Source organism: Hemiscyllium ocellatum, chromosome 36 (assembly GCF_020745735.1).
Source record: "Hemiscyllium ocellatum isolate sHemOce1 chromosome 36, sHemOce1.pat.X.cur, whole genome shotgun sequence".
Lineage (NCBI taxonomy): Eukaryota > Metazoa > Chordata > Chondrichthyes > Orectolobiformes > Hemiscylliidae > Hemiscyllium > Hemiscyllium ocellatum.
Window position 1 is genome coordinate 41814935 of NC_083436.1, and position 144179 is coordinate 41959113.

A 144179-nucleotide genomic window follows, 5' to 3' on the forward strand; every position below is an offset into this window, starting at 1 on the left:
TGTTCCCAGCACCTATCACCCTCTGTGTAAAAAACTTATCTCGCACATCTCCTCTAAACATTTCCCCTCTCACGCTAAACCTATTCCCCCTAATATTCGACACTTCCACCGTGGGAGAAAGACTCTAACTATCCACTCTATCCACCCCTCTCATAATCATATATACTTCTGTATAAAGATCTGCCCCTCTGCCTCTGACGTGCTAACAAGAACAATCCAAGTCTGTCAGACCTCTTCTTCTCGCTAATACGCTCCAATCCAGGTAACATCCTGATAAATCTTTTTTGTACCCTCTCTAAAGCCTCCACATCCTTCCCATCGTGTGGAGACCCAGAACTTCACAAATATTCCAAATGTAGCTGAACTAGAGTCTTATGCAACTGCAACTGCAATGTGACTTGCCAAATTTTATACACAATACCCTGACTGATGAAGGTAATCATGCCATATGTCTTCTTTACCATCTTATCTACTTGCGTTGCTACTTTTATGGAGCTATGGACTTGGATTCCAAGATCCCTCTGTTTATCAATGCTCCTAAGGGTCCTGCCATTTTCTGTATACTTCCTTCTTGCATTTGACCTTCCAAAATGCATCATCTCACACTTGTCTGGATTAAACTCCGTCCTCCATTTCTCCACCCAACTTTTCAGCAGATCAATACCCTGCAGCATTCTTTGATAACCTTCTATCAACAGCTCTATCAAACTTACTGATAGGACCACCTACATTTTCATCTCCTTTTACCTCCTTGAACCGCTGTAGGCCTTGTGCTGTAGGTAGACTCACAGTGCCATTAGGGAGGGTGTTCCAGGATTTTGACCCAATGACAGTATGTGATGTAGTCACAAACCAGCATGCTTAGAATCATAAAGTCATTTTCGATAGGGAAGGATGGTATTCCATTCACTGAGTCCATGCCAGTGATGTGTCCTGCGAAAAAACTCTTAACTTATTCTCAGAATTATCTAGATTATTATTCCATAAAACGTTTTTGTTTCATATGCCCTCAACCATGATACACATTTGTCCATATGGACAACTTTGGTCATATACATTATGTGCATTCTTCCAGATAGATAATAACCGTTGTGGGCACTGTATGCATTCCAAAGGATGAACATCTGCAACATGCATTATATACATTCACCCACAGTGGATTTCAGGCAGAATTTTCTCCAAGACTTGAAGAAGGGTCCTTGTGAGGATTTAGGTGGTGATCTTGCCAGCAATGGAGATTAGGGAGATTCCTCACTAATTCCCACAGTGCACTTTGTTTACCTTCTTGAATACGGTGGCAATGGCAGCATCCCTGAGATTGGCAGGGAATTACTTCTTTGTCCCAGACTGTCAGGAACAGTAATGGAGATGACACATAAGCACCAAGTTTGAAAATCCCCACTGGAATTCCATCCACGCCTGTGGCTTTTCCATTCTTCATGTGTCTAATGGTAGTCTTAACTTCTGCCACACCCGGTGGGAATCAAAGATCATCTTTGATGGGGAATTGGTGGAGCTCTTTAAACATGTCCTCAGTTATGATTGCATCACAGTTTTGGAGTTCTTTGAAGTGTTCTCACTATGTTTTCTCTGTTACTCAAAAGGGTTCCATCCTTACTCCCATTTGTCCAGATAGAGACCATCTGTTAAATACATTTTCAACATGGCAAATATATTTATATATATTGATAAACATTCAGCCATACAGAGACCATCCATTATATACAGTAGATACATTTTCCATACATAGACATATATTATATACATTTGTCCATAGAGAGTTATAGAGTTATATAGCAAGGAAACAGCCCCTTCGGTGCAACCAGTCCATGCTGACCAGATATCCCAAACTAAACTGCTCCTGGCCCATAGCCCTCCAAACCTTTCCTATTCATGTACTTAGCTAAATGTCTTTTAAATGTTGTAATTGTATCCATATCCACCACTTCATTCCATACAAATTCATGCCACATGCAAACCACCCTCTGAGTAAAACATTTGCTCATGTCTTTTTTAAATCTCTCCCCCCTCACCTTAAAAATCTGGTCCCCCCCCTTCCCCCACCTCCACCCCCACCCCCACCCCCACCCCAGTCTGGAAATCTCCCATTCAAGGGAAAAAACAATTACCATTAACACTAGCTGTACCCTTCATTATTATATAAACTTCTATCAAGTCTCCTCTCAAACTCCTACGCTCCAGTGAAAAAGATTCCAGCCTACCCAGCCTTTCTTTATGTCTCAAACCTTCCATACCCGGCAACATCCTGGTAAATCTCTTCTGAACCTTCTCCAGCTTAATAACATCCTTCCTACAACTGGACACAGTATTCCAGAAGAGACCTCACCAATGTCCTGTACAACTTCAACACGACGTCCCATTTCCTATACTCAAAGGACTGAGCAATTCTTAACCATTCAGTGAGACAACTGTTATATACACTATATACATCCTTCCATCTTGAGAACAACACCCAGTTATTCCATGTGCTGCAAACTGCTTGTTATGATAAAGATTTGGTTTATTGTGATATTATGATCAATGTGTTATAATTCTTAACCATTCAGTGAGACAACTGTTATATACACTATATACATCCTTCCATCTTGAGAACAACACCCAGTTATTCCATGTGCTGCAAACTGCTTGTTATGATAAAGATTTGGTTTATTGTGATATTATGATCAATGTGTTATAATTCAGCAACGCTTCTTATCCAGTTCTGACTTCATTGAGCACGTTTGTAACAGATTTAGTCTCCTGTTTTATTTTTGGTAATGGAAGCAGTCAATGAATATTCTGACGAAATAATTCTCTGAATGTTGGCATGGGTTCAAACATGTGAAACAAAATTCATTTCCCGTCCGAAAAAAAGTCCCTTTTCTGTTTAAATGCATTGTTGTTTATTTCAAATCTTTCATCTCACTTTAATTAATTGAAGAAAAATAGACTTGTTGACAAAAATATATACAAGAAATACGAGCACAATTGCTTGGTGCTTTTACAATACGACGTACTCCTTGTTAAAGAGAAACCTAAAGGGAGATTTGAAAGAAAAATAGATAAATGTCCTTGCTGTTGGACGCACTGATTGTTCCAGGAATGTGCAACAAACTCAAAGGAGAAGATTATTGAAATAAAACTCACAAACTGCAATGATTCATGGAGTAGTCTCTCCCTTCAATGGGATTTGTAGATGATGAAGAGTTCTGTAGCAAAAGCAAAAGTCATTTCTTCATGAGCAAGCATCGACTCCAGAGTTCTATTGCATTGAGTAATAACCCTCATTCCAGACAACCCAGATAATCACTCCAGACCTTCGCTGTAAATTGTATTAAAGCAAAGTAACTGCCAACACTTGACAGCTTCAGAAAAACATAAACATGTTGCTGGTTATTGACCAGATGTCCTGATTAGTCAGCTGTTATAAAGCAACCAAGAAATTACGCTGCTGTCCAATTGAAACAGAAGTGGCAACTTTCCAGAAACACGGAACAGCGAGATCAAGACAGATCATTGATGCCTAAACTGGACAGCAGCTTCTGGGGTTGGAGAGATAGACCATGAATTCCCAGGAGTTTGGTGATTGACCTATGCCACTTGGCTATCTGGCTGGCACAGACAGACTCTGTCCTCAGCTGCCTTGGCTGTGTACTCGTTTGATGCGTTTAAGACCGTAAGACCGAAAGATAGAGGAGAAACAATAGGCCTTTCATCCCATCGAGTCTTTTCCAACATTCAATAAGATCATGACTGAACTGGTTGTGGTCTCTGCACTTTTTTGTCTGCCCTCCCAAATCCTTGACTGCCTTGATTAAATTCAATGACCCAGCCTCCAGGGAAAGAGAATTCCATATACTAACTACCCTCAAATAGAAAGAAAAAAGGTCTCCTCAGTCCTAAGGGAGTACCTTCTATGTTTAATCAATGTTACCTGGTTCTACTCTCTCTAACTCGGGAAACCATACTCCCAGCATCCGCGCTGTCAAGTCCTGATGGAATCTTGCAATATGATCAGCTTGTATTATTCTCATCTGCAATGGATACAGACCCAATCTTTCTTCATAAGGTAAGCATTTCATTGGTTGAATGAACCTGCTTCCAACCTGTTTCTAATGCAATTACATAATTTGTTAAATAAAGAGAATGAAACTGTACACAGTACTCCACATGTGGTCTCACCAAGGCTTAAGGCAGCTGCAGTAAAACATCCTTATTTTTATGTTCCATTCCCCGTGCAATAAACACCAATATTCCATTTACACCCTAATCACCTGCTAAACCTGCAGAGTAATGGTTTTTAATTCATGTAGGAAGATGCTCACATCACTCTGTACGTTTGAGCTCTGAAATCTCTCTCCAGTTAAATAGCTTTTCGGTTCTTCCTGCCAAAGTGAACAAGCTTAAGGTTTCGCACATGTTATTCCATCTACCAAACTCTTGCCCCACTCACTTTACTGCCTTCCATCCCGTTGCAGATTTGCTATCTTCTCCACCTTTCCGATCTGTTTTTGTTGAGTGTGACCAATTTAACTGCCATCTATCTGACCCCTACCTAAATGGGAAGTAGTTGAAAGATCCCAGCACTGTAGCTGCATCACTTCATGAGTTACAACTTGCCAATGTGAAACTGATTTATTCATCCCTACTCCAGCTTCCTCTTAGCTAATCTTTCCTTTATTATTGAACCCAACATGTGCTCTCATCTGGTGTTTTAACTTTTGATGTGCTACCTTAACAAATTTGAAATTTTAAAATCTCAACTTTTAAATATCGGATATGACTGAAGTAACTGCACTTTAACAGCACACCCAGCTACTTTGCCCTCTCTGTGAGGGTGGATTCTGTTGCAGAACATCTGAATTTATCCCTCTGGTGCCACCTTTGCAAAAGTGGAGAGCCTGTGACTTTGAATGTCTCAGAAATTTCAGCCTTGTCTTGGAAGGTGAAGAGTCCGAATATTGAACACAAACCCCGTGATTATTTTAACAAACAGTCCTCAGGTTATACTGCAATAATTAAGTGCATCCCTAACACCAGATGTCAGGGCAGCGCAGTGGCTAGCACTGCCTCACATTGCCGGGGAACTGGGTACAATTTTCTCCTTGGGAAGGTGTGTATAGGCTCAATACGCCTAAAGGCCTCTTTTTGTACTATGATTCAAGATTTACCTTGAACGTGATAGATGAACTAAGTTCCATAGTCGTGCTTTACACTCAGGATCATAATGTGCTAAATTCCTGATCTACACTGACTACAAATATCAGCTCCTGTCCTGTTCACTCACCATTCTTGACTTCTCTGGTTTAAAGTGGATTCCTGTCCTCACAAACCACAAATATTGAATCCTATATTCATATTTCAATTGTTCCATATCCTTACCCTTCCCGATCTCTGTAACATCCTCCAACTCAAACTCGGTTTCTCCAACCCTCTCCTCTTCTGCTTGAACCAGCAGTCCTTCTTTCACCCCACTTTCCTGGAATTGGTTTCATTTGCAAAGATTGAAAATCAGAATCCCTTCCTTATTTTCCATGAAGATCATTATTCCAGCTCACCTCTTTGATCAGTCTTTGACACTTGTTATCATATCTTTTTGATTCTGCTCTTTGAACTGTCAAAAGATCTTTTTTTAACAATGTTGAAGGCACATAAATGCAAATTGTTTCTCACTTGATGCATTTGCCTAAACTCCACTAATATATGTCTACATACTGTCAATTAACTCCTTCACTCCAACAAACAGGTACTAAATGTATCTTTTCCATGAGAAGTCAAGCCCCAGTAACTTTATTAACAAATCCATCAATTAGCAGTACAAGCATCATTAACTCTGGGTCAATGCTATAATTGCATTACACATGTTTACCCACAGAAGCATTATTTGGATCTGAACACAACAGTTACTGATCAGGTGTTGTTGCATCAGGCACATTTTGTGAAAGTTTTACGTCGTGTACTCATCAGGCCAATTCACAAGAATGCAAATGTAGGGGGAAAACCAACATTTACACTGCATAAGGAGAAAGTGCTAATTGGTTGGCAACTGGACTATAAGTGTCAAGGTGGTGCTATGGGCAATGCCTCTGTCAATGATGATTGACATTTAACAATTAGGTTTTGTTTAAATTTTAAACCAGATATATAAATTCTGATTGGTCAAAGCATTGCCCTGAAAAATGAACCAGCAAATAACTGTTGCATATTTATTAAGTTGAAATTGCATGTATATATTCATTGTGTCTACAAAAAACAGAGGCCTGCATATTAATATTTGTAGCTGCAGTATTAATCACCTCTGACCTGCTCCTGTAACCATTATATTTGTATAGGTATAAACAATGATTGCAGATGTTGGAAACCAGATTTCAGATCAGTGGTGCTGGAAGTGCACAGCAGCTCAGGCGGCATCCAAGGAGCAGCAAAATCGACTTTTCGGGCAAAAGCCCTTCATCAGGAATAAATATGGCCAGTCCAATTCAGTTTCTGGTCAATGGTAACCCCAGGATGTTGATAGTGATGGATGCAATGATCACAATGCCATTGAATGTCAAGGACAAATAGTTACACCAAAAAACAAAAGAACTGCAGGTGCTGGAAATCAGAAACAAAAACAGAAATTGCTGGAAAGGAGAGATATCAGAGTTAACATTTCAAGTCCACTGACCTTTCCTCAGAAGAGGCAGACAGTTAAATTCTCATTTTTTCAAGTTGATCATTGCCTGGTACTTGTCTGGGTGAATGTTATTTACCATTTCTCAGCCCAAGCCTGGATATTATTCAGATCTTGCCATTTGGATAAGGGTAGCTTTAATATCCAAGGAGTTGCCAATGTACAATTCATTACACACATGTGCACCATACTGTGAGGCCATCTGACAATCTGAACTTGGCTGTCAGTGTGATTCTTTGCATTGGAGAAAGTGAGGACTACAGGTGGCGGAGATCAAGGTAGAAAAGTGTGGCGCTGGAAAAGCACAGCTGGTCAGGCAGCATCCAAGGAGCAGGATAAGCTCAGGCATAAGCCCTTCACCAGGAATCTTTGTATCCTCGGGACTATCCAGCAAGTGTTGCCCAGTTGTAGAATCACATCTACTGTTGGGCATCACTTTGTGAGTTTAACCAACACAAGCTGATTGGGTACAGTCAGCACTTTGCTTGTTATGAATAACCAGAGAGATATGTTGTTGATATGATCCAACAGTCTTTAGGACAGACAGCCTGCATACTAGCACTGAAATTCATATACCACATTCCCCATTTGAGTAATGGGCAGAATGACTTTTTGGCTTGAAGGCAACATCCTGTTAATTGCAAACCGTGGGGTTATCTGAGGTAGACTGGGCAATTTCAGGACTAACAGTGATAGTCTGCAGGCCTTAATGGGTGTGATAAACAGTAGGTAACAATCTGATCAGCGTAACCGTTATCTTGCAAGATATCTTGATGCACCTTATTTTAAGAATGAGAGGTGACCTTTTTGGAAAGTGCAAAGTTCTTAGGGAACTTGACCGGGTGGATATGGAGAAGTTGTTTTTCCTTGTGGGAGGATCTAGGACTTGAGGGTTAATCTCAAAATAAGGGGTTGCATATTTAAGACTGAGACGAGGAGGAATTTCTTCTCTGAGAGTGTAGTGAATCTGAGGAATTATTTACCAGTTAGGGCTGTTGAGGCTGGGTCATTAAGTATATTCAAGGCTGAGACAGACAGATTGAAGGGGATTAAGGGTTATGGAGAAAAGGCAGGAAAGTGGAGTTGAGAATGATCAGGTCAGCCATAAATGGAGCATCAGATTCAATGGGCTGAATGGCCGACAGTAACAAATGGCTAGGGTTGTATTTACAAGTTTGATGATAAGTACAATCTTATAGAATGTAAAAGTGTAAGAATTCCAATGTGTACATTCACCAGTGAAGGGAGGTTTGTGGTACACAATAACAGAGAATTCCCTGCATAATTTCTCAACAAGGGCAGTGAAGGAAACAAGTTGGTTTGACTATTCCATTTCAAAATGAAGTTGAGCTCTGGGTGGGGCCCATTAAGACATGTCAGGAGATTCTAACAGGCAGCAGCAGATTCAAATATAGCAAACGTATGACTGACAAATCTGAAATATGCAATGAGTCGGAGGTGGGCTGCCGTTCTATCACAGGCATGTTTCTCATGGAACCCAACAAAGGTGTTAACAAGAGCTGGGCCCAGTGGGGACTCCCATTGCAACACCGTTTATTCGAGTGGATGTGACGTTGTTAATCTTAACTGCTCACGTTGCTAAATGCATTAGTTCAATGAACAATGGTCTCAATCATCATGAGATGGTGCTGCTGCACAGATGTCTACAGTGTCATTGTCGATAAAAAGTGGAGCTGGAAAGGCACAGCAGGTCAGGCAGCATCAGAGGAGCAGGAGAGTCGAAGTTTTGGGTTGGGACCCTTCGTCAGGATCTTGATGAAGGGTCTCAACCCAAGATATCGATTTTCCTGCTCCTCCCATCCTGCCTGACCTGCTGTGCTTCTCCAGCTCTGCGTTTTACTGACTCTGACCTCCAGCATCTGAAGTCCTTACTGTCTCCAAGTATCTGCAGCTTCATATTGTGCAGAACCAGTCATAGACTTGAAAGGGCATAAGGGGCATCGCTATGGTATACATTGGGCAGTTTGTATCTGCATGGTTGCAGTGAGCCATGGATAGCTTGTTTCTTGTGCACACACATGCTGCTTTTGAGTGAGCCTGTCTAACCATGCTGATCCACTGAAGTTCGTCTGAAGTTGCCCTCATCATTAAGAATGGTGTGTATGATATCAGTATAGTCACGCTTATTAAGGACAATTATTTCAGTCCTTTTTTTAGGGTTTGCAGATTGCAACAGATCACTCAATTGTTGCTGCAGTCACACAATTCTATGTCCAGTCGTTCTTTTAGATAATGTAAACACTTAAATGAATTGAGAATCTAAAATCCCTCCACTCTCTCTCTGATCAAATAGATGTTTCTTTCAGTAAAGGAACATTTCCATTTGGTTGCAGCTGCTACCTGTTCACACAGCTCTGCGATATGACAGAGAAATGTATGCGCAGGGTGATGTTGTACCTCCACTGTCTACACTGTTATTAATTAAAGTGACAGTCTGACACAAACACAAAAATACACTTCAAGAATATTAAAATGCAAGTGCCAATGGACAGAGAACTCAGTCCAATTTCTTAATCAAACACAAAAACCTGATCACAATAAATATTTTAAATGCAGATGGCTGTGTCATTCATGTTAACATTAGGCCTATTTATAACTCAGAGCTATCATTATCAACAGCAGTTCTGGCTATCAATATCTACAGGTGCCTGTTTCCACCCAAAGCCCAGTTCTTTTACAATGGAACAGAAGGCTGGATATTTATAAGACATGAGGTTATTTTAAACAGATGGATTTTTAATAAGGGTGGTCAGAAAGCTCAATGCTGGACCATTCATCGCTGACTAAGGACACAACAATACACCTTAAGTTATTATTACAATTTAAATTGATAAATTACTATCATTACTTCAGTTTGTTTTTATTTATTTCCCTTTTTTTAGGGTGTGACCTCACTGTTGCTCATCCATTCAGCAATCTACACTGCTCTGCAGATAAATCCATCTAAACGCACTCAGGAATGGGCCAAACTGTGAGCAAAACGTATCATTGAATAAAGAAACCCACTCGACAATCTCAGGATAAGGGATTGGATCATTTAGGACTGGGGTGAGGAGAAATTACTTCACTCAAAGGATTGTGAATCATTGCACGGTTCCTTTGAATTCTCTGCCCCAGGGGTTTGTGAATGTTCCATCATTGACTATAATGAGGGCTGGATCAGACAGAATGTCTGAACACTCAGGGAATGGAGGGATACAAGAGAGAGTGGGAAAGTGGTGTTTCAACATTCAGCCGTGATTTTATTGAATGATGGAGAAGGTATAAACAATCATCTCTCTTTTCTTATTGCCCAATAAATGGTATGACACATAGAATCCCTACAGTGTGTAAACAGACCCTTCAGCCCAACAAGTCCCTACTGACCCTCCAAAGAGTAACCCACCCAGATCTATTCTGCTACCCTGTATTTACCCCTGACTAATGCACCTAACCCACACATTCCTGAACACGATGGTCAACTTAGCACAGCGAATTCACCTAACCCACACATCCCTGAACACTATGGTCAACTTAGCACAGCCAATTCACCTAACCCACACATCCCTGAACACGATGGTCAACTTAGCACAGCGAATTCACCTAACCCACACATCCCTGAACACTATGGTCAACTTAGCACAGCCAATTCACCTAACCCACACATCCCTGAACACTATGGTCAACTTAGCACAGCCTATTCACCTAACCCACACATCCCTGAACACTATGGTCAACTTAGCACAGCCAATTCACCTAACCCACACATCCCTGAACACTATGGTCAACTTAACACAGCCAATTCACCTAACCCACACATCCCTGAACACTATGGTCAACTTAGCACAGCCAATTCACCTAACCCACACATCCCTGAACACTATGGTCAACTTAGCACAGCCAATTCACCTAACCCACACATCCCTGAACACTATGGTCAACTTAGCACAGCCAATTCACCTAACCCACACATCCCTGAACACTATGGTCAACTTAGCACAGCCAATTCACCTAACCCACACATCCCTGAACACTATGGTCAACTTAGCACAGCCAATACACCTAACCCACACATCCCTGAACACTATGGTCAACTTAGCACAGCCAATTCTCCTAACCCACACATCCCTGAACACTATGGTCAACTTAGCACAGCCAATACACCTAACCCACACATCCCTGAACACTATGGTCAACTTAGCACAGCCAATTCACCTAACCCACACATCCCTGAACACTATGGTCAACTTAGCACAGCCAATACACCTAACCCACACATCCCTGAACACTATGGTCAACTTAGCACAGCCAATTCACACCTAACCCACACATCCCTGAACACTATGGTCAACTTAGCACAGCCAATTCACCCTAACCTACACATCTTTGGATTGTGGGAGGAAATCCACACAGACACGGGAAGAAAGTACAAACTCCAAAAGGAGTTAATAAGGAGGCTGGAATTGAACTTGGGTCCCTGGTGCTGTGAGGCAGTAGTACTAACCACTGAGCCATTGTGCTGCCCTGCATGCTAAGAAGGAATTGGTCTACTTAAGTAACAAACAACTGAGGCAGGAAAGGATTATACCATTGAAAGTAGGGCATTGGGTAGTGTTGTAGAACAGAGACACCTAGGGGTTCAGATACATAATTCTTTGAAGCTTTGTCGCATGTGAAGAGGGTGGTTAAGAAGACATTTAGCATGCTTGCCTTCATTGATTGACCTTTGCGTGTTGGAGTTGGGACATTGTGTTGAGATAGTACAGGATATTGATGAGGCCTCTTCTGCAGTACTGTGTCCAGTTCTGGTCGCCCTTTTATATTATCAAGCTGGAGAGGATTCAAAAAAGACTGACCAGGATGTTGCCAGGAATGGAAGGTTTAAGTTATAGGGTGTGGCTGGAGAAGCTGGGATTCTAAAAGGCTGACTCAACACTGAGGGCCAAAAGGCCTATACTGTGCTGTACTGTTCTATGTTCTTTCTACAGGAGTGTGGGATGATGGGTAACCTCATAGAGGTTTATAAAATCATGAGAAGTGTAGATAAGGTGAATGGCAAGTGCCTTTTCCCTCGGGTGGGGGAATTGCAAGACTGGATGGATGAAAACCTTTGAGAGAAGGCTTTAAAGAAAATAGTAATATGCCACTGGCTCTTAATGGCTTTGTGAAGGAGTGATGCAGTAATTTACTTCTACTGGCAGAGCTAATGAACATGCATCTTATCATTTTTCCCTCAACAGAGTCGTATCCTTGGAAGTATTAGGAGGGGAACATCTGTATTGTTGAATACCTCAGGTATCTTGCATCATGACCAGCTTTGGTTCTGCCTTCATGTGTTCTCTAATTCAATGGGCTTCAAAATTGCAAACTCCGAATGTTCCTGCTAGATCAATAACTCAGCCTTGATCCTGGCAATAGCAAAGCTTGCAACAGGAATACATTGACAATGATTGCCGTTAAGACAACTGGCTCAGTATCACTATATATTTTGTTTGTCACATTCGGTGCCAATGTTGTTTGCATGCTGACGTCTTTCATTTGTTACTTTGGATCCAGATACCTTGAAGCACTTGATATGTTCAATTTATTCTCTCTTGTCAGATAGGTGACTCGATAAGATTACAAATATTTGCTTTTAATTGTCATTCCTTCGGGTTTGACTGATCAGTATCGACATTGTTTCCTTCCTCCTACACTTCAGTCTAAAATCTCTCCTGTCTAACATGTAGTGTTCACCCTATCAGCACGAGCCTTGAATTCTGCTTCTGTCGCCAGATCAATATTGTTAGCAAAATTCAAGCTGTTCCCACCCCCCGCAAAGATATTCGTGGCTCCCTACATTTTATTAAGGCTCAAACCATTGTATGCTAATGAGAGATATCGAGCAAAGCTGGTAATAGCAGAAATCCCCACTGAACATCCTCTGTAAGATAAAACTAGTCAATCAAAGGTTCATTGGACATAAAAGATCCGAAAATCCTCCTCAAACAAATGTTCCCAACATAGATTAGACTCCCTGCAGTGTGGAAACAGGCCCTTTGGCCCAACCAGTCCACACTGACCTTCCGAAGAGCAACTCACGCAGACCCATTTTCGTCTGATTAATGCACTTAACACTACGGGCAATTTAGCATGGTCAATTCACCCTAACCTGCACATCTTTGGACTGTGGGAGGAAACTGGAGCACCCGGAGGAAACCCATGCAGACACAGGGAGAATGTGCAAACTCCACACAGACAGTTGCCCAAGGCTGGAATTGGACCTGGGACCCTGGTGCTGTGAGGCAACAATGCTAACCACTGAGCCACCATGCCGCCCACAAAATGCTTCTAACAGTTCTCCCCCTTGAAACATTAGACATTAATCTCATTCACAGTTTATAACATCTCATTTCAATCAAATTGGCTGCACCTTTACCTATGCGATTGGTGATTATATTTGAAATGCTTTGGGTTTTCATATGAACACGCCATGTCACTATTTCACAACAAGTTAGCAGAGCTTGTGAAACAGTGGGTAAAGTGTCTGCCTCTGTAATGGAGGCTCCAGGTTAGAGGGTCAGAACAGGACTTGAAGGCCCAAGGAGCTGCATTCAAAACCCAGCCAAGCAGGTGGAGCATTAACCTCCGAGTCCTTCCAACACTTGCCCAGGGCAGGCAGTAAAAGTGCTAAAAATGTGTTGCTGGAAAAGCGCAGCATCTAAGGAACAGGAGATTCGACGTTTCGGGCATAAGCCCTTCTTCAGGAAAGCCCTTCTTCTTATACCCGAAAGGTCGAATCTCCTGTTCCTTGGATGCTGCCTGACCTGCTGCGCTTTTCCAGCAACACATTTTCAGCTCTGATCTCCAGCATCTGCAGACCTCACTTTCTCCAGGCGGTAAAAGTGGGAGAGTTTCCTCGTTAGCCACGTGATGGATTATCTATAGCTCCAGTCAATGATGATGTTGGTAAAAGTGTTGACACAACCTGTAATCCTTGACAGTTTGGTGGAATAGTTGTCTCAGTTGGTGGGATGGCTGGTGTGGATCAGATCGGTGCTGACAGCGTGGGGTTTGAGTTCAGCTCCAGCTGGCTGGATTTGGGATCTGTTTCCATGCCTTATGCACAATGAAGATGGCAGCACTGTGGGTTAGACAGAGAACTCAAAAAGTACTCAAAATCTTTCCTTTTATACACAGTGCTTTCTCAAGTATTGAATAGATTGCAGAGAGCATTGATGACTCCTGATCTGTCACTGGGTTGCCCCTAGATAATAAGATCAAGCTTTTTGAAGTGAAGAAAGACATTGAATGTTTTCCTAAGTGACATTAGAACTGCTTCTTACATCACCCTCAATTGTTAAAGAAATATCATCAGCAGTTAACCGCACATGAACATGAGACTTGAACCACACAGATGGCCCAAAGATCATGAAACAGAGATTCTTTAATTAATTGTTACGCAAAAGTCACTTTCAAAAGTCACTGGAGTCAGGGAAAGTCCCAGATGATTGGAAGACCGCTGTTGTAACCCCATTGTTCAAGAAAGGATCAAGACAAAAGATGGAAAATTATAGGCCAATTAGCCTAACCTCGGTCATTGGTAAAATTCTAGAATCCAACGTTAAGGATGAGGTTTCTAAATTCTTGGAAGAGCAGGGTCGGCTTAGAACAAGTCAACATGGATTTAGTAAGGGGAGGGCGTGCCTAACAAACCTGTTAGAATTCTTTGAAGAGGTGACAAGTAGGTTAGACCAGGGAAACCCAGTGGATGTGGTCTATGTAGACTTCCAAAAGGCCTTTGATAAGGTGCCACACGGGAGGCTGCTGAGTAAGGTGAGGGCCATTGATGTTCAAAGTGAGCTACTGGCATGGATTGAGGATTGGCTGTCTTACAGAAGGCAGAGAGTTGGGACAAGAGGTTCTTTTTCGGAATGGCAGCTGGTAACAAGCGGAGTCCACAGGGTTCAGTGTTGGGGCCACAGCTGTTCACATTATATATTAATGACCTGGATGAAGGCACTGGGGGCATTCTTGTGAAGTTTGCTGTTGATACGAAGATAGGTGGACAGGCAGGTAGGACAGAGGAAGTGGGGAGGCTGCAGAAGGATCTAGACAGTTTGGGAGAGTGGTCCAGGAAATGGCTGATGAAGTTCAATACGAGCAAATGCGAGGTCTTGCACTTTGGAAAAAAGAATACAAGCATGGACTACTTTCGAAAAAGTGAGAAAATTCATAAAGCCAAAGTACAAAGGGATCTGGGAGTGCTAGTCGAGGATTCTCTAAAGGTAAACATGCAGGTTGAGTCCGTGATTAAGAAAGTGAATGCAATGTTGTCACTTATCTCAAGAGGGTTGGAATATAAAAGCAGAGATGTGCTACTGAGACTTTATAAAGCTCTGGTTATGCCCCATTTGGAGTACTGTGTCCAGTTTTGGTCCCCACACCTCAGGAAGGACATACTGGCACTGGAACGTGTCCAGCAGAGATTCACACGGATGATCCCTGGAATAGCAGGTCTAACATATGAGGAACGGCTGAGGATCCTGGGATTGTATTCATTGGAGTTTAGAAGATTAAGGGGAGACTTAATAGAGATATACAAGATAATACATGGCTTGGAAAGGGTGGACGCTAAGAAATTGTTTCCGTTAGGCGAGGAGACCAGGACCCGTAGGCACAGTCTTAGACTTAGAGGGGGTCAATTCAGAACAGAAATGCGGAGACATTTCTTCAGCCAGAGAGTGGTAGGCCTGGGGAATTCATTGCCGTGGAGTGCAGTGGAGGCCGGGACGCTAAATGTCTTCAAGGCAGAGATTGATAAATTCTTGATGTCACAAGGAATTAAGGGCTACGGGGAGAATGCGGGTAAGTGGCGTTGAAATGCCCATCAGTCATGATTAAATGGCGGAGTGGACTCAATGGGCCGAATGGCCTTACTTTCACTCCTATGTCTTATGGTCTTATTGTCGTCAGGTCTTTACAAGCATGAAGGGAAATCAAGGTTAAATAATGGATACTGTCCATACATGGAGACAGGTCTATGGTCTAACGTGGGTGACGAAATCTTTCATTTAAACCTTCCCCCATAAATCCTCCTAGCACCAAAGACGCCCTATTTTCCAGGAAGGAACCATTTAACTCCCCCAGCTGCCCTGCTTGGCACCCTCCTTCACTAGCGCCACTTGTTGCTGGACATTCCATCATAATTTATATGGAACCATTCTGTATATGAGTGGGGTTAGTTACAGCAACACCTCATCTTCCACCTCAGGAATTTACAACCATACGGCCTTAACATAGCATTCACCAGCTTGCAAAGCTCCCCACCCCCCCACCTCATCCCATTTCCAGCCCTCCCTCTCCATCCCGACCTCCTGACCTGATCTAACTTGGCCTATTTTGCTTCCCACCTCCCCACTGACCAATCACAATCACTTCCCACCTACATTCACCTCTCGCCATCTCACTTACCTTTCCCCCAGCCCCAGCCCCTCCCTCTATTTATTTCTCAGCCCCCTTCCCCCTCCCCCAGTGCTGATGAAAGGTCCCAACCTGAATCGTCGACCCCCTCCTGCTCCTCCGATGCTGCTGGACCTGCTGTGCTTTATCCAGCTCCATTCTTTATTCACTCTGACTCTCCAACATCTGCAGTCCTCACTATCTCCAGGTCAGGTGACAAGACTTGGGATGGATTAGTGGTGCTGGAAGAGCACAGCAGTTCAGGCAGCATCCAAAGTGCAGCGAAATCGATGTGCAGCAAATCATTCCTGATGAAGGGCTTTTGCCCGAAACGTCAATTTTGCTGCATTTTGGATGCTGCCTGAACTGCTGTGCTCTTCCAGCACCACTAATCCAGAATCTGGTTTCCAGCATCTGCAGCCATTGTTTTTACCCAGGTGACAAGACTTGCCAAACTCTAAGGCAAAAGTGTGTACGGCAGATTCTGGAAATCAGAGTCTAGATTAGAATGGTGCTGGAAAAGCACAGCAGGTCAGGCAGCATCCGAGGAGCAGGAAAATCAATGTTTCAGGCATAAGCCCTTCATCACCAGGTCAGGCAACATCCAAGGAGCAGGAGAATCGACCTTTCGGGCATAAGGACTTATGCCTGAAACGTTGATTCTCCTGCTCCTTGGATGCTGCCTGACCTGCTGTGCTTTTCCAGCAACACATTTTTCAGCTCTGATCTCCAGCATCTGCAGACCTCACTTTTTCCCTTCATCACCAGCCCTGTATCAGGTTGGGGTTACAATGAAAGACTCAACCTCTCCCTTCACTGAGATCTGGTTGCCCTCTGGTTAAATCACCACCAGTCATCTCTCTCTAATGCGAGAGCAGCCCTTAAGGTCTGGTAAGACGATGGTGATGCAACAAAAGTCCTTGCCAAGCTCTAAGTCTGACCTGTCACAGCTTTCCATTGTGTGAACTCAGGTCACCGGAGATACGTTTTACCAAGCTGAGTTTTTGGGTGACAAGTGGTTACTCACTGATTACACCAGTTCTCTTTGATCAGTTTGAACTCACAGATGTCTAAAAAAATCTGATCCCCTGAGTCCTTGCCTTCAGAGAAATTTTTGCACTAGTTTCAAAGTCTATTTTCTGAATCTAAAGCATGATAACAATTTCCCCCTTCATCACATTTCGCAATGCCTGAACAATCTTAAGAGCAACTTCCTCACCAGCTGTGGGAAAATTTACAACTAAATTCTATTAAGTGTTCCTTTTAGGTCTTTACTGTATTAAAGAGAATTGAATCAAACTTGCAAGACAGGACCAGGCCATTTAGATTGACAGATCTGTGCTGATATTAATGTTCCTGATCAGCCTCCACTCACTATCTGTGAGCTCACTGTCAGCATAGAAAACAGATAAATCAGGAACAGGAACTGGCCATTCAGCCCTGCTCCACCATTCAATACTATCACGTTTGATCATCCAAATCAGTCTCCTGTCCCCACTTTCTCACCATATCCCATGACCATTTTAGCTCTGAGAATTAAATCTATCTCATTCTTGAAAACATTCAATGCTTTGGCCTCAAATGCTTTCTCGAGGTGAACAAAATTTCTACTCATTCCAGTCCTAAATGGCCTACTGTGTATCCTTAGACTGTGACCCCCTCCTGCTTTATCGATTATAAAATAGGCCATTCGACCCAAATCCGCACTGACCCTCTGAAGAGTGTCCCACCTGGACCCATTCCCTTACATTTCCCCTGACTAATGGACCTAACCTACACATCCCTGGACACTGTGGGCAATTTAGCACAGCCAATTCACCTAACCTGCACATCTTTGGACTGTGAGAGAATGTGGCACAGACAATTACCTGACGCTGGACTCAAACCTGAGTCCCTGGTGCTGTGAGGCATGAGTGCTAACCACTGAGCCACCACGTCCCTCCATTCCTCATTCCAACATGTATTTATCTAGTTTCCCTTTAACTGTATCTTTGTTATTCGCTTCACTCAGTTCAACAGCAGTTACGATTGGGAATAACTGCAAGCTCAGCTGGTGATGTACACATCTCATGAATGAATGAATGAAGTATGATTCCTTATGGGGTACATTCCATAGTGTCACTATTTTCTGTAGAAAGAGGTTTCTCCTGAATTCCTCATTGGATTTATTACTGACCATTTTATATCTATTAATGTCCATTAGTGGAAAAGCATCTTGATTTCTCGCCTGTCAATACTCTCGCTCATAATTTTAAAGACCACAATTGGGTTAGTGGTCAGCTTTTCTTTACAAATGAGTCCCTTAAAGGAACCCAGCTCTTTTGTTCTCGTCATTCGGCCAATCAGCTTGTTTGTTGCTGGCAGGTTTAGTTTAAGTAAAAGTCATCTTCTCCATATTGTGCAATAATAGTGTGAGCTGTGAAGGACCCACAATCAATCTGTAATCATCACCCCTCTGTCAACTCCAGCACTGATTTTCATTTCCCGGTAATTCCAGCTAAGTCAATCTTTTCTTTAATTCACTTGTGGGACATGGATATTGCTGGCTGTGCCCAACATTTATTGCCCATCCCTAGTTGTCCTTCAGCAGGTCAAGGTGAGCTGCCTTCTTGAACTGTTACAGTCCGTGTGCTGTAGGTATACTCCCAATGTCCGTTCGGTGGGAATTCCAGGATTTTAACTCAGTAACACTGAAGGAACAGAGATATATTTCCAAGTTAAGATGGTGAGTGGCTCTGAGGGGAACTTGCAGAGGATGGTGTTCCCGTGTATCTGCTGCCCTTGTCCTTCTAGATGGAAGTGGTTGTGGGTGTGGAAGACGCTGTCTAAGAATCTTTGGTGAATTTCTACAGCACATCTTGTGGACAGTGCACACTGCTGTCAGTGATGGAGGGAGTGGATTCTTGTGGATGAACAGCCAATGTGGGGTCATGCTTCTTGAGTGTTGTTGGAACTGCACCCATCTAGGCAAGTGGACAGTATTCCATCATACTCCCAACTCATGCATTGAAAATGGTGAACAGGCTTTGGGGAGTCAGGAAGTGAGTTCCTCATCGCAGTATTCCACGCCTCTGACCTGCTTTTGAAACCATTGAGTTCATTTGGCCATTGCAGTTAAGCTTCTGGTAAATGGTAACCCCCGGGATATTAATAGTGGGGGACTCAGTGATGGTAACAACATTGAATGTCAAGGGGTGGTACTTAGATTGTCTTTAATTGGAGATGGACATTGCCTGGTATATGTGTGGCGTGAACCTTATAACTTGTCAGCCCAAGCCAGGATATTATCAAAATCCTGTTGCATTGGAACATGGACTGTTTGATACACGGAAGGGCTTGCTGTCAATTACATAGAATACTGGAGAAACTCAGCAAGCATCTGTGGAGAGAGAAACAGGGTAAATGTTTCAAGTCCAGTCAAATACTCAAAGGGCCATGCTGGATCTGAAATGCTCACTCTGTTTCTCTGCCCACAGATACTGCCAGACCTGCTGAGCTTCTTCAGTGGTTCTCTGTGTTTGTTTCAGATTTGTAGCATCTGCAATATTTTACCTTTATGAGCAGTGATCTGCCAATTTTCAAAACCTCAGGACATCCCAAAGCACTTCTCAGCCAATGAAGGACTTTTAAGACGAAGTCCCTGATGTAATGTAGAGAGTGTGGCAGCCAACATCCACACAGCAAGTTCCAAGAAACAGCAGTGTGGCCAGATAATCTGGTTTTGATTGAGGGAATAAATACTGACCAGAATGCCAGGGAGATCTCCTATGCTCCTCCTCAAGATAATGCCATGGGATCGTTCATTTCCACCTGAGAGAGCTGTTAGGGCTTTGGAGAGCACCTTCAACAGGACAAGTCATAGGTAGATAGGATAGTGAAGGCAGCATTTGGTATGCTTTCCTTTATTGGTCAGAGTATTGAGTATAGGAGTTGGGAGGTCATGTTGCGGCTGTACAGGACATTGGTTAGGCCACTTTTGGAAGATTGTGTGCAATTCTGGTTTCCGTCCTATCGGAAGGATGCTGTAAAACTTGAAAGAGCTCAGAAAAGATTCACAAGAAGGATTTGAGCTGTAGGGAGAGGCTAAATAGGCTGGGGCTGTATTCGCTGGAGTGTTGGAGGCTGAAGGGTGACCTTATAGAGATGTATAAAATCATGAGGGGCATGGACAGGATAAATAGACAAGGTATTTTCACTTGGGTGGGGGAGTCCGGAACTAGATGGTATAAGTTTAGGGTGAGAGGGAAAAGATATAAAAGGGCATAAGGGCCAACATTTTCAAGCAGAGGGTGGTACATGTATGGAATGAGCTGCCAGAGGATGTGGTGAAGGCTGGTACAATTTAAGAGGCAGTTGGATGGGTATATGAATTGGAAGGGTTTAGAAGGATGTGGGCTAAATGCTGGCAAATGGGACTAGATTAGGTTGGGATATCTGGGTCAGCATGGACAAGTTGGATCGAAGGGTCTGTTTCAGTGCTGTACATCTTTCTGACTGAGTCTAAGTTCTGCCTTGGAGAGTCAGCAAGGGTTTTTCTTCTGCTAATGTCCCAAGAGCAAAACTTGAACCTGAGAGCCCTCCTCACTGAGACATGGTTTACACAGGTAACTAACTTTGCATTTAATCCATGCATAAGGACTTCTTTTAAAAAAATTGCTTTCAAAATCTTTCTAAATCTGTGCTGGGCTACACTGTATTTGTGACATATCCACTTGCTATAGCAGTACCATCTTCTCAAAGAACAAACTGGGACTCACAGCCAGCTTCTGCTAGCCATTATTGTTTGTCACCTTTTAACTCTGAGCAGATATTGGCAAAGCCCTGCAAAACTACCATCCAGCATTTCGTCGTGCTGCTAATGTTAGACTAACAGCTCCCTCAGCATATCACTCTCTCACAAGGTTCACACTGAGGACAGTTTGTTACAGACATACGTTGAAGTGACATGGCAGATCCTGCCCTGACTTCACAATGCTATACTGCATTCCTCACAGCATTCAGCCAAGTCTGATTTGTAATGCACAACATGGATCAGACGTATCTGGGGAACTTCCGACATTGACAAGCCAATGCCAATGTTAGAACTGCTCTGGGTAGGGAAATGCCTAATTCTGACCGACAGCTGTTTATCCCTGCAACCAAATTATAGGTGTGGCCCAAAGGGAATACTAACTTCAGTGAACTCTGCTGCTCTTCTTAATGGTCTTGAAGGGTAGATGCAGAAAGGTTTCTAGCCTTTGTTTTTAAATGCTGAGTCCATTGGAGTTTCTGGTCAATGGTAACCCCCTAGGATGTTGATAGTGAGGGAATCAGTGATGACAACACCATTGATTGTCAAGGGGCAGTGGTTAGATTGTCTCTTATTAAGGAGTCAAGATCAGAATGGTGCTGGAAAAGCACACCAGGCCAGGCAGCATCCGAGGAGCAGGAAAATTGACATTTCAGCCAAAAGCCCTTCATCAGGCTTTTGACCCAGATATCCAAAATTAATCTAGCCCCATTTGCCAGCATTTGGCCCATGTCCCTTTAAACCCTTTCTGTTCATATACCCATCCAGATTCCTTTTAAATGTTGTAATTGTACCAGCCTCCACCACTTCCTCTGGCAGCTCATTCATGCACCACCCTCTGTGTGAAAAGGTTGCCCCTTAGATCCCTTTTATATCTTTCCCCTCTCACCTTAAATCTACGCCCTCTAGTTCTGGACTCCCCAACCCCAGGGAAAAGACCTTGACTATTCATCCAAATCATGCCCTTCATGATTTTATATATGTCTATAAGGTCACCCCTCAGCCTCTGATGCTCTGATGCCTACATTCTGGGCTCTGCCAAATTTTGAAGGTAGGGTTTTTAGTGGAGCCTCCTCCTCCCATTATTTTCTTGATTGTCCAATAATATTCTTGACTTGATGTATACAATGACAAAGTAGTAGCCTGATCCATCGCTGTGTTGTTGCTGAGCCCAGTCAACTGCTTGTGGGTTTTAGTGTTTGAAAGCAATATCGCTCACTTTAGTGAGGCTGATACCTGTGTACTGTCCCTTACACATTGACACTTCTCACTGAACCAGAGTTCATCTTAATGGTTGTCATGGAGTGTGGGACAGGCCATGCTCTGCACTCACAGATAGCACTCAGCAACAATGGTTGCTAATTTTGGGAACTTATTTGATTCTTTGACTGTTCCATAGGCTATAGCACAATGTGGGGTGTTGTTTGATTAAAGGCACTTTCCACTTCTCATTCTCCAAGATACACACACACAAAATGTTCCTGTGCATCATTGTTGTGGATGAGGGAACAAGAAAGGATTGTGTAACCCAGGCCTGGACTGTGGAAGGGAATTTCACTGAAACCCACAATATTCTTAAAGGGTTTGGCAGGATAGGTGGTGGGAGGATATTCCTTCCTGCCCAGCAACGCAAAGCCACACTGTCACTCAGAATAAGGGGTTGGCCATTTTGGAATGAGAAAAAGAGAAATATTTGCACTCCCAGAGTGTTTTAAGTCATTGGAGCTCATTATCCTGCAGAGATATGGATGCCAAGGTGTTAGGTATATTCAAGGCAGAGGTTCATCAATGATGGGGGGCTGAAAGGGATGAAGGAATATAGGGTTAGAACCTCAGGAGTTGAGGGATGTGTTAAATGCTGGAGGCTGAATGTCCTACCCAAGCTCTGTTTTTCCTGTTATGTTCATAGAATCATAAAAACCCTCCAGCATGGAAAGAGGTCTTTGGTCCATCAAGTCTGCAATGACTTCCAAAGAGCAGCCCACCCAGATCCAGCTCCCTATTTTTATCTCACATTCCCCACATTTCCCATTGCTAATTCACCTAGCTGGGACATACCTGAACACTACGGACAATTTGACATTGCCATCCACTAAACCTGAATGTCTTTGGATAGTGGGAGGAAATCGGAGCGCCCAGAGGAAACCCACACAGACATGGGGAGAATGTCCAAATACTATACAGACAGTCCCCGAGGCTGGAATCGCATTCCTATCTGTAATAATTCAATCACTTCTTTAAACAACTAAAATAAATTATTTTGATGTCTACTGCTGTTATCCATATTTTGCCTTTCTATTTTCATCTTAGGCTTTCCCACACTCCCTTTAGTCATTTTAAACTCATTTTTCTATAACTCCAAGTCCTCACTGTTGCTTAACACTTCTGCATAGGACATGGTAAGCCCATCCAAACCCTCAGCTTTTATGAGTTATGTTAAATGCTGTATCTCTCGCATGAAGTAGAAAAATCAATCCCTTTTTCACCATGTATTAACTTTTATATATCTTCACTGGAGTGAAAATATTGCAATCATCAGACAAAAATGCACATTGCCACCTCAAAAAGAATGATTTAAATATTAAGGAAACTATTTGCTTGTGGAGTTCAAGTCTATGTAATTAAATCTCAGGGAGCCATACAAAAAGCATGTTACAATAGAGAAGCAAATATATTTGCAATTAGAATCTGCACAAATATAGTTAAAGCAGACAAACAGAGTGATTTGTTGCATATTGCACTCATGGGAATGATGTGGATGCTGCTAAATGTGAGTATTAATGCACAGCTGTTTAACTGAGGGTTACTATGGCCCTTTAAGGGTAACAAAGAGGACTGCTTGCCTCGCCGTTTTCCTGCTTTCAACGGGGTGCACTAAAACAAGCACTTAAATCCCCAAACAGCGGGTCAGCCAATCAAGCGGAAGATACAATAATTTTCATAATCAGTTGTCAACTGCAATTAAATGCTATTTGAAACAGCTGGAATGGCATTTAGTGGGCCAGGGCAGCTGTAAGCTGAGCGGAGTCGGTGAGGAACCGAGAGGCATCAGAGCACAGGAAGGCAGGTTTGTGGGCCAGGTGCTGGGTGCCCTCCTGCAAGGAGACCAGGAAGAGGAGGGACACACTGCACAGGGCTGAGAGGGCACCACTCAGCAGTGGTTGATGCTGCACACTAGGGAGGAGGTGGCAGCGAGTGTCAACGCTGACTTTCGGAGCAGCAGGATCTGGAAAGAGTTCAAGCCGAGGAGTTTGAAACCTTAAGACCTCTGTGGCAGCAAAAACAAAATGCTATTTCATATGACAAGTTCGCAACCCAAATACACAAAGAACTTTCATTCGTACAACATAGAACATAGAACTGTACAGCACATGATGTTGTGCTAAACATGACGCCAAATTAAACTAGTAACTTCTGTCTGCACTTGGTCCATATCCCTCCATGCCTATTCATGTGCTTATCTAAAGTCCCGTAAATGCCTCTGTCGTACCTGTCTCCACCACCACCCCTGGCAGCATGCACCAGACTCTGACCACTGTCTGTGTGAAAAACCTGTCCCTCACAACTCCTTTGAACTTGCCCCCTCACCTTAAATGCATGCCTCCTACTATTAGACATATTCCATGAGGTTGGTGTAGATGTAGAAGACAATCTTGTTTCACTTACAATCATACAGCACAGAAACAGACCCACCCGTCCCACCCGTCCATGCCAACCAGCTTTCCCCATCTAAACTAGTCCCATTTACCTGCGAGGGGAGTTTGCTGAAACCCACAATATTCTTAAAGGGTCTGGCAGAATAGATGGTGGGAGAATGTTCCTTCCTACCCAGCACACCAAAACTACTGGAGTGAGAGAAGGAGAAATATTTGCACTCCCATAGTGTTTTACGTGATTGGAGCTCATTATCCTGCAGCGATGTGGATGCCGTGGTGTAAGGTATATTCAAGGCAGAGGTTCATCAATGTTGGGGACCTGAAGAGATGAAGGAATATAGGGTTAGAACCTAATGATTTGAGGGAGATGATCAGCCATTGACCTGTTAAATGCTGGAGCAGGCACTGGAGGCTGAATGGGCTAGCCTAGCTTTATTTTTCCTGTTATGTTCATGGAATCATAGAGTCCCTACAGTGTGGAAAGAGGTCATTCAGCCTATTGAGTCTGCATGGACCCTCCAAAAAGAAGCTCATCTAAACCCGTCCCTGATTCAATCCCTGAAACCCTGCATTTACAATGACTAACCCTTTAGCCTGCCCATTAGGAGACACTATGGACAATTTAGCATGGCCAATCCACATAATCTGCACCATGTCCCTCTAAACCTTTCCGACTCATATACCTGTCCAAATGTTGTAACTGTACTTGCAACTACACTTCCTCTGGCAACTTATTCAATGTAAGCACCACCCTCTGTGTGGTACTTTGATGAGACCTCACCTGGAGCACTGAGAGATTCAATGCCACTGGAATGTATTAAATTCCAACAAGGCCTGACAGACTGGATGCAGTTATTCCTGACTATGGGGAGTATCCAGAACAAGGTGTTATTGTCTCAGAGTATGGAGCAGGTCAGGCAGCATCCAAGGAACAGGAAATTCAACGTTTCGGGCTGATGAAGGGCTCTGGCCCAAAACGTCGAATTTCCTGTTCCTTGGATGCTGCCTGACCTGCTGTGTTTTAACCAGCAACACATTTTCAGCTCTGATCTCCAGCATCTGCAGACCTCACTTTTTACTCAGAGTATGGAGCAGGCCATTCTGGATTGAGAGGAGGAGAAATTTCATTTTTTGGAGAGTGATGACTCTGTGGAGTTCTCAACCACAATTTAATAAGTGTCTTTCACAAATAAATAGATTTCTGGATGTTAACGATGTAAAGAGGATTGGGGAAGAGAGAGAGCAGGAGGACAGCATTGAGACAGAGAATCAGCCATGATCACACTGAACAGCAGAGCAGGCTCAATGGACTGAAAGGCATACTCCTGCTCATATTTTCCAGTTTTGTTTTTATCAAGGGAAAGATATACTTACGCGAGAGGGGTTGAAACCAATGTTCACTACTGGTGGGTGATAATGAGTTGAGTACAATGGACTTTCATTCTCTAGAGGTGTGTAAGAGATTCCATTTCCTCCTCACAATGATTCTTGGAAGGAGAAACTACAAGGTCAAAATGTACATGACAAATTGGATTCACTGAACCTTAAATCTGATAGTTTATCACATGAAGAAAACCACAGCGCAGACTCCATTATGATTTGGCTGGAACTTAGAATTATTCACATGGCCAGTCATTATCTACATTGACTGGAGTCTTGGATTATTTTTAATCATTTATGGGATGACGGAGTCCCTGACTAGGCCAGCATTTATTGCCCACTCCTAATTGCCCAGAGGGTGGTTAAGAGTCAACCACATTTCTGTGGGTCTGGAGTCACATGTAGGCCAGAACAGGTCAGGATGGCAGTTTCCTTCCCTGAAGGATATCAGAGAAGACACATAGGAATTTTCCCAACAATGGAGTCATGGTCATCATTAGTCTCTTAATTCCAGATTTTTACTGAATTCAAATTCTATAATCTGTCATGGCAGGATTTGAACCCAAGTCCCCAGAATATTACCTGGGTCTATGGATTGCTCACAGTCTGCCTCAGCTTTGCCTCAGGTCTGAATTCAGTGAAGAGACTGCTGAATTGAGTGGCCTTTAACTTTTACTCTTTTACCTTAATCTTTCAATCTCCTAAACTATGCGAAACAGCCAGGTCAGAGACAATTCCTTACCTCCTCTCCAGCTCCTTACACAGTGGATCGACATCTAGGTTTACGACTTACATAATTCTGACAATTGCAGGAAGGCTTGTGTTTTAAAACCAACATGAGAAGCTCCGTCCAACATCTGACCAGCCTTTGTTTATATCGTTGTAGGAGAATATGCAAACAAACAAGTAACCTGGATTTTTTGAGCTGTAGGTTTGATGTAACTTTGTTGGGCCTAAGCTTGAGAAGAGCAAAGCCTTCCACATCATCCTACACTGTAGACCCTGTAACATTGCCTGCTCCTTCATCCCACTCCTGCCTCAGACAGACAGTGGCCACCCATGTAAACAAAAAACATGATTTAATGTATGCTTTGGGCCCTGATTAATTAGAGTTTTATAGAACATCGAAAAATACAGTGCAGTACAGGCCCTTCGGCCCTCGATGTTGCGCCGATCCAAGCCCACCTAACCTACACTAGCCCACTTTTCTCCATATGTCTATCCAATGTCTGTTTAAATGCCCATAAAGAGGGTGGGTCCACCACTGTTACTGGCATGGCATTCCATGAACTCACGACTCGCTGAGTAAAGAATCTACCCCTAACATCAGTCCTATACCTACCACCCCTTAATTTCTGCTATTTAAAGCTTTATGCCTGTGTTCAGTGTTGGCAATTTACATTCTTCGATTACTCTGATCATCACTATCTGACCTACACATCATCTTCATCATGAAAGTAACTAATTTCCAGCTCTATAGCCTCAAACTCCCAAAATAACCTCAACCATTTAATGCTGAAAATTTATTTTATGACTTTATCACCTCCCCATCTGGTGTACTGTGAGATTTCTGGTCTTTTTATTCAGGGAAGATACCATTTCATTGGAGGCAGTTCAGAGAAGGTTCACGAGGATGAAGCCCATTTTGAAGGGATTGTCTTATGAGCAACTGACATAAGTTTAGAAGAACGAGAGGTGATCTCATTGAAACATATCGGATTCTGAAGGGGTTTGACAACCTAAATGCTGAGAGGACGTTTCCTCTCGTGGGAGGGTCTAGGATCAGAGGGGCTAATTTCAGACTAAACGGGCGCCAATTTAAGATGGAGATGAAGAGGAATTTCTTTCGTCGCTGCTTGCCACAGTGAACTGTGAGATCAGTGTCCATATGTATATTTAAGGCTGAGAGAGATGAATTCTTGATTAGTTGGGGAATCAGGGTTATGGGGAAAGGACAGGAAAACGGACATGAGAAATGTTGGGATCAATCACAAGGCGAAAGTGAGGACTGCAGATGCTGGAGAGTAGGGAGTGTGGTGCTGGAAAAGCACAGCAGGTCAGGCAACATCCAAGGAGCAGAAGAATCGATGTTTTGGGCAAAAGTCCTTCATCAGGAATGGATCAACTACAATCCTATTGAATGGCGGAGCAGGGTGGAGGGGCCAAATGGCCTTCTCCTGTTCCTGTTTCTTGTGGTCTTAAAAACAAAAGCTGGTAGGAGTTGTTTTTGTCTCAAGGCACGTAAAGATTAGCATCTTTGGACTATAAGTGAGCCACATTGGCAGATTTTAAATCTCCAAGATGGGATTTCATCTTCGGGATAAATTGGCTTCATTTGCCTCAGGAACAATGTCACTGTAGATGTTTTATTATCTGATGGAACATATTGTGAACAGGAATTATTGCAACTCTACATGAGAGGTCAACAGACCCACCATTTACCAAAAAATGCACCTTCAACATAAACTGAAAATTGCACTTCAAATATATAAACTATAGGGAAGTAAGTTTAGCCATAAACCTATGGGTTTGTGGTCCAATGAGTGTGAAGACAGCCATCTTCAGGCTGAGTGAGAAAGATATTATGGGGTAAACAAGGTGTTGTCTATTGCATCTTTCTAGCAGTTTTAAAGTTACCTCACAGCCGTAAGAAACAGGAGCAGAAGTAGGCCATTCAGCCCAAAGAGTCTGATCCACCATCACTCAATGAGATCATGGTCGATCTAATCATCCACAATTCCACTTTCCTGCCTTTTCCCATAACTCTTAATTCCCTTACTGATTAAATGACTATCTGCCTCAGCCTGGATCCAACTTAATGATCCAGCCTCACCGACCCTCTGTAGTAAAGAATTCCATAAAAATATTGCCCTCACTGGAAGAAATTCCTTCTCATTTCAGTTTTAAAAGTCTGCCCCTTTATTCTGAGATGATTCCCCCTGGTTTGGCTCTCCCACAAGGGGGAATAACTTTTCCGCCTCTTTATTTATAAGAATAAACAAACTGGAGCTTCCTGTTCAGGAGGATCTAGCCTTAGATCTGTCTCCCGTGTGATTGTATTTTATTCTCCCACCAAGTCCTTAAGACACCACAGTGATTGGTGCTTATTGCACTTACTTAAGTACATAACTATTTCAGATCCATACACAACACCACCACCACCACCACACAAAAACATTCCCACCCCAAAAACACAATTGTTATCCGAAGGTTACTTTTCTAGATGGGCTGCTGCAATTCAGTAGTGACACTAAACAAAGCCATACAGTAAACTCTGTTTTAACTGGCATCTAGAACTGGCCCTCTTGATAAACCGCCAATAAAGACATACCAGCAGTTTACTGTGTTATCATGATCTACTGCAATGTCTGAGCAGTCAGCTGAGGGTTACCTTAAATAAAACTTATCTTTATTGATGTTTTAAGGCAAAGTTGCATTATATTTGAATGATTTATGCAGTAACTTAAGTATAACAGTGATGTATATATCCCCTGTATCACAGTTCTATTATTGTGTGATTTTACATTGATTATGTGGACCTCTCGATCAACCGGAATATTAATCAACCAGCACATTCCGAGTCCCATAGTGCTGGTTAATAAAAAGTTACTTTTCAGAGTCTGCTGCCAGGTTGCACTATTCACCAATCAGTCTGAGGAAACTGAAGAAAACCTGTAATAGGGACAGGAAGAGGTTTTTAAACTGCCTGTACCTGTCCCACCATCTGATCAGACCATTTTTGTTCCATTGCTTAAAATTGACAAATAGAAGACATTCTTCTAAACTCCAGTGAGTTTACAATCCTATCAGACGCAACCGCTCCTCATCCATCAGTCCGACATCCCCAGGAATCAATTTAGTAAACCTTCATGGCATGCATTCTATAGCAAGAACTTTCTTCCCCAGATAAAGAGGCCAAAACTGTCCATAATACTCCAGGAGAAAGTGAGCACTGCAGATGCTGGCGATCAGAGTCGAGAGTGTGTCGCTGGAAAAGCACAGCAGGTCAGGCAGCATCCGAGGAGCAGGAGAATCAATATTTCGGGCATAAGCCCTTCATCAGGAATTATGTTTTTGGGTCAGGGCTGAGACATAAATGGGAGTGGGGTGGGGTCGGGGGAGGTAGCTGAGAAAGCGATAGACTGACAAAGGTGAGGGAGAAGGTCATAAGTCAGAGGGGGGAGTGACGGACAGGCCAGGAGGGTGGTACTGAGTTGGAGGCTTGGGACTGGGATAATGTGGGACTGGGACCTGCATGCCCTTGATGGAGTGGGAGGGGGAGTTGAAGTGTTCAGCCACGGGGCAGGGTGGTTGGTGTGTGCGGGTGTCCCAGAGATGTTCTCTGAAACGATCTGCAAGAAGGCGTCTTGTTTCCCCAATGTAGAGGAGACCACACCGGGTGCAACGGATGCAGGAGATGACATTGGTAGAGGTACAGGTGAATTTCTAACGGATGTGGAAGGATCCCTTGGGGCCGTGCACAGAGGTGAGGGAAGTGGTTTGTGTGCAGGTTTTGCACTTCCTGCCATGGCAGGAGTGAGGTTTGGGCTAGTGGGCCTGACGTGGAGTCACAGAGGGAATGGTCTTTTCAGAACGCTGATAGAGGTGGGGAGGGAAATATATCTTTAATAGTGGGGTCCGTTTGGAGGTGGCAGAAGTGGTGGCAGATGATGCGATATATATGGAGATTGATGGGGCGGAAAGTGAGGACCATGGGGTTCTGTCCATGTTGCACTGGGAGGGATGGGGTTCAAGGGCGGTGGTAAGTGAAGTGGAGGAGAAATGCTGTCGGCCGTCATCAACCAGATGGGAAGGGAAGTTGCGTTCGTGGAAGAAGGAGGCCATCTGGGACTTTCTGAGGTGGAATTGGTCATCCTGGGAACAGAAGCAGCAGAGGTGGAGGAATTTGAAATAATGACTGGTGTTTTTACAGAAGGTAGGGTGGGAGGAGGTGGGCTAGTAGTAGATGTCCGTGGTTAGTCGGTTGCCAGAGATGGTGATGGAGAGGTCCAGGAAGGGAGGGAAGTGTCCAAGATGGTCCAGGTGAATTTGAGGTAGGAGTGGAAGGTGTTGGTAAAGTTGATGAACTGTTCATCCTCCTCATGGGAGCATAAGGTGACGCCAACACAGCCATCAATGTAGTGGAGGAACAGTTGAGGGATGGTGCCGATATAACTGCGGAAGATGGGCTGTTCCACATATCCAACAAACAGGCAGGCATACCTGGGTCCCATGTGGGTGCCCATGGCTACCCCTTTAGTTTGGAGGAAGTGGGAGGATTGGAAGGAGAAGTTGTTGAGGGTGAGGACCAGTTCAGCCAGGTAATGAGGGAGTCGATGGAAGGGTACTGGTTGGGACGGCATGAGAGGAAGAAATGGAGGGAAGGGGACCTTTGTCGTGGTGGATTGATGTGTACAGGGACCTGATGCCCATGGTGCATATGAGGCATTGGGGGCCAGGAAAACGAAAATCTTGGAGGAGGTGGGTTGTGTCACGAACATAGGTGGGAAGTTCCTGGATTAAGGGAGACAGGACAGTGTCGAGGTAGGAAGAGATGAGTTTGGTGGGTTAGGTGCAGCCTGAGACAATGGGTGGATTGAGACAGTCAAGTTTGTGAATCTTGGGTAGGAGGTAGAATCAGGCAGTGTGGGGTTCATTGACAATAAGTTTGGAGGCTGTGGATGGGAGATTTCCTGAGGTGATGAGGTTGTGGATGGTCTGGGAGATGTTGGTCTGGTGAGGGGAGGTGAGGTCATGGTCAAAGGGGCAGTAGGAGGTGATGTCTGCGAGTTGGTGCCAGGCTTCAGTGGTATAGAGGTCCGTGTGCCACACTAGTACTGCACCCCACTTGTCTGTGGGTTTATGGTGAGGTTGGGGTTGGAGCGGAGGGAGTGGAGGGCTGTGCATTGTGAGAGTGAGAGGTTGAAGGGGGGAGGGGTGGACAGGTTGAGGTGGTTGATGTCACGGCGACAGTTTGAAATGAAGAGGCCAAGGGTGGGTGGCAGGCCAGCACGGTGTGTCCAGGAGGATGGGGTGTGTTGGAGGTGGTAGAAGGGGTCCTCAGTGGGAGGGAGGGTGTCTTGGTTGAAAAAGTGGGCCCAGAGGTGGAGGCAGCGGAAGAAACGTTCAAGGTCGCAGCATGTGTCAAACTCATTAATCTGGGAGCGAAGAGGGATGAAGGTGAGGCCTTTGCTCAGGATTAAACGTTTGTCCTCATTGAGGGGGAGTTTTGGGGGAATGGCGAACATACAGTAGGGCTGGGAGTTAGGACCCAGAGTGGGGCTGGAGCTGGAGGTGGGGACGGAGACAGTCGAGTGTACGTGATTATAGGCTCAGGAGTGACGGTCACCAACAGAAGTGATGCTTACAAAGGGGGCGGAAGTGGGGCTTATAGCAGTGTCTACAGGGGCAGACGTGACATCATGAATGACGCAGGCGGCGTTTCGGTTTGGTTCTTGGCAGATACATCAACGGTGGCGGAAGTGACATGCAGGTCCTGGGCCTCCCCTACTACCAAACCATTACCACCCAGCACCTGGAAGAAGAATGCTTCATATTCCACCTTGGGACCCTGCAACCACACGGGATAAATGTGGATTTCAACAGTTGCCTCATTTCCCCTTCCCCTTCCCCTTACATTATCCCAATCCCAAGCCTCCATCTTGGCACCACCCTCCCAACCCATCCATCACTGCCTCCTCTGACCTATCACCTTCTCCCTCACCCTCATCCACCTATCACTTTCTCAGCTACCTCCCCCCTAAACCACCCCACTGCCATTTACCTGTCAGTGCCCGGCCCACAAACTTCATTCCTGATGAAGGGCTTATGACCGAAAGGACGATTCTCCTGCTCCTTGGATGTTGTCTGTCCTGCTGTGCTTTCCCAGCAGCACACATAATACTCCAGGCTTGGTCTCACCAGTGTCTTGAATAATTGCAGCAAGACATCCCTCTTCCTGTACGCGAATCCTCTCACTATAAAGGCCACCATACAGTTCGCCTTGTTTACCACCTGCTACACCTACAAGCTTACTTTCAGCGATTGGTGCATGAGGACATCCAGGTCTTGCTGAACATTCTTCTTTCTCAAGTTAATGTCATTTTCCTGCCCAGATTCCATACTTCTTGATGTCCTTGACTTAACAGAATCTTCAATCTTGCTTTTGGCATTTTTAATCGTGCCAAAGACCATAACAGCTTTGTGAAAATGAACCTTGTTCAGTAAATGGGAGCAGAAGCCAATCAATCCCACTTCCAGCTCTGATTGTATCCTACCACCAAATTCGACCATAGTTGTTAACTTGGCCAGAGTTGTTGGCCATAACTCTGTTTACCAGCCTTACCTCCATAACTCTATCAGTTTTGCCTTGTAAAAATCCACCAGTGTTGGTGAGTGAGAGAGGGATTGAAAGAGAAAGAGAGAGAGAGAGAGAGAGAGAGAGAGAGAGAGGGAAAGAGTTAAAGAGAGTCAGAGAGAGAGAATTCCTATACATCTCCATGATGGACCACTGGATGACATTTCTCCTGATCAACACCATGAGTTCCTGGAATCATTATAACTAATAGTTAAGTCACCGTTCTGTTACCCACAAACTGTGAGGGTGTGTGTAGTGCAGTGGTAGTGTCCCTAGCTCTGAGCCAGGTAGCCTGGGTTCAAGTCTCACCTGCTCCAGAGGGATGCAGTAACATTTCTGAATAGGATGATTGAAGAACATCTTCTTCAATAGAACTAACATGTCCTTAGAACTCAGACTGACTATCCTTACAAAGATGTAATACCAACAGGTTCTGATTATTTTACCGTCCTGTGCCATTTCTTACCAGTCAAAATTAAAGCTAGAAAAATCCCTGGTTGGTTTTCGGTAAATGCAGTCCCATAACTTAAATCCGAGTAAATTCTGTGCAAACCCCAAAGACTTGTTTAGAATTTTAAATCCAAGTGTCAGGCTTAATGCATAAATTTAGCAGAGCTCACTTGCCTAAACACTTTCTGATGATGATAACCAAACTGCATTTATATAACGCCTTCTTCATTGTAAGGCATGTAAGGTGCTCTCCACAGAAACAAACATTCAACAGAATTTGACACAGAGCTAGAGAAGATATTAAGGGAAATGATTAGAAGCTCAGTTCATACTTTGACCTCACTTATAATTCTACGAAAATGACTTTGACTCAGACATTGACAACATAGAAAGGCCATTCGGCCCATTGTGTTTGCAATGGATCTCACTGTATAAACTCCATTAGAAAAGGTAAAAATTTCACTTGAAGAGCAAAGTCTCTTCATGAACAATCTTATGAGCATTCATGAGACCATGTAGCTGCTTGCTACAGATAAATTTGTATCTGTGTTATTTGTGCAGTTGAAAAATCAATCTCACATATCTCTCATATTAAATGCAGAATTGTTTCAGATGAAAAAGCTATTTTAAACCCAGTGAGTTATTTCTCCTTTTTCTGTATTAGTTTTAGCTTGCTTGATTGGCATCGTATCCAAGACCTTAATCAATCATTCCCTCTATCACTGATTCACAATAGCAACAGTGTATACTATCGGTAACATTTACTGCAGCTAATCCACATGGCTCCTTTGATAGCATTTTACAAAACTGTGTCCTCTACTACTTTGGAAGGCAGGTAGTGCCAGAAAGGGTTAACTGATATCATAAGAAGTGCACCACCTATCAAGATAGAGCAGTGGAGAAGGCTTTGGCGCACTGGCTTTCATCGGTCAGGGTACTGAGTACAGAAGTTGGGCAGTTATGTTGCAGTTGTACAGGAAATTGGTGAGGCCACACCTGGAATATTGTGTTCAGTTTTGGTCACCTTGCTATAGGAAGGATGTTATTAAACTGAAAAGAGGGCAGAAGAAATTTACAAGGATGTTGTCAGGACTCAGCGGTCTGAGTTGTAGGGAGAGGTTGGATAAGTTTAGCATTTTTCTTTAGACCATAGGAGACTGAGAGGTGATCTTATAGAAACGTATAAGGTTATGAAGGCCATGGATAGGGTGAATACAGTCAGTCTTTTCCCCAAGGTTGGGGAATCAAAGACTAGAGGGCATCAGTTTAAGGCCAGAGGGGAAAGAATAAAAGGCAACCTAAGGGACAACTTTTTTTGCACAGAGGGTGGTACACATATGGAATGAGCTGCCAGTGGAAGTGGTTGAGGTGGGTACATTAACAACATTTAAAAGGCATTTGGACAAATACATGGATAGGAAAGGATTAGAAGGGTATGGGCCAAGTGCAGGGAAATGGGGTGAGCACAGATAGACATCTTGGTTTGCATGGACCAGTTTGGGCCAAAGGTCTGTCTCCGTGCTGTAGGAGTCTATGATTCTGTGACTCTATGGAGGAGTTAACCAGTGCTCAAGTTGTTCAGAAATTGCTGGAGAAACTCAGCAGCTCTGGCAACATCTGATGAGAGTCACTTGGACTGGAAATATTACTCTGCTTTCTACCCACAGATGTTACCAGACTCGCTGAGTTCTTCCAGCAATTTCTGTTTCTGTTTCAGATCTCCAGCCTCCGTAGTTCTTTGTTTTATTTTGATCAACTTGTCAATATAACAAGAACAAGATGTGCGGGAGAAATTCAGCATCTGCAAGGAGAGAAATAGGGTAAATGTTTGCTATAACTCTCGAAATAGCAGGATTCCATTTACATTGCACGTGACTCATAACAGATAACATAAAATCCATCACATTGAAAAACAAGGGCAGCAGATACATGGAAAAGCCACCATTCCAATCCATTCATCATCCTGAACTTGGAAATATATCACTGTTCCTTCAGTGTCACTAGATCAAAAACCTAGAACTCCCTCCCGAATGGCATTGTGAGTCTACTTTTGATATATTATTTTTTTATTCATTGATGGCACAAGGATGTCACTGGCTAGGCCAGCATTTACTGCCCATCCCTTATTGTTCAGTGTGGTTGACGGTTTATCACATTGCTGTGGGTCTAGAATCATGTGGAGGCCAGAACAGGTAAGGATAGCAGTTTCCTTCAATAAAGGACATCAGTGAATGAACTGGGTTTTTCCTGACAATTAGATTAGATTCCCTACAGTGTGAAAACAGGCCCTTCGGCCCAACAAGACCACACTGACCCACTGAAGAGTGACCCATCCAGACCCATTTCCCTCTGATGAAGGGCTTATGCCCGAAACGTCGAATTTCCTGTTCCTTGGATGCTGCCTAACCTGCTGCGCTTTTCCAGCAACACATTTTCAGCTCTGATACTCCAGCATCTGCAGTCCTCACTTTCTCTCCGTTTCCCTCTGATTAGTGCACCAAACACTATGGGTAATTTAGCATGGTCAGTTCACCTGGCCTGGACATCCGTGGATTGTGGGAAAAATAAACCAATACAGACAGAGGGAGAATGCGCAAACTCCACACAGAGAGTCGCCCAAAGCTGGAATCGAAGCTGGGTCCCTGGTGCAATGAGGCAGCAGTGCTAACCACTGAGCCACCATTGACAATAGATGCATGGTCATCCTTAGACCCTTAATTCCAGATTGTTATTGAATTTAAAATCCACTATATGCCATGGCCCAGATTGAACCCAGATCCCAAAACCTGAAATGATCCTGTGATAATACATTCAGCTATCACCATCCCTTCTTGATTCAAGATGGCAGCTCACCACTGCCTTCTCAAGGCCAACTAGGGACAGGCAAGAAATGCTGCCTCAGTCAGCAGCATCCACACCCCTCACATTATGTCCTGAGATTGTGTAGTTAAAAAAAAACCTAAAGTTCAATCAACATTTTTCATTAATATCATGAATGATTGGTACAGTGACTACATTTCAAAAGTAATTCGTTGGCTCTGAAGCATATGGGATGTCCTGAAGTCATGAAGTGGGCTATAAAATTGCAAGTCTGTCTTCCTAAAAAGAAATTCCAATTAAAACCTTCACACAGGGAAATGCTGTTTCAGAACAAGACTGTTTCAGGAATTACAGAATGAGCGAAAATGCACAAAACAATGCAGCATATTCAAAACAATACTCGGTTTTATGTCACAGTTTCCCTCCTAGACATCAGTTTATACCTTATTTATTTTTAATTTGCATGAATGTTTAAAGTTTCTGACGGATGTCTCGCCACAGGCAGCTGACTGTGGTTATGTCGAGTTCCTTATAAATATTTCAAAATGACTAAATAACACAATAAAAAAACAGTTGCAATTGGGCACAGGAGTCAAGGTATCCATTTAGTGAATTTTACAAATGTACTTACATGAAGAAATTAGCATGAACCTGCTGTAAGATCTCTTTTTTTTTCATTATCATTATTAATCTCCTTTGCTTCTTATTGAAGATCATTTCAGATATCGGCGCTCCTCCACTTCTGGTCTTTGAATGCATCTGTAAGTTTAATCACCGAGACCACACACTGCCTTCAGCTGCCTGGATGTCAAGTCCCATTGTCTCCTTTCTAATCCTTGAAGTCAGCTTTGGCCTTCTGGTCATCTGTGACCTCAAGGTTTGTTGTCAAATTTTTATTGTTGTGCTCTTGTGAGTTATTTTAAGACAATCTATTTCAATTAAAGGCATTATATAAATGCAAAGGATTGCTGTTGAATTGAACCTCTCAGCAGTGGGCTAAACAATCTGCTCCACCATTCAGTATAATCATGGCTGATCCTCTATCTCAGCACTACATTCCGACCCTCTCCTCATACACCTCGATGCTTTTGACACCTGAAGAATTATCTTTGTCTTTCTTGAATCTAGAGTCGAAGAGTCATAGAGATGTACAGCACTTTGTGTCCATCACAAACAGACCCTTTGGTCCAACCCGTCCATGCCAACCAGATATCCCAACCCAATTTAGTCCCACCTGCCAGCACCCAGCCCACATCCCTCTAAACTATTCCTATTCATATACCCATCCAAATGCCTCTTAAATGTTGTAATTGTACCAGTCTCCACCACTTCGTCTGGCAGCTCATTCCATACATGTACCACTTTCTGTGTGAAAACATTGCCCCTTAGCTCTCTTTAAATATCTTTCCTCTCTCACACGAAACCTTTCCCCTCTAGTTCTGGACTCCTCCACCCCAGGGAAGAAACTTTGTCTATTTATCCTATCCATGCCCCTCATGATTTTATAAAACTCTATAAGGTCACCCTTCATCCTCCAATGCTCCAGGGAAAACAGCCCCAACCTGTTCAGCCTCTCCCTATAGCTCAAATCCTCCAACCCTGGCAACATCCTTGTCAATCTTTTCTGAACCCTTTCAAGTTTCACAATATCCTTTCAATAGGAAGGAGACCAGAACTGTACACAATATTCCAAAAGTGGCCTAACCAATGTCCTGTATAGCCGCAACATGACCGCCCAACTCCTGTACTCAATACTCTGACCAATTAAGGAAAGTATACCAAACGCCTTCTTCACTATCCTATCCACCTGCGACTCCACTTTCAAGGAGCTATGAACCTGCACTTCAAGATCTCTTTGTTCAGCAACACTCCCTAGGACCTTACCATTAAGTGTATAAGTCCTGCTAAGATTTGCTTTCCCAAAATGTAGCACCTCCCATTTATCTAAATTAAACTCCATCTGCCACTTCTCAGGCCATTGCTCCATCTGATCAAGATCCCATTGTATTCTGAGGTAACCCTCTTTGCTGTCCATGAAGCCTCCAATTTTGGTGTCATCTGCAAACTTACTAACTGTACCTCTTATGTTCGCATCCAAATCATTTATATAAATGATGAAAAGTAGTGGACCCAGCACCGATCCTTTTGGTACTCCACTGGTCACAGGCCTCCAGTCTGAAAAGCAACCCTCCATCACCACCCTCTGTCTTCTACCTTTGAGCCAGTTCTATATCCAAGATGTTAGTTCTCCCTGTATTCCGTGAGATCTAACCTTGCTAACCAGTCTTCCATGGGGAACTTTGTCGAATGCCTTACTGAAGTCCACATAGATCATGTCTACCACTCTGCCCTCATCAAATTAGATCTTTTTTTTCCCATTACAATGAATCTGTTTGATCATAAACACTATTTGACTCCATCTGGATCTTAAAGTTGCCTTCTTCCAGTGGGATTTTAAAAGCTCAAAAACCTGGATTTTGAACAAAAATCATGTTTCCCTGTCATTTTCTATCAAACTGAATTAGAAGTTTGGGATCTGGGGGATAAAGAGTAGAAGGTTGGAACTCATAAGCACAACTCACAGTCCTCGGCACTGACCATAGCAACATTTTATAAGGTATTGACCTTCATATTCTTCCAAAGTTAAATATCTGCACAGGGATAGAGAGAAACTTTAAAAAAGGAATATTGCAGCTTTTAGGAACACTGTTTAATGGGGTGTTGTACCTATCAGGCATGCACTGTAATTAGAATTCCCAATGTTCCATAACTGAAGTGGAATTCAAGACGCATTCTGGGAATAAAATCACTGGGACAATAAAAATGCGCAATGTTTATTCTTTGTCTCCCTAAACTGTCTTTTTGAACAATCTGGTTTATGAGTTTTACTACTCTTGGTGACTAGTTGTTTCCCTTTTTCCTCGTTTTGTTTGCAAGTTGTTTACTAACTTTGCTACCTTTGTTAATCAGCTGTTTCCTACTTGAACACTTTTGTACACTAGTTGTTTATTAGTTTTTCAAGTTTTGACCAGGTCTTTACTGGTTGTACTGCTTTTGTTGACTAGCTATTTTAATACGTTTTTCCACCAATTGTAGAATTAAATACTGTAGGTGTGGAAAATGTGAATGAAGCTCATCCAATCGGACAATGGAAAATCTGTCTGTTTCCCATTGGCCATGAACAGAGAGGATGGCGGTATCACATGATTAATGGTCAGCGTGAAGAGTGGGGTCAGGAAGTCATTTGATGACGTGTTTGAGAATGTGTCCAACCAGAAGCCATGAATTGGAGCAGATTACAAATATTGCAATTAATCAATGAATACTGAACTGCAATGCATTGGCTCAACATCCTGGAAATCCTTCCCCTAACTGTTGTTGTACCCACATCCAAAACAACAGTTCAAGAAGGCACCTCACCACTGCCTTCTTCAGGACATTTAGGAATGGCCAATAAATGCAGGCCCAGCAATGACGCCCATATGCCATGAATGAAAATCTTTCTGGGAGTCAGAGTGGAAGAATAATCAACTTGGTGCTATGTGTGAACTACAGTTGCCCTGTTTCTAATGGGAAATTGAATTCAATTTGGATCAGTAAAGTGTAAATATCAGGAAAATTGAATAGCAGGTCAGTTGATTGAAACTGAATTCAATTTCTCCAATGTTTACACTCACCTTTGCCCTGAACCACAATCCTTCCCAAACAATATCCAATTACCTGGTGCCACAGTCAAGACCAGCTAAAGTTACACATTAATTGTACATTTGCTGCAGCTTGTAAAATACAAGTCAGTACTGTTTGTCACACTGTCAAGAATTGAAGCTGCTGATTTGCACCTATCGCACAGTGCAGTATGAAATAAATTGTCTGTAAAATTACGATTATATCAGTGTTGACTGTGGCAGTGTGACTCTCAGTGAGAAGGAACGAGCACAGATTCAGCAGTTTTGTGATAATAGATATTGGCTAGCCATACTACCTTGTTACCTCATATTTACCAATAAAGCAAAGTCAAAGCCACGTTTTATGTTTAAAGACAGGTCATTGTTGGTATCTCACACACACATACAAAGTTGGTGGTCATTCAGATTGGCACTTTGCGTTCAGAAGGTGGTGCCCATTCTATGTAGCAGGGACGTAACCCAGTGTGGTACCAAGGAGAAAGCATAAAAGGACCAGAAACAATGCAGGAATGACAGCAAAGATATGGCAGAAGATTGTGTCAAAGGCAGCACTTGGACAGTACTTGGATGAGATTGTGTCAACCTTCCACTACAATTGCCATCCTTATATACTTTGGAGGTACAAATAGAAGAAATTGTCCTCACGGAATACCAAGAGGCCTACATAGAGAGGACATAGAGAAGTTGTTTCCACTAGTAGGATAGACTAGGACCCGAGGGCACAGCCTAAAGTGAAGGGCTGATCTTTTAGAACTGAAATGAGGAGGAATTTCTTTAGCCGGAAACTGGTGAATCTGAGGAACCCATTGCTGCAGGGAGCTGTGGGGGGCCAAGGCATTGAGTGTACTTAAGACAGAGATAGATAGGTTCTTGATTGATAAGGGGATCAAGGGTAACAGGGCGAAGGTAGGAGAATAGGGTTGAGGAACATATTTGCCATGATCGAATGGTGGAGAGCCTCGATGGGCCAATTGACTTCTTTCAGCTCCTATATCTTATGGCCTTATGGAAATTAACAACATTCTCTTTGGATACATCAGCTCATCTCTTTCATGCATCAGTAGTATCTGGACTGGGTAAGAATACAGAAAAGCTAAAATGACGTCAGCCCTGTGTTTTGGTGATAACAGACAAACGAGAGAGACGGTGGATGTATTCACTGACACTGACAGTCAGCCCACACCTCCCAATAGCCAATCCAGACTACCAAGGATCAGGAACAGAAGTTGAATAAATGCTAGTTCCACAACCAAGACATTTCATCAAAGTTTGAAAATCATCTACATCTCCCCTCTTCCAGGCTTCAAAACAAAATGTAAAGCTGATACAGCAATCACATTTGGAGACTTTCAAAGGTGTATTTGAGATTGCAAAAACAATTGTGTTGCCCTTCCACCATCACCTTTTATTGCACAGTACCGAGCATGTCACTATGGTAACAGCTCAGGCTGTTCGAAGCTGATAACATAATCGCACCAGTCTCCCTACAGGACATCATAGCCTCTTAGACGTCAGACTTGGGAGGAAGAGTCAATTACCCAACTCCGGAATGGAAAAGTAGAAAACAGGCCTGATTCGATAAGCCTAATGTCAAACATTACAAGGAACATTTCAAATGTTTGTTTTATTATATATAGATAGGGTTCAACTAAATGCTCTTTCTTGAGACCAAGGTACTTAAAACTCTTGGTTTACAGCAAAGAAAACGTAAAGTCACCATAGTCCTACAAAACCACAGGGCTGCTGCCTCATTAGAATGGTTTAACCTGAGGTTCATCATGCCTCAGGGTAAGTGAAGAGGTTGAGAAGGACAGTACTTCATTGAATTAAACCCACACCATTGGCATCACTTTGTACTTGCCACCCAGCCAACGGAGCTAACCACCATCTTCCTATTGACAACATTGCAGATGCAGACATTCTTTCAGACTCTGTTAGAACTCCCACTTCTTTCCAGAGGTTTCAACATGATCATGTGACACTGGCATCATCATTGTCTCATCGCTCCACACTGGGGCTGTTTTCTCTAGACTGACAGGTGAATAGTTTCATTAATTTCTCCCAGTATTATATAACATCTCTCTTGGTTTGTAAATGAATGAGGAAGTACACTGGCAGTCAATCCATACCGTCCAGCATTTCTCTTGTTCTAGTCACCGTGTTCTCATAGATTTTTATTTTATTTGCATCCTGAAGGAGATTTCTTGGTGCTGTTTGTCACTCTGGTAGTCTGTGTCTTTGACTGGTGACCAGTATTTGCTCTCTCAGACCTTGTCTCAGTCAGAGGCTGAGGGGTGACCTTATAGAGGTCTATAAAATCATGAGGGGAATGGATAAGGTAAACAGACAAGATCTTTTCCCTGGAGTTGGGGAGACCAGAACTAGAGGGCATAGGTTTAGGGTAAGAGGGGAAAGATATAAAAGAGACCTAAGGGGCAAAGTTTTCATGCAGAGGTGGTGCGTGTGTGGAATGAGCTGCCAGGGGAAGTGATGGAGGCTGGTACAATTGCAACATTTAAAAGGCATTTGGATGGGTATATGAATAGGAAGGCTTTGGAGGGATATGGGTCAGGTGCTGGCAGGTGGGACTAGTTTGGGTTGGGATATCTGGTCGGCATGGACGAGTTGGGCTGAAGGGTTGTTTCCGTGCTGTATATCACAATGACTCTATGACTCTAATTGGGATGACTCAGAATAGGGAACAAATGTTGTTTTTGGGAAAAATGTTGGCATTCAAAATGTGCCACTTACTCATTGTTAACCCAACGTTGTGTACAGTGTATAATAGAATCATAGAGTCATACAGCACGGAAACAGACCCTTCGGTCCAACCAGTCCATGCTGACCATAATCCCAAACTAAAGTAGTCCCACCTGCCTGCTCCTGGCCCATAGCTCTCCAAACCTTTCCTAGTCATGTTCTTATCCAAATGCCTTTTAAATGTTGTAACTGTGCCCACATTCACCACTTCCTCTGAAAGTTCAATCCAAGCACAACCATGTCCTTTTTAAAGTCTTTCTCCTCTCAACTTTAAAATTTGCGCCATAGTTTTTAAATCCCCCATCTTAGGGAAAAGACTCCTGCTATTCACCTTATCTACAACCCTCATGACTTTACAAACCTCTATAAGGTCACCGCTCAAACTCCTACCCTCCAGTGAAAATGTCCCAGGCTATCCAGCCTCTCCTTATACCTTCATTCCTGACAACATCCTGGTAAATTTCTTCTGAACTCGCTCCAACGTATTTATATCCTTCGTATAACAGTCAATAGAACTGGATACAGTACTCCAGAAGAGGAGTATACTGTTAGTTACAACAAAGCACTACAGTGTTCAGCCACTTCTGGTTTTGTGTGATTGACAGCAGACTGACAGGTGAATAGTTCCATTAATTTCTTCCAGTATTTTATAATATCTCTCTTGGTTTGTAACTGAATGAACAAGTGCACTGACAGTCAATCCATACCACCCAGCATTTCTCTTGTCCTAGTCACTGTGTTCTTATAGATTTTTATTTTGTTTGCATCCTGAAGGAGGTTCCTTGGAGCTGTCTGTATCACTGGTAGTCTGTTTTGAATGGAGATCAGCACTTGCTCTCTCAGTCCTTGTCTCTGAGGGACTAGTCAAATAGTTGTACAATGTTCTACATTGCCCTATCTAAGAATGCAGATTATGCCACAGGTCTGACTTCAAAGGGACTGGAATCTGACATTTCCTGCCCTTTGCTCGTTTAATGTATCGTATTGAGAGTGAGGAGATGATTGGAAAACACTGACATTCTTTAAATAGTCATGATTTGGAGATGCTCATGTTGGGCTGGGGTGTACAAAGTTAAAAATCACACAACACCAGGTTATAATCCAGCAGGTTTAACTGAAAGCACTACCTTTCGGAGCGCTGCTCGTTCATCGAGTGATAGTGGAATATATGATTGTAAGACACAGAATTTATAACAAATAAAATTGTTATATAAATTTGCTTTAAATTCTGTGTCTTACAATTGTGTACTCCTGGCCCATAGCTCTCCAAACCTTTCCTAGTCATGTTCTTATCCAAATGCCTTTTAAATGTTGTAATGTGCTTCCAATTAAACCTGTTGGATTATAACCTGGTGTTGTGTGATTTTTAACTCTTCACATATGTTGCCAAGGGTTTATCCAAATCAGGGAAGCATCATGAAAGTTCTGACAGGAATGAACAAACTGGATGTAGGATGACATTCTCCCCAGCTCAGGAGCCTTGAACAAAGGTCATGGTCTCAGGACACAGAGAGGCTATTGTGGACTTAGATGAGGAGAAATTTCTTCACTCAAAAGGTAGTGAGCCTGTGAATTCCCTATCACATTAGAGGCAATGTCACTGAATATCTTTAAGAAAGAAATAAATAGGCATTGAGACACAAAAAGCATCAAGGAGTTTAGGGAGAGAATGGATTATAATGTTGAGCTAGAGGATCAGCCGGAGTAAATTAACACCAGCAAAACTGGAATCAATGGGAATCAAGAAGCAAACTCTCCACTGGTTGGAGTCATACCTCATGCAAAGGAAGGTGGCTGTAGTTGTTGGAGGTCAGTCATCTCAGCTCCAGAACACTTCTGCAAGAGTTCTTCAGTGTCCCAGACCTAACCATTTTCAGTTGCTCATCGGTGATCTTCCCACCATCATAAGAAGTGGAGATGTTTGCTGATTATTGCACAATGTTCAGCATCATTCATTACGCTGCAGATACCAAAGCAGTCCAAGTTCAAGTGTAACAAGACCTCAACAATACCTAGACTTAGGTTGACTAGTGGCAAGTAACATTTGCAGAACACAAATACCAGGCAATGACAGTCTCTAATAAGAGACAAACTAACCAATGCCTCTCAACTCTCAATGGTGTCACTATTAACATCCTAGGGGTTACCATTGACTAGAAACTCAACTCGCCACATAATCACAGTGGTTACACCAACAGGTCAGAGAGTAGAAATTCTGCAGCAAATAACTCACCTTCTGACTCCCTAAAGCTTGTCCACTATCTACAAGACGCAAGTCAGGAGTGTGGTGGAATACTCCCCACTTGCCCTGGATGGGTGCAGCTCCAACAACACTCAAAAAGCTTGATACCATTCAGGACAAAGCAGCCCATCTGATTGGTACCACATCCACAAATATCCACTCCCTCCATCGGTGGCACTCAGTAACAGCAGTACGTACCATCTACAAGATGCACTGCAGGAATTCACCAAAGGTCCTTGGCGGCACGGTGGCACAGTGGTTAGCACTGCTGCCTCACAGCACCAGGGACCTGGGATTAATTCCCACCTCAGGCGACTGACTGTGTGGAGTTTGCACGTTCTCCCTGTGTCTGTGTGGGTTTCCTCCGGGTGCTCCGGTTTCCTCCCACAGTCCAAAGATGTGCGGGTCAGGTGAATTGGCCAAGCTAAATTGCCCGTAGTGTTAGGTAAGGGGTATATGTAGGGGTATGGGTGGGTTGCGCTTTGGCGGGTCAGTGTGGACTTGTTGGGCCGAAGGGCCTGTTTCCACACTGTGAGTAATCTAATCTAATCTAGTAATCAAAAAACCTATAGTGCACCTTCCAAACCCAAGACCATTTCCTTCTAGAAGGAGAAGGGCAGCGCATATATGGGAACACTAGCCCTGCAAGGTCCCCTCCAAATCACTCACCATCCTGACTTGAAAGTATATCACCATTCCTTGCGTGTCAGGGGTCAAAATCCTGGAATTCCCTTTCTAACAGCATTGTGGGTCTACATACAACAAGTAGACTGCAGTGGTTCAAAAAGGTTCCCCACCATCTTTTTGACGGCAATCAATGCTGGCCTGCCAGTGATGCCCACTGATTAAAAAAAAAATTACTGAAGAGCAGAACAGGCTCAATGGGCCAAATGGCCCAATCTTAAACCTATTCTCTGTGTTTTTATTTAAATTGCTTTGTAAACAACTCAAGAATCTGTGTGTCTTCGTCTCTGAAAACTCTGAGGATCACAGTGTGTCAGAACACAACCTGACCTTGGATTTGTCCCAAGTTGCACTTTCCAACATCCAGAAACCTGTGGGCCCCTGTGAAAAATGGCACACTCTCCGAGCCACCACCTCTCTGGGTACACTATTTTCAAATCAGGCCTCCCACTCGTTTCCCTCCCTACAGGCCTGCTTTCTCCGGAACTTTTACAATCCTCCACAATCTCAATTTGGAGATGGCAGTGTTGGACTGGGCTGTACAAAGTTAAAGATCACATTACACCAGGTTATAATCCAACAGGTTTATTTGGAAGCACTAGCTTTCAGAGCACTGCTCTTTCATCAGGTGGTTATACTCTACAATCACCTGATGAAGGAGCAGCGCTCTGAAAGCTAGTGCTTCCAAATAAACCTGTTGGACTATAACCTGGTGTTGTGTGATTTTTAACTTTGAACTCCAAAATCTCAGCATTTCTCTGAGTCTGGTTTCTTCCAATTACTGTGGCAGCTATGCTTTCAGCAAGGGAGTCCGTGAGTTCTGGAATTCCTTCCCTGAAACTCTCTGCCCCTTTAAGATAAGCCTAAGAATTCATCTCTTTTACTTCACCTGCTCTAATACATCTTTGCAAGTCTCAGTTGCACAAAAACTTATTTTATAAAACTCCTGAGAAAAATCCAGGAGAGTTTTTAAAGAGTACAGGAGTTGGGACGTTATGTTGAAGTTGCACAGGACATTGGTGAGGTCTTTTCTGGAGTATTGTGTCCGGTTCTAGTCGCTCTGTTGTAAGACGGATATTATTAAGCTGGAGAGAGTTGGACAAGATTTGTCAGGATGTTGCAGAGAATAGACGGTTTGATTTATAAGGAAAGGCTGTACGGGCTGGACCTTTTTAACTGGAGTGTAGGACATTGAGAGGAGGCTTATTAAATATTGAGAAATGTGGATGGCAGATATAAGGAGTAGTGAATGGCAGATGTCTTTTTCCTAGGATGGGGGATTTCAGGTCTAAGGGGTATATTTTTAAGGTGAGAGAAGAAAGATTTTAAAAAGACATGAGGGGCAAAGTTTTTAACACAGAGAGTGGTTCGTTTGTGGAGTGAACTTCCAGAGGAAGTGATGAATGCGAGTACAGTTAGAATATTTAAAAGACATTTCAATAAGTACATTAGTAAGAAATATTTGGAGGGACATGGGCCAGGAGTAGGTAGGTTGGACTAGTTTAGTTTGAGATTATGTTTAGCTTGGACTGGTCAGACTGAAGGGACTGTTCTGTGCTGTTTGACTCTATGACTGTATGACTGGATAACCCAAGGAGATTTTGAAGAGATATATAAATGCAAGGTCCTGAACATGGAATTGAAGAAACAGAGCAAGACTTTGAAATGAAAATGGATGCATCCATTTCATTATCCAAATAATGTGGTGAAATATGTACCAAATCTGATAGAATGTAAGAACATATAATGAGAGGGATCAAATGTGCAGAAATGATGCTAATCCTTTGTACTGAACAGATCACACATAGAAGTCCATATTTAACATATCACGAGGTGAGATGTTAAATGGAGCACAGGGAAAAGTGTGGGATTAGTCTCTGGGGTAAAATGTTTGAGCTGGAGGAGAATTGAGATAAACTCATGTTTGGCAGTCTACAACAGAGAGTGGATCAGGGTCACCTCCTCACAATGTCTGAGATATTCTACCTCAGCTTCAGAGAGCTGTGCTTAAAGCCTCTACCTTTCAGAGGAGCCTAACTTTGGAGCTTTTCGATCAGTTTCTTGAGACCGTTTGGAATCTGGTAGCATTGCAACAACAGCCTGCATTTAAAAAGCCACTTTAACACACTATAGCATCCCCGAGGCATTTCACATGACAGGTAGGAAGCAAAAGTTGACACAGAGGTATTGTATTTCATGGGCTGAATCACGTTCTGATTTTCTTGCTGCGCAGAATCATAGAACATAGAAAAGTACAGCACAGTACAGGCCCTTTGGCCCTTGATGTTGTACCGACCTTTTATCCTACTCTAAGATCAGACTAACCTCCATTCTCATCATTTTACTATCATCCATGTACCTATCCAAAAGTTGCATAAATGCCCCCATTATCTCTGACTCTACTACCACCGCTGGCAGTGCGTTCCACTTACCTATCACTCTCTGTGTAAAGAACCTACCTCTGACATCTCCCCTAAACCGTCCTCCAATCACCTTAAAATTAAGTCCCCTCATGATAGTCATTTCCACCCTGGGAAAAAAGTCTCTCTCTATGTATCCAATCATGTATTCAATCCTCTTCTCTGAGACAGTGAGATGAAGATTTAGGTCACAAGTTGGCATAGAGTCTCATGTTGTCACCCTCATCTCTAAACCAGGTCCTTCACTGCCCACTCCAGTGGCTTGGCAATGCCATTCAGGCTGACACTGTCAGGAAATGCTACACAGTCAGAGGTGGTGTCTTTTGGATGTGTTGTTACATCCCATTGTCCCTCTCAGGTCGAAAGATGCCACAGTCTTTATGTTGTAGAAAGGCAAGACCATGTTCCATTTGTGTATTAGTCAACATCTATTCTTCGAGCACGTTCAGTATAAAAAGAACGCAGGTCACCTGCTCAATATCACATTGCTGGTTGTGGGATCCTGCTGTGTGTTGTTGTGGCTCTGATATTACAGTGACAACACTTCAAGAAGTGCTTCATTGGATGAAAATGAACTGTTTTGTTATGGTCTGAAGCATTTAAAGGTGCTATACAAATGTTTCTATTGTCTTTTTCTCCTGCAACTCTCCTACATTTCACATACAATGGCCACCTTCAACAATTTCAGAAAACCTGCTGTTGAATAAAAGGTAATGGTTCCTATTCCATGGCTATAACCCACCCTACACAACAATCTAGTCACCCTCTCATATAGTCAACCACTGGGACACTTATGGCATTAAAGTTTCTACAGAAGTGTAAATTGTTTAGATTAGATTAAATTAGATTCGATTCCCGACAACATGGAAACAGGCCCTTTGGCCCAACAAGTCCACACCGACCCTCCGAAGGGTAACCCACCCAGGCTCATTCCCCTACATTTACCCCTGACTAATGCAACAAACACTACAGGCAGCACTGTGGTACAGCAGTTAGCACTGCTGCCTCACAGCACCAGAGACCCAGGTTCAATTCCCACCTCAGGCAACAGTCTGTGTAGAGTTTGCACATTCTCATTGTGTCTGCCTGGTTTTCCTCCGGGTGCTCTGGTTTCCTCCCACAGACACAAAAATGTGCAGGTTAGGTGAATTGGCCATGCTAAATTGCCTGTAGAGTTAGGTGAAGGGGTAAATGTAGGGGAATGGGTCTGGGTGGGTTGCTCTTCAGAGGGTTGGCGTGGATTTCTTGGGCAGAAGGGCCAGTTTCCACATTGGAGGTAATCTAATCTAATTGAGCATGGTCAATTCACCTAACCCACACATCTTTTGGAATGTTGGAGGAACCCGGAACACCCAGAAGAAACCTGTGCACACACGGTGACAATGTGCAAACTTCACACAGACAGGCTGGAATCCAACCTGGGTACCCGGTTCTGTTGTTAAGTGAAGTAACAGAACACTTCCCCCGAGCCCTCGCCCCCACTGGGGAATTATTTGTCACTGGTCAGGTCTGCTTATATCATTGACGTTCTCACCTGAACATCAGATATTCCACTCAGATTAATGGGCTCTGATAAATTCAATAGTCTGGTTCCTTCCAGCTTTATAACTCTTTCTAATAGTCTGTTACGGGGGCAAATTATCGCATTATTTATATGATGAGATAGAGAGACTGAACTGTTCACAAGATGATGTGGTTAAAAAAATTGTTTTGTTTTATATACAATCCTCCCTTTGTTATTCCTAACATTCCACATGTAAACTGGTGGGAATTCGCCAAACATTTTGGCTTCTCAAGTACACCTGTTGCTTCCCATGTTTCTATAGTTGGTTTTGTAAATGGCCATTAGCATTTCTATACTTAAAAAGAGGTAAAAGGTAAAAAGGTAAGGCTTTTTGCCCGAAACATCGATTTCGCTGCTCGTTGGATGCTGCCTGAACTGCTGTGCTCTTCCAGCACCACTGATCCAGAATATACTTAAAAAGAGCCAGTTCACTCTTCAAGCTAATGTAATGTGTTGAGGAGAGACAACCAAATGCATGAGCAGTGCCAGGTGTAGTGAGAAGGGAGCAGATGGACCCACAGGAGAGAGTATTTAATCAACTTGGTCAAATTGCAATTCCTGCCAGTGCCTTTCCACAGTGCATGGTGGAAATTGGAAGCGGATAGCTGGGAGCATTCAGGGTTGCAAAGCCCAGAGCTGCTGGCGTTGTGTCTGCAATGTGTACCAGTCACAAGATTCAATGCAGCTCTTGTTGCAGAGTACCTTCCAAAATCCACAGCCGTCACTCTTTCGTAGGACATGGGCAGTTCATGTTGGGGATCACAACTTCCTAATATTTTCTCAAAACAATGCCGAGGTGACTTTGGTTGCTGCTGTTTACAAGAATTGAAAAATATTTACGCAATTATAAAGTGCGCTCTTGCTTACAGTTCAGCTTCCAGTAGCTTCTCTGGTGTAGGTTGTATTTGCCTGAGTTCAAACTTAACCAATCAAGTACAGTGAGCATAGATCATTTACCAGACTCATTTAATTGAATGCAGAATAGTTGAACAATCCAGCGACAAGTTCTGAGGAAAGGCCACCGCACTGGAAACGTTAACTCTGATTTCTCTCCACAGATGCTGCCAGACCTGCTGAGATTTCCAGCAATTTCTGTTTTTGTTTGTGAACACATCATCAAATCATGTACCATCCTGTCTTGGAACATATATTGAGCAATCCCTCAAATCTTTGAGCTCCCTAAGTAATGCCCAATGAAGATACCTCACCACACAGACTACAGGGATTCAAGAAAGTAGCTCACCCCTCAAGGGCAATTAGGGGTGGGTAAAAAATATTGATCTTGCCAGTGACACCACATCCCAGTTTAACAAGGCGTCACTGAGGTGAATAGATGCATTGAAGTGACAATTACTTTGGCACATGAGGGAGAATGGGATAGGATAAGTTGATGGGATGAGATGAAAACAGGCAGGAAGAGATTTGTGTAGATAAACAGCAGTTGGATTATTAAGCTGTTTCTGAGATGCAACTACCGTGAGATGTCAGAATGTATCAGATTTATTCCTCAGTCGTATGTCTAGGATTACCTTGTCAAGCTGCTAATCAAACTGAACTCTTTGAAGAATGAGGTTTGTCCCTTATTATGAAAGCCATGGCAACTGTCTCCTCCTTGTCAAGGTAACTCTGTTGAATGAAATCCTTCTAACACAAAGATGAAAAATGCTCTATGATGACTGCTAGACATCTCCTTGTCTCAAATTAAGAAGACAGGTAGGATTCCGCTATGGGAAAGTACAGTGAGCCAGTTATTGCTGTTTGATAACTGTCCATCCATCACTTTACTCATGATAGAGTGTAGACGAGTGAGGCAGTAATTGGCCAGGTGCATTTATCCTCAAAAAACAAGAGCTGTGGATGCTGGAAATCTGAAACAATAACAGAAATTGCTGGAGAAATTCAGCAGATCTGGCAGCATCTGTAGAGAGAAAGAAATGGAGTTAACTTTTTGACTCAGAGGGTTGGTGCTGAAGATGGACCACAGGATTCAAAACATTAAGACTGTTTTCTCTTCACAGATGCTGCCAGACTTGTTGGGTTTCTGCAGCAATACCTGTTTCGGTTTGTCCTGTTTTTGTGTACCTGGATAATTTTCCACATTATCAGAAACATGCCAGTGTTGTAATTGTCCTGGAGCAGCTTGGCTGGGGGAGCAGCAAGTTCTGGAGCACAAGTCTTCAGTGCTATTGATGGAATGTTGTCAGGGCCCATAGCCTTTGCAGTATCCAGTTTCTCCAACTTTTCTCAATATCACATGGAGTGAATCGAATTGGTTGAAGCCTGGAATCTGTGTTGCTGGGGACCACTGGAGTGTGCTGAGGTGGATCATCCACTCAGCACTTCTGGCTGAAGATTGCTGCGAACGCTTCAGCCTTATCTTTTGTGCTGATGTGCTGGGCCTGAGGATGGGGATATTCATGACAGTTCCTCCTCAAATGAGTTGCTTAATTTTCCACCACAATTCAGCACTGCAGAGCTTAGATCAAATCCATTGGTTGTGAGATCACTTAGCTCAATATATAACTTGCTATTTATTCTGTTTGGCACACAAGTTCTGTTTGGTAGCTTGTAGAGTCATAGAGCCATATAGCATGGGAACAGAGCCTTCAGACTAACTTGTCCACACTGTCCTAGTATCCTAAGCTTAACGAGTGCCATTTGCCTGCATTAGATCCATATCCCTCTCAATTTTTCCTATTCATGTACCTGTCTTTTAAATTTTGTAATTGCACCTGCCTCTAAACTTCCTCTGGCAGCTAGTTCCATAGACGCACCACCCTCTGTGCGAAAAAGGTTGTCCCATATGTCCCTTTTAAATCTTTCCCCTTTTACTTTATTCATTTAGTATCTTTGCTATATTCAGTGAGCAGTTTACCCTGTTTGTTCCTTATGGGCCCCACTCTACCCTTCAGTAAGCTTTCACTACTAACATTCTCCTATTTGTTTTCACTCAACCTGTCGTACTTCCTCTTAGTCTTCCTTCTTCCAGCCTTAGCCTCTCTCCTACATTTGAGATACTCTTCCTGATTTCTATTGTTATTATTATTCTGGCATGCATTGTATGCCTCCTTTTTCTTCCTTATTTTCTCATCAAAATCCTTACTCATCCAGGGTATTCTAGCTTTTGATACCCCATATTTATTTCTCATATGTGTGCTTAGCTTGCACCATATTAATCTCTCTGAAAATTCTCCCACTTTTCGTATACTGTTTTATCCACCAAAATGGACTTCCAATCAATACATTCCAGTTCAACTTTTTGACTTCTAAAATATTCCCTTTTCCAGCCTGGGATCTTAATCATTGACTGATTTCTATCTTTTTCCAATTCTGTACTGAACCTTATTATATTATGATCGCTAGTTCCCAAAATGCTCCCCCACTCTGACATTTTCCACCAGGCCTGCTTCATTTCCCAGCATCAGATCCAGCACAGCCCCCTCCTCAGCAGGACTGGAAATATAATGCTCCAGAAAGTTCTCCTGTATACTTTGCAAGATTTTCTCCCATTCCATGCCCCCGCCTACCCCAGGGTAATTGAAATCACCAACTACCACAACCCGATTTATCCGACAGATTTCCTTACTCTGCCTACAAATGCTCTCTCCTACTTCCTCCCCACTATGTGGAAGTCTATAATAAACACTCACTGCTCCCTTCCTGTTTCTCACCTCCAGACATAGGGATTCTAATTCAGGAACTGTATCTTATTCAAGGACAATGATATTATCTTTGACCAAGCTACATTTCATCCCTTTTACGCACCGTATAACTATAAAAGACTTGTAACCCAGGAGGTTAAGTATCCAGTCCTCTTCTGGCTTGAGCCATGTTTCTGTCAATGCTGCTATATCATATCCCTGTAGAGCAATTTCTGCTTCCAGTTCTCCACCTTTGTTCACTATACTCCATGCATTTATATATTCATAATTTAACCTTGCCCTTATCTCTTTCTTGCTGTTTGGAAGGTGATCATTTCTTTATGCAAGGTTGATTGTTCTTGGACGGCAGGTCTTTTTCAATCCTCTTGTTAATCATGGTGACTGAACCAACTTCTGCCTGAATCCTTCTCAGTCACTTCTCATCAACAGCCCCCCTGATAGTAATGTATGGGTATGTGTGTCTGTCTGTACGTGTGTGTGTGTGTGTGTGTGTGTGTGTGTGTATGTCTGCATTTCTGTGTGTGGGTGTTTATGTGCCTGTCCTCATGTGCATGTGTATGTATGTATGTACGTATGTATGTGCTTGTGTGTTGTTGTGACTGTGTATGTATCTATGTATATCTGTGTGTTTAAGCATATGCATGTATGTGCCTTTGTGTGTGCCTGCATGTGTACATGTTTATCTATATATGTGCCTCTATGTGTGTGTATATATGTATTTAAATGTGTGTGTATGTATTCTTGTGCCTGTGTGTGTCTGTATGTGTCAGTTAGCTTTGCTGTGTTAAGATAAGAGCTGAAGACAGGGTCACCGATAGTTGAACTTCTGCTGATGCTGGAATGAAAAAAAATGGATCATTAAACCTTGAGATGTGTGACGACGATGCACTAATCTGCATCAGAGCTGATATGAAACGACACTTCACTGACAGCTGTTCACTCTATGGAAATACAAATGGTAACAGGTGTAATAACAAAGCAAGTGGAATGACCACTAAATAATCATGACATACATTGGATCAGATACCTTCCACAGAGACATTCTGTACAACACCAAGCACAGAGTAGCACGTATATCCTGACACCAACACAAATATTGAAAGAAACATTGTTCAGGCATCAAAGAATTTTGACCACAATTAAAATGTGATATCATTGTTTTTTTGTTGGAGATTCTGCCCTTTCAAATTAATGATTAGAAAATTGGACAACAATCTCCCTTGATCCACCTATCTGCACCAGGATGCAGTCTCCAAATAGCTTAAACCATAAAACCATAAGAAACAGGAACAGGAGTAGGCCATTCGGCCCTCAAGCCTGCTCTGCCATTCAATAGGTTCATGGCTGATCTAATACTCCTCACGTCCACTTTCCTGCCCTTTCCCAATTACCCTTGATTCCCCGAATGATCAAGAATCTATCTCTCTCATCTTTAAATATACACTAGGATTATACCCTCATAGCTCTCTGTGGTGAGGAGTTCCAAAGACTCAACCCTCTGAGAGGAGAAATTTCTCATCATCTCAGCCCTATATTGGCACCTGTTTATTCTGAGATTCTGCCCTCTGGATGTAGACTCTCCCACGAGGGGAAACATCCTGTCAGCATTTACCCTGACAAGCCCCTAAAGAATCCGATATGTTTTCAATGAGATCACCTCCCATTCTTCTAAACCTTAATGAGTGGAGTCCCAACTTGTTTAGCTTTCATCATAAGACAATCCCTTCATACCAGGGACCATCCTAGCGAATCTTCTCTGAACTGCTTACCTTATGGTTTGATGGCATAACAATTATTTGATTTGATAAGACACCAACAGAGAATTCACACAATGCCAAAACTAAATCTCATAATCAGTGAGTCCGTTTTGGATCTTCCACAATACTGTGCTTGAGAAACTGTTTGCACATTTGGCAATCTACAGTACCTATGTGAAAAGAGCCAACAATTGTCTTTATTCTGTGGTAGGATCTGGGCAATGTCAGCAAAGCCAGCTTTTGTTACCCATATTGAACAGAATGGCTCGCTCAGCCATATCAGAGGGCATTGATGGGCTAATCACATGGACTTAGATCTGGAATAAAGAGCAGGTAAGGATGGCAGATTTCTCTCTCTGAAGGATATTATTGCAGCCAAGATATGCTTTTAGAACATTTGACAACATTATGTTATTTTTTTCTATTCATATTCAAATACATTTCAAAGCTGCACTTTCAATCCAATGAGATGAATTTTCCACTTCAATATTTTTGTGTACGATATTCTGCATTCAGAACCATATATGTCTGCCTCTATCTCCATAAAAACTGACAATGGTTTAAAGAGAAATTTGAAATTCCAGTTATTAGTTGAAAGGATGGCATGTCAAGATTTCATGTTTTCAAACTGTTCTTGTGACAAATACACAAAGCAAGTTATTAACCAAACACCATTTTCTCCAACTTGCTCTTTAAACTGTAAAACCATTTTAGGTATCACACATTGCACTCTGCACAGTGTTATAGTTCTTATAGAAACCAGTTTTCAGTTCTCCCAGCTTCACAAACAGATGAATTTGAAGCAGAGATAGACCATTCACTCCTCAACCCAACTCCTCCATTTAATAAGATCATGATTGATCTGTTTGTATTACAAATTCCACATTCCTGTCTATGTCCATAGAGTCATAGAGATGTACAACAGGGAAACAGACCCATTGGTCCAATGTCGTCCAGATATCTTAACCTAATCTAATCCCATTTGCCAGCACTTGTCCCATATCCCTCCAAACCCTTCCTATTCATATATCCATCCAGACGCTTTTTAAATGCTGTAATTGTACCAGCCTCCACCACTTCCTCTGGCTGCTTATTCCATACACATACCACCCTCTGTGAGAAAATTGTCCCTTGTTAAATTTTACTGCTCTCACCCTAAAGCAATGCTCTATAGTTCTGGACTTCTCCACCCAGAGAAAGAAAGAGAGTACATTTTGTCCAGTTAGTTTCAGAATAGGAAATATGTTTTTAAAATGAGAGCTACAGGTCAGGAATGTAACCCACTCTTGTCACATGCTTTCTAAGAAATTCATGATTTCCATTTAGCATGCTTATGTTTCAGAACATATTACAAGTGTTTATTGATGGAAAGCCAAATTGAATTCAATGTATTAATCAGTATCAAAGTCATTTGATTATATCAAAGATATTCTTATTTTAGAGTCATAGAGTCATAGAGATGTACAACATGGAAACAGACCCTTCGGTCCAACCCATCCATGCCGACCAGATATCCCAACCCAATCTAGTCCCACCTGCCAGCACCCGGTCCATATCCCTATAAACCCTTCTTATTCATATACCCATCCAAATGCCTCTTAAATGTTGCAATTGTACCAGCCTCCACCACATCCTCTGGCAGCTTATTCCATAACGTACCACTCTCTGCATGAAAAAGTTGCCCCTTAGGTCTTTTTTATATCTTTCCCCTCTCACCCTAAACCTATGCCCTCTAGTTCAGGACTCCCTGACCCCAGGGAAAAGACTTTGTCTATTTATCCTATCCATGCCCCTCATAATTTTGTAAACCTCTATAAGGTCACCCCTCAGTCTCTGACGCTCCAGGGAAAGCAGCCCCAGCCTGTTCAGCCTTTCCCTGTAGCTCAAATCCTCCAATCCTAGCAACATCCTTGTAAATCTTTTCTGAACCCTTTCAAGTTTCACACCATCTTTCCAATGGGAAGGAGATCAGAACTGCACACAATATTCCAACAGTGGCCTAACCAATGTCCTGTACAGCCACAACATGACCTCCCAACCCTTGTACTCTATACTCTGACCAATAAAGGAAAGCATATCAAACGCCTTCTTCACTATCCTTTGTACTCCACTTTCAAGGAGCTATGAACCTGCACTCCAAGGTCTCTTTGTTCAGCAACACTCCCTAGGACCTTACCATTAAGTGTATAAGTCCTGCTAAGATTTGCTTTCCCAACATGCAGCATGTCACATTTATCTGAATTAAACTCCATTTGCCACTTCTCAGCCCATTGGCCCATCTGGTCAAGATCCTGTTGTAATCTGAGGTAACCCTCTTCGCTGTCCACTACACCTCCAATTTTGGTGTCATTTGCAAACTTACTAACTGCACCTCTTATGCTCGCATCCAAATCATTTATGTAAATGACAAAAAGTAGAGGACCCAGTACCGATCCTTGTGGCACTCCACTGTCACAGGACTCCAGTCTGAAAAACAACCCTCAACCACCACCCTCTGTCTTCTACCTTTCAGCCAGTTTTGTATCCAAATGGCTAGTTCTCCCTGTATTCCATGAGATCCAACCTTGCTAATCAGTCTCCCATGGGGAACCTTGTTGAACCCCTTACTGAAGTCTATATAGATCACATCTACTGCTCTGCCCTCATCAATCCTCTTTGTTACTTCTTCAACAAACTCAATCAAGTTTGTGACACATGATTTCTCACGCACAAAGCCACGTTGACTATCCCGAATCAGTCCTTGCCTTTCCAAATACATGTACATCCTGTCCCTCAGGATTCCCTCCAACAACTTACCCACCACTGAGGTCAGGCTCACCGGTCTATAGATCCCTGGCTTGTCCTTACCACCCTTCTTAAACAGTGGCACCACGTTTGCCAACCTCCAGTCTTGCGGCACCTCACCTGTGACTATCGATGATACAAATATCTCAGCAAGAGACCGAGCAATCACTTCTCTAGCTTCCCACAAAGTTAGAGGGTACACCTGATCAGGTCCCGTGGATTTATCCACCTTTAACCATTTCAAGGCATCCCGCACTTCCTCCTCTGTAATCTGGACATTTTGCAAGATGTCACCATCTATTTCCCTACAGTCTGTACTTTCCATATCCTTTTCCACAGTAAATACTGACACAAAATATTCATTTCTTATCTCCCCCATTTTCTGTGGCTCCACACAAAGGATGCCTTGCTGATCTTTGAGGGGCCCTATTCTCTCCCTAACTACCCTTTTGTCCTTAATATATTCTTAAAAACCCTTTGGATTCTCCTTAATTCTATTTGACAAAGCTATCTCATGTCCCCGTTTATCCCTCCTGATTTCCCTCTTAAGTATACTCCTACTTTCTTTATACTCTCAGGATTCACTCGATTAATCCTGTCTATACCTGACATATGCTTCCTTCTTTTTCTTAACCAAACCTTCAATTTCTTTAGTCATTCAGCATTGCCTATACCTACCAGCCTTCCCTTTCACCCTGACAGGAATATATTTTCTCTGGATTCTTGTTATCTCATTCCTGAAGGCTTCCCATTTTCCAGCTGTCCTTTTACCTGTGAACATCTGTCTCCAATTAGCTTTCTAAAGTTCTTGCCTAATACCATCAAAATTGACCTTTCTCCAATTTAGAACTTCAACTTTTAGATGTGGTCTATCCTTTTCCATCACTATTTTAAAACAAATAGAATTATGGCCACTGGCCCCAAAGTGCTCCCCCACTGACACCTCAGTCATCTGCCCTGCCTTATTTCCCAAGAGTAGGTCAAGTTTTGCACCTTGTCTAGTAGGTACATCCACATACTGAATCAGAAAATTGTCTTGTACACACTTAACAAATTCCTCTCCATCTAAACCTTTAACACTATGGCAGTCCCATAGCGTTAAAGGTTTAGAAGGAGAGGAATTTCTTAAGTGTGTACAAGACAATTTTCTGATTCAGAAAATTAAATGCCTCTTTTTGATTTAATAACTATCGATTCCCCTATCTAACAATTATCTCCCTCTGAAAAATATTTAATAAACCTGCCTCCACTTCAACATTATTGAGTTGTCCAGTTTCAAATAACCTCCCTCCCTATTCACTGACTTCCTTCCCAGCCCCTCCCCTTCCTTCCACTGCTTCCTGCCACCAACCAGATTCATTCCTCCCATTGACCAACCAGGTCGTACCCTCTGCCTGTCTTCACCTATCCCCACCTCACCACCCTGCCCCCTTCAACCCCTTTATCTGCAGCTCCCCTTACACCCACGCCCAGTCCTGAAGAAGGGTTACACCCAAAACATTGACTTCTCACCTCCTGAAGATGCCTGGCCTGCCGTGTTCTTCCGGCCTCCTGCCTGTTTTGTTTTGTCTCCACCTCTAACGGAGGCAGAAAGCTCCAAAATCAGATAGCCTTCTGATAGAGAGAAAAAATTCTCCTCTACCTGTCCCAAAAGGGCAACCCCTAATTTTAATGCTGTCCATTCCCTAGCTTTGAACTCACCCAGAAGAGGAAACATCCTTCCCATGTCAACATTATCAAGACTATTCTGGATCTTGTACACTTCAAACAAGTCACTTCACATTCTTCAGTGGAAAATAATGCAATTTGTCTAATTTTAACAACTCATTCATTCCATGATTTGGACTGGGGTGGACCAAGTTAAAAATCATACAACACCAGGTTATAGTCCAACAGGTTTATTCAGAAGCATTAGCTTTTGAGGTACTGCCCCTTCATCAGAATGTTCTTTATCATTCATTCCAGGTAGATTTATTCCTCTGGATCTATGTTTGGGGTTTCTATATAATGCCCCATTATTAGGTCAGTTGGCTGGATGGCTAGTTTGCTAATGTACAGTTATACTAGCAATGTGGGTTCAATTTCTATATTACCCTGAATGTCTTGCATTCTGTATCCCACCTGTTTGAGGTATGGGGATTCCCATGTTCAACTCACCAGCAGTCATCTCTCACTAAGGAGAGAGCGTCCTCTGGGACTTTAGCAATTGCTAATTAAGAAGGGAGCAAGAAAGGATAATAAAGACTCGCTTGTCATGAAAATGCTAGAATCTATTATAAAGAATGCATTGAAATGGCACTTAGGTAGTCATAGAAACAGACCCTTCGGTCCAACCAAATCTAGTCCCACCTGCCAGCACCCGGCCCACATCCCTACAAATCCTTCTTATTCATGTACCCATCCAAATGCTTCTTAAATATTGCAATTGTACCAGCTTCCACCATATCCTCTGGCAGCTCATTCCATACACGTACCATCCTCTGCATGAAAAAATTGCCCCGCAGGTCTCTTTTATATCTTTCCCCTCTCACCCTAAACCTATGCCGTCTAGTTCGGGACTCCCCGACCCCAGGGAAAAGACTTTGCCTATTTATCCTATCCCTGCCCCTCATAATTTTGTAAACCTCTATAAGGTCACCCCTCAGCCTCCGACGCTCCAGGGAAAACAGCCCCAGCCTGTTCAGCCTCTCCCTGTAGCTCAAATCCTCCAATCCTAGCAACATCCTTGTAAATCTTTTCTGAACCCTTTCAGGTTTCACAACATCTTTCCGATAGGAAGGAGACCAGAATTGCACGCAACATTCCAACAGTGGCCCAACCAATGTCCTGTACAGCCGCAACATGATCTCCCAACTCTGTACTCAATACTCTGGCCAATAAAGGAAAGCATACCAAACGCCTTCTTCACTATCTTATCTACCTGCGACTCCACTTTCAAGGAGCTATGAACCTGCACTCCAAGGTCACTTTGTTCAGCAACACTCCCCAGGACCTTACCATTAAGTATATAAGTCCTGCTAAGATTTGCTTTCCAAAAATGCAGCACCTCGCATGATCTAACTGGGCATTATTAACATAGATTTACAAGTGGAAAATTGTGCCCGATGAATTTGTTTGAATTTTTTGAAGATGTTACTAACACAGGTAATATAAGAGAGGCGATGAACACAGATAAATGTTTTTCTTGGAATAACCATTCAGCACCTAGCATGCATACCCTGACAATGCAGTGGAAGCGGTTGAATTGAAATGTTGAAGCACAAAGTAGATTATTACCTGCTGAAGAAGGAAATGCAAGGTTGAAAGGAAATGATAGGGGATCAGCACAAAATGAATTGCTTCTTCAGAGAGCCAGCATTGAAACAATAGGCAGAATGGCCTCCTTCTGTTCTGTAATCATTCTAAGGTTCTGTTCCTCTGAACCCACTTCATAATGGCTGCAATACTCAAGCAACAGGTCATTTTTTCAAAAAAATTCTATCAGCTCATGTTGAAAATTGTACATTCTTGTCCACAGAATAAGGTGAGAAAAATTTTTCAAATTAGTCCAGACCTTCAATTATTCTTTTAAATCACTACAGCAGATGAAATTAATTAAAAGCGACCAGGACACATGGGCATTGTCAAGTAATACATTGTCAGATTCGTTTGAAATGCACTTTAAACACTACTTCTATTAAGTGTCTTTGTGTTTCTGTGAGTTTATTTTTAGTAACCATTGATTCTCGTTCATGAAAACTTTTACAGCATTGCAAAACTCAGACTTCACCTCCGTCTCTTCTTGGGAAATTGGCCTTTAATAAGCTACTGGTTATTCTTCATTAGTTTTAGCTAATTCATAGAATTATACATTGCTTACTGCATGGAAGCAGGCCCAATTCAGTCATCACACTGACCCTCAGAAGACCATCCCTCTCAAACCCACTCCCCTTGACCCTATACCCATAACCCTGCATTTCCCGTGGCTAATCCGCCTAGCCTGCGCATCCCTGGACACTGGGCAATTTAGCATGGCCAATCCACCCGAACCTGCACATCTTTGAACTGCAGGAGGAAACCAGAGCACCTGGACGAAGCCCTCGCAGATATGGGGAGAACGTGCAAACTCCACACAGAGAGTCACCACGGTTTCCCTGAACCTTTCAAAGTGGTAACCAGAGCCAGTCCCAGTACAAATGGATCACTGATACTTTGTCATGCATTCCCAGTGTTTTTTGTATTCATGGGATGAGGAAATCGCTGATTAGGATTGCAATTAATGCCCATCCCTAATTGTTCAAAACATAGTTAAGAATCAACCACATTGCTGTGGGTCTGGAGTTACATATAGGGCTAGATCATGAAAGGAAGGCAGTTTCCTTCCCTAAAGGACATGAGGGAACCAGATGGGTTTTTCCTGCCAATCAACAACAGTTTCATAGTCATCATTGGATTCTTAATTACAGATTTCTTGTTAATTCAATTCAAATTCCAATCTTTGCTATGGCAGGATTTGAACCCAGGTCCCCAGAACCTTACCTGGGTTCTAGATTAATAGTCTAGTATTAATACTATCAGGCCACCACCTCCCAATAATCAAACTTTCATGAATGTTGAACTATAGAGTTACTCTCTCTTTACCTCTGTAAATTCCTTCAGTCCCATAACAAGATCTTCCAATTCTGACCACTTGACTATCCCAAATTTCCATTTCTCATGCACTAGTGACCATGCATTCAGCTGCCTGGGCCTCCAACCTGTGAAGTGTCCTCCCTCAATCTTTACATTTCCCCCTCCTCATTGAAGGAATTCTGTAAGACTGACCTATCTTGTGGTGATGAATCAAGTTTGTTTGGTTCCCAATAAACTAGATATGTGGGTTGTGAGGTCGTAAACTTCAAATATTGTATACAAAAAAGGCTAAACTACAGAAACCCTGTCAGTCAAAAGAAAGATATTGAGCTGGAATCTGCACCCTTCCCAAGTGACATCAGAGATGGGTGGTTAGGGTGGGAACGGAAGGTAGTGGGGTTGGTTGAAATGGGGGAATAAGAAGCAAGTGGAAGAATAAGGGTAAGATATTCTCCTGTCTTTCTGCCTGTCTGGGATGGATTTGGGGAAGACCTGCACACTGTCCCCCGAGAGGCCCAACTCAAACTCACTTGTCTAAGCCCCATGGGTGACAGGCTCACCATCTAGTGACACCACCCAGGAAACCCTGTCAGAGGTGTTCTCGGGATGGTGGGGTTGGAAGGTTGGGGTGGTTTGGTGGAGGGGTTGGAGTTCCCATTGAACACCGATGCTTTGTGCCCAAGGAAAAGCCCAGGCACTAGGAACCTGGTCTGGGAACTGCAGTAATTCATCTCCACACACTTGCAATCACAGCCCAAACCTATGTACCCCTCTGTGTGCCCACAGCCCTACCTACACTCACCTCCCTCCTGGGATCCATCAAAAGTATTAGTGAAGGTTCCACCAGATCACACTGGCATCAGCAGCTCCGGACAGCTGAAGCCCTCTGAATTGGTTCAGCAACTTCATCAGATGATGGGTCTGATACATTTTTTTTTCCTCACACGGGATGTGGGTATGTCTGGCTGATCCCTAGTTGTCCCTATTGCCCGTCCCTAGTTGTCCTTCAGAAGATGGTGGTGAGTTGTCTTCTTGAACTGCTACAGTTCCATGTGCTGTAGGTAGACCTATTATGCTGTTAGGGAGGGAATTCCAGGATTTTGACCCAGTGACACTGCAGGAAGGATGATATATTTCCAAGTCAGGATAGTGAGTGGCTTGGAGGGGAACTTTCAGGTGATGCTGTTCCCATGTATCTGCTGCCCTTGTTCTTCGACATGGAGTCAATAGATGTGGAACCAGAGGAGCCCAACAGGTCAGACAGCAGCTGATGAGTGGGAAAGACAAGATTTTGGACCGAAACCCTTTGTCTGTCCTGACTCCGACTTCCAGCATCTGCAGTCCTTACCGTCTCCTTCTAGATGGAAGTGGTCATGGGTTTGGGAGGTGCTGTCTAAGGGTCTTTTGGTGAATTTCTGCTGTGCAACTTGTAGGTAATCCACTCTGCTGTTGCTGAACGTTGGTGGTGAAGGGAATGGATGCTTGTGGATGTGGTGCCAATCAAGTGGGCTGCTTTGTCCTTTTTAAGCTTCTTGAGTGTTGCTAAGGCTGCACCCATCCAAGCAAGTGGGGAGTATTCCATCACACTCCATCCATCCAGTTGTTGAGATTTCACCGACCACATTAAAGCCTGGTCAGACATTGTTATCGTTTTCGGACTCTCATCTCCTGCTCACCCTTCTTTATACACATCATTGTTCCATGAAAATTAATATATGCAGAAAAATTCAACATGTTGAGATGGTAAACAACAACAGGACAGGTTTTACATTCCCTTGTCCACAAATGTAGTACCTGTTGTTTGAAGTACTTTCCTTAGAATCACTTTCTCTGGTGCAAATAGAGCCACCACATCCACTTTTATCGGTACTTAGAGGCTGTGATTACTCATGTTGCTTGTGCTCTTGAACAGGCAAATATTACCACATCACAGTTTCAGCTCAGACGAGAGCAATGCCATAGTGAGGCTGTTGCGTGTGGTTTTATAAGATGGGACAACCGATAAGAGGTTAATGGGACCCTCCAAAGATTCGTCGACCTATTGACGCTGCGGGGCCAGTGCCCAGCTGTGACTCTGTGCTGGCTGCTGCACTGGCAAACATCTCAGAGAGGACCACAAAGCAATTCCGACGAGAATGAGAGACCACCAGGCTGCTCTGGGAGAAGATAACACACAAGTGTTTTTCTTCTTTTGACACATGTGATGTCTCCTACAAGTAAACCCGCTTTCTTTCAAGGTTGCTGGTACATTAACAAACGCAGCATCGTGAAATAAACTGTCAGTGCCACTTTATCTGCCCCAGCCAGCTTTCAGAATTTAAGACAAACCTTGATTTGCTTCTAATGACATTTTGTTTTTACACAGAGTTCTGCACGGCTATCCAATTATATGTTCTAAACATTACACATTTCATAATAAAACTCATTACTGTATCATAACTAATTTTATGCGGCAGCTCAAGCAAGTCAACTTTCATTGCATTAATGCGTTAGTCTGTGGTACTGAAGGATCATTCCCTCCACAGCCCAATCAGCACTTCACACAGGGGACCCGAAACCCCGGCAACATGATATTTTCAGAACAAGAGAAACATCAGTCAAGTGAATTTTTTTCTGGAAGTGCTTAGGCTTAACACTCAACAGTTTTCAATGAGCATGGGTGAAGTGATAAGAATATTCTGAGTCATGCGTAGTCCAGACCACCTTTCTACTTAGACATTGGGAGCTTCAGATGGGTTATAGAAATAACAAATGGCGAAATCAGATGGATAGATCCACTTTCTAAGGAAAGGTCACTGGACCCGAAAAATTAATTCTGCTTCTCTCTCCACAGATGCTGAGTTTCTCCAACAATTTGTTCTTTTGTTTCAGATTTCCAATATCTGCTTTATTTATTTCATTATAGATAGATTCCCCCCATCCCAATTTATCGACAAATTCAGCATTCCAGCAATCGAAAAGCTCAGGGGTTGATTTTCATGTTGAGAGTCTAAAACTGGTGCTGAAAATGTGTTGCTGGAAAAGCGCAGCAGGTCAGGCAGCATCCAAAGAGCAGGAGAATCGATGTTTTGGGCATGAGCCCTTATTCAGGAATCCACTTTATCTGCCCCAGCCATTCCTGAAGAAGGGCTTATGCCCGAAAGGTCGATTCTCCTGCTCTTTGGATGCTGCCTGACCTGCTGCGCTTTTCAAGCAACACATTTTCAGCTCTGATCTCCAGCAGCTGCAGTCCTCACTTTCTCCTAAGTTTAAAACTGGTCTCAGGGTAAGGGATTGGCCATTACAGATGAAGATGTTTTAATGTTCTTCACTCAGACGGCTGCCTACATCTATAATTATCTACCTGGTGATGCCAGAACATAGAGTATATTCAGCAAGTACCATTCACGTGATAACATAGCACAGGAGTGTTGTAAGAATGTAAAACATGAGGCAGAAGTAGACCATTCAGCCCATCAAGCCTGCTCCACCATTCAATGAGATGATGATTGATTTATAAGACAAATTAGATACAGCACCCCATCAGATAATTTAGGTTGGATGGCTAAAACCTTGATTATTTTAAGGACATACTTAATGGAATAACAGAGAGAGAGAATTTAAGAAGGGTTAGAGAGGAAGTTCTTGGTGGCTTCACACATAGTGGAGAGACTGATATCAGGGATGCACAAGAGACTAGACTTAGGTGAGTGCAGAAATCTCACAGGGTTTTGGGCATGGAAAAGATGGTGGGGGCTGAGACCATGAAGGGATTTGAAAACGGGGTAAAAATTTCAAATTTAACGTGATGCTTAACTGGGAGTGAATGTAAGTCAGTGATCTGACAATACTGGGTGAATGGGACTTGGAGCAAGGAAAACACAGTCAGCAAAGCCTTAGATTAGATTAGATTAGATTAGATTACATACAGTGTGGAAACAGGCCCTTCGGCCCAACCAGTCCACACCGACGCGCAACCCACCCGTTCCCCTACATTTACCCCTTATCTAACACTATGGGCATTTTAGCTTGGCCAATTCACCTAACCTGCACATCTTTGGACTGTGAGAGGAAACCGGAGTACCTGAAGGAAACCCACGCAGACACGGGAAGAATGTGCAAACTCCACACAGTCAGTCACCTGAGGCGGGAATGATCACCTTGAGATGATCTCAAGGAGTTTAAAGTAAGGAAGTGATCAGTTCTGTGTTACAATATTCTCGATCTATATCTTAAGCAAATCAAGGGGAAGGGAAGAATGTCCCAGATTAGTTGTAATCATATTGAATGAGGGGCAGACCCCAGGGGCTTAATACCCAACCGTTGTTTTAATTAATTCACAAGATATGGATGTCAATGGATAGTCCAGCCTTTATTGTCTATTCATCATTGTCTAGAGGACAGTTAAGAGTCAACTGTATTGCAGTGAGGTTGGAGTCACATGCAGGCCAGACCAGGGAAGGATGGCCGATTTCCTTCCCTGAAGGACATTAACAAACCAAATGGGTATTTTGCTGACGATCATCAAAAGTTTCATGGTCATAATTTGACCCTTAATTCCAGATTATTATTGAATTCAAGTTCCACCATCTGCCGTGGCAGGATTCGAACCCAGCTCCTCAGACTTCACCTGAGTCTCTGGGTTAATAGTTGAGAGTGTGGCGCTGGAAAAGCACAGCAGGTCAGGCAGCATCCAAGGAGCAGGAGAGTTGACGTTTTGGGCAAAAGCCCTTCATCAGGAATGAGGCTGTGAGCTGAGGGAGTGGTGAGTTAAATGGGAGGGGGTGGGGCTGGGGGGGAAGGTAGCTAAGAGTGCGATAGGTAGATGGAGGTGTGGTAATGGTGATAAGTTGGAGAGAAGGGTGGAACGGATAGGTGGGAAGGAAGATGGACAGATAGGACAGGTCATGAGGGCAGTGCCGTGTTGGAAGATTGGATCTGGGATAAGGCTCCCACCACCTTATCTCAGATTAAACCTTCCAACTTGGCACCACCCTCATGACCTGTCAAACCTGTCCATCTTCCTTCCCACCTATCCGTTCCACCTTCCCCTCTGACCATCACCATTACCATCTGCAGTCCTCACTCTCGCCTTTGTCGATAAATAGCCTAGAAGGCCAGTACCTCTCCTGTTCGTAATGCTCTGTTCTGACAGATGTTGGGTTCTTATTGCCTTGATGGGACAGTCCTTGATGGACTTTGCACTGTGCATGTCCTGCTAAGAAGGACATTTGAAGAGGATTTTCAGTTGAATCTAATTTCATGTTGGTAGAAGAGCAGGTGATGCTCATCCATTTCAGACAAAACCTCCTGAGCTGTTGCTCTACCCCTGCTCTGTTATAAATCGTGAAAAATGTCTAAAAAGGAAATGACATTTTGCTTGAGGGTTTCTTCATCCAGGATTCTGATTATCATCAGCCCTCCTTTGACAACTCCCATACATGTCATGGGCTGTAGTCAAACCCCAGGATCCTCTCCTACCACCAATCTCCCCACCCCTTTACCATTAAAGAGGTGTTCAGCACACCCCATGCTTCCTATAACATTTCCCAGCATTGCTCCTGGGTCACCATCCGCAGCTGAACACAGGAACATTCAATTGGCTGGTCATAGAATCCCTACAGTGTGGCAGCAAGCCATTCTGCCCATCAAGTCCACACCAAAGAGCGTCCCAGCCAGGCCTAGCCCCATACCCTATCCCTGTAACCCTGCAATGTCCACAGCTGATCCACATAGCCTGCACATCCCTGGACACTTTGGGCAATTTAGCTAGCCAAACCACTTTAGACTGAGGGAGGAAACCAGAGCACCCAGAGGAAGCCCATGTAGACAAGGGGAGAATGTGCAGACTCCCCACGGATCTCCTGAGAGTGGAAATGAACCCAGATGCCTGGCATCAGTGTTAAGCACTGAGCCACCTTGCCACCCAATATCCTTAGAGTAATCCAGTGAGAAATCTCCATTGTTATTTAAAATCCTGATCTTGTCTTACTCATTCATCCAGTGAGGAAAATGAAAAAACAATCTGGTGCATTGAAAAGAAAGGCCTGGATTTGCTCATTTTGTGGCCGTTTTGTATATTTGCACAGAAAATAAAACTTTAGTCGACAGTGCAAATATTTGCAATACCTATTGGTGGAGTTCTTGAATGTTCATAGAACCAATAACTAAAAGGCAGGATCTCCTGCAAATTGTTCACTTACCTTTTCTCATCATTAATATGATCATTAATGGCAGGAAATATTAAAATACTTTTAGCTCAGACTTCAGCAAATTGATAGCTGATGCTTAAAGCAGTTCCAAAGGTATTGAATGATCAATGCATATACAGCCCATGGTTTAGCAAAGTATTCTTTACTGGTCCATACATGTTCCACTCCTCAGCCTGAAGGATACAATAGTTTAGCTGAAACTACTGCCAGCCTCACACCTGGGAGGACAGAGTGAAGCCAGGGGTGTACCCCCATTGGGAGGAGGGGCCACACCTCAGATATCCTCCCAGAAGCTACATTGATTTTTCACATTCATGCGACACAGCAGAAGGGATCTCAATCGTTTTTTTATTCAGACACGGAACGGGAGGTCACCAGTATTTATTACCCATTACTAGTTGCCCTGAGAAGATGGTGGTGAGCTGCCTTCTTGAACTAGTGAAAGTTGCTATATAAATGCAAGTAATGTCTTCCTAGTGTAATCATACAGAATATCGAACCGTGTTAGCACATAATCAGAAATTCTGTGACATTAAAAAACAAGCTGGCAAAATATTGCCTACTATCGACGAGTCAGGTCATTATTTTTTTCTCAACTATTGACTGCTTTTAATCAACTCAACAAAGGAGCCTGCATTATTGAGTAGATAAATAACAGTGGTGTGCTGTTGGAGTCACTATGCTTTCAATGGAGATAATGATTTTTGGACCATCTTGTGTGAAGCATGTTGAAGGACACATCATTTTTGATAATGAATCGACTTGCATGCAGTAACTTATGATCATGTTATTGCAAAGACTGATTTCATTGGAAAGTGTACTCAAGCTCTTTATCCTAAACATGGAATTTTGATCAAATTGACATTTCTTTTCCCGCTGGCTATAATCCAGGATCAGGGTTTTTTTTAACTTCATCAAATAGTCAAATAAAGTCATGTAGCAATTCATGTGATGTTATCAGGAAATTAGATGTATATTATTGGTTGCACAACCAGTGGGTGATACAATCTCAGTAGTTGCGGCTGGAGGAGGCCTGGTCATTCTATCTCCATATGGGACTCATTTAATGGGAGTCTGTGAGATCAAGTGCGGAAAAGAACCCCCTCCCCCCATTAACATGGGGCAGCAGGTACCCACAGTACCAGGACATGCACTTGACTGACAAAATTTCATATCAGGAACTGAAAATAGGATTACATTCAATGGCTGCTTTGTTGGCTGGTGAAACAAGAGGGGCTGAATGGCCACCTGGGAATGTTGTTAATTTCTAAGCCTCTCTGAAAAGCACAGAGTGTATCAAGAGGACAGCAAGTATCGAAAGCAGATCAGCTTACACTAGCAGTGAGCTCGGATGCATATTACAACAGAGTGGCAGGGAAATTGGAAGCATACAATGAATCATTGGCCTGCCAGGGTAGCTGAGGTACACATAGTGAGTTGGTGAGCAGATTGGCAGGCAATCTGGGTCTTACACTTCCTAGGAATCAGAGAAAATTACACACAGAAAAGACAAAGACTTGCACTTACACAGTCATGGGTTATCTCAGACCTTCAACAGCCTGTTTGAGGACATTTCCATTTGGGATGCATTTTACTCTGGCTTTAATATAATCTCAGATAGGATACAGTAACAGACTTAACTATATAAAAAAACAAAGAAATACTGCTTTTTACAACCTCAGGCTGTCCGAAATGATTACGGCTATTGAAGTACTTTTGAGATGTAGTCACTCGTACAATGTAAGAAATGTGTAGCCAAATTGTGTACAGGAAGTTCTCACACACAGTAGTGCAATAATCACCAGAACAAAAGCTGTTTGTTGTGATGCTGTTGAGGGATAAATGTTGACCAGAACACCAGGGAGACACCATCCAGTCCACCTCATCGACAGACCTTCTACTTTATGAAACATTCACTCCCTCTGCCACTGCTGCCCAGTGGATATAGTGTGTACCATCCATAAGTGCACTGCAACAACTCACCAAGCCTCCTTCCACAGAACCTTCCAAACCCTCAACCTCTACCATCTAGAAGGATAATGGCAGCAGAAGAACCACCACCAGCGATTTCCCCTCCAAGGCACTACCAGCCTGACCTTAGAAATACGTCACTGTTCCTTCACTGTTCCTGGGTCAAAATCCTCGAACACCCCCTGTACACCACATCAAGAACATAGCTTCCCAAGGGCAGTTAGGAATGATAAATAATTACTGGCATTGTCAGCAAGATTCAAATTCCATACAAGAATAAAAAGCATTTTGAAGTAAAAGGGATACAGGTTTGTTTAACGAACAGATTTCTAGTTGTCTGCAATAAAATCATCATATCTATCATTATTCCATTTTGCGCCATTAACTTCTGTCAGTTTGACTATCTTTTATATTCCATATAAGGAAGGAAAGATAGAATCTCTATTCATAATGCAATTTTCAAACACTCAGAATTGTCTCACAACACTTCACAGCCAATGAATTATTCTGGTGATTCAGGGGAAGTGACAGAGAACTTGCACTTACAGCAATATCCCACAGACAGCATTGGGATAAATGCCCAGTTACTTTGATGTTGTTGTTCAATGGATAATTGTTCACTGGGACACAGGTGCAAATACTCTGATATTTGAATGACTGTAAAACACTTTGGGATTATTGGAGGTTGTAAAAGCTGCTATATAAATACAAGTTTTATTTCTCTATGGCTCATCAAGCCCACATTGACTGAATCTGAAAAGGGCACAAGTATGGAGCAAACAGTAGTGAGAGGATGCAGACTGTGTACCAGCTTTATAGAACTCCTCCACTCAGTCCACTCAAATGTCTCTAACCTTCTAATTGTTTGCCATTTCAATAAACCATCTTTCTGCCATTTATTCCCATTCCAGGTCTGCTGCAACGTTTCAGCTTTGCTTAAGCATTTTACACCATCAGGACTCAAAACTGAGTGGAACAACTTCAGAATATAACTTCCATCTCCCATTTTGATTGTAACTCCATCCCCACGACTTGTTTGTGTCCTGATAGCTTTGCTCAACAGAGCAGACCCACGTTCCCCTTTTCACACCTATCATTGGCATCTATTTCACATCATTATCACTCTTTATCACCATTAGCATTTCCTTTGTCTTTTGCTGTCGGCACACTCACTGTCTGTTCGACTCACTCCTCCACCCGCCCTGTTATCAGTGTGTAAAAAACATTATTTCCCAGCCCCATTCAGCTCAGTAGGAGAGTCTCTGGATGCAAAACATGAACTCTGTGTCTCTTTGTCCACACATATTGCCAAACCTGCTGAGTTATTCCAGCATTTTTTGTTTTTATTATGACCAAGACAGGTTGCGGTAACTTACAGTGATCACTAGTGTTTCAGCATCCTTAACACAGTGAAAACTCAATCTGATGTTTATTTTAAGGTATTGTATAGGCAGAAATATGTTTACAATAAAATGGAAATGAAGGTGAGCTGTGGCATTTCATCCGAAACCGAAACTCTTCCCCAGGACTTCGGCAGAGGGACTGGGAAAAGAATCTGGGACTTGTCAAAGATCCATCACATCATCACTGTCGCTGGTTTGAAAATACAGCCAAGCAAGATTGCTTACAATTTCTGGTGATGGGTCTTGGGAATGAGAGAGTTTGCATGTCGACGCTTGTGATCGTTCTGTCCCAATACCCTTAGGAGTCAGGTCCAGGGGCGCATGAATGAACCAAATCTGTTCCAGTTTGCATCAGTCTGTCAGTCCAAATTTACAAAGTTTACACAGAGGCTTTGAGTCAGGTTACGTTACTGTGCTAGCTTTCGCATATTCCATAAAGGGTAAATTCCAGAGACAGGAGATGCTGTTAAGATCTGGATGTAACCGGAATGATTGGACAAGCTGCTCAATACAAAGACAATCAGGAATTGGCAACGGGTGCTGTTTTGTCAGTGATGTCCACAAAAAACTAATGGGGAGAAAAGTTAAGGGTGCCTACTAACACGGGTGTAGCACATCATGGCTGAAAGAAGAGTCTTATACATTAGTTGTCTAGAAACATAGAAAGTAGGAACAGGAGTAGGCCTTTTAGTTCTTTGCGCCTGCTTCGCCATTCAGCATGATCCTGGTTGATCATCCCACTCAATCCCTTGTTCCTGCTTTCCAACCATACTCATTGATCCCTCTCGCTCGAAGAACTATATTTAACTCCCATTTGAAAACATGCAGAGTTTTGGTCTCAACTGTTTTCTATGGCAGAAAGTTCCACTCTGAGGATGAAGAAATTTCTTCTCATCTCAGTCCTAAATGGCCTACTCTGTATCTTTAAATTGTGACTCCAGTTCCAGACTCACCAGTCATAGGGAATATCCCTTCTGCATTCAACCTGTTAGAATTTTCAAGTGTGCTATCAAATCCGCCCCCACCCTTTTTTGGAACCAATTGAAAGCTTGCTGCCCATATATTGATGTGTGATTGAGGCCAGAAGCCTGGCTAGTCAGTCCAATTCTCACTGTTGAGACCAGCAAGCCCAGCAGGTGTTTCCTGATTTCCAGATGCCTTGGGAAACTATTGAGTTTCCAGCTGAACAGTAGTTCCTGATCTCTGACCAAACGAAATCTGGTTGCTTGAATATCTCCAATTTTTAGCCACGTCACCTTTAGATCTACAATAGCCTCAGCCCTGAACTTCAGAATCCTCTTACTGAATCTCTCTAACCCCCTGCCTCCCTCTTCCCTTCTAAGATGTTCCTTAAAACCCATCAGCTGGTTCCTCACCACCATCTGTTTTACTGACAAATTCTACCTGATTTTAGTTTGTCAATGTTCTTGGAACGGTGTATCACTCAAAGATACTGAAATATAAATTGCTGTAGCTGAGGCTAAAGAATTAAAGAGTCTCAAAGACATTTGAGATCTTCCAAATTAATTACAGGACAGCATGAGTTCAGATCCTGGAAAGATGGGGTACAAAGGACAAAATAGTTCACTGTCATTTTTAACTATTCCTGGATAAGGGATCAGTGGTGCTGGAAGAGCACAGCAGTTCAGGCAGCATCCAAAGTGCAGCGAAATCGACGTTTCGGGCAAAAGCCCTTCATCAGAATTCCCGAATTCTGCGCTCTTCCAGCACCACTGATCCAGAATCTGGTTTCCAGCATCTGCAGTCATTGTTTTTACCTCGTTGATTTTATTCCTGGATAAGACCTTGTTCATATCAATTAGTTCACAACATTTTGCAGCACCAAGTATAAACAGCACCATCTCACAAATATATATATAACCAGTCCTCAAAATCATAACTGACTGGAAACACGTTTTAGAAATACATTAAGTCTACCTTTTAATGATATGTTGAGATAAAATAAGATCAATGCTGATAATATTTTAATACCAAACAACATACATAAAAATTGTTCATTTGCTGCTGGGATTCTTTGCTATAGGAAAGTAAATGTGTTACCTATACCTATGCCACCAAAAAAAAGGCATTTTCTCCTGTCTCATAGACTGTATACTTTTAAACCAGTCAGAGTCATGGAGACAGGCCCTTTGGCCCAAACTGGTCCATGCTAACTCTACGCTTTAATTTCGACATTGAAAGAAGGTTATGGTTAAGGCAGAAAGAGTCAAAAAGGTCTAACTTTCTTACAATTGCCATCTAGAACTTGGCTCAGTTCTGAAACTTCATTCAAGAGGTGGTCTTCCCAAACTCAGACAGAGTGGCCAATGGGGTCGGTTGTGGTTTCACGATCTGAGAGCAAGGCAGTAACCAATCAATAATACGTTATCAAACCTGTCAAATTACTAATCTGATTTCCCAGTTCTTAAAGAGGATGCTTTCATATATTTGTCCATAAGGAACTTGATTAGCTTAAGTATCATTGATTATGCACTTTTAAGACTGTAAGAATGAGGAATTGGAGGAGGCCTTTCAGCCCCTCAAGTCTGCTCCCCCATTCAATAATTAGATCACAGCTAATCTAATGTGGCCTTAACTCCACCTTACAATCTACCTTTATCTCACCCAGAAGCAGGAAGATGTCCTGCTACTCAGGATGGAGGTTGTGGTGAGCAGGGTCTGGCCACGGTGTGGTTTGGATAGATGGCATGATTGCAGGGGAGAGGGAGTCAGAGAGACAACTAGGTTTGAGAAGGAGTCCTTAGGAAGTTTGGTGATCATGTTGTTGTTCAATTGTAGTTAGAATTGACGGGGAGGGAATCCAACTGTGGGATCTTGCTGTGTATGCATGTAGCTGGCATGCTTTCCTAAAGAGAAGCATTGGGCAAACTCCATAAGGAAGATATTGCCTGTGGGGTACCATGTGCTGTCTCATACATGTGCAAGGTATTATACAGGCACTGCCCTTCCTTCATTCTGGGGACACAATGTCCCAACCATCAAGAGCTGACTCACTGGGCATGTTTAGGCTTTGTTTACGTCATCCTATCAATGAGACAATAGATCACTGCACGTCAACAGAGTCACTGTTACCTAAAAGCATAAACTCCAGATCACTCCTTGAGGTTTGGAAAAGGGGTATATTGAATACGTTCCACTCTGCAATGATCTTTTTCTGCCACCATCTGTCTCGATGTATTCCAAACACTTAGACCAAATCCAAAAGCAGAGAAAGTAAACACATTTGGCAAGGTCACTGTGCATAAAATGCTTGGAGCAGAGTCTTCCTGGCTTCTCTCTATGTTTCAAGATATTAATTAGGTTTTATATTACAATGCTCCCATCCCCTCAGAGTGCAGCAGCTGGGTAAAGAATTGCTGCCAGTTTAACCTTTCAAGGGGTCACAAACTGCACAGAATTGTGGGATCTCACAGCTCAGATGAAGGCCATCCAATTCATTGGGCCTGTGGCAGTTCTTTGAAAGAGTTATCCGTTTGGTCTCACTCTTCCTCACAGTCCTGTAACTTCCTGCTTTTGAGATTTTATTTTTGATTTTCCTTTTCAAGGTTCCTTTTGAAGCAGTTTTCTCACATCGTGTTTTGGATTTTAGTAACAATCCTCATCTCTGCTTTTTGCATTCCTTTGTCAATTCCTTTAATATCGAACAATGGATGACTCACTCAGTGAGTTCTGCTGATAAGGAAACACCTGTTCCCACTGGGTACAAAGAACATGTCAACCACTACTGATGATTCTGTCAAAGATTTTGAAGTTTGAAAAGACGTCTTTCCCTTAAATTCTTCTGTGTAATAAGGGTGGATAAAGAGTGAAGCAGGAAAAGGCACAGCAGGTCAAGCAGCACCAGAGGACCGAGACGTTTCAAGTCAGAACCTTTCATCAGGATTGTAAAATAAGGTCAAGCAAAATAACACCATTATTAAGATAGATCAAGTGAAAGATTTAGCCCCGGCCACCCTCCATTATTCCAATCGGAAATGTGTCCACACCCTGAAAGCAAACATCAGCTCAGTTCGATTTCAAAACTACTACTGTCTTGTAAATGTGAATATCAGTCAAGGTCTTAGATTGAATGTATGATTGAGATCTTACATCCATACACTGAAACTTACTGCTGACTTATGACAATAACTTGCATTGATGTAGCAACTTTAGCATAGGAAGACAGCCAAGGTGCTTCAAGGTGCTGAGCAGATATTCAACAGATTTATAGAGAGTGTGAGTGAGTTTTTTAAATAGGATAGTCAGCATGCATTTATCATAAGCATTGGCCAGTTCATTTGTTTCAGTTCCTCTTTGGCAGGGGGTATACATTGGATAATTGGAGGGTGAAATGAAACTGCTTACACACACAAGCTTTCTGAGGAGATATGAAAATTTACATTCACCTCCTTGTTTCTGGAGTTGTCCTTTTGCACAAGGATTCACAGCAACTTCTGCTCTCTGAGTGCCAGGCCATGCCAGAGGCTTATCTCCTGCCACATACTGCATTGAGAGCTGTGATGTATCTCTGAGCAGTGTTTCATCCATCGAGTTAATCAATCCAACCCAGCAAGAATAAAATACTCACAATCACATCTAACTGGACGCCTCAAATTGCTTCAGAGTTGATGATAACTTTTGAAGTTTAGGCCCTGCTGTTTTGTAGAGGAGCTGATGGGTCAGGGCCGGAGTGGGTAGGGGAGAATTATTTTAGCTGTTGGGAAGTCATGAAGCTTGAGAAAAGTGGAAGGAGAGTCCTTATTTGGACTTGGTTATTGCAATTGCATTCAATCAAAAAGCTTGGAGTGGCAAAGTTAGTTTCGGATGTCTGTATAATCACTTTTGATTGTTATAAAACCCACCTGGTTCACTAATGTCTGTTAGGGAAGGAAATTTACCATTTTTACTGTGACTCCAGACCCACAGCAATGTGACTGATTCTCAACTGCCTTCTGAGCAATAAATTTGGCCCAGCCAGAGATGGCCACATTCCTGAATGAATGAATGAAAAGAAGATGACCAAATTGAGAGGCTGGAATGTGATAGGGTAAAGCCTTGTGGTACAAGGTCCTAGCTGGTGATTGGGTGTGGCAGAGTGGGAGGGGCAGAATCCTCGAAGGGAAGGAAGGAGGTGACTGGAGGAGGTCACAATGGAGAGAGGTGGTGAAGTGCCAAATGGGGGGCTGGAAGCAGATGAACCTGAGACTCTGGCATTTTGGGGAATTAATCCCTCTTCTCCTGAGCCACAAGCAGTGCCTTATCTTCCAGATCCTGACCTCCTCACTTTCCACCCAGTTCCAGGTTTTACGATTCTACACAGCAACCATACTTGACCCAACCAGACTCAATGACACATTATAATTCCCAACACTCCTCTCCGGAGGCAATTATTCACCTGAACACCATTCCCTGCCACCTTCACCCCCACTCACTAGACCAGACATAGAAAGGTTTGATAAATTCTGCACAAACATAGTAACATCAGAAACAGAAGTGGGAGTAGGTCATTCAGATCTTCCAGCCTGCTCCACCATTCTATATAATCATGGCTGATTATCCTACTCAGGCCCCTGTTCCCACTTTTATCCCATACATGTTGATCCCTTTATCCCTAAGAGCTACATCTAACTCTTTCCTGAAAACATTCAGTGTTTTGACCTCAACCACTTTCTGTGGCAAAGAATTCTACAGGGTCGCCCACCCTCTATGGTCAGGTTAAAGCTTATACAAAATTAAAACACACCCACCCCTCCTCCCCCCACTGACTTGATCGGTTGCCTGTTTAAGAATAACATTAGGCCAAAGACAAGCCTGGTTTTCCTGAGTCTTGGCTGCCTCAGAACAAGCTGACCATGTAATGGGAGCCATCAGGCTGGGGTTAGGCCCTTAATTACATTGAGGAGAAAGTGAGGTCTGCAGATGCTGGAGATCAGAGCTGAAAATGTTTTGCTGGAAAAGCGCAGCAGGTCAGGCAACATCCAAGGAACAGGAAATTCGACGTTTCGGGCATAAGTCCTGATGAAGGGCTTTTGCCTGAAACGTCGAATTTCCTGTTCCTTGGATGCTGCCTGACCTGCTGCGCTTTTCCAGCAACACATTTTCAGCCTTAATTACATTGGTAAAGATTTTCACTCTTTGTAGAATGTGGGTTGACACTGCAGGTGGATTTGGCCATCTTTACCAAATTGACTAGGGACATGCTTCCATATTTGGGTAATAACATAACCTTCCTGAGCTGCCATATTCGATGTTTAGGAAGCCGTTTATTTCGACTGGAGATAGTAAAGACTGCAGGTGCTGGAAGTCAGGGTCAATACAATGTGGAGCAGGAAAGGCACAGCAGGTCAGGCAGCATCAGAGGAACAGGAAAGTCAATGTTTTGGGTCAGGATCCTTCATCAGGACTTACTTAGAACCTCTACAGTGTGGAAACAGCAAGTTCACACCAACCCTCCAAAGAGGATCCCACCCAAACCCATTCCCCATTATTTACATTTACCCCTGACTAATGCACCTAACCCACACACCCCTGAACACTTTTGGCAATTTTAGCATGGTCAATTCACCTAACCTGCACATCTTCGGATTGTGGGAGGAAACCAGAGCACCCGGAGGAAACCCGCACAGACACGGGGAGAACGTGGAAACTCTACACAGTCAGTTGCCCGAGGTAGGAAACGAACCGGGGTCCCTGGTGCTGTGAGGCAACATTGCTAACCACTGAGCCCAATATTTTTGTAATAATTTATTTTCATGAGGTAAGTATATTTTGCAATAAAACTCTGTATTGGGTCCTGCTGATGCCTCAGCTAAATGCCAAGAGCTTGGTTGTAAAGATAGAGAATGGTGAACATCAAGGCTTAATTTGTTCTCTGTGAAGAGAGTGTAGATCTGAAGGGCTTCATTAACTGTACACATACACAAATATTTATGATTTGGAGATGCTGACTATCACCTGATGAAGGAGCGTCGCTCAGAAAGCTAGTGTGCTTCCAATTAAACCTGTTGGACTATAACCTGGTGTTGTGTGATTTTTAACTTTAAACAAATATTTATGTTTATGAAGAAAGTATATTTTTGCAATAAATAAAAATATTCCTATTTTTCTAATCATCCTGTTCAGAGATGTTATTAATACTTCTGGAGCAGATGGTATTTGAACCCAGGCCCACCAATCCAAATGTTGAGACACTATTGCTGCGTCATAAAAGAGGTTAAAAACAAGGACTGCAGATGCTGGAAACCAGATTCCAGATTAGAGTGGTGCTGGAAAAGCACAGCAGTTCAGGCAGCATCCGAGGAGCAGGAAAATCGACGTTTTGGGCAAAAGCCCTTCATCAGGAATAGATTAAAGGTTTTTGCCAGAAACGTCGATTTTCCTGCTCCTCGGATGCTGCCTGAACTGCTGTGCTTTTCCAGCACCACTCTGATCTAGAATGCGCCATAAAAGAGCCAAAAGGAAGTCACATATTACCCAGGGAGGTTAACCATGATCTCCTGGCAAATAAGCGAGAGTTCGACTTAGTGATCCAACACTCTCTCTCGACTGACAGCTGCAGACCCCAGTCACAATGTTGGTCTGGTACAAAGTTACTATGCCCTTGATTTTTTTCAGAGAGGGGGGTAATTGGCCAGGCTCCACCGTGTCTGATGTTTGAGTGGTTCAACGGGGCCTTGTTGTTTACCCTAACAGATAGCGCTTCAGACCAAAAGCTTGAAAGGTCTTTTGAAAAACTGGTGTAGTCAAGGGGGCGTGGCCAGCTCTCTAGCTGTGCAATTCAGTTCAGTTCAGTTCGGGAGGGAGGGAGGGAGTCAAAGTGCAAAGTTTGTGAGAAGATTTGTAGCTCGGGTGCTCGTTGTTGTGGTTCTGTTCGCCGAGCTGGCGAACAAAAACTCCCATCTCGGCGAACAGAACCACAAGGGAAATTGGAAGCCTTCTCTCTGTCTTTCTGCCCGTGTGATTTCAAACTGTAAGTTGCCTGCACCATTGTTTACTATTTGTGCAAAGGGATGTTTGGATTGGGACTGTTGCAAGTATTTTCGGGTTTGGATAAGATCAGTTATCCAGCATTCTGTTTTCTGTTCTTTGTGTTTCATTCCATCATTTTGTAAATACATTTTGCTTGTTTAAAACTTGGCAGTTGACCCAGCTGATTTACTCTGGAATATCCACGACACACCTCGCTAAACAAATAGCAAAGTTATGGTCTGGACTCGCTGCTTAAAAATGGTTGGAGGGGTCTGGCCTAGTCTGTAACACTCTAACTAGTGTATCAAGGGAGTGCTGCTTTGATTTCCTTCTCAAGGTTCTTTGAGAGGCACTGAAGTATGGACAAGACTTCAAACTGCCACCTCAAGCGTGGACAAAAGATCGAATGGCATTAACTGAAAGAAGAGCAGGGTTTTGCCTGGTATCCAGGCAACGATTTATCCCTCAGGCCAACATCACTAAATCAAAATACCACCCTCAGGATTAGTTGTGCTGGAAGAGCACAGCAGTTCAGGCAGCATCCAAAGTGCACTAATTCTGATTCTGGTTTCCAGCATCTGCAGTCGTTGTTTTTATCTCAAAATATCACCCTGTTGTTTGTGGGCACTGACTGCAAGCAGGGTTGGTGATGGAATTGAGTCATTAGTAATCCAGCAACCCAGGTTCAAATCCCACCATAAGCAGAGACTGGAATTTGATTTCAATTTCTTTTATAAAAATCTAGTGATTAACATGGAATCATCATCATTTGAACCCGTCTGGTTCACTAATGGCCTTTATGGAAAGAAGGCTGCCATTTTCTGAAACATAGGTAAAAACAAGGACTGCAGATGCTGGAAACCAGAGTCTAGATTAGAGCGGTGCTGGAAAAGCACAGCAGGTCAGGCAGCATCCGAGGAGCAGGAAAATCAACATTTCGGGCAAAAGCCCTTCATCAGGAATCGTCCTCCACTGGACTCTGGACATACAGCAATGTGGTCAACTTTTAATTGCTCTCTGTAATGGCTCAATGAGTCATTCAGTTATATCAACCACTAGAAAGCCTCAAAGAAAGACTAAAACTGGATGGACCACCCGGGGATGGACAAGGGCACCCCTTAGACACTGAGTAGCAGCAGCAGCAGCAGCAGCACATACAACCTACAAATGCACTGATGAAACTGACCAAAACTCCTTGGACAGCATCCTTCAAATCCCCAACCACTTCATTTGGAGGAGCCAGTGTTGGACTGGGGTGGATAAAGTTAAAAATCACATGACACCAGGTTATAGCCCAACAGATTTATTTGGAAGTACTAGCTTTTGGCGTGCTCCTCCTTCGTGATGTAGCTAGTGGAGTATGATCATAGGACACAGAATTTAGAGCAAAAGATAGACGGACAAGGGCAGCAGATACATGGAAACGGCAACCCAGCAAGTTTCCCTCCAAGCTACTCTCCATCCTGACTTGGAGGTATATCAGGTTCCTTCAGTGTCACTGGGTCTCTAACAGCACTGCGGGTGTACCCATTCCCACCCCAAAGCCTGCAACAATTCAAGAAAGGAGCTCCCCACCATCTTGACAAGGGCAATTTGCAATAAACGTTGGGCTGAGGCCATGACTCCCATCTCCTGCAAAGACCTTATCAAAAATTACAACAGTAGCTGTTCATAAAATAGTAAAATTCTTTGAGGCATCTTGAAGCCATGAAAGCAGGTGAATAAATGCAGGTCTTCAGCCAATTGTTTTCTTTCCCTACGTACTGAGCAAGGAAAGGTGGTTCACATGTTTACACTTACTTAAAACTGAATCTTGCCTGAATATTGCCAGTAAAAGTATGACCAGGAATATTAAACAGAGTGACAGCTCGTAGAGATCTGAAGAAGATGAAACGGGATGATATATCTATTGTTCAGTCTGTGCATTGCAGGAACATTTTTTGATGCGTAGCGTCATCCTGCTTTCAAACCTAATGCAGCTGTAGCATTAACCTTGACTGCAAAATAAAATTATAGTAAAAGGACCATCATATTCCAGAGTCCCCCATGCTTGTTAAAATAAGTTAGTAATTGAAATTGAAGAAGGGTTTACATGTCTGGACTGTGCCAGAGATTAGTTTCTTTTTTTGATAAGCACAGATATCAAATTCAGTTATGACTACTCAATCACAATTAAGTTAAATCTCTTAAGCTCTTTATGCTGCACAGTGCATACAATGTATTATGATATGCCAAGCTATCTAAGCACTATGATGGACAGATGAAATTCTAGTTGGCTAAGAGTTGCAGAATGAACATTTTGTGGAGCAGGAGTTTGAGGCAGAACACCTTTCCAACAAGAAACCAGAACTTAACTGTTTGATAACCAGACCTCTCACATCAACATGTGTTGTGTCTGCCATCAACAGGAAGCAATGGAGCAACATGTCAAAGTTACTTTGACAGGACATTACAGATCTTCAACCTTCATCATTAAGAAGTATAAGAGTTGCAACAATGTCAGAAAGCCATCAACAAAAGTGAACTAACTCCACAGAGACCAGTAATCCAACACCAAGTTGCCCTTGATTCAGGTCCCTCGGAGCCAGCGCTCAGAGTGAATATAACCTCTGACACTCCGGTTTATATCTGTCAGCTAGGGCTCCCTGATTGGACCAAATTAACAGCCCCAGTCAGGGAACTCATTTTCTATGAGGTCCACCTGGCTGACCTCGTTACAATCACTACAAAAAGCAACACAACAAAATACCCTACAGAGGAGTTCTGAAGAAGAGTAACAGGATTTCCTCCGACAGGAAGGATGTTGAAACCTGAAAGGGTTCAGAAAAGATTGACAAGGATGTTGCCAGGGTTGGAGGATTTGAGCTATAGGGAGAGGCTGAACAGGCTGGAGCTATTTTTCCTGGAGCATCAGAGGCTGAGGGGTGACCTTATAGAGGTTTATAAAATCATGAGGGGCATGGATAGGATAAATCAAAAAGTCTTTTTACCCAGAGTTGGGAAGTCCAAAACTAGAGGGGATAAGTTTAGGGTAAGAGAGGAAAGATTTAAAGGGGACCTAAGGGGTAATTTTTATGGGATGAGCTGCCAGAGGAAATGATGGAGGCTGGTACAATTACTACATTTAAAAAGCATCTGGATGTGTGCATGAATAGGAAGGGTTTAGAGGGATATGGGCCAAGTGCTGGCAAATGGGATTAGATTAATTTAGGATATCTGGATGAGTTGGACAGAAGAGTCTGTTTCCATGCTCTACATCTCTATGACTTTAATCATTAACTCTGCCAGATCTGGTGAGCTTCCGCAGTAATTTCTGTTTTTGTTTGTTTCAGATCTCCAGCAATTCACAGTTTACCCCAAAGAGGAGCATTACTAAACAAAATTCGTTTGAGGAGAAATTAGGACAGGTGATTGAAAGCTTGGACAAAGTTTCAGGATTTAAGGATGATCTTAAAGATAGGCAAAGGATGGTAGAGACAAAGGTTTAAGGCAGGATTTCTGAGCTAAGGCACCAGGCTATTGAAGGCAAGACCATAAATGGTGAAACTTTTAAAATTGGAAACGTCTAGCTACCCAGAGTTGAAAGAGTGTAGAGATCTTGAAGGATGTTAGAGTTGTAGGAAGTTACAAAATTAGGGAGAGGACAGACCATGAAAGCCATCATCTCAAAGTCCAATCTTCAAAGTCATGCACTGTCTATGATTGATCAACATAAGAACGGAAGAACTAGGATCAGGAGTAGGCCATCTGGCCCTGCTCCACCATTCAATAGAATGATGGCTGACCTTGGCGTGGCCTCAGATCCACTTACCCGCCCTCTCACTGTAATCCTTAACTCCTTTATTGTTCAAAAGAATCTATTTTAGCTTTAAAAACATTTACTGAAGCAGCATCAGCTACTTTACTGGGCAGGGAATTCCATAGATAATTCATTGAATTCTTGGAGGATTCCATTGAATGAATTTTCCATTGTGAAGTTAAAGTCATTGAACTTGCTGCATAGTCCCAGAGTGGGGATAACATCACCGGTGGTCCACAGTGATTAAGTTCCATTACCACTTTCTGAGGATAACATGAAGTAGACATGTAATTTAAAACCTCGAGTGCCTCTTGCTTTCACAGCAGCTTTAACAATAGATTTGCTATTATTTAACAATAGATTTGTATTATCTAACAATAACTAATGGTAAGATAAAGACAGTGAGGAGGGGAGAAGACTAGGTGGGGCAATTGTAGGTTATGTGATAAATCTTCAGGGACATGACTAAAAATAATTGGCAACCTTAGACTTAGCTCATAAATGTGGCATTGATTAAATGGCTAAGGATTCAAGGTTTGTGCGAAGATTTGTAGCTTGGGTGCTCGTTGTAGTGGTTCTGTTCGCCGAGCTGGAAGTTTTTGTTGCAAATGTTTCGTCCCCTGGCTAGGAGACATCGTCAGTGCTCTGGAGCCTCCTGCGAAGCGCTTCTTTGATCAAAGAAACGTTTGCAACAAAAACTTCCAGCTTGGCGAACAAAACCACAACAATGGCTAAGGATGCACAGAATAGTGACCTTCCCTTCAGTAAGGTGTATGCTTCTCTCCATTTCAGCAAAGCTTGATCCAAGTGTTTTGTCATTTTCCGAGCCAGTACCACAGCCATTTGTTTGGATAAATGCAACTTGTTTGTGTCACGTCAGCTGCCAGTTGAGCTTCCACAGACAGCAAGCCTGGGATGGAGCACAGTAATCCCATGATTGGAGTGAAGAGCTTCACACACATTGCCTGGGAAACCTGGCTCGAACCAACTGTCTAAACTCCAGTGACAACCCCAGTAGAACATCCAAACCATTTAAAGGGAGACATTGGTTAGTGGCTTTATTGCTGGATTATTAATCCAGAAACTCAACTAATATTCTGGAGACTCCGGTTCAAATCCTACCACGGCATGTGGTATAGTTTTAATTCAATAAAAATCTGGACTTAAGGACCTAATGATGACCATGTCTAAAAAACCTGTCTGGTTTATTAATGTCCTTTGGGGAAGGAAATCTGCCATCCTCACCTGGTCTGGCCTACATGTGACTCCAGATCCACAGTGATGTGGAAAAGGGTGGTGCTGGAAAAGCACAGCAGGTCAGGCAGCGTCCGAGGTGCAGGAGGGTCAATGCTTCGGGCATAAGCCCGAATGTGGTAGGGAAAGAAGGGCTGACACATCTAACAAAAAGAATGTTAAATCACATGAGGGAGAAAGGAATAGATGGACATACTGATGGAGTGAGAAAACATCCCTGTAAAATATTTGAGGTATTTTAGGTGTTGGAGGTGATTTCCTTGAATTCCAGGTACAGCAATTACTGTTTTATATGCTGTTGCATTGTTTTGGAACTTTTGAGAGATTAAAGTCAAAACAACAGCACATTTAAAAGGGAGAGGAACAGACAAAGGCAGCACATGGTGAGGTTAGTGCAGGAGAGAGAGAGAGAGAGAGAGAGAGAGAGAAAGAAACTCACACTGCTCCCTGACACAGCAGTGAACCTGCGCAGTTCCTGCCTTTGCTGATTTAATTCATGTATCGATGAGCTGCCAGGGGAAGTGGTGGAGGCTGGTACAATTGTAACATTTAAAAGGCATTTGGGTGGGTACATGAATAGGAAGGATTTGGAGAGATATGGGCCAGGTGCTGACAGATGGGACTAGATTTGGTTGGGATATCTGGTTGGCATGGACGAGTTGGAGTGAAGGGTCTGTTTCCATGCTATACATCTCTATGACTCTATAACTGACCCAGCCCAGTAACACTGTTACTGTACAATGCCTTATATCAAGAACGTACATATTATTGGCATGATGATGTAACATTAACATCAGCAGACACATGTTATTGAGATTCTGAGAATACAGGAAGCCATGTCCCTGTAATACCTATAGTTGTGATTTAGATATCAGTATCCTGTACAGCAGTGCATTGTAAGTGAAGAGCATTGCTAGAGCTCCCAAACATTCGACCGTAAAGTCACCATAACTTTACCAGGCCAGAGGGCTGCTCTCCCATTAGGGACAGAGAAGGAGAGAGACAACTAGTGGTGGTTTAATGTCACAGCAGGTCAGATGAGTGGAGAGGTTGAGAAGGAGATTCCTTCATAGTTGGCTGAACCCATGCTGTTGGCATCGCGGTTCATTAGAGACCAGCGATGCAGTTAGCTTTAAAAAGGAGGAAGACAAACAAAGGCAGCAACTACATGGGAAGTGATTCGAATGGAGAAAGAAACCTATACAGTTGTCTGACTCAGTTATAATTTGCACAGCTGCTGGCTTTGCAGTTTGGTTTCAAGTATCGCTGGACATCGGAGTTCATTTAAGAAAAATCATTTCTGGTCTCCCTGTTATTGAAAGGATTTTGTGAAAATTGAAAGGGTTCAGAAAGGATTGACAAGGATGTTGCCAGGGTTTGAGCTATACGGAGAGACTGAATAGGCTGGGGCTGTTTTCCCTGGAGCATCGGAGGCTGAGGGGTGACCTTATAGAGGTTTATAAAATCATGAGGGGCATGGATAGGATAAATAGACAAAGTTTTTCCCCAGGGTGAGGGAGCCCAAAACTAGACGGTGTAGGTTTAATGTGAGAGGGGAAAGATTTAAAAGGGACTTATGGGGCAACTTTTTCATGCAAAGGGTGGTGCGTGTATGGAATGAGCTGTTAGAGGAAAGTGATATAACTGCAGCATTTAAAATGCATGTGGGTGGGTGTATGAATAGAAAGGGTTTAGAGGGATATGGGCCAAATGCTGGCAAAGCGGACTAGATTTGTTTAGGATATCTGGATGGCATGGACAAGTTGGACCGAAGGGTCTGTTTCTGTGCTTTGTATCTCTATGACTGTATGACACTATAACTGAACTAACTGACTATACAGTAAGGCAGTAGTTACTCTTAGGCAAGGCAGAGATTGAGATACAACATGCCGAGAGAGGGGAAAGTACACTCTAAGGAGGCAGTCACTCATCAGTATAAGACCTAAGAGGGAAAAAAAGGGCTTCTAGTTAACTTCCTGACCTGCTGCGTTTTTCCAGCAACACATTTTCAGCTCTGATTTCCAGCATCCTCAGTCCTCACTTGCTCTCAAATAATACTCCGGTTCAGATCACACCATGCTGTAAGGTGTGGTTTAAATTTTAAAAACCTGCAATGAAAATAATGCAGCCTAATGGCAACCATGAACCTACTGTGAATTGTTTTAAAAACCAATTTGGATCACTAATGCCCTTTAAGGAAACATAAACTGCCATTCTTCCCTGGTTCTAACCTATATGTGACTCCAAATACACTCCTCTTAAAGGCCGTCGGGGCATGTAAGGGTGTGGAGCAAATGTTGGCCTAACTAGTGACATGAATGGATAAAAATAGTGACAACGCATCTCTCTCTCAGCACTGTGCTGTCAGGCAAGAGCTGAACTCAGAGCCTGCCATTTATAAGGTAAGAGCATAATCAGTGAGCCATGGATTACACTGAAGATCTGAAATGACTTTATTAATACACATTTGTAATAATTTTGCTTTGAAGCATTCAGCTTCAATCAAGGAGTAAACCCATTACTATCTATGAATGACAGTATAATTATTAGTCTACAGATATTTGTCTGGTATCAGGCAACTTGCCTGAGGATAAATTGTAAAACTTTCTTTTCCATGAGTACAGTCTCTCTGTGATAAATGAGTGACATTTCGTTGCAGGTGATGTAAGGTATTTTCTTTGTTAGGGTATCTGAATACAGAGTTGCTTGATGAAACACATTATAGATACCATGCCTTGCATTAGTTTTACTCTCAAATTCTGACCTCTTTCTTCTTTTCCCGAAAACACTGCACATTATCGGACAGTCCACAGATGCTACAACAACAGCTTGCATCTTTATAGCACCTTTACAGTAGTAACACAACCTTTCACGCAAGCACATTCAGGGAAGATTTGACAGTGGACTCCCCTTTCCAGATGAAGAAAAAGTATGACGAGTGACCATAACCCTGATTGGTGAAGGCAGGATTTGAAGAGAATCTGAGAGGTAAAGAGAGAGCTCAAGAAGTGCAGAGATTTGCTTGGGGACAGAGATTCTGTTGTTGACTCAAAAACAGAAATTGCTGGAAAAAACTCAGCAGATCTGGCAGCATATGTGGAGAGAAATCAGAGTTAACGTTTTGGATCCACTGACCTTCTTTCAGAACTGAACCAATGTGTGAAGAAGATTCACTGGACCTGAAATATTAACTCTGCTCTCTCTCCACAGATGCCACCAAACCTGCTGTGTTTCTCCAGCAATTTCTGTTTTGGTTTTTGATTTCCAGCACCCGTAGTTTTTTTTCAGTTTTCTATTGTTGATTACTGTTATGTGAGAAAAGAATTATGAAATCGTGAAACAAAGAGAAATATTTCGAACAGTTAGATTTTCTAATGCTGATATTAGCTGATTTTCTTTCTAAAATAATATCTTATACATTGCCAGAGATTGTAAAGATTCATCAATAAATCCATTGACATAAAGAATTTGCCCCAGGAATCCATTCTGTAGGAGCTGGCAATGGGCAAATGAAGCCCTCTCCCCTCAAATTGATAAACATGACATCTTGAGAACTGAAATGTGCTTTGATCTGACAAAGATTGCAGGTCTTTGGGACCCTAGACACTTTCTGCTAATTAGAATGCATCCATCCATTAGCCCTGCTCTCATTCTCCACCCACGTAACCAGGCTCCTCATTAGGACCAGAAATGGTTTCAACTCCATGACTTTTCACTAATATGCCCCCATGTGCCTGTTCCACCACTCTGTAAGATCATGGATGCTCTGACCTGAATCTCATCTCCGTGCATGTTCCCATACCCTTAGTTGGTCTATAGTTCAAATAATCTCAGCCTTGAGTTCGATCAATGGCTCAGTCTTTAGAGCCTTCTGGGATGAAGAACTCAAAAGATCCGTGACTGTCTGAGAAAGCGAGTTCTTACACAGCATCGACTGATTTGGGCTATGCCTCCATGCCTCCAACTTCCTCTCAGCATCAACCCTGATCAAGCCCCCTCAGGATCTGTTCTGTAATCTGCAAGCAAACGTCTTCAAGTGTCTATCACTGGATGATAATCAGCAATAGGAACCTTGGAAGATCATTCCTCAGGGCTTCATGCCTTGAAGACAATTAGAGCATCAACACTGCACGCTCCTAGGTTTAACGTATTTTGACAGTTTAACCTAATATAGCTCTGCATATGTAAAAGAGAAATTCCTGGAGAAACTCAGCAGGTCTGTGGAGAGAGAAAAACACAAAGTTAACATTTCCAGTCCAGTGACCGTTCTCCAATAACTTGGCCTTCTTCTTTAGAAGGGTTGTTGGACCTGAAATGTTAACTCTGTTTCTCTCTCTCCACAGATGCTGCCAGACCCTCAGAGTTTCTCCAACAATTGCTGTTTATATTTCAGATCCACAGTATCCACAGTCTTTTGTTTTATTTTAGTTCTGCCCGTCCTTATCTTCTGGCTAGCATTTGCCCTTATTTCACAAGCAACAACAAAATAACTTGCTTCTGTATTTGTAGCAAGGGAATGTTCCAGTGTGTGTAAACCTAAGAGCTCACTGTTTTGCGTTTAACCCATAGATTTCTCAGGATTGCTTTATTTGATGTTCAAATATTAATTGGAGCTGCAGGCTGCAGCAACAGTCAAATATCTTGGGTGTTACGGAGTGATTGAAAGTCTATTTTAGCAAGTGCAGAAGAAAAGGTTGAGGGGATTAATGACTGCCTGGGGCCATTTCTATGAGGCAGCCTAATCTGAAAGTTAGTCAATATATAGCTTGTTGCATTTTGCAGAATAACATTTCACATTGTTTTTAAATTAAGTATAATATTGACGTTCACATTGCTCCCTTAATGACCGACAGATGCTGACTTGTCAAACTGCAATACTTAACCACAGCTCCAACTAACCTAAACACTGACAATCACTTCCTGTAATGATGCAGCTACAAAATGGGGCTCCACTTGACTCAGTTTCAAAATCAGGGCCAGGATCTTCCTCCTCGCTTGTTGGATGTAGTGAGAGTTGGAAAAATTTGTAGCTGAGCCTGCCCTACCCAGGAAAAGTGTTCAGGAAAGATTAGATCTTTATGGCAGGATTCCTGTTCACTGTAAAACGCGTGCAAGCCCTCAACCAGAACATCCCCAGAATAGGAGTCCCCCTTAGATGCTCATACTAAATACATTCCTCAGCAGAGAATAAATTGAATGAATAAATCTGGAATTAAAAGCTGATGTAATGGTGATCGGGAAACCATTAAGATAAAACTGCACACTGGAAACCTGAAACGAGCACAGAAAGTACTGGAGAAACTCATCAGGCCTGGCAGTGTCTGTGGAGAGAACACAGAAGTAACGTTTCGAGTCCAGGGACCGCTTGTCAGAATTCACACAGAATGATACTTGAGTTGGAATCCATGTGGGCTGAGGCTGAGCCAGAGGCAGTCCCTGAGGAATATGATGCAATGTGGAAGCAAGTTTTGGCAAATACCTTGTCAAGTACAAGGAACAAAATCTAAAGTAATGGTGGTGAACAAGAAGAAAGATTGGCATGGAAATCCTGTCAGAGAGAGAGAGGAGCAGAACATCTTCGAGGTGTAGTTCGGAGGTGCTGGTGTTGGGCCGTGGTGGACAAAATTAAAAATTGCACAACCCGTTATAGTCTAACAGGTTTATTTGGAAGCACTAACTTTTGGAACGCTGCTCCTTCATCAGGTAACTGCAGAGTAGGATCATAAGGCATAGAATTTATAGCAAAAGATCTCAGTGTCATACAGCTGAAATGGTATATTAAACAAACCTAGATTGCTGTTAAGTCTAGGCAATCCAGCCTTGTTCAATATGTTACTTCAGTTGTATAATGCTGAGATATTTTGATTGAGGATCTGTGTTTTATGGTCCTGCCTCACAGCTACCTGCTACAGGAGCAGTGCTCTGAAAGCTAGTGTTTCCAAATAAATTGTGTGATTTTTAACTTTGTCCATCTTCAAGGTGGGCATACCTGGAGGAGATGTAGCAGTGAGTTAAATATGAAAATTTAACAAAGAACTGGCGATGCTGGAAATCTGAACTGGAGTTCTGCAGGAGAGTCACTGAACTCGAAACATTTACAGATGCTGCCAGACCACTGAGATTTCCAGCAATTTCTGTTTTTTTTTTACAGTGAAATGATCAGCGACACCAATTGATACAACAATCATTAGTGAAACAAATTGATACAGCAATATCCTTCAGGGAAGGAAATCTTAACAGGTCCAGCCCACACGTCACTCTAGACCCATAGCAATTGAGTTAACACTTAAATGGCTGATCAAGTCAATTATTTGTGTTAATAATTCTCTAAAAAAAAGTAATGGAACTAACAGATCATTCAGCAAACACTTTGGCACTGGAACTCCTTCGGGTTACTCATCATCTGACTTGGAAATATATCGCTGTTGCTTCAGTGCTGTTGGGTCAAAATCCCAGCACCCCTTCTCTAAAACATTGTGGGGTCCGAGCCCAGTGCCCTCCCCAACTCCATCTGCATGAGTTGAAGAAGGCAGCTCACTACCATCTTTCCAAGGGGCAATAAAGGATTGATAATCAGTGCTGGCTATGCCCACATCTTGCATGGGCTTGTTTGAAGTGTTTCCCATTTGCTTCATCAGGCCATTTCAGTCCATGGATTCATTAAGCCTCGTTCTGGAGATGTGAAATAGAAACAGAAACAGAAAGTGCTGGAGAAACTCAGCAGTTCTGGCAGCATCTTTGGAGAGAGAAGCAGAGTTAACATTTCGAGTCCAATATGACTCTTCTTCAGAACTGATTGACCCAGCTCCTTTCTTTCTACATCCTTGAGTCAACGATGGTCAACTCTTTTCCACATGCAGCTGTATCTCACTTCAATTCAAACACTGATTGTGAGTTAAAAAATGAAGAAGACTTTCTGGAGTGAGAGAACAATGAACTTTATTGCTTATGAATACTGAGAAATTAATAAATTGTGACATCAAGCCCAGAGACAAAAATAGAAATAAATGTTTAAAAGGGGGAAGAGCATCCAATGGAAATTGAAAAATCATGAATATACAGTTCAAAAATCTTTAGAGGACTGGATGTGTCTTGTTAAACCTGGGGCCACAGTTGTTTACCTGATGTCCTGACATCTTAAAAAGTAGCAAAAGTTGGAGGGTTTTCTTGAGTTCTTAGTGAATGGATGTTTCTCCAGGTTTCATACCGCCCTGGGTGTTTCTGAGAGACTGAGAGAACAAGCAGGGAAAAATGGAAAGCAAACTTACAGGTTCTGCTGTTACAAATCTCTCACTCCTCTCTCTGTTATGCCCATAAGCAGTTGTCTGAAATATGACTCACTTGTGTATTAGAGTCATAGTCATACAATCATAGAGAAGTACAGCACGGAAACAGACCCTTCGGTCCAAGATTAGATTACTTACAGTGTGGAAACAGGCCCTTCGGCCCAACAAGTCCACACCGACCAGCCGAAGCGCAACCCACCCATACCCCTACATATACCCCTTACTTAACACTACGGGCAATTTAGCATGGCCGATTCACCTGACCCGCACATCTTTGGACTGTGGGAGGAAACCGGAGCACCCGGAGGAAACCCACGCAGACACGGGGAGAACGTGCAAACTCCACACAGTCAGTCGCCTGAGGCGGGAATTGAACCCAGGTCCCTGGCGCTGTGAGGCAGCAGTGCTAACCACTGTGCCACCGTGCTGCCCCAAACTGTCCATGCCGACCAGATATCCTAACCTAATCTCTATTAGGTCACCCCCCCAGCCTCCAACACTCCAGGAAAAATAGCCCCAGCCTGTTCAGCCTCTCCCTTTAGCTCAAATTTTCCAACCCTGGCAACATCCTTGTTAATATTTTCTAAACCCTTTCAAGTTTGACAACATCCTTCCAATAGGAGGGAGGCCAGAATTGCACGCAATATTCCAAAGGTGGTCTAACCAATGTCCTGTACAGCCACAACATGACCTCCCAATTCCTATGCTCTGACCAATAAAGGAAAGCATGCCAAACGCTTGCTTCACTATCCTACCTACCACTTTCAAGGAGCTATGAACCTGCACTCCAAGGTCTCTTTGTTCAGACCTGGGTTCAATTCCCACCTCAGGCAACTGCCTGTGTGGAGTTTGCACATTCTTTCTAGAACCTTACCATTAAGTGTATAAGTCCTGCTCTGATTTGCTTTTCCAAACTGCAGCATCTCACATTTATCTAAATTAAACTCCATCTGCCACTCCTCAGCCCATTGACCCATCTGATCAAGATTCCATTGTAATCTGAGGTAACCTTCTTGGTTGTCAACGACACCTCCAATTTTGGTGTCATTGCAAACTATACCTCTTATGTTCACATCCAAATCATTTACATAAATAACGAAAAACAGTAGACCCAGCACCGATCCTTGTGGCACACCACTGGTCACAGGCCTCCAGTCTGAAAAACAACCGTCTGTCTTCTACCTTTGAGCCAGTTTTTTATCCAAATGGTTAGTTCTCCCTATATTGCATGAGGGGCGGCACGGTGGCACAGTGGTTAGCACTGCTGCCTCACAGCGCCAGAGACCTGGGTTCAAGTCCCACCTCAGGCAACTGTCTGTGTGGAGTTTGCACGTTCTCCCCATGTCTGCGTGGGTTTCCTCCGGGTGCTCCGGTTTCCTCCCACAGTCCAAAGATGTGCAGGTTAGGTGAATTGGCCATGCTAAATTGTCCGTAGTGTTAGGTGAAGGAGTAAATGAATGGGTCTGAGCAGGTTGCTCTTTGGAGGTTCGGTGTGGACTTGTTGGGCCAAAGGGCCTGTTTCCATACTGTAAGTAATCTAAAGGTCTAACCAGTCTACCATGAGGAACCTTTTCTAATGCCTTACTCAAGTCCATCTAGATCACATCCACCACTTTGCCCTCATCAATCCTCTTTGTCATTTCTTCAAAAAACTCAAGTTCATGAGGCATGATTTCCCACGTACAAAGCCATGCTGACTATCCCTATTTAGTCCTTTCCTTTCCTGTCCTTCAGGATTCCCTCCAACAATTTGCCCATCATCAACATCAGGCTCACCAGTCTGTAGTTCCCTGGCTTGTCCTTACCACCTTTCTTAAACAGTGGCACCACATTAGCCACCCTCCAGGTCTGGCACCTCACCTGTGACTATCGATGATACAAATGTCTCAGCAAGAGGCCCCACAGAGTTGTAGGTTACATCTGATCAGGTCCTGGGGATTTATGCACTTTTATATGTTTCAAGACATCCAGCACCTGTAATATACTCCTCCCCTGTAATATGGACATTTTTCAAGATGTCATCATCTATTTCCCCACATTCTATATTTTCCACATCTTACTCCACAGTAAACACTGATGCAAAATACTTGTTCAGTATCTCCCCCATCTCCTGTGGTTCCACACATAGGCTGCCTTGCTGATCTTTGAGGGACCCTAGTGTCTGGCCTCACTGCTTCGTCAAACTTCAAACAAATCTGCAGGTGAGTCTTTCAACTCAATCTTCAGCATCTGCAGTTCTTTATTTTATCTCTATTCCTGACGAAGGGCTTTTGCCCAAAACATTGATTTTCCTGTTCCTTGGATGCTGCCTGACCTACTGTGCCTTTCCAGCACCACTCAAATCTACACACCCACCCTTTATTTTATCATTGCCCACCCCCATTCTCCTTTGAAACTGTACCAGGAAATTCTCTATATCCAACTGAAAGGGCAGACAGCACTTCATGTGTAACACCACATCCAAAAGACAGCACCTCTGCCAGTGCAACACTCTGTCACATCCAGCCTAGAGTTTTGTATTGACTACCTCTTGACCAGGTGATTGAGGGTACAATGCATTGAGCCACCATGGACATTAAAGCAAGCAAGCCATCTAACACTATAGGTTGAAAACGGCATGGGATTTGGAAGCATTTACTTTGCAATTAGATGTTCCATACACAGGGTAAAGTGTTCCTCAGAAGATAGACTAAATATGACTGGTTGTCACTCATTTCACATTTTGCATTTGCATCTTTAGTTGATGACACTGCACGTCCTGCAATGCTTTGATCAGAAAATCCGACTGATAATTACTCATCAGCACAAATATTTCAGAATGGAGACACTCACATTAAATTACAATAGCGCAATCTCCTGAATGTATTTAAAACTGCTTCATTTGTCTTATTTAAAGAGTTGTTGCAATTGCACAGAAATGCTAAAGACACCCTAGAGTGTAAATACTTTTAATCTGTTAAATGCATTGTTCAAAAGTGGCACGCTGTGATAATGATGAATTGTAATATTAACTGTTACATCCATTATTTTTCTCTTGGAGATCTATGATCTACAAGTTTCCATTTTCACTTTATAATATTCTTTTGATGTTCTTGTTTACTCAAACTGATGTTAGGCTGCAAAAACAGAAGTTGCTGGAAAAGCTCAGCAGGTCTGGCAGCATCTGATCAAGATCCCATTGTAATCTAAGGTAACCTTCTTTGTTGTCGATTACACCTCCAATTTTGGTGTCATCGTCCTGCTAGGTGTGGCTGTGGGTTTGGAAGGTGCGGTCTCAGGAACTTTGGTGAATTTCCGCAGTATATCATGTTGATGGTACACACTGCTGTTACTGAGCATCGGTGGTGGACAGAATAAATATGGTGAAAGTGAGGACTGCAGATGCTGGCGATTAGAGTCAAGAGTGTGGTGCTGGAAAAGCACAGCAGGTCAGGCAGCATCCAAGGAGCAGGAGGGCTCTCCTGCTCCTCAGATGCTGCTTGACCTGCTGTGCTTTTCCAGCACCACACTCTCGGAGTGATTGCGATGCCAATCAAATGGGCTGCTTTGTCCTGGATGGAATCGAGCTTCTTGAATGTGGTTGGGGCTGCACCTATCCAGGCAAGTGGGGAGCATTCCATCACACTCATGTGACCTGTGCCTTGCAGGTGGTGGACAGGCTTTGGGGGAGTCAGGAGCTGAGTTATGCAGCACTGTCCAAGGGAATTGAGCTGAGATGGAGTTTGGTTTGAGGATAACTCCCTTATGGGGGCCTTGCTGCCAGAGTCTGAGGCAGAAGATGAAGAGATTTTGGGGTAGGGACCTGTGATTGATGAAGAGATGGGAAAGACGGAGGGTGGGGGAGGGGGATGTAGGTACCTTGAAGACAATGCCCTCTTATCCAGATACCAGCCTGCCATTGTCAGTTGGCATCAGCTTCCCTTGCCACAAAATTACACCGAGACTGGGAGCTGGGAAGGTGCTGGGATCTTTGTGACTGGTGATGTCTCTAATCTGATAGAACCTCTCGGGTCTCCAATGTTACAGACCTTAGATTAGATTAGATTACTTAGATTACTTACCTTCTACCATCTCTGAATGTTACAGCCCCTCTCCGATCTCAAAACCTTACAGCCCCTTTCTCATCTCTAAAGTTATAGACCCTCACTCATCTCCAACCTTACAGACTCTCTCCCATTTCCAATGTTACAGACCCTCTCCCAACTCGAATGTTACAGACCCTCTCCCGCCTCTAATATTACAGTCCCTCTCCCATCTCTAATGTTACAGTCCCTCTCCCATCTTTAATGTTACAGACCCTCTCCCACCTCTAATATTAGTCCCTCTCCCATCTTTAATGTTACAGACCCTCTCCCATCTCCAACCTTGCAGACCTCTCCCATCTCTATTGTTACAGGCTCTCTCCAATCTCTAATGTTACAGACCCTCTCCCATCTCTAATGTTACAGACCATCTCCAATCTCCAACCTTACAGACCCTCTCTCATTTCCAACCTTCCAAACCCTTTCCCATCTCTAATGTTACAGACCCACTCCCATCTCCAATCTTATAGACCCTCTCCCATCTCCAATCTGACAGACCCTGTCCCATCACCAATCTTACAACCCTCTCCCGTCTCCAATCATGCAGACTCTCTCTCAGCTCCAATGTTACAGCCCCCTCTCCCACCTGTCAATACAGCTCCAGGTCAGGGGGAAGGGGGTTAAAATGTAGACCTATGAATCATAGCAACATTCATAAAGCTCTTTCATTGATAATGCAATGCATTAAAATCTTAGTAACCTTCTGATATAGTTAACAGATTTTAGCTGAGCTGCAAGTGGTAATTTTGGAGGTAAAGCTATTTCACAGAGTGCCACTATGCTGCTCGCTCTATTTTTGGCACCTTTGCTGATGCACATTATTATATTCCTTTTGCTTTGAGCAACCTTGGTAATTGGCAATGGCTTGTGAATTTAAAATGACAATTAAGCAAAACTGTTACTTTGGGAATATGGATTTTTTTTCCTTTGTTCCACATACACAGTGAGTATAATTTGAACCAGGTCTAATTGTTGCAACTTTACAAATCATTCTACAATATTCTCACACTCAAGGAATAAGATGCTGCTGCAGAAAATGTGGGAAGACAGTGAAGAACATGATACTAATCCCAATGTCTTTCATGGAGTGTCATCAATGAAGCCTTGACATCACACTGCATAGTTTCAAAGACAGTTCCAGACATTTGGAGCTAAGCCATTGAAGACATTGCCATCTACAATGTAGTGATAAAAGTTAATGATGAACGAGATGCTGGAATTGGAAGAGTGAGAGATCTTGGAGTATTGTAGCACATAGGAACACAGCAATTATCAGGGCCAGAATGAACTGGTAGATGAGTATTGATCACCTAAATGCATTTGAAAAGGATTTTATACATTCTTTAGACTCATTGCATTCTGAGATTTTGTTCTTATTTTTGTCTGTTTCATGGATTCAGGTGGAACAGGAGATGCATATGTTGTGAAACACAAGGTAGAATATTTGTGCGGGAGACATGGTTGAAAAGACTAGAGGAATTCTTTCCTGTCCCACATTGATTTGGAGATGCCGGTGTTGGACTGGGGTGTACAAAGTTAAAAATCACACAACACCAGATTATAGACCAACAGGTTTAATTGGAAGCACTAGCTTTCGGAGTGGTGCTCCTTAACCACCTGATGAAGGAGCAGCGCTCCGAAAGCTAGTGCTTCCAATTAAACCTGTTGGACTATAACCTGGCATTGTGTGATTTTTAACTCTATCCCACATTGTTCATATGTCTGGATTAGACTAGAGAAAAAGACACCAATGATACCAGGAAAACCAACAAACAATTGTGTGTTTTGACAGCAAACATGATTCTTCCTTCAGTTCTTCAGTTGGGATTAGAACCATGATGTAAGCTGTCATACCCAAAATGCTAACATTTTTTCCCCTCACCATTTGCTTAACGATCAACGTCAACATGAAGCTGATAAGATCACAACGACATTCTGATATGTCTCTATGCTGGAAATGCTATTTGCCACTTGATCCCATTCCACTACCTAGTGCTCAGTCTGGAAACACAGTCAGGTTTTAGACCAGCTTGACTCATCTTCGTGAGAAACAACAGTTTCATACACATGGTGCTTGCACTTAAGACCAGAAGACCATAAGAAATAGGAACTGGAGTAGGCCATTCAGCCCCAGACCCTGCTCCACCATTCAATAGGATCATGGCTTCCTGTAACCCTTAATTCCCCAACTGATCAAGAATCCATTTATTGTATACTTAAATTCTCAAGGACACTGTCCCCACCACTCCCAAAGTTCCGAAGACTAAGAAGTGTCTTTGGGCATCCATTGTATTTAACTTTATATCTTCTAGAAAGTACCTTGATCTATCCTTTATTGGTCCTAAATGGATAACCTCAAACTTGCTTACACAAAACTTTATCTTCCATAGTTTTCCTCATTCACTTAATCTATTTATATCCCTTTGCAACTTAACACCATCATCTACACTGTCTATGGTGCCATCTATCTTTGTGTCATCAGTCATTTTGGCAGTATGACTGTCTATGCCATTAAGCAACGTGAATAATTGAGGCCTTAACACTGATCCTTGTGTCTTTTTGCTGTCTTAATCTTGATTGTATTTGTTTGTGTGTGTATCTGTGAGTGTGTGTGTATGTCCTGTGTGTGTGTGTGTGTGTGCTTGTGTGTGACTGAGTGTGTGTGTCTGTGAGTGTGTATGTGTGCATTGAGGATTTAATTGGATATAGTTTAAGGGGCATAAATTTATCAGTAACAGAAAGCTATTTATTGTAACACAATTTTAACAAAAACAAACAAAATAAATTATTAGTAAGGTATGTAATTTATAAATGTTTCTTTTACCTGTTCTTTTTAAATTTAAGTTTGTTATAATAAATATTTAATTTGCCGTTATTGACAAAGTCTGGTGTGAACTGTATAAGGCCATAAGGCAGATTGGTGATTTGGGGGTGTCTCATTGGGATTTGATACATCCATATATTTGTGATGGATTAAGAAGCAATGGGCTATAATCATAAGGACACTCTTCCCAGTTTATTCATGACAAAATAAAGAAAGCTTGGATGCATGTGAGGCGACATTTCAGAAAGTAAAACAGACATTGGTCAGCATGGACCAGTTTAGGCTGAAGGGCCTGTTTCCATGCTGTAGGACTCTAATGCTCTATGACATTATGACTGAAAGGGAAAATATTTTGTGAAGGTTTGACATTATGGATAGAATCCTTTGGGTTTCTCTATGGAGTACCATTTAGCAATGTCTAATATTATGGTTAAAGCATCATATATAAGAGACCCCCTCAACACATTAACAAGAATTTGTTCAGCTACTTCCAGAGGACAGAGGGCTGACTAATCCTCAGTGATGCCACTGACAAAAAGCTAGGATGAAGAGAACACTGGGCAATAATCAGTAAAGAAATCTATACCATGGGAAAGTGACATCACCAGTCACTAAGTGTCCAGCTAAGAGTAAAGAGTTAGGAATGTCTTTTTTTAAATCATTTGTTTTGACTGTAATGTGATGGCAAATGCATACGATAATGTTAATGCTGAAATGGTCAGGTGAACTAGATTGAGCAGCAATGGGGAATGTGCAAAATTAAGCATGTGGAGACATCAAGGGCCCATGTAGCTCAGGATAGATACTGCACCAGAGAGTTGTGTTTAATATCATAAGGTAAGATTTTAGGGTGGAACGTAGAGATATGGAGCTTTAATCCATGTTCGGAGCAGTTCAGCAGTGTATTTTATATGCAACAAAACAAAACAACGAATTGTGGGTTGCTGGAGATCTGAAACAAACAAAACAGACATTGCTGGAGGAACTCAGCAGGTCTGGCAGCATCTGTGAAGAGAAAATAGTTACCATTTCAAGCCCAGTAACTCATCTTCAGAACACCTCTAAACAGTTCTAAAGAGGGGTTGCTGGGCTCATAAAATTAATTTTGTTTGTCTCTTCACAGATGCTGCCAGACATCCTGAGTTTCTCCAACAATTTCTGTTTTTTGTCAATATGACACAGTATGATTAATGACACAGCATCCCCTTTCTGTGGTCAAATGCAGTTTAGAATCGGAGTTTTGGACATAAGACCATTTATGTAAATCTTTGAACTGAACAAAGCCCAGAGCACTCAATGAACAATAGCAGAGTTACAGCAGAATGGTTGAAGTACCAAAGAGCAACGCAATATTAAAAGAACAAAGCAATAAAAATATTTTGAAAGATGGACTTGTAGGATTGGTTTGTCCCATTGTAGCCCTTCATCACCTTTTGCCCGAAACATCGATTTTCCTGCTCCTCGGATGCTGTGCTTTTCCAGCACCACTCTAATCTAGACTCTGATTTCCAGCATCTGCAGTACTCACTTCTGTTTAGTCTCATTGTAGATTGATGCTGACTTAAGAATGAAATAGTCACACTTAAAAAGTTAACACTGGCATTGTGAATGACATTACATGACAATCCAGGGTAACACATCATACAACCCGAACTATTACCAGAAATCACAGGCATTTATTCAAAGAGTTTAAGCAAATTCATGTGGGCCTGTAGTTTAGATCAGGGGAAACGGAATATGCCATTTGAAACTTGAATAGTAATTCTGTCAGCTATTGTTGCCAATTAACCCTGGTAATGGGCTAATCAGCAGTGTAAAATCTGGCTAAAATCACAGAGACACAATGATGAATGGAAATGTACTGAGAGCTTACTATAAAAACAGAGGTGCTTTATTGCTCTAGTTAAAGTGGTACTATCTCCCCAAGCCCTACTGATAATTTATCATCTAGAGCTGTGACAGCACCAGGTCCTGATGAGTACAAGGTGGCAATAAACCCATCATAAAATGATTATGCAGGAATGTTCTGCAATTAAAATGTCTTTCAGTATCAGCATCATTAAATGTCAATGGACGATGAGAAAAAAACATACCGAGTGAAAAAGGTAGACTCCAGCCAAAACAGATGACTACACACGATCATTGATGCGAAATCTGATTAATGACACAGCATCTCCTTTCTGTGGTCAAATGCAGTTTAGAATCGGAGTTTTGGACATAAGAACATTTATGTAAATCTTTGAACTGAACATAGTCTATTTCTTCTCCACTGTCGGGTTCTATTTTGTCACCTTGGCTATTTTTCTACATTTAAAGGGTTAGATGAGTGCAAATTGTTGTTGTAGGGCCAGGTCATCAAGCCACAGTTACGCTTCCATCGTCCCTACCTGCTGACCCTAGAATTTATAAAAACCAAAAGAACTGAGGATGCTGTAAATCATAAACAAGAAAACCAGAAATTCTTGGAAAAGCTCAGCAGGTCCGGCAGAATCTGTGGAGAGAACTCAGAGTTAACGTTTCAGGTCCAAAGTTAAAAATCACACAACACCAGGTTATAGTTCAATAGGTTTATTTGGAAGCATGAGCTTTTGAAGCGCTGCTCCTTCATCAGGTGGTTCAGTGACCCTTCCTGAGAGCACTTCCCTGAAGAAGGGTCACTTGACCCCGAAATGTTAACTCTGATTTCTCGCCACAGATGCTGCCGGACTTGCTGGGTTTTCCAGCTACTTCTAGAATTTATAACATTGGCTTCTGTCTGCACAGTGACGACGATGTCAGAGAAATTAGATTCATTTCTTGGTATTTAATCATTCAAGGGATGTAGGCATCAAAGACAAGGCCTGAGGTTATTGTCCTTCTCTACTGGTCCTTCAGAAGATGGTGGTGAATGGTTGCAGTCCCCCATATAGTGTAGATATGGTCACAATGCTGTAGGGGGTGGGAGGATGGTCCCAGTGACAATGATATATTTCCAAGTCATGAGAGTGTGCATCTCAGAAGGGTCTTGAAGCTGGTGGTGGTCTGGTGTATTTTTCTGACTCTGGCTGCTTTGGGTTATGGGAGGCTGTTACAGGTTATAAATGTGGATTTTTTTTCATGCAATTGTGTTTGTGGGACACCTCCAATCTCTCTGTAAAAATGATCGCCTGTCATTTCAACACCCCACCCTGTTCCCTGGCCAACATCTCTGTCTCGGGCTTGCTGCAGTGCTCCAGTGAAGCTCAGCACAAGCTGGAAGAACAGCTCCTCGTTTTCCACTTGGGGACCCTATAGCCTTCTGGATTCAATACTGTATTGGGTTCAATCATTTTGGAACCTGAGTATCTTCTTCTGTGTCCTTTACCTACCCCCACACCCTAGCCCTTGCATTGCCATGGGCTACTTTCAACACAGCCAACTTGTCCTCACCCATTCCTAGCCCCATTAGCAGTGTTTCTTCCTCCCTAGCCCACCATTATCCATGCTTTTGTGTGCCTAACTGTCTTTCTCTCCCTCTGAGCTCCATCTGTATCTATCACTCACTCTTTTTCCCCACACCCTCCCTTCATCAGTGTATATGCTTTGTTTTCCAAGCTACTATTAATTCTGAAGAAGAGTCACTGGACCCAAATCGTCAACTGTTTTCTCTCTACAGGTGCTGCCAGACCTGCTGTGTTTCTCCAGCAATTTCTGTTCTGCTTCGGATCTCAAGCATCCACAGTTCTTGGTTTGATATATATATATATATATATATATAAAAATCAGATGAAACTGATTAAAGTTGCTGCATTGTGGATGGATTTCCACGTCTAGAGTAAAGTGAGTCTGACAGCACTCAGTGCTGTTGGGCCAGTATTGCTCGGGTAAAAGATACCAGTGGTGAAAGTGAGGACTGCAGATGCTGGAGATCAGAGTCTAGATTAGAGTGGGGCTGGTAACGCACAGCAGGTCAGGCAGCACCCAAGGAGCAGGAAAATCAATGTTTCGGGCAAAAGCCCTTCATCAGAGACTCTGACAATGTATGAGATTCTTGCAGGACAGGAGTGGAGACTGGCCCACACTCAGGAACTACAATTCGAGGAGCCCAGTGACCATTTCAATGGTGCTGTCTGTCTGGAGAAGTCCTCACTTGTAAAGAGTCTGTGCCTGTGCTGCTCAGCCAAGGGAAGGTATCATTGGGCATCTATTCATGAACTGCCCCACATCATTTAGAAGTGATTTGCGTAGTTACATTGATGTTTTTGCAAACATTTTTGATTGCCAAAAAATTAAGATGTCATGGCAGCTGCCAATATAGCATCTCTAAACACCAACAGAACACTTAGGGAATACAATGACTTCCTATTGAAGAGTCTTCCTGATTGCCCCAAGTGGTCTCGTTACCACATTGTATAATCTAGAGGTGACTCCCACAAGACCCACATTGTAGAACCCCTATCATCTGGAAGCAGGCCATTCAGCCCCTCAAGTCCACACCGACCTGTCGAAGAGCATCCCACCCAGAACCACCCCTTGCCCCTGTAAACCTCCATTGACAATGGCTAACCCACCTAGTCTGCACATCCCTGTAGAATTCAGCATATCCAATCCACCTAATGTTTGGACAGCAGGAAGTAACTGGATCACTCAGAGGAAACCCACACAGACACAGGGGGAATGTGCAAACTCCACACAGACCCAAGGCTGAACTGAACCTGGGACCCTGGTGCAATGAGGCAGCAGTGCTAACCACTGAGACATCCCATGCTGCCCCTCCTTTCTAAAGCTTTATTAACTTACCTTAACTTTCTTCTGCAAATTGAAAAACAACTAAGCAAATTATTCCTCAATCCAGACCACTGGAAACAAGATACATTAGCATTGGAGGGAGTGTCAGGCAGATTTCCCGCAAAATATTCAGAGTGCAGGGATTAAAATTACACGGTAAATCTATATAAATGAGGCTTGTAGCCCCTAAAAGCAGAAGGTAAGGGATAATTTGATCAAAGTTTTCAAACAGTAAGGGAAACATTGGAGAACATAAGGTAGTTAGAGAGAAACGAGCACCACTGGTCAGGAGTCTAGGTTCAGGAGAATTGTATGAAAATTAGACCCAAAACTTTCAGAAGTGAAAATAAGAAAGACTGCTACACACAAAGAGTGGTAAGAGGTTGGAGCTCTCTTTTCTAATCAGTAATTAATCAATCAATTGTGAATTTTAACATTGGGATTAATTGATATCTGTTAACCAAATAGCTCTCCCTCTGTAACTCTGATCTGAGAATGGGTGATATCAGTGCTACTTCATACAAACCAAAGGGGTAGCCATGAGCACCCACATGGCCCCCAGCTATGCCTGCATCTTCACAGGGTATTTGGAACAGTCCCTCTTCCCAGCTACACCAGCACCGTCCCCCACCTTTTCCTCCGCTATATTAATGACTGTATCAGAGCTGCCTCATGCTCCCACAAGGAACTTGAACAGTTTAGCAACTTCACGAACACCTTCCACCCTGACCTCAAATTCACCTGGACCATCTCTGACACCTCCCTCCCCTTCCTGGACTCTCCGTCTCCATCTCCAGCAACTGATTCAGCATTGTCATCTATTGCAAACCCCCCGACTCCCACAGCTACCTCGATTACACCTCCCCTCCCTTGCAGAAATGCAATCCCATACTCCCAATTCCTCTGCCTCAGCCGTATCTGCTCCCAAGATGAACGATTCCAATCCAGGACTTCCCAGATGTCCTCCTACTTCAAGGACCGCAATTTCCCCTCCCTCACGATCAACAATGCCCTCAACCTCATCTCCTCCACTTTCCGCACCTCAAACAAGTCCCACCCAACCACACTAAGGATAGAGACCCCATGGTTCTCACATTCCACCCAGTCCTGATGAAAGGTTTTGTCCTGAAGCAATGACCCCCCAGCTCCCCTGATGCTGCTTGACCTCCAGTGCTTTTCCCAGCTGCACACTTCATCCCACCCACCACCCCCCCCCACCCCCGCCAACTCCCCCCCCCCCCACCAAGGCAAGGGCACAAATCAGACCCAGAGAATTGGTTGACTGCTTTGGATAGAAAAGAAATGCCCTCACACTGTGAAGCAGCTTGATGTTTCATTGCAACTCAGTCCCACTTTAATGGCATTGAACGATATCAGACCAGATAAATGAACATTCCTCTCACTGCCTTCCAGAGATCTCATCTTAGACTGACCATGTTTACCCATGAAGCAAGATATGGCCCCACTTTCTAAATATCTTGTTTGTTGTGGCGCACTTTGGAACCCCCTGTGGATGTAAAACGCACTATTTAAATGCAAGTTTGTCCGAAGTCCACCCACATCTAGACATCTATGGCTCTACATTTATGTTATATTTCACAGTCAATATGGTAGTACACCTTTAAGAGAGATGTTCATGATATTATCACTGTATCACTGTATGTGACCTGACAGTATGAAGATTTCAGACTCCATCTTACTGGAGACTACTGGAAACATGAAACACTATGACTCTTCTGCTGTAACTGAATAGTTCAATATGAGCCCAGATACTTGAGTCTGTGAATGTAATAATTCTGTCTCCTGGGCAGGTATAATGTAAGTCTGCTGGATCTTTCATTACCATTTTATCTACACTTAAACTCTTATGTTACAGGGAATAATATAAGTATTGTCACATCAGGTAAAATATCAATCACTTTGTGTTGAATTGAAGCAGCCCATGTTCAAATACAACAAGATCTGGACAATATCCAGGCTTGAGCTGACAACTGGCAAGAAACCTTCGTGCCACACAAATGCCAGGCAATGACCATCACCAATAAAAGGTCATCTAACCATCACCCCTTAACATTCAATGGTGTTACCATCACTGAATCCCCCACTATTAACATTCTGGGGGTTACCATTGACCAGGAACACAACTGGACTTGCCAGTATAAACTCTGTGGCTACAAGAGCAGGTCAGAGCGTAGGAATTCTGCAATGAGTGACTCACCTCTTGACTCCCCAAAGCCCTTTCACAATACAAAACATAAATCAGGAGTGTGATGGAATACTCCCCACTTGCCTGGATTAGTGCAGCCCCAACCACACTCAAGAAGCTTGATACCATCCAGGACAAAGCAACCCACTTGATTGACATCATATCCACAAGCACCCACTACCTCCACCACCAACACTCAGTAACAGCAGTCTATACTCTCTACAAGGTGCACTGCAGAAATTCACCAAAGACCCTTAAACAGCATCTTCTGAACACACAAAATAAAAACAAAGATGCTGGAAATCTGAAACAAAAACAGAAATTGCTGGCAAAACTTAGCTGGTCTGTGGGAGAAAGCAGAGTTAATGTTTCAAGTCCATATACTCTTCAACAGACATGAGTTCTAATGAGGCGTCACCAGATTCAAAGCATTCATTCTGCTATCTCCCTTCTAAACCCATAAACATTTCCATCTCGAAGGACAAGGGCAGCAGATACATGGGAACACCACGACCTCCAAGCTACTCGCCATCCTGACTTGGCCATATATATCGCCATTCCTTCAGTGTTGCTGGATCAGAATCCTAGAATTCCCTCTCTAAGGATATTTAGGGTGCACCTACAGCATGTGGACTGCAGCAGTTCAGGAAGGCAGCTCATCACCTCAGGGGCAATTAGGGACAGACAATGAATGCTGACCCAGGCAGCAACACCCAGGTAAAAGCACGGGACTACATTTTGCTACTAAGTGTCCACTTTTAATGTGCATGAATGTAAAGCTTACATAATTGCAGAGAGACTCTTGTGATGCAGTGATAGTGTCCCTATCTCTGAGCTAGGAAGCCTGGATTCAATTCCTTTTAATGCTTTAGAAGTGTATGGTAACAGATAGATTGGGAAAATATCTACACAGATGAGGAGGTGTTGCTGATGAACTTGATTTAGGCTGCAGAGAGAAGGAGTCAATAAATTAATAAGCTGCACTGGGTATCTGAAACAAACAGAGATGGAAAGCACTGGAGGAACTCAGCAAGTCTGTCAGAATCTGCGGAGAGAGAAACAGAGTTAACATTTTGAGTCCAGCAACCTTGCTTCACAACTAGAAAAAGGTAGCATTTATGTTGATGTTTTGGGGGATTTGGTTGTGGGGGGAGGGGTGGGGGGAGGTGGAGAAAAGAGCGAGCAGGGAGGTAGAGAGGAGACTGGGGGAGGTAGAGAGGAGACTGGGGGAGGTAGAGAGGAGACTGGGGGAGGTAGAGAGGAGACTGCAGAGAGGGACAAAGGGACAAAGCAGGAGGGCAGGCGGGAGCGATGGGACTCACTGAGCTACACGCTGAAGTTCTACATTTTATTTCTTGAGTCCATCTATTTCAAAGTGTTTTTCCAGTGTTATTCATTCCATTGTACAAGAGTAGACTGCGCCTGAACAAAATCTATCAGAGTGACAGGCAGCAATTCGTACAGTTGTCACAATGCAGTGTGAGCAACTAATGCGGAACATAAGCGGGAGATACAGAGCGTGTTAATCTGTAAACGGACTGGCAAATCCAAGCTTTTTCTTCATCCTTGCATATCAATTATTGGTCTTAGAACTGGGATTAGGAAGTGAAGGGAACCCCCTGGTGTCTTAAGCCTTCAAAAAGCAATAGTGAGATTTCAAAGGAGGAAGCTTTGTGTATGTAAACGTTTGTCTTTTTATTAACTCCTTCACTGTACGGTTCTATGGAGACATTACTTAATTGGCAGAGACCAGCTGCATCCACTCTGCACAGATGCATCAATTATATTACTTGGAATTTCCTAAAGCTGGGCACTGCAGTGAAAATAACAGTACATTCGATGCTAACGGCCCAATTTGCAGTTATTTTCACCACAGTCCTTGCTCTGGGGTTGATGCCAAAGTTCAGATAATTGTTTCATCTGCGGTTGAAGGACAGTCTCATGCAACTTAATAAATGTTCTGGAATTACTCTCCATGGCCTTCAGAACTGGGCAGGGAAACGTCAGATGGGTTAGGAAGTGAAAGGATTAGGCAGAGTCCTGTCAGCCAAACCTCCCGAGGCTGTGTTCATTCATACGCGATCAAAAGTCACGTCACCAATTTAGTAGAATAAGATGGACAAAGAACAAAGTAGGCCATTTTGGCCCTTATAGCCTGGTCCACCATTGAATGAGATGAATAGTCATGGTCTTTTCCCCAACAAAGGGGAGTCCAGAACTAGAGGGCATAAATTTAAAGTGAGAGGGGAAAGATTTAAAAGGGAGCTAAGGGGAAACATTTTCATACAGAGGGTGGTGCATATATGGAATGAGCTGCCAGAGGAAACGGTGGAGGCTGGTACAACTACAACAGTTAAAAGCCATTGGGATGAGTATGTGAATAGGAAGGGTTTACAGGGATACAGGCCAAATGCTGGCAAATAGTACTACAGTAGGTTAGCATATCTGGTCGGTGCGGATGAGTTGGACCAAAGAGTCTGTACGTCACTATGACTCTAAGATCACAGTTGATCTGATTTTAACCTCAACTCTGCATTCCTGCATTCACTTGATGATCTTTCATCCCCTTGATAATCAGGAATTTATCTAAATCTGACATAAACAATGTTTAAAGCAAGTTCATAGACAAAGTCTTGCATTCATTGAGATGTCACCAAGCTGTAGCAGGAGATTAGGGCAGGTCAGTGTTGCAGCATCATAGTGAAGGGAATAGATGCAGAAAGACAGAGAAGTTGAGGGAGGGAGCGAATTTCAGAGTTAAGGTCCCGGAGAGCTGAGGGCACAGTGACCAATTGTGGTGCAATTCCAATCACGGATCTAACAAGGACAGAACTGGAGGACAGCAGAGAAATATAATTTTTACCGACCAGAACCAGGATAGAAACTTTGCAGGGAAGCAAAGCTAAAATTTCAAATCCGATACAATTCTGTTCCGAAGATGAATGATCCTGGACTCAAAACAGATGCTGCCAGACCTGCTGAGTTTCACAAGCATTTTTTGTTTTCCAACATCTGGAATATTTCTCTTCTCTTGGAGTCAGTAAGGTTTGGTTAAGTCACCATATTCTTACCAGAGCACAGGGCTGCTGTCTTATTACAGAGAGACAGGGAGATGCTGGTGGTGGTCACCACACCTCAGGGTGAGGGGAAAGGTTGAGAAGGAGAGTCCTTCGTGGCAACCTCAGTTGGTACAGGAATTAGACTCAATATGGGCATCACTCTGCATTGCAAACCAGCCAGCTGAGCTAAACTCACAAGCAAACTTTCGAAATACATTTGGAAATTCCAACATCTATCCCATCTCACATTCAGTTTCACATTGCTGCCTGGTCTCTAATTTTGATGGTCACTGCATTTCTTTAGCTGAGAAGTATTGATCCATCAGGATTTTCTGATCCAAACAGCACTGTTCTCAAATAGACAGCAAGCCGCTGATGTGATCCTGCCTCCTTCCCAACATAGCCAGCTGTTCCCTATCACAAGAAGGTCAGATCTGTGGTCATCATCTTCTCCATCCATGGAATGGGAACGTAAGTGACAAGGACAGAAAATACCACCCAAATCTCCCTGGGAATTCAGTTCCAGGATATTGACCAGTGATGATTTATTTCCAAGTCAGGATGGTAAGTGGCTTGGAGGGAAATTTGCAGAAAGTGGTGTTCCCATATATCTGCTGCCCTTTGCTCTCAAGATGGTAGTGGTCTGTGTTCAAAAGGTATGTTGGACAAACCTTAATGCACTGCAGCCATTGCACACTCAAATGGTAGAGAAAGTGAACGATGAAATTGATGATATGGCTGCCAATCACAGAATCCCTACAGAGTGGAAGTAGGCCATTCATCCCATTAAGTCCACACCAAACCTCTGAGGAGCACCCACCCAATAGCCCTGCATTTCCCATGGCTAACCCACCTGGCCTGTACATCCCTGGACACTATAGGCAACTTAGCACAGCCAATCCATCTAACCTGCACATCTTCGGACTATGGGAGGAAATCGGAGCAACTCATGCAGATACGGGGAGAATATATACAAACTCCACACAGACAGTCATCCAAGGGTGGGACTGAGACCAGGTCTGTGGTGCTGTGAGGTAGTAGTGTTAACCACTGACCCACCGTGTCCTGGGTAGTGTCAGTGTTCCCCAGTGGTGATGAGATTACTAATGAAGGATCAGGTTTAAAAGGGAAATGGGGAGGACAGTTAATCTGCAGCTTAATAGAGGAAATGAGGAAATAAGGAGTAGTTTGTACATAAAACATTTACGCTGTGGGTTAAAAAGAAGCGAGTTGTGAGATCTTTGGAAAACTTGACAACTTGAAAAGATGAAGTAAATCAATGTGACATTTCATTTTACTTTGAAGCTAAAACACAGCTTGAAATATACATTTATTGTTCCTTTTCTGTCTCTCTCTTATTCATTAAATGTCGGTATAAAACAAGCATCTCAGTAAGTAGCAGGCACAATACCTCCCTCATGGAGAACTGAATACTTTTCTACAAAGTAGACTGATCCGTTCAATTAAATCTCCCTATTTTAATGCCTCCTAATAACCTTGATCACTGAGTTTGTGTAATTAAGTGCTGGCCTCTGATTTTAGAGGCTTCTTTCCTTCTCTCTCACTCTCTCTTTGAACTGCAGAAACATGTTACATTTTTGGCAGTGCAGTACGGGCAAGTTGCAGGTTGCTCTGGTCTCTATCTATTTCCCCCAGCCCCATTTGTTGCCCCATTGAAAGTGATTAAGTGACGCCCCCCTGCTCAGTCCATACCAACCCCCTGCTGAGGGCAGATGGTGTGAAATGGTGAGATAAGGAGCACTGCACTCTCAGGCGCCTCAGATCAGGAAAATCACCGGGACATCATCACAGAGAGCCAGATTGGAAGTCATTTAACCAAATGCAAAGGAAATATTGGTGTAATTACCCAGCACCAGGAGGGGGTGAGAGCTACCGATGGGATTTAGAGCGAAAAAACGAAACAGTTGCTGTTGTCCCTGTGACGATTATCCACTCCTCAAGCTGTCAATACTTTGAAATAATAACAGTCACTTAAACTCTGAGGTGGTCGAGCTTTTGGCTGATTCAGAAAGAGCATTAACTCCTTACGGCTCATGTTCTCACCCATCTTGTTTACACAAAGTTTATCGTTGAAACGACTAATAATTAGAATTTTCTTGCTCGTTGTTCATAAATCAGCTCAGCAACATGGTCAGGGATATTAATACACCGCACTGGAATGAATGGGATTTGAACCCAGACCTCCTGGCTCAGAAATAGAGACATTACCGTGACAGCACAAGAGCCCTCCTCATGGTGTCACAGAGATGTACAGCACAGAAACAAGACCCTTCGGCCCAACTCATCCATGCCAACCAGATACCCTAAATTAATCTAGTCCCATTTGCCAGCATTTGGTCCATATCCCTCTGAACCCTTGCTATTCATATACCCATCCAAATGCCTTTTAAATGTTGTAATTGTTCCAGCCTCCACCACATCCACTGGCAGCTCATTCCATACATGTACCACCCTCTGCGTGAAAAAGTTGCCCCTTAGGTTCCTTTTAAATCTTTCCCCTCTCGCTCTAAGCCTGTGCCCTCTACTTTTGGATTCCTCTATCCTGGGGAAAAGACCTTGGCTATTCGCTCTATCCATGCCCCTCATGATCAGGTCACCCCTCAGCCTCCGACCCTCCAGGGAAAACAGCCCCAACCTATTCGACCTCTCTCTATAGCTCAAGCCCTCCAACCCTGGCAACATCCTTGTAAATCTTTTCTGAACCCTTTCAAGTCATTGCTTTTATTTCTTGTTTTTTTAGGCGAAAGAGTTAAGAGTGGTGTTGCTGGAAAAGCACAGCAGGTCAGGCAGCATCCGAGAAGCAGGAAAATTGAAGTTTGGAGTTTAATCTAGAAGCAGTACCACACACAACTGAGCAACACTCGGGCCATCAAAATCACTGAATGTTTCCTCATTTCTTATTCCTTTATCTACCGCCAAGCATCTCCCAAGTTGCCAATTAAATATTTACAAGTAAAGCTGATTAAGGGCGATGAGAACTATATAAAGTGAAGGGGGAGTGGGGGGGGGGGGGGCGGGGGTTATAGGGAGAGAGGAAAGGGCAAATAGGAATGGAATTGGAGGATGACGTGTATGTGGTGGCGTTCCTATGTATCTGCTGCCCCTGCCCTTTTAGGTGGAAGTGGTCATGGGTTTGGAAGGTGCTGTCTGAGGGGCCTGAGTGAATTTCTGCAGTGCATCTTGTTAATGGTAGACACTGCTGCTACCGAGCATCAGAGTTGACAGAGTGAACGTTTGTGGATGTGGTTCCAATCAAGTGAGCTGCTTTGTCCCGAATGATGTCAAGCTTGGAGTTGCACTCATCCTGCACAGGCCCAGGATCTTGATTGTGAGGGACTCAGTGAATGGTAGCACCATTAAATGTCAAGGGGCAGTGGTTAGATTGCCTCTTATTAGATAAGGTCATAGCTTGGCATTTGTGTGGCACAAATGTTACTTGCCACTTGTCAGCCCAAGCCTGGATATTGGGGAGACGGGCCGCTTACTTGCGGAACACTTCAGAGAACACCTCTGGGACGCCCGGACCAACCAACCCAACCACCCCGTGGCTCAACACTTTAACTCTCCCTCCCACTCCACTGAGGACATGCAGGTCCTTGGACTCCTCCATCGGCAGAACATAACAACACGACGGTTGGAGGAGGAGCGCCTCATCTTCCGCCTGGGAACCCTCCAACCACAAGGAATGAATTCAGATTTCTCCAGTTTCCTCATTTCCCCTCCCCCCACCTTGTCTCAGTCGGTTCCCTCAACTCAGCACCGTCCTCCTAACCTGCAATCTTCTTCTTGACCTCTCCGCCCCCACCCCACTCCGGCCTATCACCCTCACCTTGACCTCCTTCCACCTATCACATCTCCATCGCCCCTCCCCCAAGTCCCTCCTCCCTACCTTTTATCTTGGCCTGCTTGGCACACTCTCCTCATTCCTGATGAAGGGCTTATGCCCGAAACGTCGAATTTCCTATTCCTTGGATGCTGCCTGGCCTGCTGTGCTTTAACCAGCAACACATTTTCAGCAAACCTGGATATTGTTCAGGTATCATTGTGTTCAAACATGGACTGCTTCAGTATCTGAGGAGAGGGGAATGGTGCTGAACATTGTGCAATCATCAACTCTGAAACAGCAGGCAAGCCCCAGGTGGGACAGAGGATGTGCTTCAGAGATACCCACAAGGCCTCAGTGGGGAAGTGCAGCATACCCACTGACACCTGGGAATCACCGGTCCAAGACTGTTCAAAGTGGGGGAGGAGCAACCGGGAAGGCGTCGAGCACCTCGAGACTGGGGAAAGAGCAGAAGCTGAGCGGAGACAGGGAAAGGAGCGCACTGCCACACCCATGCCCTACCCACCCCCTTCCCGTGGCCACCATCCACTCCAAGTGTAACAGAGCCTGCGGTAACTGCATTGGTCTGAACAGGCACTGACAGACTCACCCTGAGAGTGGGAGGGACCGCCAACAATGACGAGGAGACAGTAGAGCTTCGGACAGACTGTGATGACACAGTGCAGCCAGGCAAGTTTGCAATGGAGATGGGCAGGCCATCAGCAGCTGCACAGAAGCAAGGACAGAGACAGACATGGGGGGAGGGGGGGATGGGCGTGAGTGTTTTTTTTTAGTAATGCATCATTGGGACATAGGAACAGGAGGCCATGCAGCCCATTGAGAGTGCTCCACCATTCAGCCAGATCATGACAGCTTAACTGCACCCGTGCCATTTCCCTGCACTACCCCTGCATTCCCTCCTGTCATTAATCTCCAGAATTCCACCAATTTTTAATTACGCTTCCATGGGCCTCTGGAGCACAGCATTTCAAAGATGAGGAGGTCATGACTTTGGAAGCTCACTTCCAGAGTTGACTCTCCTGCTCCTCTGATGCTGCTTGACCTACTATGTTTTTTTTACCAGCTTTACATTTTATCGACTCTGACTTTCCAGCATCTGCAGTCCTCACTATCTCCAACAGCGTGGGTTCAATCCCTGCACCAGCTGAGGTTAAGATGAAGGACTGTCCTTCTCCAACCTCTCCCCTGACCTGATGCATGGTGACCCTCAGGTTAAACCACCACCAGTCATCTCTCTCTGAGATGAGAAAGCAGCCCGATGACCTGGTGATCTGGTAAGGATATTATTATTCCCCAATGCACCCATAATCTCAACTCCATCAAGCAAAGTTTGGCCCCATACATTGATCAAAACATTTGGACTACTTGGTTCCAAAGTGTCTAAAATTTTATATCATAGACAGTAGAACAGAATTTGTTCAGAATGCTTATTCAGGATATCAACTTTGATCCTCCCTAATTTTTATTTTTGTTCAGTAGCACCAAATCGAGCTTCCCCCTTCCCAGTAGTTGTTCAAAAATTGCTGTAGCCAATACTTCGGCTAAAGCCTCTGTCTACAGCTGGAGGCAAGAGGTGGGACATTTCGAGATTCCTTTCCCAACCAGAAAGTGCTTTTCCACAGGGATACAGGTTACAAAATTGGACACAGCTGTTAGTGCACTGGATTCCTGATTATCGGATCAGCAGAATGAAAGGTGGGAGAATAAGAAGAAGCCGATCAACAATGCCATTGAAAAAGATTCCACGCTGGGAGTGAAATCTCACTCAAATGAGCCTTTGTAGCTCTCTCTAGCTTTAACCACAAACTTTGCAGAATTTCCAGGGTTCCCTCAACCAGCAAGAGAAAATCCCTGCTCTTCTGTTGGAAAACAAAACTCCATGTATCAATAAAAACAAAGTTGGTAGGTTCTCTTGTACTCAATTGTATCTGAAAGGAATATATAGAAATTTGAAGTATGGAAAACTTATGACAGAGAAAAGGGAAGATTGAACTCTCAAAACCTGAAATACTAACAAAGAAGAGCAATTCATCAGCACTTTATCAAATCATCAGGCAGCACAGAAGACCCGCTTGGCTGTGCCAGCTATCCATGAGTCTGTTACCATGGTCAACAACAACAACTGAAGAAAGGTCACTGGACCTGAAACATTCTCTTCACAGATGTTGCCAGACCTGCTGAGCTTTTCCAGCAATTTCTGGGTTTTTTTTCTGATTTCCAGCATCTGCAGTTCTTTCAGTTTTTAACGACACTCATGGTGTTAGGCCTTTGAAGTGGTTGCTTCCTTAGTAGAATGTAGAGACTACCAGAATCTACACTGTTGGCAAGATTACCATTTCATTTAACGTTCCACCCAATGAGTTACACCAATAAGTTTAGAGCAAAGCAGCCTAAATTCGTGAATGACCTACTCCTGCTTCTATTTTCTATGTTTTCTGAAGCATGAGGCTTTACACAGAATCATTCCTCTCCACAGTCTACCACCATGAAATCTGGCTGACTATTTGGGTATTTGAGAATTAACCCTCTACTCAATCACATTTCCCAGTCTCTGCCCATGGCCTGGTGTATTTTTTTCCCTAAGTATGAGGATTGTCTTTTGAAGTTACCATTGGAGGCATTCCCCTCACTTTTTTCAGGCAGCTCACTTCAAGGAGAACGATGGAACATATTGAAATGTTAACCTGTCTATAGGTCGTTCTGCTATAATGCAATAGTTGCGTTCCTCCCAACTCCACTCTATTGAAAATCATGCTTTAGAAAATCGCTAATAGAAAATTGCTATACCTGTTCAGTCATACTCATACAGTCATAGAGATGTTCAGCATGGAAACAGACCCTACAGTCCAACCCCTGTCCACACCAACCAGATATCCAAACCAACCTAGTTCCACGTGCCAGCACTGGGTCCATATCCCTCCAAACCCTTCCTATTTATATACTCATCCAAATGCCTCTTAAATGTTGCAATTTTACCAGCCTCCACCACATCCTCTGTCAGCTCATTCCATACACGTACCACTCTCTGCGTGAAAAAGTTGCCCCATAGGTCTCTTTTATATCTTACCCCACGTACCCTAAACCTATGCCCTCTAGTTCTGGACTCTCCGATCCCAGGGAAAAGACTTTGTCTATTTATCCTATCCATGCCCCTCATAATTTTGTAAACCGCTAGAAGGTCACCCCTCAGCCTCCGATGCTCCAGGGAAAACAGCCCCAGCCTGTTCAGCCTCTCTCTATAGCTCAAATCCTCCAACCTGGCAACATCCCTGTAAATCTTTTCTGAACCCTTCCAAGTTTCACAACATCTTTAGAAAGGAGACCAGGATTGCACGCAATATTCCAACATTGGCCTAACCAATGTCCTGTACAGCTGCAACATGACCTCCCAAATCCTGTACTCAATACTCTGACCAATCAAGGAAAGCATACCAAATGCCTTCTTCACTATCCTATCTACCTGTGACTCCACTTTCAAGGAGCTATGAACCTGCACTCCAAGGTCTCTTTGTTCAGCAACACTCCCTAGGACCTTACCATTAAATGTATAAGTCCTGCTAAAATTTGCTTTCCCAAAATGAACACCTCGCATTTATCTGAATTAAACTCCATCTGCCACTTCTCAGCCCATTGGCTCATCTGGTCAAGATCCTGTTGTAATCTGAGGTAACCCTCTTCGCTGTCCACTACACCTCCAATTTTGGTGTCATCTGCAAACTTACTAACTGTACCTCTTATGCTCGCATCCAAATCATTTATGTAAATGACAAAAAGTAGAGGGCCCAGCACCGATCCTTGTGGCACTCCACTGGTCACAGGCTTCCAGTCTGAAAAACAATCCTCCACCACCACCCTCTGTCTTCTACCTTTGAGCCAGTTCTGTATCCAAATGGCTAGTTCTCCCTGTATTCCATGAGATATAACCTTGCTAATCAGTCTCCCATGGGGAACCTTGTCGAATGCCTTACTGAAGTCCATATAGATCACATCTACTGCTCTGCCCTCATCAATCCTCTTTGTTACTTCTTCAAAAAACTCAATCAAGTTTGTGAGACATGATTTCCCACGCACAAAGCCATGTTGACTATCCTAAATCAGTCCTTGCCTTTCCAAATACATGTACATCCTGTCCCTCAGGATTCCCTCCAACAACTTACTCACCACTGAGGGCGGGCTCAACGGTCTATAGTTCTCTGGCTTGTCCTTACCACCCTTCTTAAACAGTGGCATCACGTTTGCCAACCTCCAGTCTTCCGGCACCTCACCTGTGGCTATTGATGATACAAATATCTCAGCAAGAGGCCCAGCAATCACTTCTCTAGCTTCCCACAGAGTTCTCGGGTACACCTTATCAGGTCCTGGGGATGTATCCACCTTTAACCATTTCAAGACACCCAGTACTTTTTCCTCTGTCATCTGGACATTTCATAAGACGTCACCATCTATTTCCCTACAGTCTATATCTTCCATATCCTTTTCCACAGTAAATACTGATGCAAAATATTCATTTCGTATCTCCTCCATTTTCTGTGACTCCACACAAAGGCCGCCTTGCTGATCTTTAAGGAGTAAAAAGTGAGGTCTGCAGATGCTGGAGATCAGAGCTGAAAATGTGTTGCTGGTTAAAGCACAGCAGGTTAGGCAGCATCCAAGGAACAGGAAATTCGACGTTTCGGGCCAGAGCCCTTCATCCTAATGAAGGGCTCTGGCCCGAAACGTCGAATTTCCTGTTCCTTGGATGCTGCCTGACCTGCTGATCTTTGAGGGGCCCTATTCTCTCCCTAGTTACCCTTTTGTCCTTAATATATTTGTAAAAACCCTTTGGATTCTCCTTAATTCTATTTGCCAACACTACCTCATGTCTCCGTTTTGCCCTCCTGATTTCCCTCTTAAGTGTACTCCTACTTCCTTTATACTCTTCTAAGGATTCACTCGATCTATCCTGTCTATACCTGACATATGCTTCCTTCTTTCTCTTAACTGTAATTTTAACTTTCCAAATACATGTACATCCTGTCCCTCAGGATGCCCTCCAATAACTTGCCCACCCAAAACTTTAATCCTCAATTTCTTTAGTCATCCAGCATTCCCTATACCTACCCGCCTTTCCTTTCACCCTGACAGGAATATACTTTCTCTGGACTCTTGTTATCTCATTTCTGAAGGCTTCCCATTTTCCAGCCATCTCTTTACCTGCGAACATCTGTCTCCAATCAGCTTTCGAAAGTTCTTGCCTAATTCTGTTAAAATTGGCTTTTCTCCAATTTAGAACTTCAACTTTTAGATCTGGTCTATCCTTTTCCATCACTATTTTAAAACGAATAGAATTATGGTCGCTGGCCCCAAAGTGCTCCCCCACTGACACCTCAGTCACCTGCCCTGCCTTATTTCCCAAGAGTAAGTCAAGTTTTGCTCCTTCTCTAGTAGGTACATCTACATACTGAATCAGAAAATTGTCTTGTACACACTTAACAAATTCCTCTCCATCTAAACCTTTAACACTATGGCAGTCCCAGTCGATGTTTGGAAAGTAAAAATCTCCTACCATAAGTACCCTATTATTCTTACAGATAGCTGAGATCTCCTTACAAGTTTGTTTCTCAATTTCCCTCCAACTATTAGGGGGTCTACAATACAATCCCAATAAGGGGATCGTCCCTTTCTTATTTCTCAGTTCCACCAAATAATTTCCCTGGATGTATTTCTGGGAATATCCTCCCTCAGCACAGCTGTAATGCTCCCCCTTATCAAAAATGCCACTCCCCCTCCTCTCTTGCCTCCCTTTCTATCCTTCCTGTAGCATTTGTATCCTGGAACATTAAGCTGCCAGTCCTGCCCATCCCTGAGCCATGTTTCTGTCATTGCTATGATATCCCGGTCCCATGTTCCTAACCATGCCCTGAGTTCATCTGCCTTCCCTTTTAGGCCCCTTGCACTGAAATAAATGCAATTTAATTTATTAGTCCTACCTTGTCCCTGCCCGCCCTGACTGTTTGATTCACTTCTGTTCTCAACTGTACCCGCCTCAGATTGATCTCTTTCCTCACTATCTCCCTTGGTCTTCCCCACACACCACCCCCCCCCCCCCCGCCCCCCACCCCAGCACCCCCCCTCCACCTTACTAGTTTAAATCCCCCCAAGCAGTTCTAGCAAATTTCCCTGCCAGTATATTAGTCCCCTTCCAATTTAGGTGCAATCCATCCTTCTTGTCCAGGTCATTTCTACCCCAAAAGAGATTTCAATGATGCAAAAATGTGAATCCTTCTCCCATACACCAGCTCCTCAGCCATGCATTCATCTGCTCTATCCTCCTATTCCTGCTCTCACTAGCTCGTAGCACTGGAAGTAATCCAGATATTACTACCCTTGAGGACCTCTTTTTTAAATTTCTGCCTAACTCTCTGTAATCTCCCTTCAGAATCTCAACCTTTTCCCTTCCCATATCGTTGGTTCCAATGTGGACAATGACCTCTTGCTGGGTCCTCTCCACCGTGAGAACATTCTGCACCCTCTCTGAGACATCCTTGATCCTGGCACCAGGGAAACAACACACCATTCTGATTTTTCTCTGCTGGCCACAGAAACGCCTGTCTGTACCTCTGACTGCAGAACCCCTTAACACAATTGACCTCTTGGAAGCCGATGTACCCCTCATTGCATTAGAGCCAGTCTCAATATCAGAAACTTGGCTGTTTGTGCTGCATTCCCCTGAGAATCCATCACCCCCTTCATTTTCCAAAACAGCATACCTGTTTGAAATGGATATATCCACAAAAAACTCCTGCACTAGCTGCCTACCTCTCTTACCCTTCCTGGAGTTAACCCATCTATGTGACTGTATCTGTAACCTTTCTATAACTGCCATCCATCACATACTGTTGCTGTTGCAAATTCTTCATCGCTTCTACCTATCTCTCCAACCGATCCACTCAATCTGATAAGATTCGCATCCAACAGCATGTATGGCAGATATAATCCGCAGTAACCCTTAAACTCTCTTTAAACTCCTGCACCTGACAAGAAGTACATGTCACTGCACTAAAGGCCATGTTTGCTCCTTCACAATCTACAGACCCAGGAAATAACACCGTCTTATTCCTCTACAAAACACTGCCCCAGGTTAAATTAAGAGCAATGGCTCATATTTTAAGTTTAATCAAGAGACTTTTCTCCAAAAACACATAATCAAAAAAGAACCCACTATACTCACTACTGCAGCCTTTCTCTTGGACAGACTTAAAACAACAATTAACTTATCTGATTCTGTGTTGTGAACTTCGCCAAAACCAGTTCCTGCAAGATTAATTGTGAAATTCACTGTTTGTTAATTTTCCCAGGTGCACTCTGATGTCCAGCGACCCCTTTTTTTGAGTTATTTTAGGTGCTGGAGGTGATTTCCTCGAATTCCAGGAGCAGCAATTACTGTTTTAAAAGGGAGAAGAGCAGACAAAGGAAGCACATGATGAGGACAGTGCAGGAGAGAGAGAGCGAGAGAGAGAGAGAGCGAGAGAGAGAGAGAACCTGCGCAGTTACTGCCTTTGCTGTTTTTTGGAAGTTATCCACAATTCGTCAATTGTGCCATAGCCAATTCACGTTGACGAGACACACATTATACCAGAATGGCCTGTATTGTCTTTACAGATGTTCACTGGGACTGTCTAGCTTGTCCAACAGCAGTTATCAATTGTACCTTAATCACCGCACAATAAGCAACCCAGGAGAAATCTCTTCAAAAACAATTGTCCCTTTTTATCATTATTCTCTTTGAATATTTTACTTAGCAGGGGTGGAACTGTTGGAAGCGGGGAATTCAATTGTTTGACTGTGGCTCGATGTTTAACATTGCTGCCTCACAGCGCCAAGGACATTGGTTCAATTCCAGCCTCGGGTGACTGTCTGTGTGGAGTTTGTACGTTCTCCCTGTGTCTGCGTGGGTTTCCTCTGGGTGCTCCGGTTTCCTCCCGCAATCCAAAGGTGTGCAGGTCAGGGTGGATTGGCCATGGGAAATGTAGGGTTATATAGGGTCAGGGTCTGGGTATGATGCTCTTCAGTGGGTTAGTGTAGACTCAATGGGTTGAGTGGCTTGCTTTCACACTGTAGGGATTCTAGGGTAGGGAGATTGTGGGGTAAAACATCCAGGAGACTTTCCTTAATTAGAGTTGGAAGCCCTCATGTTGACTGTACTGTCAGAAGTTTTGTTTTGTTGGAAGGTTTGTTAAAAATTGAGCCAATGTCAAATATTCTCATGTGTAATTTTGAGACAATCATGTAGATCTTGGGCACCTCAAAAGAGGAGAAATGTAACTATTGTTTCTGAACAAACTAGTTTACTGAGTACTGAGATGACATTTCAGTCCTGAAGGTTATTGAAAATCACAACATTCTCCGAAACAAATGTCAATATGAATTTCACTGATGAAGTTCATCAAAAAACAATCTGGAATTTTTAATCTCACAGTAGGAATGTAATCTGATCCAGTGAATTTGAAAAGCATGGGTGGAATATAAATGATGGGTTAAAACAGCAGAAATTGTTTATTTTCAATGGAACAAATTAAGGATGCTTAAAGTGATAGATTTTATAATGCTGCTGAAATTCCTTTTAATCTTTCCTTACAATTAATTCTGCTAAAGATAAGTCTGTCCTATCATTTTGATGTTGTTACACTTTGAGATATTCCAACTTGCACAGAAACTTTCCTTTGTTAAAATGCTTTTCCACCAGAAAATTTCAAGAGATCTTTAAGAACGAGAAAATAAGAAATTGCGATATGTCATTGTTTATTTTATTGATGTTCGTGAAATCTTGCTGTTCACCCAGTATATTGGTGGTGTTTCCTATTTTATCGGAATGACCACATTTCAAAAGTACTTCATTGGCCATTAAGCATCTTGGGAACACCCTGAAGTTGTGAGAGGTGATATATAAATGAACACCTGTGTATCTTTCAGTCTGAGAGTGCCTACAGTATTGCATATTATCCTTGCTGAAGGCAGTATGATGTTCAGTGTCAAGTAATTTGTGAGGGGATCGATTTTGTTTTCACAATACAAAAGATTAGAATAAGGCAACACACTGAGACACTAGGTTGACTGATCTCCAGTTAAAGATTCACTTCTTAAAGAATCAGTTCCAGGTTGATCTCAGAGTTGAGTGGGTTGGCTCATAAGGAGACATTAAACAGACTGGGACCATGCTCACTGGAAGTTAGAAGAATGAGGGGGTATCTTTTAGAAACATATAAAATGATGAAGGGAGTAGATGAGATAGAAACAGGAAGGTTGCTTCCATCGGCGGGTGGAACTGGAACCAGGGGGCACAGCCTCAAAATAAAATGGGAGCAGATTTAGGACTGAGTTGAGGAGGAACTGCTCCTCCCAAATGGTTGTGATATTGAGGAATTTCATCCCCAGCGAAGCAGCTGGGGCTCCCTCGTTGAATGTTTTTAAGGCAAATTTAAATAGGTTTTTGAACAGTAAAGGAACTAAGGGTTGTGGTGAGCGGGTGGGTGAGTGGAGCTGAGTCCATGAAAAGTTTAGCCATGATCTTATTGAATGGCGGAGCAGGCTTGAAGGGTCAGACGGCCTACTCCTGCTCCTAGTTCTTATGTTCTCGTATTCTTAAAACATAAGAACATATAGACCATTCTGCCTTGCAAGCTCTTTTCCCATTCAGTTAGATCATCTCTGCACTATCTCCGAATCTTTTATCCCCTTTGTTGTCTGGTTGACATTTCCAGCTCACTTTGACTTCTCTGAGCTGTGACACTGTCAGGGATTTGGCTAATACTAATCTATTGGTTTTTGGCACCTTCCTTGTATAGTCCTTTTGGTATGGGTTCACATTGGGAGTGAATTGCAAAGTTCAGTCCAAACATAAACTCAGAGAGGGATCAGGTGGTTTCTCAGGACAGATTGGCTATTAACAGCATTAATTTTAGGTGGAGGGGGAAATCACATTTACCTAACAAAGGCAGTTGACTATTTGTAAGTAATATACTAATATTTGTAAGTAAGTAATATTTTAATATTTGTATGTAAGATTATTGAGTTTGTTAAGAAGCAGTAGTTTAGTTTGTTAGATAAAGGAAATTTTAATTCATGACAATTGGGATTTGTTCAGCAATACCAGAGGACAAAGGGGCTGCTGGTGTGGAATGTTTTGGACTTGTTAATGTGGTGGGGACAGCATCCTGCTCTGCAAACCATGTGCTAGGGAACTTTTCTCTGGGTCTTCCTCCTGGTCCATTTTCCAGGGAAGGATTGCAAGATGATGAGCGATTTGAACCCATGACCCCAGAACATTCTCTAGATTAGCAATGCAGTGATAATGCCATCTCAGCCACTGTCCCCTCCTTTCTAAATTGGTAATAAAATGTCTGATCATTTTACAATTAGCTATGAGCAAGTGGGGCACTGTTAAGATGGGAATGTTAGCTGACAGGCTGTGGTCATGTGATCACAGGAGGCAAGAGTCATGTATTCAAACACCCAGGAACATCAGTCAACCCGAGTTGGCAAAGCTATCATTCACATTTTGAGACAGCAAATATGTTTCACCAGAAGTGTGGAAAATCAGGTAAAATTCTAATTCATAGGGTTACAACTGGATCACCGACAGCCCTCGCAATCTTCTCCCACCTGCTTTATGTACGATGAGCTGAAAATGTGTTGCTGGTTAAAGCACAGCAGGTTAGGCAGCATCCAAGGAACAGGAAATTCGACGTTTCGGGCATAAGCCCTTCATCAGGAAGCTTTATGTATGATGACCCATGAGATAAAGAGAAATATTTCTTTTCCCTGCAAATAATTTATGTTCAAGCACAATTCCAGGTGGGTTATTAGGTGTTGAGGAATGTCTACATGATTAGATTAGATTGCCCTCAGTGTGGAAACTGGCCCTTCAGCCCCACACCGACCCTCCGAAGAGCAACCCACCCAAACCCCTTTTTCCCTCTAACTAATGCACCTAACATTATGGGCAAGTTACCATGGACAATTCACCTGACCTGCATATCTTTGGACTGTGGGAGGAAACCGGAGCACCCGGAGGAAACCCACGCAGACACGGCGAGAATGTGCAATCTCCATCCACACAGACAGTTGCCTGAGGGTGGATTCGATCCTGGGACCGTGGTGCTGTGAGGCAGCAGTGCTAACCACTGAGCCACCATGCCACCCCTTAGGTTAGATTCCCTACAGTGTGGAATGTCAGGATGTGAGGAAAAACTTTATCACTGGAGGTGGTAGCTACCTGGAACTCAGTGCCTGTAAGGCGGGTAGAGACAGAAACCCTCATCACATTTAAGAAATGGTTAGATGTGCAGTTGTGATGACTATGGACAAGTTCCACAAAATCAGATTAGAAGAGTTAGGGGCTATTCTAGACCATACTCAATGGGCCAAAGGGTTTTTTTCAGTGCAGCTGACCTCTATTACTTTATGATTCCCAAATCATTTGCCAATCTCACTGCTGATCTCACCCTTTACAGATTCAAATGAAATTCATATTTTTACAAACAAGGAGTGAGAGTAGGCCACTCGGCCCTTTGAGTCTGTTCCGCCATTCAATAAGATTGTATGATAGTGATGACAGGCTAGTTGTGCTCAGCCCCTCCCACATACCAGGACAATCTGGCCCTTACAATCAATACTACCCCAAAGTAAAAGCTGGTGATACAGCCTTGGTCATGTCAGTGGTCCAGTAATTCAGTAATGTGTTGCCCAGTTGTGTGTTCAAATCCAACCACAGGAAACTGGTGGGATCTAAATCTAATATTCCTGGAATTTGAGACCCTTCGTCCATGCTCTTCCAGATATCCTAACCTAATCTACTCCCATTTGCCATCATATCCCTCCAAACCTTTCCTATTCATATGCCCATCCAGTTGCCTTTTAAATGTTGCAATTGTACCAGCACTTCCTCTGGCAGCTCATCTCATACATGTATCACCCTCTGCATAAAAACATTGCCCCTCAGGTTCCTTTCAAATCTTTCCCCTCTCACCTTAAACCTATGTCCTCTAGATTTGGACTCCCCCCCACCCCAGGGAAAAAAAAACCTTGGTTATGCACCGTATCCATGCCCCTCATGGGTAGCTATACTTAATATGAACAATCGTTGTTTAAAAATTCATCTGGTTCACTCATGCCTTTTCAGGAAAGAAATCTGTTGTCCTTAGACCCAAAGCAATGCAGTAGATTCCTAACTGTCCAGCCAGCCACCATGTTCATTCAGGCAGAGCTACTCACATCTCCCTGAACAGAATAAATTAAAACTTTCTGAGTGTACACACAGAATCTGGAACATACCAAACAGGAAACTCTAGATCTTCTACGTCCCCTCCCTGCAACCCACCCATCATAACCACAGTGTCCTGGGAACACCACAATATCAGAGGAAATTGACTCAGAACTGATAATGGAAATAAAATATTCTGGGAAATATTTCTCCCATCCAATACTGAAATACAAGGTATTACACATACATACATTACTTGTTAAAACTGTTCCATTCTCCTTTTATACTGCACAATTATTCCTGATGTCTGAGCTCTAATACTACAAGTTGAAACAATCAGCAAAGTGTCACTTGTTCAATGATAAACCATTTTTGCTTGTCATCCTTTTGCATGAATGATTTCTTTTAAACAGTGCCTTCACATTGACCTTTTCTCGAGCTCCTTTCTCAGTTGATAAATAATAAATTGTATTTCAAAAACAAATATGCAAGGTAGGTGAGAACTGTCAGTACCTATTAGATAGAGAGCAGCTTCGAAGCGGTTTGTTTTTCACAGTTGCTTTATCTGTCTCTCCAGCTTCATCATGTCTTTGTGGTGAGCTTCCATTGACCATGAATTCTCTCCTAAATCGTTTATGTGCTCTGAGCTTCAGCACCATCTGCTGTGCTATCCAATAATGTCTAGGGCAGCCTGGAAAAGTTGGCGTTGCATTATATTTACAGCTCAGGAACAGGCCATTCGGCTCCACTGCTCCATATTAGCATTTATGAGCCAGACAAGCCTCTTCTCATTACCAAATCCCAGCACATCCTTCTATTTAGAGTCATAGAGATGTACAGCATGGAAACAGACCCTTCGGTCCAACTCATCCATGCCGACCAAATATCCCAAGCTAATCTAGTCCCACCTGCCAGCATCCAGCCCATATCCCTCCAAACCCTTCCTAATCATATGCCCATCCAGATGCCTCTTAAATTGCCTCTTGCAATTGTACCAGCCTCCACCACTTCCTCTGGCAGCTCATTCCATACCCGTACCACCCTCTGTGTGAAAAGGTTGCCCCTTAGGTCTCTTTTATATCTTTCCCCTCTCACCCTAAACCTATGCCCTCTAGTTCTGAACTCCCCGCCCCCGGGAAAAAGACTTTGCCTATTTACCCTAGCCATGCTTCTCATAATTTTGTAAACCTCTATAGGGTCACCCCTCAGTCTCCGATGCTCCAAGGAAAACAGCCCCAGCCTGTTCAGCCTCTCCCTATAGCTCAAACCCTCCAGCCCTGGCAACATCCTTGTAAATCTTTACTGAACCCTTTCAAGTTTCACAACACCTTTCCAATAGGAAGGAGACCAGAATTGCACGCAATCAGGCCTATTCACATTTCTTCCATATGGATGTATCGAGCTGCTCCTATGTTATCCACCTCTGGCTGCAATCAGGGACTTCAATTCTCAAGTAATTGTGATTGATTTTTGCATCACGTCAACTCTTTAATGCTCACTTCCCTCAGGAGTTCAAGAACTGACTCATTAATCCACGAGGCTGTTGGGCAAAATCCATCCTTGTGACTTGTTTTTCAGACATCAACACAACCCAGAAATTCACCAGACAGTCAGTTCCTTTCTCTTCTGCGATAGCCCAACACTTTATTCATGTGGAAGCCATTTCAAGTTATCAGCTTTAAGAGGATAGCATTTAGCAAGCACTAAGTAGCACTAAGTACAGGTATTTCACACTGAAACATGTAGAGTGATGGAACAGGAGGAGTCCGAGTTCAATGCCATATATTCCTGTTTGCTCTGTAGGTGGGGCTCAGGCTGCAATAGTTTAAAGAGTTGGTTTTATATCTCTGGATTAAAATAGGCTGCAGTGATTGAATAGACGAAAGTGAGGACTGCAGATGCTGAAGATCAGAGTCTAGATTAGAGTGGTGCTGGAAAAGCACAGCAGGTCAGGCAGCATCCAAGGAGCAGGAGAATCGATGTTTCGGGCAAAAGCCCTTCATCAAGAATGAGACTCAGGGTTTTTGCCCGAAAAGTCGATTTTCCTGCTCCTCAGATGCTGCCTGACCTGCTGTGCTTTTCCAGCATCACTCTAATCTAGAATCTAGTTTCTAGCATCTGCAGTCCTTGTTTTTACCTAGGAAATTGTTGGGGCATTGCATGAAACCTTTGTATCCTCTTTAGTCAAAGGAGAGGTGGAGAATAGCCAATATTGTTCCTTTTGTTTAAGGAAGGACAGGGATAATCCAGGAGATTACAGCTTGTGAGCTTTACATTAGTGGTAGGGAAATTATTGTAGAAGATTCTTAGGGTTTGCTCACATTTGTAAAAACACTAACCTATTAGCAATAGGCTTTGTGTAGGGGAGGTCATGTCTTACAAACTTGATTGAGATTTTTGAGCAAATGACAAAGATGATTGATGAGGGAAGGATAGTAGATGTTGTCTATATGGACTTTAGCAAGGTCTTTGACAAGGTCCTTCATGGAATGCTGATACGAAGAGCGAAGTCCCATGGATTCTGTGGGGAGCTGGTAAGATGGATACAGAACTGGCTTGGTCATTGAAGACACAGATTTGTGGATGAAAGGTGTGGTTCTGAATGGAGATCTTTGAACTTGGTGTTCTGCAGGGATCAGTGCTGGGACCCTTGTTGGCTTTTGTATATAAATGACTTGAAGGAGAATGTCAGTGATCTAATCAGTAAGCTTGCAAATAACGCAAAGAATGGGGGTACTGCTGATACTGAGGAAGATTGGCAGACAATAGAGACAATACAAAATATAGATAGACTAGAGACTTGGGCATGAAATGTCAGATGGAATTTAAGCTGGACAAATATGAAGGCTGCATTTTAAACATCTAATATAATAAATGACAGAACTCTTAGAAACATTAACATAAAGAGGGATCTAAAAGTACAGGTTCACAGTTCCCTGGAAGTGGCAAGATAAGTGGGTAAGGTGGTCAAGTCTGATTAGTCGGGGCACAGAGAATAAAAATTGACAAGTCATGTTGTAGCTGTACAGAACTTTATTTAGGCCACATTTGGATTATTGTGACAAGATTATGGATGCCACACCATCAGAAGGATGTGGCTGCTTTGGGAGTGTTCAAAAAAGGTTTAGAAGTTTGTGTTTAGTTTGGAGGGTATTAGCTATGAGGAGAGATTGGACAAACTTGATTTGTTTTCACTTGAATGTTGAAGAATGAAGTCCACGAAGCCCTGCTCTCAACAACAATTTCTGAAAAAAATGCAATCAGGTTTGTGAGACACGATAGAAGTTCACAAAATTATGAGAGCCATGGATAGAATGGATAGAGTCAGAGAGTAATAGAGATGTACAGCACAGAAACAGACGCTTCGATCCAACTCGTCCATGCTGACCAGATATCCCAACCTAATCCAGTCCCATTTGCCAGCAGTTGGCCCATATCCCTCTAAACCCTTCCTGTTCATATACCCATCCAGACACCTTTTAAATGTTGTAATTGTACCATCCTGCACCATTTCCTCTAGCAGCCCATTCTACACATAAACCTCCCTCTGTGTGAAAGAGTTGCCCTTTAGATCTTTTTTATATCTTTTCCCTCTCACCCTAAACCTATACCCTCTAGTTCTGCTCTCCATCACCCCAGGGAAAAGACTTTGTCTATTTATCCTATCCATGTGGCACGGTGGCACAGTGGTTAGCACTACTGCCTCACAGCGCCTGAGACCGGAGTTCAATTCCTGCCTCAGGTGACTGTCTGTGTGGAGTTTACACATTCTCCCTGTGTCTGCGTGGGTTTCCTCCCACAGTCGAACGATGTGCAGGTCAGGTGAATTGGCCATGCTAAATTGCCCGTAGTGTTAGATAAGGGGTATGGGTGGTGGCGGATCGGTGTAGACTTGTTGGGCTGAAGGGCCTGTTTCCACACTGTAAGTAATCTAATCTAATGCCCCTCATGATTTTATAAACCTCTATAAGGTCACCCCTCCAGGGAACACAGCCCCAGTCAATTCAGCCTCTCCCTTTAGCTCAAATCCTCCAACCCTGGTAACATCCTTGCAAATCTTTTCTAAACCTTTCCGAGTTTCACGACATCCTTCCGATAGGAAGGAGACCAGAATTCCAACGGTGTCGTAACCAATCTCCTGTACATCCCCAACATGACTTCCCAACTCCTGTACTCAGTACTCTGACCAATAAAGGTAAGCATACCAAACGCCTTCTTCACTATCCTATCCACCTGCAACTCCACTTTCAAGGACCTTGAACCTGCACTCCAAGGTCTCTTTGTTTAGCAACACTCCCATTAAGTGGATAAATCCAGTTCTGATTTGCTTTTCCAAAATAGTTGTAGTCTTTTCTCCAATGAGGAAATGTCAATTATTAGGAGACATAGGTTTAAGGTAAAAGGGGAAAAGTTTAAAGGCGATGTGAGAGGCAAATGTTTTTGAACAGGGTGCTGTGTGCCTGGAATATGCTGCCAGAGGAGCGGGTAGACGCAGATGCCAACGTTTATGAGGTAGCTTGACAGAAACATGAGTAGGCAGGGAATAGACAGGTATGTAGAGTGTGGGAAGGGTAAGGCATTGAGAGGTTCTAGTAAGAAGTGAAACAAGTTGCTTATACTAGCTCCGTGCAGTAATGGCACAATGGGCATGTGCCACTAACATCTTCTTTATTTTGGTAGTTCCCTCATGGCTGAAGAGACTTGCTTCCACTCCAGGCATGAGTTCTCTGCTGACCAAAGAGTCTAGTAGATGGCCGACAGTCTCTGTCACAGAAGATGGGTAGGGGAGGTAGAAAGGTACATTGTCTGAGTGCCCCCACACTCCTGCCTGCAATGATGATGGACTTTAGCTTCCCCTCTGCAATGAGACTCCAGGTGTATCAGTCCTTCTCAATAATTCTCCTTCATTTTGGGACAGGGTTTCCCAATGGGGATGCTGCTGTTTTTCAAAGAGGCATTAAGGGTGTCTGTGAAATGTTTCTTCAACTGACCAGGATTTCTCTTTCTCCCACTCTGGCTGTGTCAATGATCTGAGTGGAGCACCCATTTCAGGATCCTCGTGTCATGCCTGGGGAGGATGTGGCCTGAGCTAGAGGAGCTGATCAATGCTTCGAAGCTGGTGATGTTGCCCTGAATGAGATCTATGACAGTGGGGCACCTACCCTGTCATTGGATGGGGTTCAGGATCTTATGGAGGTGGGGCTTTGGTAGCTGTCCTGGAGGTGCCTGCTGTACTCAGTCCACACCCCTGAGCCATGGGGAGGGCAGGTATCAGTAATACTCTGTACACCATGAACTTCAGGCCAAGTTTCATATCTTGGTTTCAACACTTTTTCAGTCTGCACTGCCTCACAGAAGACTGTTAAATCTGGCCCAATGGAATTTGTCCCTTAATGACAGCAGGTATGGAAAGTGGTCCATATTGCCCAAGGCCTGGACTGTGGAATTTGATAACTGGGGAGTGCTGTGGTGTTGGTCACTATAGTACCTTTGCCATATGAATATTTGGCATAGGGCTATGTCCCCTTACCCTTTGGTGAAGGAACTCGGTATACCAGTGTGCAAGATGCAAGCATCATTTGAACATTGCAGTTCAATAATGGAGGATGAAAGATAACCTTGGTACTGACCTGGCAGCATTGGGCCTTGAATAGTTTTCTGCTTATCCCATGGGTTACGTCCACTCCAATGGGCAGCTCAAAGAATTACATTGACAACCAGTTTAGGATTGTCTTTCAGACCCACAGTGTGGTGCACGTGCACGTACTAGAGGCTACACCTATGAATACACATGGCTGTGTTCTTTGCAGACAGAAGAAACATGTATGCAGCTGGTGCCCACTCCTAAAACAATGTGACAGCCATTCGCTTGGTTATTTCCCACAACAAGGTCCTGACCAATCAGAGGTAACCTATCTGGTTTGAATTCCATTTGTATTTGTATTTTTCTATGTTTCTAAGCTTGGCAGTTAACTTTCAATCATCATTAACTGTTACATTCTGCAGGGTACTGTCTCTACCAACCAATCAGCACTCTCCTCTCATTTGGTATGAAAATTGTTTTCCCCTTTATTGGCACTTTTGCAAATTAGCCTGATGTGGGTAACACAAAAAAACTTTGATTTTAAGCATCTTTATATCAACAATACCTAAAGGATCTGGGAATCTATACCACACAATGACTATCTGTACAATTAGATTTGGTCAGGCAAAATTATTTGGAGTTGGTACAAATATATCTGCACCCTCTGAAAGTGGGAATAGAACACATCCTGGTCTTCACACACATTTTTTTTCAATTCAGTCAGAGGATGACAGTATCACTGGCTGGACTAACATTTATTACTGATCCCTAATTGCCCAGTGGGCAATTAAGGGTCATTCATGTTGCTGTGGGTGTGGAGTCACATGTAGGCCAGACCAGGTAAGGATAGCTGCTTCCTTCCCGAAAGGACATTAGTGAACCAGATGGGTTTTTCTCGACAATTGGTTCAGGTCATCATTAGATGATTCCTAATTCTAGATGTTTTCATTATTGAATTCAAATTCCACGATCAGATTGCTTACAGTGTGGAAACAGGCCCTTCGGCCCAACAAGTCCACACCGACCCGCCGAAGCGCAACCCACCCATACCCCTACATTTACCCCTTACCTAACACTACGGGCAATTTTAGCATGGCCAATTCACCTGACCCGCACATCTTTGGACTGTGGGCGGAAACCGGAGCACCCGGAGGAAACCCACACAGACACGGGGAGAACGTGCAAACTCCACACAGTCAGTCGCCTGAGGCAGGAATTGAACCCGGATCTCTGGCGCTGTGAGGCAGCAGTGCTAACCACTGTGCCACCATGCCACCCACGATCTGCTGTGGCAGGATTCAAGCCCAGGTCTTCAGAACATGACCTGCGTCTCGAGATTAACATTCAAGCGGTAGTACCATTAGGCTGTCACCTCCCCAGTGTGACCTGGGATGGAGCCAATGTAAAATAAAAAGCTTAACCACTATGCTGCAGGCGAAGACAAAGAAAGTAGGCTTTGACATGAACTGGACCCCACCGAAAATATGTTAAAGATGAAAAAGATAAAATTTATTTTGAAGAGTAAGAAACTGCACGTCTTTCTCTAGTTCTTTGTTTGCAATTTGCATACATGCAAAAGTGACTTTAATTATATCAGAGGAGAAGCAGTCTTTGCAGAATCCTCAGATTGAACTGAGCAACTTAATTTGAACTCCAATTGAATTTGTTTTGGTATTTGCAAGTTCACCCAGTTCAAACTTGAAGTTGAGTTTACGATTAGTTTAAATTCTTTCACTGGAAAATTTATGTCAATGAATACTTTATCTCCAAGCGTCCCAAAATGGACAGTTGTTTTTACTTAGTCAGAAAGAATCTCATCCATTACGAATGCTTACCTTTAAGGTGTTTCAATCCTGATTACTGACAGGGCTGATGCTACAGGAGGAGGCCATTCAGGCCATTGTATCTGGACTGGACAATGTGGTAAAAATGTGCTACTTTTCTCGCTTGTTTCATTAGATCAGAACTGCATGCGTTTGGAGTCATAGAAATGTACAGCACGGAAACAGACCCTTTGGTCCAACTTGTCCATGCCGACCAGATATCCAAATAAGTCTAGTCCCATTTGCCAGCACTTTTCCCATATCCTTCCAAACCCTTCCTATTTATATATCCATCTAGACCCCCTTTAAGTGTTGTAATTGTACCAGCCTCCACCACTTCCGCTGGCAGTGCATTCTATACACGCACCACCCTCTGCAAGAGGAAGTTGCCCCTTAGGTTTTATCTTTTCAAATATAGACTGGGACTGCCATCGTGTTAAGGATTTAGATGGAGAGGAATTCGTTAAGTGTGTACAAGACAATTTTCTGATTCAGTATGTGGATATCCCTACTAGAGAAGGAGCAAAATTTGACCTACTCTTGGGAAATAAGGCAGGGCAGGTGACTGAGGTGTCAGTGGGGGAGCACTTTGGGGCCAGCGACCATAATTCTATTAGATTTAAAATAGTGATGGAAAAGGATAGACCAGATCTAAAAGTTGAAGTTCGAAATTGGAGAAAGGTCAATTTTGACGGTATTAGGCAAGAACTTTCAAAAGTTGATTGTGAGCAAATGTTCACTGGTAAGGGGATGGCTGAAAAATGGGAAGACTTCAGGAATGAGATAACGAGAATCCAGAGAAAGTATATTCCTCTTAGGGTGAAAGGAAAGGCTGGTAGGTACACAGAATGCTGGATGACTAAAGAAATTGAGGGTTTGGTTAAGAAAAAGAAGGAAGCATATGTATAGTATAGACAGGATAGATCGAGTGAATCATTAGACAAGTATAAAGGCAGTAGGAGTATACTTAAGAGGGAAATCAGAAGGGCAAAAAGGGGACATGAGGTAGGTTTGGCAAATAGAGTTCAGGAGAATCCAAATAAGGTATTTTACAAATACAATAAGGACAAAATGGTAACTAAGAAGAGAATAGGGCCCCTCAAAGATCAGCAAGGCGGCCTTTGTGTGGACCCGCAAGAGATGAGGGAGATACTAAATGAGTATTTTGCATCAGTATTTACTGTGGAAAAGGATATGGAAAGTATAGAATGTAGGAAATAGATAATGACATCTTGAAAAATGTCCATATTCCAGGGGAGGAAGTGCTGGATGTCTTGAAACGCATAAATTCCCAGGACCTGATCAGGTGTACCCCAGAACTCTATGAGAAGCTAGGGAAGTGATTGCTGGGCTCTTACTAAAATATTTGTGTCATCAATAGTCACAGGTGAGGTGCAGGAAGACTGGAGGTTGGCTAACATGGTGCCACTATTTAAGTAAGGGAGTAAGGACAAGCCAGGGAACTATAGACCAGTGAGCCTGGCATTGGGGGTGGGTAAGTTGTTGGAGAGAATCCTGAAGGACAGGATGCATATGTATTTGGAAAGGCAAGGACTGATTAGGGGTAGTCAACATGACTTTGTGTGTGGGAAATTATGTCTCACAAACTTGATTGAGTTTTTTGAAGAAGTAACAAAGAGGATTGATGAGGGCAGAGTGGTGATCTACATGGACTTCAGTCAAGCATTCAACAAGGTTCCCCATGGGAGACTGGTTAGCAAGGTTAGATCTCACAGAATACAGGGAGAACTAGCCATTTGGATACAGAACTGGCTGAAAGGTAGAAGACAGAGGATGGTGATGGAGGGTTGTTTTTCAGACTGGAGGCCTGTGACCAGTGGAGTGCCACAAGGATCGGTGCTGGGCCCTCTACGTTTTGTCATTTATATAAATGGTTTGGATGTGAGCAAAAGAGGTACAGTTAGTAAGTTTGCAGATGACACCAAAATTGGAGGTGTAGTGGACAGCGAAGAGGGTTACCTCAGATTACAACAGGATCTTGACCAGATGGGCCAATGGGCTGAGAAGTGGCAGTTGGAGTCTAATTCAGATAAATGTGCGGTGCTGCATTTTGGGAAAGCAAATCTTAGCAAGACTTATACACTTAATGGTAAGGTCCTGGACAGTGTTGCTGAACAAAGAGACCTTGGAGTGCAGGTTCATAGCTCCTTGAAAGTGGATTCACTGGTAGATAGGATAGTGAAGAAGGCGTTTGGTATGCTTTCCTTTATTGGTCAGAGTATTGAGTACAGGAGTTGGGAAGTCATGTTGCAGTTGTACAAGACATTGGTTAGGCCACTGGTGGAATATTGCATGCAATTCTGGTCTCCTTCCTATCGGAAAGATGGTGTGAAACTTGAAAGGGTTCAGAAAAGATTGACAAGGATGTTGCCAGGGTTGGAGGATTTGAGCTATAGGGAGAGGCTGAACAGCCTGGGGCTGTTTTCCCTGGAGCGTCGGAGGCTGAGGGGTGACCTTGTAGAGGTTTACAAAATCATGAGGGGCATGGATAGGATAAATAGACAAAGTCTTTTTCCCTGGTGTGAGGGAGTCCAGAACTAGAGGGCATAGGTTTAGGGTGAGAGGGGAAAAATATAAGAGACCTAAGGGGCAACTTTTTCACGCAGAGGGTGGTATGTGTATGGAATGAGTTGCCAGAGGAAGTGATGGAAGCTAGTACAATTGCAACATTTAAGAGGTATTTGGATGGGTATATGAATAGGAAGGGTTTGGAGGGATATGGGCTGGGTGCTGGCAGATGGGACTAGATTGGGTTGGGATATCTGGTTGGCATGGACAAGTTGGTGTGAAGGATCTGTTTCTGTGCTGTATTTCTCTATGACTCTATATCTTTCCCCTCTCACCTTAAACCCATGCCCTCTAGTTTTGAACTTCTCTATCCTGGAGAAAAAGACTTATCTGTTTATCCTATCCATGCCCCTCATGATTTTGTAAACCTCTATAAGGTCACCCCTCAGGGTCCAACATTCCTGGGAAAACAGCTCCAGCCTATTCAGCCTCTCTCAATAGGACAAACCCTTTACACCTAGCAACCCCCTTGTAAATTTTTTCTGCATCATTTCATGTTTCACAATGTCCTTCCTGTAGCAGGGAGGCCAGAACTGAATGCAATATTTCAAAAGTGGCCTAACTAATGTCCTGTACAGCCAGAGCATGTCATCCCAACTCTTGTACTCAATGCACTGACCAATAAAGGCAAGCATACTAAACTCCTTCTTCATTGTCCTGTATACCAAGACGAAAATGTGAAAATATGGCATTGATTTTCCAGAAACTTGGAAGAACACAAAATACTCAAGGGCTGTGCTGTGATTCAATGAGACAGTCTCCTCAGGCTACTACTGCAGGTCTCCATGACTCTGAAAGGTCTGATTCTCACTGTCAGGAATTGGGCACATGGGACAGGACAATTCGTGAACTAATGGCACTCAGAAAGCAGGTTTTCCTTCCTTAACTTTCCTTTTTTATACTGTACCAAAAGTTTAAAGTCTGGTTGAAGATTTGTAGCTCGGGTGTCCGTTGTTGTGGTTGTGTTCGCCGAGCTGGAAGTTTTTGCTGCAAACGTTTCGTTCCCTGGCTAGGGAACATCATCAGTGCTATTGGAGCCTCCTGTGAAGCGCTGCTTTGATGTTTCTTCCGGTATTTATAGTGGTTTGTTCTTGTCGCTTCCGGGTGTCAGTTTCAGCTGTAGTAGTTTGTATGTGGCGTCCAGGTCGATGTGTCTGTTGATGGATGTTCTTGCCGCTTCCGGGTGTCAGTTTCAGCTGTAGTGGTTTGTATATGGGGTCCAGGTCTATGTGTCTGTTAATGGAGTTTGTGGATGAATTCATCTCTCTGTCTCTCTATCTCTCTGTCTTTCTCTCTCTCTCTCTCCCTATCTCTCTCTGTCTGTCTCTCTGTCTCTCCCTCTGCCTCTATCTCTATCTGTATCTCTCACTCTCCTTGTCTCTCTCCCTGTCTCTCTCTCTCTGCCTCTGTCTCTATATCTCTCTATCTCTCATTCTCCTTATCTCTCTCCCTGTCTCTCCCTTTGCCTCTGTATCTGTCTCTCTCCTTATCTCTCTCTCTGTCTCTCTCTCTCTGTCTCTCTCCTTGCCTCTCTCTCTGTCTCTCTCTCTCTGTCTCTCTCTCTGTCTCTCCCTGTGCCTCTATCTCTGCCTCTGCCTCTGTCTCTCTCCCTGATTTTTTTTTCCCAAAGCAGGTCCTGCTTTGGCATTTTTTTTTTCAGAAGTTCATGGGTTCTTGACAGTGTTGTTTCTCTCCATCCTTAATCTGCGATCTTATTGGACTCTTTCAGAGGATGGTTCATGTTAGGCTCTTTACCCTTTGTATAGGTCAAATTACCAAGGAATAATTAATTTTCTCCCTTAAAGGATAGTTTAAAAAAGCAGATACGTGTTTATGATCATTATAGTCACTCAGCTTTACATTTCGAATTTCTTAATTGGATTTAAATTCTCCCCATGAGATTAGTGCACCCCTACAGGCAAGGTTTGGAGTAGACTGATTAAAATGTGAGTTTGTTTAGGACATTTGAAGGAAGACTTCCAAAATCTTCAGCCGTAAACTTCCCAGCAGAGCACCATAACCTTGCACTGAGATATTTTTGTCTTTTTCACTTGTAATTATATCAGTTGTGAGGGTGTGTTAGCTTGGCTGGCTGGACCGAAATTCCTGATGAAGGCCTTTTGCCCGAAATGTCGATTTTCCTGCTCGTCAGAAGCTGCCTGACCTGCTGTGCTTTTCCAGCACCACTCTAATCTTGACTCTAATCTCCAGCAACTGCAGTACCCACTTCCACTTGATCTGAAATACCAGCCGAGTGGGTTCAATTTCTGTGCCAGCTGAGATTACCATGAAGGGCTTTCCCCTCCCTTCCCCTGAGCCATGGTGACCCCCCACCCCCGAGTTAAACCATCATCAATCATCTCTCTCTAATGAGAGATTAGAACTGTAGAAACATTAATATCTGTTGATTGTTAATGAGAGCAGAAGAAGCTCATCTGGTTTATAAAGACTTGATATAGACCTTGAGTGGTCTTTTGTGTGCACAGCAATGTCAGTGTAACTAAGAGTGAAAACACTGTTTGTCTTGCAGGAGGAGAACAATACTGACCTTAAGTTCTCTCTTTCAAATGGACACAAACAGTTTTTATCTACAGATCCTAGTGCAGATAGGTTGTCATAGACTTAATGGGCTGAACAGCCTCTTCAGATTCAAAGAGTGTGGCACTGGAAAAGCACAGCAGGTCAGGCAGCATCCAAAGAGCAGGAGAGTCGACATTTCATTAGGAATTGAGGGCGGGGAGGGGAGGGTGCTGAGACTCGGGAGAGGGAAATAGTAGATGCAGGTGGGGGTGATAGGGATAGGTTGGATCAGAGGGCGGAGAGGATAGGTGGGAAGGAAGATGGGCAGGTAGGACAGTTCAAGAGGGTGTTGCTGAGTTGGAGTGTTGGATCTGGGATGAGTTGGGGGGAGGGGAGATTATGAAACTGGTGAAGTTGATGTTGATGCTGTGTGGTGTTGGTGGGGGGGATGGGGGTGCATTGCCGGAGGAAAGATCACAGAAGCGCTTCACAGGAGGCTCCCAAGCACTGAGGATGTCACCTAGACAGGGGACGAAACATCTGCAACACAAATTCCCAGCTCGGCGAACAGAACCACAACAATGAGCACCCGAGCTACAAATCTTCTCCCAAACTTTGAACTTGCTTGTCCTTGGCAGAGTGGGAAGGGAGTTGAAGTGGTCGGCCACAGGGTGGTGGGATTGTTTGGTGCGTGTGTTCCAGAGATGTTTCCTGAAATGTTCCTCTCCAGTGCAGTACAACTCTGTGATTATGACCCTATCACCTTGTGGAAAGCTTATGCTGGCTTCCCACTGTAGCTTTGTGGCCACCAGTCCTGATTACAAGGTGGAAATGTCGTGGGTGGCACGGTGGCACAGTGGTTAGCACTGCTGTCTCACAGCGCCTGAGACCCGGGTTCAATTCCCGACTCAGGCGACTGACTGTGTGGAGTTTGCACGTTCTCCCCGTGTCTGCGTGGGTTTCCTCTGGGTGTTCCGGTTTCAGGTGAATTGGCTATGCTAAATTGCCTGTAGTGTTAGGTAAGGGGTAAATGTAGGGGTATGGGTGGGTTGTGCTTCGGCGGGTCGGTGTGGACTTGTTGGGCCGAAGGGCCTGTTTCCACACTGTAAGTAATCTAATCTATGTTGGATGTTGATGAGGGGTGCTGCACAGACTGTGACGCAGAGGTCTGGGTGCTGCCCACAAAAGGAAATCACGGCCCTTCCTTATGCAAAAGCAGAAAATGTTTTCTTTCCACCTCTGCATTGTTAAAATCCTATCAACTGCAAAAAAGCTGCCAAACTGTTGATGCTTGGGTGAGCACAAGAGAGCTTAAAACAAGGGAGTGATCGAGGCGTGAAGGTCGCTGATGTAAATTCATGAGTGATCTGAAATTACAAGGTAGCTTTGCTGGTGGATCAGCAATGGTGTGTTTTAGGCAGAGCGGGTGAAGCTGCCCGGGACTCAGACACACCAGCTGTAAGCAAACCTGCACTGGTGCTGCTAACATACCAGCCCCTCCATGCACAGCCAGGAAGACCCCTTCAAACATCACAGCAGTGCTCTTTCATATTTCCACAGTTGACAGGAGGAATATGTCTGAGGTAAAATACGCTGCCACCATGAGTATTAACGAACAGTCTTATTGGCAAACTGCATTAGATGAAAAAAAAGTTAAGACAATTTGCTTTATATAACAGGTCAAAATCTCCCAGGCTAAGAGAATAAACAAAAACATTTAACAGGCAGCTCAAAATTGTGGATGCTTTGGGTCACCAAACTCAATAATTTTTAACTAGTGATTACAAACAGGCAGGTGGTCAGCCAATTTCCACACCCACTCACCTTCCATCATTTGGAAGACTATTCTGAAAAAGGATTCGGAACATTAACTCTTGTTTCTCACTCCATTGCTAGACATGCTGAATCCCTCCACCAATTTCAGTTTTTATAGAGTCATACAGCACGGATGCAGACCCTTCGGCCCAACCAGTCCATGCCGAACATAATTCCAAATTAAACTATTCCCACCTGCCTGCATTTGGCCCATACCCTACCATACCTTTTCTATTCATGTACTTATCCAAATGTCTTTTAAACATTGTAACTGTACCCGCATCCACCACTTCTTCTGAAAGCTTATTCCACACACAAACTACACTCTGTGTAAACAAGTTAAATCTTTCTCCTCTCACTTTAAAAGGTTGACCCCAGTCTTGAAACCTCACACCCTGTAGGAAATTCACCTACCATTCACCTTATTTATACCCTTCATTATTTTATAAACCGCTATAAGGTCACCCCTCTGCCTACTACGCTCCAGTGAAAATGGTCCCAGCCTCTCCTTATAAATCAAACCCACCATTCCTGGCAACATCCTGGTTTTGTTTCAGATTTCCAGCGTCAGCAGTTCCTTGTTTTCCTAATTACCACGTCACCACACCCTGATTTTGCATTCACACAGTGGGAGGTTTGTTGTGACCAAACTAGTTTGCAAATGTGAAATTCCTCCCTCTCGCCTATTTGCAATGGATGTCTGAGCGTCCTGTTTTCAGGCCCACTTCAGAAGAACTGTGTGCCTCAAGGGTAAACAAAATGGGATCCTTTCAGTCATGCCTCACTCTCTCTGTGTGCATTGACTGAACCACATAACTGCTTCTCTGCACATTGGCTCAGTGGTTAGCACTGCTGCCTCACAGCACCAGGGACCTGGGTTTGACTCCAGCCTCGGGTGACTGTCCATGTGAAGTTTGCACATTCTCTCTGTGTCTGTGTGGGATTGCTCCAGTTTACTCCCACCATCCAAAGCTGTGCAGGTTAGGTGGATTGGCCATGCTAAATTGCCCATAGTGTTCAGGGGTGTGTAGGTTAGGTGCATTAGTCAGGGGTAAATAGGGTAAGGGAATAGGTCTGGGTGGGTTACCCTTTGGAGGGTCGGTGTGGACTTGTTGGGCTGAAGGGCCTGTTTCCACACTGTTGGGATTCTATGCACCTCATGGTAGCAAACAGTGTGTCCCTCCCTAAAGATCACAAACTCCTCTTGAAGATAAACCTCCAAGCAGAGACTGAAGTTCTGGATGTAGGTTTGCTCACTGAGCTGGAAGGTTCATTTCCAGACGTTTCGTCACCCTATTAGGTAACGTCTTCAGTGAGCCTCCGGGTGAAGCACTGCTGATAATTCCTGCTTTCTATTTATATGTTTGGGTTTCTTTGGGTTGATGATGTCATTTCCTGTGGTGATGTCATTTCCTGTTCTTTTTCTCAGATGGTGGTAGATGGGATCGAACTCGATGTGTTTGGAATGCCATGCTTTTAGAAATCCTCTTGCGTGTCTCTGTTTGGCTAGTCCTAGAATGGATGTGTTGTCGCAGTCGAAGTGGTGTCCTTCCTCATCTGTATGTAAGGATACTAGTGAGAGAGAGTCATGTCGTTTTGTAGCTAGTTGGTGTTCATGTATTATTTCAATGAACCAACACACACTACAGCACAGATGAACTACGCAGAGCAGAGGAAAATCACCTATACCGCGTATTCAAAAAGAATGGGTACCCAGTGAACACAGACTGCTGATCTCTCAGCAACAAACCCAAACAAGCAGACAAAACACATCCAGAAGCCCCAGCCAATCTCCCCTACATCAAAGACATCTTGGAAATGACTGCCAGACTACTCAGACCCCTTGGTATCATGGTAGCCCTCAAACCCACCAACACACTAAAACAGCAGCTCATGAACTTGAAAGACCCTATACAGACAAAAAGCAAAACTAATGTCATTTACAAAATACCGTGCAAGGATTGTGACAAACACTACATTGGACAAACAGGCAGAAAACTAGCCACCAGGATACATGAACATCAACTAGCCACAAAATAACATGACCCTCTCTCACTAGTATCCTTACATACAGATGAGGAAGGACACCACTTCGACTGGGACAACACATCCATCCTAGAACAAGCCAAACAGAGACATGCACGAGAATTCCTAGAAGCATGGCACTCCAACTGGAACTCTATCAGCAAACACATCGAGTTAGATCCCATCTACCATCCCTCGAGAAAAAGAATAGGAAATGGCATCACCACAGGAAATGAGCCCAAAGAAACCCAAACATATAAACAGAAAGCAGGAATTATCATCAGTGCTTCGCCCGGAGGCTCACTGAAGATGTAGGGTGACGAAACATCTGAAAATGAACCTTCCAGCTCAGCGAGCAAACCTACATCCAGAGCTTCAACCTGAGCTACAAATCTTCTCAAAACTCACTAAGAGACTGAAGTGATATGATCAGAGGTTCAGATCTTGAAGAATGTGGTGATGTTCCAGTTGAGCCAGCTGTTTGTTGGGCAAGGTGCAAGTCTTGCTGTTTCCCTCTCTATCGCTGTTTTCACTCAAATGTCAGTCAGTAAAACAAGCTGCCAATTCCCAGAGCAGTGATGCTGTTTATTAGCCTGAAATGCTGATGCATTGAGAAGATCTCGGAGTGGAAAGGTGCCAACACATTAATGACTGAATCTTCAGTAATACTTTCCAACAGCTAGGGTGTTGTTGTGATCTGGACAGCATTGTCAGAAAGGGAAAGGAAGGTAAATTCAACGGTAAATTAGAAACCAAAATAACTGCGGATGCTGTAAGTCAGAAACAAAAACCGAAATTACTGGAGAAGCTCAGCAGGTCTCACAGCATCTGGTTTCCCCAGTTCTGGAAAAGTTCTGAGGAAGGGCCACTGGACCTGAAATGTTAACTCTGATTTCTCTCCACAGATGCTGCCAGACCAGCTGAGCTTTTCCAGTAAATTCAATGGTAACTTGTGGGAGCTGGATTGAATACTTGAAAGGGAAAAACTTGCAGGACTATAAAGAAAGAGCACAAAAATGGGACTCATTGGATACTATGGTTCTTTCAATGATAACGCTCTGAATAGCTGTGTCATTCTATGATTCTCTGACCATGAAATAGAATAGTCATAGACTATGTAGACAAATAACAATTTTTTAAAATATTCATTAATGGGACATCGGTATCACTGTCATGATGTAGTTCCCTGTCCCTAGTTGCCCCTTGAGAAAGTGACAGTGAGCTGCCTTATTGAACCACTGCACTCAATGTGCTGGTCATACACCCACAATACGTTATTTCAGCATGAGCCTTTAATTAAGGAAACAAGCCTTTGATTAGGAATTAGCCATTTTGATCTGAGGTAAGTAAGGTTTATTCTTAAACATTAAATATTAGCTGAGTTGTTTTTAATTATTTAATGGGATGTGGGTGTCGCTGGCTAGTCAACATTTAATGGGGTACAAACAATGACTGCAGATGCTGGAAACCAGATTCTGGATTAGTGGTGCTGGAAGAGCACAGCAGTTCAGGCAGCATCCGAGGAGCAGCGAAGGGTTGCTGATGAAGGGCTTTTGCCCGAAACGTCGATTTTGTTGTTCCTTGGATGCTGCCTGAACTGCTGTGCTCTTCCAGCACCACTAATCCAGAGTCAACATTTATTGTCAGTCCCTTAAGAGGATGGTGGTGAGCTGCCTTCTTGAACCTCTGCAGTGTTTGTGTTGTCAGCACAGTACACCCACAATGCCCTTCAGGAGGGAATTCCAGGATCTTAACTCAATACCACTGAAGGAACAGCGATATACATAGAATGGTGAGTGGCTTGGAGGGGACTTGTGTTGTGAAGTGTTCTGCTGCCCTTATTCTTCGAGATGGAAGTGCTTGTGGGTTTGGAAGGAGCTGTCTAAGTATGCTTGATGAATTTCAGCAGTGCTTCTTGTAGATGTTACATACCGCTGCTGCTGAGCGCTGGTGGTGGAAGGAGTAGATGTTGGAGATGGTGCATGGGGCCCAATTGAACATGATATGTATTATACACAGTGTATCAGAAAATGTATTTTGCTATCTGCAAGATTGATTTTTTTTCCATTCTCTTTCATTCTGACCCAGTTATGATATTTCTTCAGCTATTTGTGTTATTATGTCACTTTGTTTCCTGTTGAGTGTGAAATGTTAGAAGCTATAGATATCGTGTAGTGGGGAAAGGGAGCAGC